The sequence below is a fragment of the Diadema antillarum genome, unplaced genomic scaffold (genome assembly GCF_040938485.1).
Source record: "Diadema antillarum isolate AM-2024a unplaced genomic scaffold, OU_Dant_1.0 seq00001751_RagTag, whole genome shotgun sequence".
Classification (NCBI taxonomy): domain Eukaryota; kingdom Metazoa; phylum Echinodermata; class Echinoidea; order Diadematoida; family Diadematidae; genus Diadema; species Diadema antillarum.
In genome coordinates this window covers 368,537-512,715 of record NW_027272433.1, presented here as the reverse complement: position 1 = coordinate 512,715, position 144,179 = coordinate 368,537, and the positions used below count along the sequence as shown (strand labels likewise).

Below are 144,179 nucleotides of genomic sequence, written 5' to 3'. Positions count from 1 at the left end.
CGTTAAAAGTTCTAAAATTGGATTATATCAATGCTTATTAAACAGCAACATTCGTATTTCAGTATACCAAATTTAAATGTTACCTAAAGCTTTTTATTATTATTTTTCATGCAAAAAAGAATCATTCATATCCAATCAGTATGTATGTAATAACATTCATTTAAGTAAGGCATGAATCCTGGTGGCTCATAAATCAAGACATCATGGATCTGGTATATGGCATGCTCTCCCTAATCATCCGCAGCAATTCATTTCTTGATTTTTGTAGCAAATTAAAGTTAATGATGATAGATGAATATGAATAATAATGTTTAAGGAAATATACTGAAATCTAGTGTAGTATTGACAATTACAACAAATTCATAAAGTCATTTTGATCTATGGTTCCTTTAAGAAAATTATATATCTATATGTGTGTGTGTGTGTGTGTGTGTGTGTGTGTGGTATATTGCTTAGGTTAAAGTGAAATTAAGCCTGACCATTTGTGACTCCCCTCCCCCTGCACTTGCACCATTTACTTACCCCCCCCCCCCCCTTTACTTTTTTTTTTTGTAAATCCTTCAGAATAGTTTTTAAATCGTTCTTGAAGGAAAGGGCTGTCAGAATGATTTTTTGATTTTGTTTGAACACTTCATCTTCCTTCGAAAATGTGACTTAACCAAAATCGGTGTTATTGTGTTTTTCATTTGTACCTTGAATTCTTGAAAAAAAAAACTTGTAGATTGAACTTAAATCTGAAATTGAAATTGAAATTAAATTGAAAGAAAGAATTCAATCGTAGACATTGGGTGCGTTCGAGCGCTCCTCTGGCGCAGGTACGGTGCGGTACAGTTCGGCCCCAGTCACAGCTGCGTCCGGAGTTACGTCCAAAAATGTCATTTTTCCTGCGGACTCTCGCGGATCCCTTGCCGTCACAAGAATTTTTTACAAAAAAATACGGAAAAAAATGCAGGCGATACGGACTGATACGATCAGATGCGGACACCTGCGTCCACTTGCGGATAATCTTACGAATTGACACCTTATTTGTTTTTTCGACTTGCTTAAACTTCCGAATAATCTGAATACTTGCGGAGAGTTACGGATAGTTACAGATTGTTATGAATAATATAGACAATGTGGTTTTCTCTGACGATCCCTGCTCAATTAGTGTATTATGACAACAAGGTTATCACATAGCGGACTGTCTTATATTGTACACTAGGGAAAAGCTGAAATAATGTCACGTACAACTTGTGAAGACTTTTCGCATTCCTTTTATTTGTTTTACAGCAATAGAAGAAAAAATGAAATTTTCAACTCTAAGTTTGAATTGATTTTGTGCAACTCAAACATGAATATACATCATCAATGTCCAGTATACATAGCGTAATTATACCCCAAATAAACTATAATCTAGATCGATAAGTTAAACAATAGAGTAAGAAATAATAAATTACAGTAATGGAATAGACAAACTTTGATTTAGCTGTATTTGTGTATCGATAGTCATGACTTACTGGGTTATGTTAAGGAGACTGATATAATAAAGTTACCGTAATGCCCGATAAGTTTCCAGATATAAAAGGATAAACATCTAGACTTTAGAACACCCCTCCATTTCCAATATACAAAAAAAAAAATGTAATACACATTCCCTGGAGTGTAAAGTGGTTAAGACTTTATAGAAATACAGTCGTTCTCATTTTATATAGTTTATCGCTGCCCCACATCCTCCCCGGCCAGAAAAGTAAATGTAATGCTGTAACCCCTTTCCCTACCCAAAATATTGACCTTTTTCGAATAACTTGAATAATATACATTCAGAGAGGGAAAGAAAAATAAGTTCAGCACCAAGGGTCAACAATGTCATCTGTATATTGGAGCCACGTAAAATTACCATTTGTGGGAGAAATTTCATAACTGACCATGCAGCGGTTCTGCCACTCCACCGCTCGGAGTGTGTTGCAGTATTCCTTCAGATACAATGCACTGCAGCTTAGCAACACGGGTGGTGTAGTTTAATACCATGAGTCTCTATTCCCATGGGAGAGGGAAATGGAAAACGCCAAAGAACGCCATTGTCCGCAGCATCCGTAACTGTCCGTAAATGTCCGTAAGCGGTCGTAAGTGTTGTGATACTTTAACTTGCGGTTAATTTCGGATACTTACGGTGGACGGGAATAAACGCAAATGGACGGGAGGTAAACTTGGTTGCGGATGGCCTGCGTCCAAGCTACGGATCGTTACGTTCAGTTACGGATAACTACGTTTAGTTACGGTTACTTGCGTAAGTCTGCATCCGTGGAGTGCCTCTGCGAAATTTTGAACATTTCCAAATTTCGCAGGCTTGGCCCCATCATTTTGCGTTTCTTTACGGATTAGTTACGGACAGTTACGTCTACATGCGACCCAGCGGATGCCTGCTTCCACGCTGCGTCCCCCTGCGTCCACTCATCCGTATCCATCCGTGGCGGACGTAACCCATCGTAATGCCCCAGTCAGGCCCCAGTCACGTAATGCTCTGCGTCCGGAGTTACGTCCAAAAAGTCATTTTTCCTGCGGACTCTCACGGATCCCTTGCCGTCACAAGAATTTTTTACAACAAAAAAAATACGGAAAAAATGCAGGCGATACGGACAGATATGATCAGATGCGGACACCTGCGTCCACTTGCGGCATAATCTTACGAATTGACACCTTATTTGTTTTTTCGACTTGCGTACACTTCCGAATACTTCTGAATACTTGCGGAGAGTTACGGATAGTTACAGATTGTTATGAATAATTATGGACAATGTGGTTTTCTCTGACGATCCCTGCTCAGTTCGTATATTAGGTTATCACGTATCGGACTGTCTTATATTGTACATTAGGGAAAAGCTGAAGTTATGTCACGTACAACTTGTGAAGACTTTTCGCCTTCCTTTTACAGCAATAGAGGAAAAATGAAATTTTGAACTGTAAGTTTGAATTGATTTTGTGCAACTCAAATATGAATATACACATCATCAATGTCCAGTATATAGCATAATTATACCATAAATAAAATGTAATTTAGATCGATAAGTTAAATACTAGTAATAGAGTAGGAACAAATAAATCACACTTATGGAATAGACAAGCTTTGCTTTAGCTGTAATTGTGCATCGATAGTCATGATCATGCGTTATATTAAGGAGACTGATATGATAAAGTTACCGTAATGCTTGATAAGTTTCCAGATATAAAGAAATAAACATCTGGACTGTAGAACACCCCTCCATTTTCAATATATAAAATAAATAATGTAATACGCATTCCATGGAGTTTAAAGTGGTTAAAGGGGATGGCTATAGTACCTGATCAGTGGGAATCAGTGGGAATGCTGGGGGATTATTGTTCCAATCCTTGTGGGATTCATTTAAGAGTACATTATATATCTCTCGTTGTGTGAAAATTATTTGCTTCAGAATGGCCTCATATTCAAGTAATGTGCAGTTCAATGTTTCCAGGTTAGCATGCCTGTATACAGTGACGGGGCGATCGTTAAAGGCCCGTTAACTATCGCCCAAACAATGTGCAGTCATGCACATTACTTGAATATGAGACCATTCTGAAGCAAATAATTTTCACACAACAGTAGATATATAATGTACTCTTAAATGAATCCCACAAGGATTTGAACAATCATCCCCTGCATTCCCACTGATTCCCACTGATCAGGTACTAGCCATTCCCTTTGAGACTTTATAGAAATACAGTCGTTCTCATTTAATATAGTTTATCGTTGCCCCACATCCAATCCCGGCCAGAAAAGTAATGATGTAACCCCATTCCCTACCCAAAATATTGACCTTTTTCGAATAACATACATTTAGAGAATGCAAGAAAAACAAGTTCAGCACCGAGGGTCAACAATGTCATAATATATGGGTGCCACCTAAAATTACCATTTGCGAGAGAAATTTCATAACTGACCATGCAGGCGTTCTGCCACTCCACCGCTCCGACTGAGTTGCATTATCCCTTCAGATACAATGCGCTGCAGCTTAACAACACGGGTGGTGTACTAGTAATTTGCCATGAGTCTCTATTCCCATGGGAGAGGAAAATGGAAAATGCCAAAGGACGCAATTGTCCGCAGCATCTGTAACTGTCCGTAAATGTCCGTAAGCGGTCGTAAATGTTGTGATACGTTAACTTGCGGTTAATTTCGGATACTTACGGTGGACGGGAATAAACGCAAATGGACGGGAGGTAAACTTGGTTGCGGATGGCCTGCGTCCAAGCTACGGATCGTTACGTTCAGTTACGGATAACTACGTTTAGTTACGGTTACTTGCGTAAGTCTGCATCCGTGGAGTGCCTCTGCGAAATTTTGAACATTTCCAAATTTCGCAGGCTTGGCCCCATCATTTTGCGTTTCTTTACGGATTAGTTACGGACAGTTACGTCTACATACGACCCAGCGGATGCCTGCGTCCACGCTGCGTCCCCCTGCGTCCACTCATCCGTATCCATCCGTGGCGGACGTAACCCATCGTAATGCCCCAGTCAGGCCCCAGTCACGTAATGCTCTTCGTCCGGAGTTACGTCCAAAAAGTCATTTTTCCTGCGGACTCTCGCGGATCCCTTGCCGTCACAAGAATTTTTTACAAAAAAAAAAATACGGAAAAAATGCAGGTGATACGGACAGATACGATCAGATGCGGACACCTGCGTCCACTTGCGGCATAATCTTACGAATTGACACCTTATTTGTTTTTTCGACTTGCGTAAACTTCCGAATACTTCTGAATACTTGCGGAGAGTTACGGATAGTTACAGATTGTTATGAATAATTATGGACAATGTGGTTTTCTCTGACGATCCCTGCTCAGTTCGTATATTATGACAACAAGGTTATCACGTATCGGACTGTCTTATATTGTACATTAGGGAAAAGCTGAAGTTATGTCACGTACAACTTGTGAAGACTTTTCGCCTTCCTTTTACAGCAATAGAGGAAAAATGAAATTTTGAACTGTAAGTTTGAATTGATTTTGTGCAACTCAAATATGAATATACACATCATCAATGTCCAGTATATAGCATAATTATACCATAAATAAAATGTAATTTAGATCGATAAGTTAAATACTAGTAATAGAGTAGGAACAAATAAATTACACTTATGGAATAGACAAGCTTTGCTTTAGCTGTAATTGTGCATCGATAGTCATGATCATGCGTTATATTAAGGAAACTGATATGATAAAGTTACCGTAATGCTTGATAAGTTTCCAGATATAAAAAAATAAACATCTGGACTGTAGAACACCCCTCCATTTTCAAAATATAAAATAAAGAATGTAATACGCATTCCATGGAGTTTAAAGTGGTTAAAGGGGATGGCTATAGTACCTGATCAGTGGGAATCAGTGGGAATGCTGGGGGATTATTGTTCCAATCCTTGTGGGATTCATTTAAGAGTACATTATATATCTCTCGTTGTGTGAAAATTATTTGCTTCAGAATGGCCTCATATTCAAGTAATGCGCAGTTCAATGTTTCCAGGTTAGCATGCCTGTATACAGTGACGGGGCGATCGTTAAAGGCCCGTTAACTATCGCCCAAACAATGTGCAGTCATGCACATTACTTGAATATGAGACCATTCTGAAGCAAATAATTTTCACACAACAATAGATATTTAATGTACTCTTAAATGAATCCCACAAGGATTTGAACAATCATCCCCTGCATTCCCAATGATTCCCACTGATCAGTTACTAGCCATTCCCTTTGAGACTTTATAGAAATACAGTCGTTCTCATTTAATATAGTTTATCGCTGCCCCACATCCAATCCCGGCCAGAAAAGTAATGATGTAACCCCATTCCCTACCCAAAATATTGACCTTTTTCGAATAACATACATTTAGAGAATGCAAGAAAAACAAGTTCAGTACCGAGGGTCAACAATGTCATATGTATATGGGTGCCACCTAAAATTACCATTTGCGAGAGAAATTTCATAACTTGACCATGCAGGCGTTCTGCCACTATACCGCTCCTATATACTGAGTTGCATTATCCCTTCAGATACAATGCGCTGCAGCTTAACAACACGGGTGGTGTACTAGTAATTTGCCATGAGTCTCTATTCCCATGGGAGAGGAAAATGGAAAATGCCAAAGGACGCAATTGTCCGCAGCATCTGTAACTGTCCGTAAATGTCCGTAAGCGGTCGTAAATGTTGTGATACGTTAACTTGCGTTTAATTTCGGATACTTACGGTGGACGGGAATAACCGCAAATGGACGGGGGGTAAACTTAGTTGCGGATGGTCTGCGTCTAAGCTACGGATCGTTACGTTCAGTTACGGAAAGTTACGGATAACTACGGTTACTTGCGTAAGTCTGAATCCGTGAAGTAACTCTGCGAAATTTTGAACATTTCAAAATTTCGCAGGCTTGGCCCCGTCAGTTTGCGTTTCTTTACGGATTAGTTACGGACAGTTACGTCTACATACGACCCTGCGGATGCCTGCATCCACGCTGCGTCCCCCTGCGTCCATTCATCCGTATCTATCCGCGGCGGACGTAACCCAGCGTATAAGGCACTGTGTGACTGGGGCATCACACAGTGCCTTACGATGGGTTACGTCCGCTGCAGTAGTATGAGAGAGGTTTACCTTGCACATTCTCCGTCATTAAAGAATTACCTGCAATGTTGTTGTTGTTTTCTTGTTGTTAGGGATTATTTTGCCAAATTGTGAGAAATGTCAAGAACACATGTGCTGTATACCTCTTGGACAGTAGGATCCTGACTTCTACCAGTGGCGTCATCATCATTCACAGAATCCCAGGAATAGTCAGGCTGAAAAAAAAAAAACCAACAAAACATTGCTATATATGTATGGTAAAACGCTTAGCACGTCTTATACCTTTTATCGATTTCAATTAGGGGTAGCAATGATAATTCATCTTACCATCTCTTCATCTTTCATATTTTCATAAATCAGCGGAGGACAACACAAAAGTAGTTTCTGTCTTGAAGTGTTTTAAAGTGATTAAAGAATCCAAATAGGTATAGGTGTATGTTACCATGGACATTTGATAAGTAATCTTACCATCTTTTCATCTTTCATCTTTTCATAAATCAGCGGAGGACAACACGGTGGTAACATGCTATGTTACCATGGACACATGGTGGACATTTGGCAAGTTTACTACTCCCTCTCGTACCCTGCATGACTCACAGTCTCTCTATCTTATTCTCCGCTGCTGACATACACAGACCAGAGGGGTGATTGCCCTCGGTCGGTCCTCCGCGATACAAACACATGGCATGCTTTTATAACACACATACACATACAACCACACATAATTATCATCGATTTGGTGGAAGAGTCTTACTGTAAAGGTGATTACCACATGAAAAATGTATCATAATTAACAATAATGTAGTAATAGATGACAATTTGAGGACCGAAACTATGAATTAAATGTAGGCCCTAAGTGAACATAGTATCATTAAATTCATGATAACATGTTGCAAAACAATTGATTTGTATCAATTCATCGAATATACCTTGATGATCATTTAGGGAATGATGGACGTGTAAATCTCTCATATATAGTTATTTGTATTTTGAACATCGTTCTAAAAAAAGTTAGCAGTAGTATACATTCCATCTGAATATCAGCTCAAAAGTAATGTTCCAATTCCCTGTGTATTTCTGCGCTAAAAAAAAAAACCGCTCGAATTCACAGTTGAATTCCAGCGCAAAACTAACGCTCGAATTCACTTTGTATTTCTGCGCTAAACTAATGCTCGAAGTCACAGCGATTTTCTGCACTTAACGACCGCTCGAAATCCCTGTGTATTTCTGTGCTCAACTAACGCTCGAATTCACAGTTGAATTTCAGCGCAAAACTAACGCTCGAATTCACTTTGTATTTCTGCGCTCAACTAACGCTCGAATTCACAGGGATTTACTGCACTGAACTAACGCTCGAAATCCCTGTGTATTTCTGTGCTCAACTAACGCTCGAATTCACAGTTGAATTTCAGCGCAAAACTAACGCTCGAATTCACTGTGTATTTCTGCGCTCAACTAACGCTCGAATTCACAGGGATTTACTGCACTGAACTAACGCTCGAATTCCCTGTGAATTACTGATATCACACATTCGAATTTGTGATATCAATAATTCAATTCGTGATATCACAAATTCAAATTAGTGATATCACAAATTTATTTCGTGATATCACAAATTCGAATTTGTGATATCAAAAAATCATTTTGTGATATCACGAATTACCATTGGTTTTTCACGTGAAACCTATTTTTGATATCAAGAATTCGAATTTCTGATATCACAAATTCACTTAGTGATATCTCAAATTGAATTTGTGATATCAAGAATGGATTTTGTGATATCACAAATTCGATTTCTTGATATCACAAATTAAGTTCATGTGCTACACTTACGGGAATTTGTGATATCACAAATTTAATTGTTGATATCACAAATTGAATTCTTGATATAAAACATTTGATTTTTTTTGATATCACAAAATTTGTGGTATCAGAAATTAACTTTAAATGTAAAAAAGGCTTGCCATACGTAAGGGTACGACGCTGGATATAGACCTAATTGAAGACCAGAACTCCGTGGGATCAGAGCTACTTTCTCCAATCTCTGGAAATACGTGCCGTGCGATGTTCGAGGGAACGTAGTACTGGATGCTAAAGCTCCGTGGACAGCACGTTGGGTCAGCCGACTCCTCCGGGCAGAAAACAGAGCGCGGTCTCTTGTTCACGGTGAAGACGGCAGGGGCGAGTCTGGGGATAACATTCGCTACAGGCACACGCGCAAATACACACACACATACACACACAAGAATAAGATAATGACATGCATATATAAGCAGTGTGGAAAATATAAATGCATACATGTGTGCATGAAAAATTTATAATTATTATAATATGATATGAATTTATAATACATGTTTACACGTTATGCATATCCATGTATTAACATGTATCGTTCTCTCATGTTTCACTGTACAAGTTGAAATCTCTGCCCATGTCACACGACATGAAAATAACGCGAAAATGAAAAAGAGAACGTTTTTGCTTGTAATATCATAATATATATTACTATTTCATTCCGCGGAATTAAAAATGTAATAATACATAATGTCTCATGCCGTATGGGGCCTTTACAGACAGGCACAATGTGCTTCTATTGGTTCCCCATGTTTAAGATTATGAAAGAGTCACTTCTTTATGTGGAAATGAATGAAATGAATTTTTTTTTTTTAAACTTAAGGAACCTGTCCTAGCAGGCAGAGCGAGAGAAAGTATTCCCGCTAGAACAAATTCCACTATTGCAGTTTTATGCTTGAAGGGGAAATCCAGTCCAAATATAACTTAGTCTGGTAAGAAAGAGTAAATATTGCGAGTTCAACGGTAAAAGTTTGATCGAAATCGGATGAAAATGAGGAAGTTATGCTTATTTTTGTGGAAACAGTTCTTGAAGAGTCGATATGAATATGCAAATGGCGAAGTTAGCATGCCATCTCCTCACAACTTGCCCTATAGTTTGTACATACAATACAAGTTTTTCATTCAAACGCAATTTTGCCCGAGGCTCAAATTTTGATATATCTAACTGATAAATTCTTAAGTTATTCAACCATAAGATAACATCACGTTTAGGACTTCAATCACAGAAAATTCTATTTTTCATCATTTTCTTTTTGTACACGTTCAATGGAAAATTGAGAGGTCATGGCACGGTCAGCTCACTCATTTTGCATATTCATATCCACTGTACAAGAACTGTTTTGGCGAAACTAGCCAAACTTAAAAATGCAATAACATCCTATTACTCTTCATTTGATCTAGAACAAATTTTTACTGATGAACTCGTAAAATTTACTCTCTTTTTTTTCAGACTAACTTTTTTGGGACATAGATTTCTCCTGCATACACTGTAAAAGTGCAATTAATTCTGCATATAAATATATGTACTGTATATAATGATAGCAGAAAAAAATTAAAGTAAAGTAATTACGGACAGTTTATACCAAAATCTCATTGTAAATGATTTTCATTATCATTATCTAATAATAAGGTCTTATTTATCCAGGGTAGCCTCTTCAGTGTTGCCAAAGCTCTACCAGAGGGTCCTGCCTGTATTATTACCCCAGCTTTGTCAGGTTACCATTTATATACCTAGGTCGAGAAGGACATAGTGTGTAAAAACATTTTGTCCTCCGATTGGGAGTCAGGAGTTTTATCCACTATGCCACAGCTCCCCCTCCCCCTCCGCCGTGATATGATATTACTTATCTATATGTATTTGCAGGTATTATTCACCCTTTTGTATTCCCCATGTATTATGTATTACGTAGGCCTATAAGTGCTGCAAGCAAATCAAGCTACACTTATCAAAACTGTAAGCCCTTCTAAGGCTTCTGTATCATTTATTGTACCGTGTACACACTTTGTTATAACACCTTGTAAGCAACGTATGTACATGATGCATACAAGCATGTGTATATCTATACTGACAACAATGATTGTGCATGTACAATTATAGTGCAGAAAATAATAAATCAAATCAAATCAAATAATTTGCGCATGTATCATTTCCGGACGAAATTTCGTTTTAATTCATTTTGGTCTTTGGTAAAATTAGATTACAGTACATTTGAAAAGCAAACAAGAAAATATATATAGTATGAAAAAAAAAGAATTAACATCTATAATATTGCTGGCGGTGCAAGGCAAACAGGAAGTCAACGGAGATTGTGTGCATTTATGGGGCAGCACAAACAAGAGCAAAACAAAAATTACCCAGATTATCTAAGAAGAAGTTGTCCATGACCGTAATAAGATTTCCATAGGCGGAATCCATGTCGCAGGTGTGTGAAATCTTGTAGAGCCACATGCCTGGTTTGATGCGACGCTTGAAGAAGCCATTACCGTAATCCTCCAGTAGAGTATACTCGGGACATAGAGCCGCTCGGGTCGAAAAGGTCAAATTAGCATCTCAGAAGTTATTATTGACAGGATGACTGACCAACTGATTGGTCAATTGATGTATAAACAAGCACGGTAAATTTATTGTTTCATTCATTGAGTGTATCTTTTGACCTCATACAGATACTTTTTTTTTTAAAAAGATCTACGAGAGAGATGAATAGGTCTGAGATGATAATCATAATAACTCCTCATAATTGCCATCTACCAAAAAAAAAATGTGATAGAAAATCCAGTCTGTAGGCATCTGCAGTTGCTTTTAAGTAAAGGACCTTTGGTATCGAGCTCATCTGTAAGAATTGTGTAGAAAATTCATATTAATCTCCATGAAGGGATAGTAACATCAGCTTGTATCGTATAGTTTCCATACTATGCACATTTCATTCATGATGATCTCAAAACATCGTTGTTGTTTTTTTAGTTTCTGTAATGTGTACTACATGCAAGCTTTCCTTAGTAAAACTTACCTTACGGTGGAAATCGGAGTATGCTGGGCCTATTTCATTTTTTTACATTAGCTAATGCAGAGGTAATTACGACCAAATTTGGCGGAATGATGACATAGACCGCAAATTACCTGACGAAATTCAACCCTTGCTGTAAGAAATAATGACATCATAGAACAAAATAGAAATGTGTGATACAAGAAAAACCTAAAAAAATTGTCTCCAATAGACAGAGCATCTGCTTTTAGAGACATCAGCAAGAAGATCGGGGAAGGCATGAAGAAGCAGGTCAAAGAAGACTGGATACAAGAACAGTGCTCACAAGTAGAAGACAGTGTCAGCAAGAACAAAAGCAAGGGGGCTTACCAAGTTCTGAAAGATCTCACCCATGCAAGGGCAGACAATGATTGGTTACCATTCAGGACAAACAAGGAAAAAGCCTGTCGGAAAATAAATACATCATCGACGGATGGACAGAGTACTGCTCTGACCTCTACACACACCAGATCCAGGGAGACCCAAAATGCCTTGGGTCCCATTTCATAAAAAGTTGATGTGATAGCAACTCTCGCTGGAATGGCAATTGTCAAAGTAACGACAAGAATCCAGCTTCCTAATTGGCTGTTGCTATTGGAAGTTGCCATTCCAGCAAGAGTAGCAGTCCTAACATCTTTTATGAAATGGGGCCCATTGCCAGGAATCGTCAATTGACGATGACTAACAATTTCGGGTGCATGTCACGAGACCGACATCCATGAGTCATACAGCCCACGAATCATACAGCTCACAAGTCATACAGCCCACTAGTTATCCAGCCCACGAGTTCGACATCAACTAATAAGCCCACGAGTTATACAGCCCATGAGTTCAACACTACGCACTAAATTCTCACGAGACCGACAGTAAGCAAACAAAGCCCACGAGACCGACACTACGCTGAAAAGGCACTCGAGAAAGACACTACGCAAACAATGCTCACGAGACCGACACTAGGCAAAAGAGGATCAAGAGACCGACACTAGGCAAAGAAGGCTCACGAGACGGACAGGACGAACAGCGCCACCTATATAAGATGCTTCCATAAAAAACAGCTGTTCTATTTCAATTGAAAAATCTACCGTATAGAGGAGAGTAATTTTACAAACACAAGCCACAAATCGAGGTGAATCGCTGCGATATGAAAAAGTTGTCATCCGTTGAATGTTATACATTATAGTTAAAGATTGAATTACAAATTGAACTCTGAGCAGGTGGGTATAAGCAGGCGGATAGGATATCTAATAAGGACTACTTTACTTACCTAGTGAAGCCAGAAAAAAAAAGCACCACCGTCCACCGTCTAGCTGGAAAGTGGGAAAGCCTATTAAAAATGGCACGATGGCTCGGTGCGTTTATAAGATTTTTCTTCCGGCCAGAAACAGTGTTTTGAAACACTGTTTCTGGCCAAACAGTGATTCTAGCTCGAAAAAAATTCTTATAAACGCTCGCCGTGATTTGAAACAGTGTTTTGAAACACTGATTCAAATCGCACAAAATAGTGCGTTTCAAAACAGTGTTTCTGTAGAATCAGTGTTTCAAAAATCGGGGTGCGTTTATAAGATTTTTTTTTCTGGCCAGAAACAGTGTTTTGAAACACTGTTTCTGGCCAAACAGTGATTCTAGCTCGAAAAAAATTCTTATAAACGCTCGCCGTGATTTGAAACAGTGTTTTGAAACACTGTTTGTAAACGCACAAAATAGTGCGTTTACAAACAGTGTTTCTGTAGAATCAGTGTTTCAAAAATCTTATAAACGCAACCGCGATCGCAAACACTGTTTATGTGACGTCACAATGCCTTGCGCGCACCCTGTTTGACCTCTTGCCCAGGAAAAACTGCGCAGAGTGAGTTGCGCAATGGCACAGTCTGAGCGAGAGCCCCAACACGCTCGGAGAAAAAAATCTTATAAACGCTCTCCTGACGAAAGTGTGATTTGAAACAGTGTTTCAAAACAGTGTTTCAAAACAGTGATTCTAGGCCCGCAAAATCTTATAAACGCACCTTTTCGCAACCGCGATCTCAAACACTGTTTATGTGACGTCACAATGCCTTGCGCGCACCCTGTTTGACCTTTTGCCGAGGAAAACCTGCGCAGAGTGAGTTGCGCAATGGCACAATCTGAGCGAGAGCCCCAACACGCTCGGAGAAAAAAATCTTATAAACGCTCTCCTGACGAAAGTGTGATTTGAAACAGTGTTTCAAAACAGTGTTTCAAAACAGTGATTCTAGGCCCGCAAAATCTTATAAACGCATCGATTTTTTTTTTTTTTTTTTTTTTTGTGGGAGGGTCCCATGCTGAACAGGACAATCTTATCAAAAATGAAAAATTGGTAGCAATGTCGCTCCCCGATGCGTGACAAAATTGCCCCCGCTAGTATGTAATAACTATTTTCCCCTTCATGAAACACCCTGTACGGGTACATGCATGACATGTAAATGACGCTGTTTATCCTGTAGGTCTCGTGAGCCTTCTATGCTTTAATAGTGTCGGTCTCGTGAGCCTTCTATGCTTAATATCGGTGTCGTGGGCCTTTGCCTAGTGTCGGTCTCGTGAGCCACTTTTGCGTACTGTCTGTCTCGTGAGCCTTTATTGTGTAGTGCCGGTCTCGTGGGTTTTCTTTGCTTAGTGTCGGTCTCGAGAGCCTTTTGTGTCTAGTGTCGAACTCATGAGCTGTATGAGTCATGAGCCGTATAACTCATGGGCTGTATAACTAATGGACCTATTTTTTGTGTTTGTCTCGTGGACCGTATGACTCGCGGGTGTTGGTCTCGTGGGTAACCCCATCACTTCTGTGTGAAAAACATGAGACGGGGTCATCCCACTAGACCGACACCCACGAGTCATACAGCCCACGAGTCATACAGCCCATGTGTTCGACACTCATAGACAATTAAAGCCCATGAGTTCGACACTAGGTAAAAACAGCCCACGAGTTCGACAGATACAATACGGAGCTTGATGTGTCGGTCTCCTGGGCATTGTTAGCTTAGTGTCGAACTAATGGGCTGCATGACTTGTGAGCTGTTTAAGTCATGGACTGTATGACTTGCGAGCTGGAAGACTCGGTGTGTCGATCTCGTGACGTGCACCCGTTGAGACAGCAATATGATCGCTGTAAACTGGAAAGGCTGCCAGTAGACAATGCCTCAGCGGGGTCATCCCACGAGACCAACACCCATGAGTCATACGGTCATCGAGACCGACGTCAAAAATATAGCTCTGTGAGTCATACGGTCCATGAGTTATAAGGCTCATGAGTCATACACCCATGTGTTCGACACTGTGACGCACAAAAGGCTCACGAGACCGACGCGGTGACTACGCAGTGAAGGCTCACGAGACCGACAGTACGCAAAAGAGGCTCATGAGACCGACACTAGGCAAAGAAAGCCCACGAGACCGACAAAAGGCAAAGAATACCCACGACACCAACACAAGGCAAAGAAAGCTCACGAGACATACACTATGCAAAGAAGGCTAACGAGACCGACACAGTGCCGTGTATTAAGAGAGTCTGGCCAACTGCTAATTTGGACGCCATGTCGTATTACGCGTCACAGGATTAGCGTGTACGCTCAGACGTAACAAAATAACCAAGCCAAATAAGGGGCAGTTAACAATGGGCATTGCGTATGAGCGCACTTCAGTAACGACATGGCGCCTGTAGATCACGGGACCAGCTTTTGACCAATCACAGGCTTCAAAACACGTAAGCCAAAAACCGAGTTGGCCAGACTCTCTTAAAGGGGCATAGTCCCGGTAGTGTAGATGGCGCTGTTGATGCTACTGCCGATCACCGTTAGCATTGATACGAAGATTGCCGAAATTGAGCTGTCATCAAGAGTAAAGCGCGTAGGTGTTGCTAAGTAACGTTGCCTTCGTTGTCTTCTCTGCGCATCACGCAGTCTGTAGTAATGCCAGGGTGCGTGCATATGTGCTTCTTATTATGACATCACAAAAGAAATTTGCTGAAGCTGTCATCCCCCTGAGCCGAATCATGAGCCGAACTGTGATCGGACCACTGACACAGTGGATCGGACTTCTTCGGACTCGGGAAAGTGGGCCAAAGCGTAAGCGCCCAAGAGAAGTCGATAGCATAGGTCTCTATAGGAAACTTGCGCCATGCCCCCGCGTACGCATTTGACTAGAAAAACACCGGGACGCGTGTTTTTTTTTAGACGGCACAGATTGGGGAAACTAAAAATCTATCGGGGACCCTATCCCTAAACCTAACCCTAATCCTAATCCTAACCCTAACCATCAAACCCTAACCCTAACCCTAACCCTAACCCTAACCCTAACCCTAACCCCAACCCTAACCCTAACCCTAACCATGACCAAAAACCCCAACCCAGCGTTTTTCCCATAGGTTTAACACGCGCCATGCCCCAATCTGTGCCGTCTTAAAAAAAAACGCCACCGGGACCATGCACCTTTAATATACGGCACTGGACCGACAGGATGAACAGCGCCATCTACATGTCAATTACAAATATCTACCTGTACAGGTATTCCATGAAGGGGAAAATTACATACTGGCGGGTGAATTTTGTCACACTATCGGCAGAGAGAATGTAACTAATTGAACAGCACCATTTACATATTAACAACATTGTGTATGTATTTCTACACGTGTGGCTTTAAGGGGGCAGTTCTGTCACGCAACGGAGAGCGACAATTTTCCCATTTTTAAGTGGAAAAAGAGCAAAGAAAATGGGATTCCATCTGAATTCGAGCCCGAGACCTCCGGATCGCTAGCCCGGTGCTCTACCGACTGAGCTAAAGAAAGCCCTGGTCTAGTGTTTGTCTCAGAAACCCTTAATTCTCAATGCTAGAATGGTCAGAAGCTATAGCAGTGTGTTTGTGTGTGACACACACGCACACACTTGAACTTGGCATAAACCCGAAGGATGATTCATCTTGGGGATAAATGCGAGGGATCACCGAAGAGATGCAGCTTTTTGAGTATGTAACAAACACAAACAGAAGAAAACTGACCAGAAATGAATACGATTTATTAGTGTAAAATGAGCACAGAAAATGAGATTCCATCGGGATTCGAACCCGAGATGTCCTCTTTATGGGACCCCCCCCCCCCCCAAAAAAAAAAAAAAAAAAAAATGTGTGAAAAAAAATAACACAGGGCAAGAATAATCTCCTTGGTATGGTTTAATTTTAGATGCCATCGTGCTATTTATAGGATTTCCCAATTTCTAGCTGGACGGTTTTTTTTTTTACCCTATTCATTCTCGCCTCACTAGTTAATTAGGCCTTATTCGATAATCTATCCGCCTGCTTATACCCGCCTGCTTAGAGTTCAATTTGTGATTATTTCTGTAACCATAATGTATGACATTAAACGGATGAAAACGTTTTATGTCGCAGCTATCCACCTCGATTTGTGGCTTGTATTTTTACTTTGTAAAATCATTCTCCTCAAAGCAGTACATTTTTTAATGAAATTTTGTTTTCATGGATACATCGTCTTTTTTTTCTAAATCCTTAACGCTACCCTGATCATATCATAGACGATTACATTGTTTCTGTGAATTTATATTAAATCAACACCTTTGAAGACGACTACTCCCCCTCCATATCATGAAAAGCAGATGTGCACTGCCGCATTGACCATTTTGTGATTTTTTTTTTTTGTAAACTTCATTTCATACCTGGGTATTTGTAGTTGGTTGATCTGAATGTCGAAATCATTTTTTTTTTTCTCTAAGTAGGTGTTTACCGGTATGCGTTTTGCTGAAATGGAAACGAGGGCGTTTTGGTATTTCCAAAATTAATGTGGACAGATCTGATGAACACTTTCATTGAATTTTGTTTATATTTTCACAAACACGCACACATGCAAGCACAATTAAAGATCTTCAACAGTTCAGGGGATGAGGGAGGGCAACTAACGGGTTAATACCCTTGCAACTCCTTTTCCATCTCGTGTCTTCCTTATGCCATTATCTGGACATCCTATACAATTTATTGGTCTATAGGTGGCCCTTTTCATCCTGTCGGTCTGATGGGCCTTTTTTGCCTAGTGTCGGTTTCGTGAGCCCTTTTTGTCAAGTGTCGGTCTCGTGAGCCTTCTCTGCCTAGTGTCGGTCTCGTGAGCCCTTTTTGCCAAGTGTCGGTTTTGTGAGCTTTGTTTCCGTTTTGTCGGTCTCGTCAGACTTTTGTAGGTACTGTCGAACTCATGGGCTGTCGGCTCCCTATAACTCGTGGGCTTATTTTACTTTCATGTCGAACTCGTGGTCTTTATTTACTAAGTGCCAAACTCGTGGGATGTATAACTAGTGGGCTGTATGACTTGTGAGCTGTATGACTCGTGGGCTGTATGACTCCAGAGTGTCAGTCTCGTGACGCGCACCCGCAACAGCAGAGCTGATCGAGCATGGGAGAGAAATAGTGACTGATGTCCCCTACGTAACAATTTAAGTCTGGGAGAAGAGAGAATGGCCCACGGCATGGACGCGGTCACCTATCATTCGAACCTCTTCCTGCTCGAGTACGTACGCCCATTACTTTTTTTAAATATTTTTATCATGGCCACTACTAAAGCACTGATTAATTTAGTGCTTATTTACGTCGATTCAGGGCAATTTGTCAATTAGTTACAATAAAAACACTTCAACGGAAAAATTTCATGAATTTGAAAGACATGGCAAATCGATTAAACATTTCTTGTACTTAGTCATTATACGCTTCCAAGGTTAAGATTTAGATGGGAAAATAGGAGGAGAAGTCAGAAAATAAACCCCAAACCCCAAATCAAACTTTGTGTTTCTTTTCAAGAGTTCAGCTATCAAAAGCAGGAAAACCCAATAATTTTCAGTTATCCACGTGGAAAACGAAAAAAGGACAATATTTGCGGGTGTTGGGGAGGGGATTAAAATGTGACAGACATTCAGTTGCCTGCCTTAAACGAAAACGTTGGTAAAGGACATTTTAAGGAGCTGTTCCACACTCACAGGCACATCCGCGGATACCGTTCGGCACAGGCGTGGGTGTGGTCGCAGGTAAAGTGGCCGCGAGTAAGATGAAAGTCCTTACAATCACCGGCATTAGCATGGTCGCAGGAGCAGGACACTGGGCTTCTCGTTTAAAATCTGTCAACAGTTGAAGTCACAACCATTACGTGGCAACTCATAACGTCATCAATCTATCAGATTTGGCATCATACTTATGAAGATCATACCGTAACAATTACATGTCTTACTGAAGTTTACACTCATATTAAAAAGCCATAATACAGGGCTCGACACTAACGGTGGCCCGGTGGCCCGAGGCCACCAAAAACGCACGTCGGGCCACCAAAATATCAGAAATGAAGATTTTGGTGGCCCGATTGGGCCACCAAAAAAAGTCGGATGTTTGCCTTTAATTTTGGAAATGAACGGCGGTAACAATTGGCTCCGTAAGATGCTAAGATAAATGTCAATGTTTGCTTTTTATTTTAGAAATGAATAATGGTAATATTCGACTCCGTATGATACTAAAATAAATGTCGGATGTTTGTTTATACTTTTGGAAATGAATAACGGTAACATTCAGCTCTGTACGGTGCTAAATTTAATGTCAGATATATGATTTTGCTTTCGGAAATTAATAGGGATAACATTCAGCTCCGCGGCTGGAATGAATGTCGAATGTTTGCTTTGACATTCGGAAGTGAATAATAGTAATATTCAACTCCGTAAGATGATAAAATAAATGCCGGATGTTTGCTTTTACGTTCGAAAGTAAATAGCAATAACATTCAGCTTCGGAAGATGCTAAAATAAACGTCGAATGATCCCTTTGACGTTCGGAAATGAATAACAATAATATTCAACTCCGTACGATGATTAAATAAAATAATGTTGGATGTTTGCTCTCACTTTTGAAAGTAAATAGCAATAACACTCGGCTCCAGAAGATGGCAAAATAAATGTCAGATTGTTGCTTTTACGTTTGGAAGTGAATACCAGTAACACTCTGCTCCATACGATGCTAAAATAAATGTCGGATATTTGCTTTTACATTTCGAAATGAATAGTAGTAACATTCAGCTGCGTTTGATGGTAAAATAAATGTCTGATGTCTGCCTTGACGTTTAAAAATGAAAAACAGTAACATTCAGCTCCGTATGATGCTAGAATAATTGTCAGATGATTCATTTCACTTTCGGAAGTGGACAGCAGTAACATTCGGCTCCGTACAATGATAAAATAAATGCCGGATGTTTGCTTTTAAATTTGGAAATGAATAACAGATTGTTGCTTTTACATTTGGAAATGATTAAAGGTTTCAATCGGTTCAGTTAGATGCTGAAATGAAAAGGGCATGTTTGCTTTCACTTTCGAAAATGAATAGGGATAACATTCAGCTCCGTAAGATGCTAAAATCATTGTCGGTTGTTTTCTTTTACATTTAGAAATGATTAATGGCAACAATCGGCTCCGTAAGGTGCTAAAATACTAGTAAGTGTTGGATGATTGCTTTTACAATCAGAAATGAATAACGGTAACTTTCGGCTCTTTACAATGCTAAAACATTTTTAATGTCGGATGTTTACAAATGTCTGCAAATGCTCCCACTTTCTCATTTCAAACGGAAGTTTTGACCACGAAAATAGCATAAAATTTCAATATAATCTATAAGCCCATTTGCTAAATCTTAGAACTCAGAATAACGGTAAGATGAATGAATTTTCTATTCACTAATGTTAGACATGGGTACCTGTATTACTTCAGTAATGCTTAATATTTATGTTTCTATGTTTAGTAGGACCGATTTAGTTTTTCATGTTCTTCTTGAGTTATTACTTTCGGGCCACCAAAAAATACAAATTCATGATTTTGGTGGCCCGATCGGGCCACCAAAAATAAAAGTTAGTGTCGAGCCCTGCGTAATAGGATATTTTTGTTTGCTTACTTTTTTCATTGATTCATAACTCATTATCATACTGTTGTTGTTCTTTAAAGAGAGAAGAAAGAGAGAAAATGGGTCCCTATAAAAAAATAATTTGCCCCAGATAAAACTGACATAAATCAAACATAACAAATCTGAAAAGTATCAAACAAGAATACAGAGATACCATAATGATGTCTCCACGAAAGTGCTCATATTGAAAGTCTCAGCAGTGGAGCTCATTCAAATTAACTCCACAATGACAAAGGAGCTTATGCAAATGTTAATGATTAGAGTGATATTATTGACAGTACCAAAATTAATAATGATAATGTCTCTAAAAAAGAGTTCATAATAAAATAATACTATACGGTGACAACATCTAGGTTGAAGAATTACCTCACTAAATCTTATCATATTACTGCATAAAGAGTTTTAACTGAATAAGCGCCATTTTTTTTAACTTCTGTAAGTAAAGCCCGCCGCACACTACACGATTTTGCCCCGATTCACCGGTCTTAAGACCTTAAAGGTGCATGGTCCCCGTGTTTTAGTCAAATGAGTACGCGGGCGCACGGCGCAAGTTTCCTATAGAGACCTACGCTATCGACTTCTTTTGGCGCTTACGCTTTGGCCCACTTTCCCGAGTCCGAAGAAGTCCGATTCACTGTAGTCAGTGGTCCGATCACAGTTCGGCTCATGATTCGGCTGAGGGGGATGACAGCTTTAGCAAACTTCTTTTGTGATGTCATAATAACAAGCACATATGCACGTACCCTGGCATTACTACAGACTGCGCGATGCGCAGAGAAGACAACAAAGGCAACGTTACTTAGCAACACCTACGCACTTTACTCTTGATGACAGCTCTACTTCGGTAATCTTCGGCAGTATCATCAACAGCGCCATCTACACTACCGGGACTATGCCCCTTTAAAAGAAACCTGTACTGACATTTTCTACTTGTCTGATAATTCTAATCTACATTTTTTGATGCCTACAACTGGAAAGAGAGGATTCTAAAACCCAGGATAAGCCTGTAATGATTTTTTGAAAAAAATGAAAACGAGCAAGCCAAGGAACGATCCACACAATTTGGCATACGTCACAGGTGCCAACCTCCGACTTTAGCAAAACGAACTAGAAAGGTTCTACACATGTCAATTTACTGATGAAATCTCACACGAAGTACTGCAAAAACTGTTACTTAGTACAATTGCAATATGGAGCTGACATAAACATGTTAAACAATATTTATTAATTTTTAAAAGGAATCTCTTCAAAAGCTTTTTATTTAGATCAAATTTGTGGGGAATATTCCAGATATGCAAAATGAAATTGGCATCATTGTCCGAACGTGCTGCCCATAGAAAACTGTGTGTAAAACAAGTAACGTTGCACTAACTATGCATTGATGATGAGCGATAATGGTTCGACATCACAGTTCAAACTAGTATCTAACGAAGATGAGGACTGAGTGATTCTTAAAATCTAAATCCAAAAAATAGTCAACGGCAATCACGGTCTACGCCTAGTTAGAAGAAAACGGCACTCAGTACATAACATAGATTCTATAGACTCTAGACTAGAACTAGGACTAGGACTAGTGAGCAGTCAAGGACCGAGAAGATTCTACTCGCCGCTCCGTCGACAGCTGTACGTGCACAGCGCTAGCTGTACGTGCACAGCGCTAATAATAGGCACAGCGTATAAAACGTTTCGTATGCAATACATACCCCGAATGGCCCTGCTGCCAGAACTTGAAGAAAGTCCAGACGAAAGTCCAGACTCCAAGGTCTAGCTTTGCCGCTAGAGGCCCTTGTGCTGCAGGCCCTGTTGTTTCTGTGCTGAATTTTGCAGGTAAGGTATCTGCTTTATGGATTTTCAATGTTTTTGTGGTCGAGATAAATCTCATGGTGGTCGTATTAACACCAAGGACTAACTTAGATCTAGTTTTAGTAGGACCCATACCTCGGAAGAGTGGCCCGACCACGTAGATATAAACAGTGCACCGCTTCGCGATCCAAGCGCTGGTGCAGGCATAGTGCTAGAGTACTTCCGTATCCATGTAGATATCTCAAAATTCACCCAACCAAATTGCACCAAAATCACAAGAAGTATTTTATGACTCATGTCCACTTGCTCACGCTAATTGGAACCAAATCGCAAGTTGAGAAGCGTAAGTGAAGTTGTCGACTTTCCTGTCGTCGCTAAAACAATCTGCTCTGTACGACTAAACAAGAGTGATCGCGGCGTAGTAGCCCTACTTGCCTGCGCACGCACAGACTGAAGTTAGCCATCTAATATCATGAGACAAATCTTTCAAGTAATCGGGAGCAAGAAATCAATTTATAAATTATTTGATCTAAGTTGAATGAAAAATAAAGTTCGTAAATCACACAAATCGCTAAAATCATGACATTTTTAAATTTAGTTTCCGCGTAAATTCCCCGTTCGCACAGCACTAGTCGGCTAACTTCAGTTCTAGATTGTGCATATCGCGTTTACCAAGATCTCTCGCGAAGTGTGAGGTTTTTTTTTAGTGACAACTTGAAATTCGGCGTCAATATTGATACTTCTCGATTACCGATTTCGTTCAAATATAATACGGTATTTTGAAATTTGCTTAGAAGTATATCCTGTAATTTTGGTGCGATTTGGTTCAGCGAAATTTGAGACAGCTGCATGGATAGGACAGTACACAAGTGCCGCCTGCTGGCTAAATTGGGCCTATGCGTCGTCTGCTACTCGGCACGATTTAACGCACGCGTATGCGAGGGCTTGTAATCAGTGAAACATTTGGCACCTGTGACATCACGACATCCGGGCTCGTCAGCTCATTAGCATAATTCTCGCCCCAAAATTTCCATTTTCAACATGAAATTACGGACTAAATCGTTATGAAATTTTGATTCTGTTTGCACCGCTGGGTCTTTTAGAATTAAAAGAACAACATATAAAAAGATAAAAAACCGGTACAATGCCCTTTTAAGACTAGAAGTGTGATATCACAGTCTTGCCATTTTCTAGTCGTACGACTGGGTCTTAGCGCCAGTCGTAGAGATTTGACATGTTGAATTTCTACGACTGGTCGTAGGCTTTCAGCCATTCACAATGCAGTAAAATGCAAGCGCACGCAGTGCGCACTGCGCGCGCTTTTACAGTCGGGTCGTATAGTGTGCAGTGTCCGGTCGTACGACTGGTCTTAAAGGTGGGGGATACCTTTTACAGACCTCCCAAAATGCAGTAAAACATTAAATATGAACCTCAGGGAACTTGCTTAGGCCACTGCTTAGAAATTTGGAAGTCAACAGTTATCTAAAATTTGAATAATGCACAAAACTCAACTACTCAGTAGTTCTGTGTATCAGCCACACTTAAGCCTTTTTGTTGCATTCTTCTGTATTTGTGATCTATAAACACAAATCTAAAACTACAAGAGCTGATGTAATAACATATAGAGTGTGTGGCAAGAATGTATATAGAAATGTTTGTAAGTGTTGATGAACTTTCTTCACAAAATGTACATGATGGACACACATGCAGTACATGGGTCTGCAAAGGTAGCCTAGTAATGTACTGGAATTTACGGTGAGCCCCGAAAACAATTCAATTCAAAATCTAACGGTCAAAAAAATGTACTAAATGTTACCTTCCACTTTCAATACTTTATGGGAGTTTCTAAAATGATGCTCTCTTCAACATACCACTGTATTTATACAGCTCTTCATTTAAGGCGTGCAAATGGGATTCCCTACCTTTAAGACCCAGCTTGGCTTAAGACTTTAAGACCAGTCTGATCGTGTAGTGTGCGGTGGCCTTAAAGGTAGGGAATCCCATCTGCATGCCTTAAATGAAGAGTTGTATAAATACAGTGGTATGTTGAAGAGAGTATCATTTTAGAAACTCCCATAAAGTATTGAAAGTGGGAGGTAACATTTAGTACATTTTTATTGACCGTTAGATTTTGAATTGAATTTTTTTCGGGGCTCACCATAAATTCCAGTACATTACTAGGCTACCTTTGCAGACCCATGCACTGCATGTGTGTCCATCATGTATATTTTGTGAAGAAAGTTCATCAAAACTTACAAACATTTCTATATACATTCTTGCCACACACTCTATATGTTATTACATCAGCTCTTTATACTTTTAGATTTGTGTTTATAGATAAAAGATACAGAAGACTGCAACAAAAAGGCTTAAGTGTGGCTGACACACAAAACTACTGAGTAGTTGAGTTTTAGTGCATTATTCAAATTGTAGATAACTGTTGACTTCCAAATGTCTCCGCAGTGGCCTAAACAAGTCCCCTGAGGTTCTTATTTAATGTTTTGCTGCATTTTGGGAGGTCTGTAAAAGGTATCCCCTACCTTTAAGTCTATCATCGGACCGAGCAAACTAAAACCTTTCCAGTGATACTTCACTTGCATAATAAGAGAATATTCTCAAAGTTGTGATGAAAAATATATCATATCGTCTTATCGTACTTTTAGCAGGTTTTCTCTCAAATATCGCAAATTGACAAAAACGGAGTTAACTCATATAGCGATCAAACTGTTCATAATCTCCTGCAGGCAGAAACTTACTTCTCTCCCATGAATTCAAGAACCTACCACTTGCATCTGTATCATACTGACTGATATCCCGTTCGTGATTAATTCCAAGTGATTCTTTTACAAGTCATGCCAATTACATTCCTTCCTTCAGTTTTCATTTTTGTTACAATGTCGTTTCAAAGAAATCGATGATCGATGTAAACATTTCAAATCATTATATTATCACTGGTAAAAATGTAAGAAAATTTTGATAGATTTCCACGACCAAGCAAAACGGTTGATATGAATACAAGGCAACATATCAGTACCAAACATACTAATAGCAGTGGCGGATCCAGGAGGGGGCGCAATATGTCGCAAACACATAAAAAAAACAAGGGTTAGCTGGCTGAAGTCTATTTGGTTAAGAACAATCTGTTTGTTTTGATTTTTTGCGTTGTTCTCTTTAATTTCAAGTCAAACAGGGGGTATCAACACTTTGCAAAGAGGTTCGAAAAAGATGACGTAGTATAACTGCTTAACAACAAAGATGAACATCATTTTTAGGCCTGCATCCTTACACCGTACCCATCACAGCTTTTGCCATGATCGTAATTAGTTTTCACACAACTCCCACAATACAGACACCAAACGCAGGACAAGTTCATTACTGGCAGTGGCGGATCCAGGCGGGGGCGTACCGGGCGCGCATACCCCTTTATCTATTTTTTGTTAAAACAAAAGAAATAGAAAGAAAATTGGGGGGGGGGGGGAGGGAGTGCGCCCCCTTTAAGTTTGCAAAGAGGCCAGGAATTACGGAATTCCTGGATCCCTGACTGGAACATTGCTATGACATAGAACTCTGTTTCTCTGGGCATGATGGAAAGCTGAGCTTATCGTCACCACTTCGTTGGTTTGAGTGACATAGTTGAATGATATAGAACTTACCTGTTGGTAAAACTCGCAGCATAGGTAGCTAACAGTCTTGTTCGTCCAAGCACATCGATGCGTTTCTGTATTTCATCGCCTGTGAAAACATCGATTTCTACGCAATGAAAAAAAGAAAGAAAGAATAACATGGAAACGTTACCGGAACCATCGCAACAACCTCGTGATTGGAGGATGTCGTCGCATGCGTTGGACACAGGATGAAACTTGTTTGTTGTTTGTTTGTTTGTTTGTTTGTTTGTTTGTTTGTTTGTTTGTTTTCCAAGACAAGTGCCAGTAGCAGATTTTCAAAAGATTTAATTTAAGTAGGCCTTGGTACCTCGTTGGTAAACGACACCAGGAGACTTAACAAATCATTATTTTTTTTTCTATTTATCAAAACTCAAATTGCACATCGTAATTCCCTTCATCTGTGCTGGAGACCAATAACCTTCCAGGACAGCATCTTTTGGCACATCCGTAAATAACACCCGAGATTCGTGTGAAGAGGTCAGTCAGTCTGCAGGGTGAGACCATCTGTCGCTCACATCAGGGCGCATGCCTTTGTCAAAACTCCGGTCCCGGATGTTTTTCTGCAAGGTTTTTATCTACAAGTGAATTGAAGGAGCCTGGCTACTAATGTTTTGCTTTGACTTCAATAGCTCGTGACCTATAAGAGGGGTTATTCTCTGATGCCACATCATGCCCGTAACTATACGATCTTTAATACGATATTTAATTAGAAATAGTGGCCCTTTCTGAGGGAGTGCTAAGAGGGTATAGTTTTAAAAGTAAAATTCAATTGATAATAAGTATTTACCTTTAATAGTTGAAGAAATGCCTCTGATGTCCTTCATGGCTATAATGAAGTGTTTTACACTTTCATCTATCTTTCAGATTGCTTATGTGTATACTTTCTTGAAATGAATGTAGAGAATTGTAATGTTTTCATGGTGTGGGTGCAAGAATGAATATGTCCAATATTTTTGGAGAACATGCAAGCGAGGGAGTGGGACGGGGACGGGATCCACAAGGGGGAGTTATGCCCATTTTAGAATTGATATTCAATGCTCTAGTGCACACTGTTGGTGAAATTTTCATGGAAATTTTCAATCCAAGATATAACCGATGATTTTTGTTTTAATTTACTGATCAAATTACTTAAAATCCATTTAAGGGCAGTGTATGTGTGTGCGTGTGTGTGTGTGTGTGTGTGTGTGTGTGTGTGTGTGTGTATGTGTGTGTGTGTGTGTGTGTGTGTGTGTGTGTGTATATGTGTGTATGTGTGTGGGTGGGGGAGGGGGCGGCACGGATTGTGGGAGGGATACCCCTCTCCCACAAGAGGGAGCTCTTGCATTTTTACTATTGAAATTCATCGAGCCAGGGCACACCTTTCGGATTTTTTTTTTTTTTTTTTTTTTTTTGGTCTATTAAAGGAAGACGATGCTTTAGTCATTTACTTCAGTTGCATCAAAAGAGAGAGAAAAAAAAACAAACAAACAAAGCCCGAATCAAAGCTACCTATGCGCAGAGATTATCTAGCCGGCGGATGGTGGTGGTGGTGGTGGTGGTAATGGGGCAAACCCCTCCAACACGGAAGAGCTTTTGCATATTATGTAAAATTGAGATTCAGCGGTAGGGTGCACACATTAGATGGAATATTCTGGAAATCTTCAAATAGAAAAGTAAAAGAAAATATATAGATTTCCAGGGTAAATGAGAATGGCGAAATAGTTCTTCAGTGTGTGAAAGAGGGGGGTCAAGGGTCATTGATCTCACATTTGTTTGGACTTTTCTTTCCTTTGAAATCTAGAAAATCACTTTTCTGTTGCATTTATATCTCTGAGAGGTAGATATCAAGTTGTTGTTGCTGTTTTTTCGAGTGGACCCTGCTCCCGGGGGGGGGGGGGGGGGGTGTAACCTTCGAATCCCCCCCCCCCCCTTCATGGCCTGCACATTACAGATATGGGTAGTCAAAGGTATTTATGGTCTCAGTCGATGCTTTGCGATGAAATGATATCACCACAAAATATTATAAAGGTTGATTTATCTCAAACATTATATGCACTCGGTGAATGCAAAATTAACATAACACATCACTGAACGTTGACGAAACACGGACAATCTTTTCATTGGAAAAAAAAAATGTAATTTTTATGCTTACACAGTAGTGGAATGATACAAAGGAATTGCTAACAGTATTAAAAAAATGTCATGAAATATTTACATTTCCTCGAGTTTTCATGAGTATACTATGTACCATTCAAGGCTAATAATAATAATGATTTCTCCCGCTTTCCGATGGAATGAAGTCAAGGTGGGGTTTTTGGGGGGGTCATTATTCTAAAAACTAAAACTGAAAATTAAAAAGAAATGAATTACGTAGAAAGGCGCAGACCATAACGTGCTGACGTGTTGACGGGGGGGGGGGGGGGAGGGGTTATTCCCAAATCTCTTAATTGATCTACGGACGGGTGACAGTAGGGCGGATTATCAAATGAATTTATGGACACGATGCATTTTGCATGTAATAAATACCCAATATATATGCCCAGAAGAAAATTGAAATACTCCTCACACCATCAACCCCCAGCTGACATATACCCGTATTTCCTCATTGCCTCTACGCAAATGAAAAGACATATTCCTGAATACTCTTCTTTTCCTTTTTTCTTTTTTCTTTTTTTTTACTTTTGCCGCCATGGCGTCAAAATGTGATTCCTAATACTACGATGTGTGATAGATTTCTCGTCGTAACTCCAAGTCAGCAAAATCTTATTTTACCGGGAATATGAGGAAGAAAATTGATGCTTTCTCCTGTAGAAGTCCACTGGAAAGGACTGCATGCTGATATAAAAGTGTCTGCCAATAGGCGCTAACAGGGGATAAGAACCGGGGACAAACACCCTTCTCTTTGTGAGTCATATTGCTTGTCTGATCTTACGCAAAGAAGATTTCTTGCTAGATCCAGTGATACAAGAGAAAAGGGCGGGATCTTTTTCCCCTTTTCTCTCAGCACTTCCTCATTTAGCATTGTCAACCCTCACTCGCTCATATTTCCATTGCCGATACTCGAACTTTCAAAGACTAACTTCCATGAGAACCAGCTACAGGGCTTCGCACCAAGGCCTTGCACGGTTTCAGTCACTGTGGAAACGAAAGAGCAGCTAGCTCCCATTTAATCTGCCTGCCGTTACCAAGTGCTTAGATGACGGCTGCGATTGAACTCCTTTCTCTTTTCATTGATCGTGCATTGAGCAGGGATTTCCCCATCACTGGCCGAATAGTCAAATATCGGAAGGAACTGCACCCGCTGAAACACCGACGAGGTCAACATGTTGTTTCTCAGCAAACTTTGACCTGCGACTCTTTTTATATTCTTATGGTTTATAGGCAGTTCGTATACCAGAGATATCAATATTCAGAGTACAATAATGTGACAGTTTGATACCTCACCCGCTAGAGCCAATTTAGGAAATCATGTTCCGGACATTATCTCGGTTGACACCAGCAGAAGAAATGATGTGATGAAGCTACGGCATCGCCTAACACAGCGATGTTTGGTGTCAAAAAGATGTTCATTTCATTCTGTATGTTCTAAAGCAATCAATTGCGCTGTGACATAATAATATCATAGATAAAGATAATTTTCCTTCACTTGATTCAATTACCTGATCACATCATACAGTTACTGTACACATGACCTGTGTGGTATTAAATTCCTACAATCTAACAGTATTCCCATGTCTAAACATGCTAAACGCGATAGGAGTTATTCAACAATGTTTTTTTTTTTTTTTTTTTTTTTTTTTTGTTTTTTACCAGACTTCTCAATTATTCATCCCGTCTGAATATTAAAGAAATAAGTCAGCCCACATCAAGACATTGGTGAAATGTTTCATGGGGGGGGGGGGGATGGTTAAATAGTGTTATTTGAATACGGAAATAAAAACAACAACAACAACAACAACAATGTTTTGTTGTATTCGTTAATGACAATTCAATCATGTAGCCCATAGTGGTTTGCTGTCGGATGACGACGACCATTTAGATGTAAAGAAGTAAACATAGAATGAACATTTTAGACATGGTCACGTGGCTGTGATCTTGAACAAAGAAAATTCCTTACATGATAAATGTTTAGAACAATGTACATCATGTTTGACATCAATAAAATGACATGAAATTATTCATATATATAGGGGACTAGTATAACGGAAGCACTGCTTGTAAAATGTAAACCCCATACGGAACACAGACAAATATAATATCAAAGAAAAAGCAAAGTGTTATAACAAAAACACTATTTATGTAAAAGGGCTCAATTATGAACTTTGGTGTGGATATATAGCTCCATGTAATGTTACATATAGTACAGGTTTATGTCAAAAAATGATTACCGAGTGCATTTATGTGACATTAGAATAAGAATGAAATAGAAAATAACCATCCGAGTACACGAAATGAAAATACTTCTAAAAAACATCAGTTGAAATATACAGACATTTAATTACCATGAAATCAATTATTGATACTAATCAATAAACATTTTTTAAAGCTTACAATATTAAAGCTATTAAAGCAGATTGGTATACATGTATATATATATATATATATATATATATATAGAGAGAGAGAGAGAGAGAGAGAGAGCGCGCGAGAGAGAGAAGGAGAGAGAGAGAGAACGATTTAATCATGCAATTCCGCGTTGTTCTAGAAAATTATGTAGAAAACAATTATTTGTGTTGATTTTTTGCTTCTTGAATACAAAATGAACTGGCAGTCCTCTGTACCGTTGTCCACTCTGTATACGTGTTTATGTAATGGGCACATGGCAGTGATGGGATTCTTATGAAGGCGTGGCCGTTCTGGGAGGGCAGTGCAAAGGGTGTCTGTGAATTATTCCTATCTATTTTTAACTGTTGTTACATCACCATATTATAACAACGACAACAACAACAAATGGCAACACGCAGCCATTCGATAGGGAATTGATACGACCCGATATTTTCTTCGGATGGTTAACCTGTTATTGATTGATATTCATACGAAATGTAGGCCTTTCATACTAGTCCATTTTTAGGTTAAGCAAAAGTTCATTGTTGATCGAAATTCGCATATATCTTAAGGGTCATTCGTCTTTACAGTAGGGCACAGATATTTTGAGAATTACTTATCAGGAACACGTAGGTAACTGTAGCTCAAGAGTTATCACATGTTGATTACTTCTCGAGCGATATTTTGTGGAGACAGAATTAATCGACTTAAGGCTGATCGATGCGCCCTCATACGCACACTCATGTTGCAAGCGCATGCACATGCCGCACACGCACACACAGAAACTCGAACCACACCCAAAATAGTTTCCTTTCACAGACCAAAAGGACTATTCTTTTGAGAGCTGTTCGACCTTCGCCGCAAACAATCACTGTTTGCCACGACTGACTACACACCGCCAGGGTACGCATTCACATCCCGAATAATAGGATGCCTTCCTTATATCGAGTTAGATACAATGAGAAGAATAGAAAGTGGATATATCCCTCCGGGGAAGAAAACTAAGTACTCGTATACATCTCACACCTCTGTTGACGAAGAACAGAGGAGGATGGTAACTTCGGTTTCGATATCAATTAACCCACAATGCTATTCATTCCGGCGAGATAAAAACAGCTGAGATGATGTGTTTGTCTTTACACCGGTATATATCTGGAAATGTTTTTTTTTTTTTCATCTATCTATCAAAACGATGTTGCATTCATCTTAACATTTGGTTAAAAAAAGAGAGTAGAAAAAAAATCATCAAGCAAATCACAGCAGGTTAAGTTTGGGGGCAATAATTAAATAATGAAAGTTTATCAATTAAAATATCAAAGTTTATCAAATTCCCATCTTGAATAGAGATGTAACAGGCTTTATCGGTTTTAGTGGATAATGTGATAATTATTGCGTAGTACAGTTTTTCATGTTCAGGAATTTCACTTCTATCTCCTTTTTCCCCCTTTGGATAAATCATGAGGAAATAATATACGAGTACTTAAAGGCAATGGCAACAGTAAACCGCTCAAGTTCCATTCTTATTTTATAGAAGAATCAAAGAAAGTGGTCAAGCTACAATTTGAATTTCTAAGTGAACATTTAAAAAAGAGAATATACAGTTTACAATAAAACAAATATGATACAATTATTCCTTGAAATTTGTAAACAGGTAAGATAGTTAATACATTATGATATTAGCCGCATGCCCATATGCAAACATCGCTTAGCATATCTCATTCCTTTGTAACTGAGATATTACAAAATCATTTTATTGTGCTCATTATAATAACCATACGCAAAATCATCACACTGGATTTTATAAAGCGGGTGATATTCATTATCACGAAGGTACGTTATCCCAAAGTTTCGTTATTCTCAAGGTTCATTAGTCTAAATACAAAAGAAGGTTCGTTGATTTGAAGGATAGTTTATCCGAAAATTAAATCAGTTTCGTTTTTTTTTTTCGAATATTTGTTAATCCGAAAAGGAATGAAGGTCCACAGGTTAGTTAATTCAGAAATGAAAAGAGGTTCGTTTATGTTTCGAAGGTTCGTTAATCTGAAAGCGAAATAAGGTTTGCAGTTCCGATATTCTTTAGTACGCACCTTGTTTCCATTTTCGGATCCTCAAACCTTATTTCATTGATGACGAACTTTCGGAAATCTGCCAGAAATGTTTGGATTCCTGAATCCTATATTTCATTTTCCGAACAACGAACCTTCGAAGTAACGAACATCACCCAAAAGGAGATATACTAAAGTTTAGCTATCAATAAAGCTTATTTGGGCTTATTCTTGTCAATCGTTCTTCATATCAGAAATTAAGATGTAACGAATGTGATTAAATTGTGGATGTGCTATTGTAACGAAAATGCCTGAAATTGTACAACATAACCATAGGTCCTTCTGTTAAATGCCACATTTTCATATACATTGTTTTGATTTTATTGCTGAAAATTGGTATAATTGTAAAGCAATACCATACAGAGACTAAATCAAATCCAGTCCAATCAAATCAAATCAAAACAAATCAAATCAAATCAAATCAAATCAAATCAAATCAAATCAAATCAAATCAAATCAAATCAAATCAAATCGAATTTGTGATGGCACGAAACCACCATCCTCCTCATCTAATTTGCTTTTGGACTGAGACCATTTTCACTATTTAGGGAAACTAGGTATACTATAAACAACGATTTTATATGGTGGTACATATAGGAAAGATGTGAACACATCTTCTTTAAAAAGTAATATTGATAATAAGTATGGTGAATCAGATAATTTTGGTTCCTGAGATAAATTCCTTGCATAAAACCATCATATTTGCATGATCAATTATCCTGACGAGATAAATGATACGCTTTGTACCTTTGATAATAATTTGAAATATGAGATTCATCGTAAGGTAATTCACGTATTACTATCAGTAAGCTATATATAGTCTGAATAAAACGTAATAAACGCATAACACAGAAATACTAGTCCGATCTACTTTGATGTAAGAGAGTCACATGTCTCTTTTCCCACCACCCCCTGCCTAAAATGCGGAATGTACACAAAAGAACTATTGTGTGCCATCAGCTACGACTAGCTCATTCACAATATATACATTCTTATATAATGCAGAAGAACAGATACCAAGAATAAAAGAACTTAATCTACCGACAGTTTAGACTATTAACTCAATCACATACACTTAACATGCTTAATGTGATATTCTAAATGCGGAAGCACAGATACCAAGGATTAATCTGGCGATGCGTCCAATCACTTGTCTACAACTTTTATTCTCTTCTAAGATCCCTGCTTATAGCTTAATCCTAACTTGTTGCTGAAGATTTCTTTATTCAGTGAAATCGCCAGTCAATGAATACAACCATTCAGTTTTTGTACACAGCTGATGGCTTACTGGATTAACCATCGAACTTTTGAATGACGATTTGCTTCGTCACTCTGAATCCCAAAAGACATCTATACAGAAAATATGGAGATTAGCAGTTGCGATCTCACAAAATACATTGTACAGACAACTTATCAAAAACTGTCATTGAATAAGATGTCGTTCCTTCACACTGAATGCAGTGGAATTTGAATCCCCCTCCCCTTCCCCACACAGTAAAGGGTGACTTTAGGGATTGAATAGCAATAGAATCTCAACGTCTCTTTTCTCAAATGTAGAATTCATACAATCATGTATGAACAAGCATGTACGTAAAGCAGCACATATTTGCACTGGTAGTGATATTTTGCTCATTCAAGCCCTTTATCTAAAAAGTTGAATATTTTGAATTTTCATGATTTCTTTTTTTTTTATATCATACAGCAATAATTTGTTTCTCTTTGTTTCCAGAATCTGTTACCTCTCAACATTTCTCAATTGTCATTTTCGTAAATAACAGCATCCAAAAATAATTGTATTCGTAACAGTATTATTTATTTCATATATTCACAGTTAACGCAACTTTTGCTTTAAAAAAAGCCCTGTTGTATGGAATTCCTTATCTTATGATATAGTTCTACAGTCTTATAAATGTTTGAAAATGTTCAAAGTCACTTAAAAGTATTTTCTTGTTGAAAACTGAACATTATTGCTTTTGTCTGCACATTTTTATACGATTGTTACAATTCAATGATTTGTTGTCATTGTCGTTGATGTTTGAAATTGTAAAACACTCGATGTGCCTCTATAAGCACTTGTACATATCTTAGAGAAGCTACTTCATACAAGGCCCGAAGGCTTTTTCTTTATAGTTTTCTTTTTTTTTCGTATACTGCTTGATAGGGGAAGTATGTTAACTCTGATTTGTTTGCTTGAATTATGTGATTGATTTCATTTTGACTGATTTTTTTTTTGTGACCACTGTTCTTTTATTGGAATGAGTAAACGAAACGAAACGACCACCCCCCCCCCCCCCCGCCCAAACATTTATTTCGTTGGATTGTAAATATCCGATTTGATGAGTTGCGCGTCATTTACAAGCAGAGAGCACCTAGAAGAAAGATCCGAAAATAGCTAATATGTAGCTTCTTCCAAATGCATCATTTTCAGAATGTCAATTGAATATCAAATGACATTTATTTTTACTTTGCTCTTTGTCATTCATATAGGACAAATCATCAAGCTATTGGAGGATACTGTTGAAAACTTCTCCGGAGATTTCTTTTCGTGTGCTTTTCTGTTTGATGAGCCGAGAGTGTGCGGCTGTAGCACCCCCCCCCCCCCCCCTCGTTGCTTGTGTGTATGTATGTGTATAATGTGTGCTTTTGTTGACTGTGTAGAGTTTGAGTTAACACGTTTGGACGAGAAAAACTTGGACAAAAAAAAAGCTAATATCAACCAATCACATACTAAATTGCTTTTGAACACACACACACACACTCACACGTACACACACTCACACACACACACACACACAAGAAGGGAACATTCACCTTTAAGATTTAATGTAGTAGTAATTCACGGAATTAGCGACAACTTTTTAAAACTGAATCTTTAGAACTAATGTGCCATTATATCAGCATTTATGTCTTGTTTGTTTGATTTTATTTTCTTCAACATACAAAATTGTAATTCCATACATAAATAAACTTTCTTTTCATTAATATCACAGAAAATATTGATATTACAATGTACATGATTCGAAGGAAGAAAATGAATATATACATTAACTCCGTGAACAAAATTTATATCAAAGTACCAAATTTGCAAATAATTAAGAAATCGTGCAGAAGAAGGACTGCCACTGTAAACGATTGTTGAACACGTAGAAGCCAAGAAAAGCTCGTACATGTCGTAAGGGGGGGGGGGGGGGAGGGGCTGGGTAGAAGCAGTAAATATTTTGTTAAGCAGAATGGAGAAAGAGACCTGGGGGTGTTTCATAAAGCTGTTCGTAAAGTTACGAACAACTTACGAGCGACTGGTGATCAGTTCTTGTGCTGAATTATGGACATTATGATAAGTATAGCACATCAGAACTGATCACCAGTCGCTCGTAAGTTGTTCGTAACTTTACGAACAGCTTTATGAAACAGGGCCCTGAACATGTATACGGTGTATTAGACTTGATATTCTGGGCCCTGTTTCATAAAGCTGTTCGTAAAGTTACGAACGACTTACGAGCGACTGGTGATCAGTTCTGTTGTGCTATACTTATCAGAATTTCCATAATTCAGCACAAGAACTGATATCCAGTCGCTCGTAAGTTGTTCGTAACTTTACGAGCAGCTTTATGAAACACCCCCTGGTAACATAGTTTTCACACTATAGCCTTAAAAAGATAAGTTTTATGATGCAGATATAAATTTAAATGCTAACATACATTGCATTTGATTCCAATCGTGACTCTACCTTTTTCATTTTCCCAAGTCGCATTTATGTCATGTTTACTCCAGAAATTTAATGACACCCTTATACCCCCACCCCCCCCCCCCCCCAAAAAAAAGAGAACATTGACACATATGATTTTAGGAGATTTGAATTGCCTCCGCTTTTTAGAAAATTAATCTACTTTGGGAATATTTTTTCTGGTTCAGGTTCAGGTTCAATGACATTCATTTCCAGCATTATAAGTAAAAGTAGCACGCGATAAATATGAAAAAGTTGGGGGCACATCACTAGAAGTACCTCTACAACATAGTCTCACTGTCCAGTTTTTTGGCATTGCCAAAGATAATATATTATATTTGACGCACTTGCCTTGATATAAAATTTACAGCACGTTCCGTTGCAAGGAATTCTCATTAGGATTACGTCATCGTGGCGATGAAGTCTCAGGTGCAATTTGAACATAGTTATTTCCACAGATAATCTCAGTCAACTGTTTTTCTGTTGTCAAGACTTCTCAAAGAAAGCACATCAAACCATAGTCGGATGCACTCAAAAACTTGAGTAAAATAGGGAGGTACAGCCCTCAGAATTGCGTACTTACTAGAAATAGTGATAATAGTGATGATACTGCAGAAAGATGAAGTGAATCCAACAGCTGGAAGACAAAGTTGCAACCAAAAAAAAAAAAAAAAAAAGACACACACACACACACAAAAAGAACAAAATTGAATACAATGATAGATACACTGCCATCTCAATTATGTACATTTTCGGCCGAAATGGTTCCTCAAAATTATACATGTTGGCTTTGATGTACAGGCAATTCAAAATAAGCGAGCAAAATGATATAGGCTGAAGTTCTTTCAAAATCAAAATCGGACCTGAAAAAAGGAGAGATATAGAGTTGTAAAGTTTTTTTTTTTTTACGTTTTCATTCAAATATTCGTACTATGTATACATCGTTGAGACAACATTCCGAAAATTCGCCAAAGTGATATTGTAAAATCAACTAATAATTCTCATTTATCACGTAAATATCGTAGAATACGTTGATGATTTAAGATGTGCAACCATCCTCCGATGCTTCAAAAGGTCATTATTACCAATCTGAGTTGAAGAATGGAAGTTTTCTCATTTATTTTGCGTCAAAAAGACAGAATTAATCAGGGACAGTTTGTGAGTTGTCCCCGAGCACTTGTTATGACATGACATCATATTAACTCAATTTACTTCTATGGTCCAGCTATGTCTTTCATTTTAAAAGCGTATGAAATCTAAAATTCAACGTTTAATGTGACTTCTACCGTCGATTTCGTCCTTCTGACTTTCTTTCCATTTAGGCACGACGTAGAATTGAACATTTCGCATGTCAAATGGCAGCTGCTACGTCGTGGTACAAAATTTAGCTTTCCTGCAATGGGTCTTTTCCCTTGAACACTTTTTCGTTAAAAGTGATTGGTGTCAAGTTTGGTAAGCCTTTTCGCTGGATCCTGTGTTCTCAGGGTCCCGTTCCGTGAAGTAAAATCAACGAGTTACAGCCAGGTGAATCACCAGCACCTTGTTTGTCCACATGCATGGCCCAATGAAGAAAGAAAAAAAAGCACAATACTGCTGGGACGACACACCCTTTTACCTCATCCAACTTTCGTTCAAAAGAGCAACGATTATCATATCATTAGCATGCGAAAATAGCGAAACACTATACCCTCATCCCATTCGGAAACGACTTAAAAATCTTCCCTTTATGGGGGACAAAATCTCTGAGCCATCTGTCATGCTAACTAGAAAGAAGCTGACAAATCTTTAGGGCGTTGGCAACTATTTGTGTAAAAGCGAAATGCATGAAATAAAATTCCAACAACAACAACAACAAAAGAAAGATAATAAATGCTGTAGAATCAACAACAACAAAAATCCAGACAATGAAAATCCTTAAAACAATGTAAAACAATGAATATGTGTTTATTGACTGATTTGACATGCTCTTCCCCGTCTAAAATAGTGTGTTTTGCACCTCGAGAAGGTTAGCATCAGATTACAGCATGAATCCACCCTTAACGAAGATTTCGCCAGGACCTAGAAGTTATTCCGAAAATGCCGCATGGGTATTAGGATAGTAGTGCTACCGTTCATTATCTGTCCGTTTCCCCCTCCCCCTTTCAGTCCTTCTCTCAAGCACCCCCTCCCCTCATATTCTCTCTTTCCTGTCTTCCCCCATACTCCTTAAAAAGAAGAGTTCAACTGATCTAAGCTATCCATCCCTTAAATCCTCTCTTCTAGCAAACGAGCCCGAGTCCAGCGCAAACACGCATGAGGTTCTTTAGTTTTTGTCTTCTACGATCGTCTGAAGGGGTTCTGTTTTTGTGTCCCCAATAATCTGTATGCCAAATACTGAACGGTGACAAGGGTTGGGCGCAAACAGTTGAAATATGCAGAATATTCCTAATTGAAGGAAACGTTCCGAAGCGGCCCTTTAGGCTTCAAGATCAGTTTCTTAGACGCTTTGCGGTTTCCAACAAATATGATTGATTCTATTATTGGTACATGGCTGTCACAATTTATATATAACTTAACACAAGACAAACAGAACTCCATTCATATACACACCTACAGTTATGTACATACATAACACATACCACAGTAATCTGTTTCTACACTGCACTGGTAATGTGACAAGGAAGCTGGCAAACAATAATGAATATAGAATTGGCTATGACATCGATAAAATGATCAAACGTACGGATAATACAGTTTGCACGAAACATATGCATATAATTATAGATGTATGTTGCATATTTGTTAGCAAAAAGTTTCAGAAGTAAACGAAGTGACAGTTTTAACATGTTCCTCCTGGTTGATCAAACTTCACAAAAGTTTTAAATAATAGTCACGATATACAAGGACCATAATATCTATCTTTTTTTCTGTATGTTTTTAGAGACAGTCATCTTTCTGTTGACATTTGAAAGTGTTCACATTACTTTTCCTTTTAATCGTATTTCACTTTATATATCAGGATAGATATATTATAATCCTTTGTTTCGCATTTCGTTATTTGTTATACACGGTTCAAATGACTGTACAGTATAATAGGCCTTTATTACAGAAACATATCGAATGGTTTTCATAAACGTATCTCTTTCTCTCTGTCTCTTCTTTTATGTATTGTTATATATACACATAATTATATACATGTATATGCAAATGTATTTACTATGTTAGCTGTCGGGAGAGTTATTCCATACCCCGAGACAGTATTGAGAGTGTATAAAAACTCTTTATCAAACAGGCCGCTTTTTTTAGACACTGCGCATGACAGAATCTGCTAATCCCTTAATGTTCACACTTCACATGAGCTTTTAAATGACAATCACTTCGAGGTCAATTCACTGCTGGAGCGGTGGACATCCTTTCAGCAATGATCATATCTAAAAGACAGTTCGCTCCAACAATGCATGCGGTAGCTGCTATTCTTCGCTAGGTGAGCCACACCCATATGCGCGTACAAGAGAAATTCATGTTTACAGTTCTATTATCTACCCACTGCACCCCTCCCGCATCTAAACGGTATTGTCCGTTACGTTGCGTCCTAACGGACAAACGTCTGTTCAACTTCATCGCACAATGAAAGCAAACATACCTGTGGCAGAAATAATCGCTTCTTTTGTCACCCGCCCTTTCCGTTATCTCGCGAATACGTGAATGACTACGGAAAGGTGAACCCTTGGGTAGAACAGGGAGAAAGTTATTCATGATCATTATGCGGCAACTGATAATGATCATGATTATGAAAGAACCTTAGCACGAGCTTAGCTTCAGTTTTCGAAAAGTATCAAACATATTCTAACAAGAGGTTTACACAAAAGGCATCGTGTATGAAAGGGGAGTGAGTTGATCAATAGAAAATGTTTGCATAGACATGAAAGGAAGGGTGCCCATAGTCTGTTACTTGGTGCAACGTAAGAGATTTCGAACACCTAAATTTTCCTCCAAAACTGACGCAAGTTGCTTTTTTAAAGTAAAGTAATATACAAAAATTTATGAGTGTAAAAGTAAGGTATGCTCATGTAATCCTAAGTGTTACGTGAATAAAGATTGATGCTGGAAACCGTGTGGTAAGCTCAGGAGGTATACATTCGGAGACTACACCCGACCTGCGAGTCCGTTCCCCTTCAACGATCTGAAAGACCTATCAGACAGACCCCCCCCCCCCCTCCTCCCCTCCTCCAGCAAGGGGGATATTCTTGCTCCGTCTAGTCAGTCACAGACTATGCGAGTGGAGGAACCACAGTCCAAGACACCTCCCTGGTCCGAGGTTTCTCTTTTGGAGAGGATACACCACACTGGTCGAGGATAACGAAAAGTGCTGAAAACTTTAGTTCGAGAAGACAAAACATGTCAAGCCCCACCTCTTTATCCCCTTTTCTCGAGTTTTGTAAGTTAAAGAGCTTCACCTGCCGGCGTTTGGAGATTGCCATCTAACGTGTATTTGTATCCTCCAGTGTTTCCGTGTTACTTTGGATTTAGTCTTCCTTCCATCACACAACAGATCGTCTGGAAGAATTGATATTCTTTACCTGCCTATGGATATACTTTTGTCTTTGACGTCAATTTTTCTGTTGACTTGAGTTGAGTTCATCATTTTTCTTTTATCATGCCGCCCGGACACTACGGATTGGAATAGATCTACACTCGTCCGTTACTCAAGAGGCGCGAGCAAGATTTGCTCTGTTTGGACAGATTTCTGTCACATCAAAAAAGGAAGTTTGTCGGACGGAAATGTGCCCGCTTGTTTCAAATACCTTCCTTAAAAGCACGGAGGATATATGTCATCTTTAGGCGAGATTCCAGAACGGTATGTCGTCGGTCAGAAGCAATGATCGCTCATGTCGTAATCTTCCTCACCCTGGCGACTTGCCTCGGTCAAGGTGTCGGAACGGTACCGGGTGAGTATCGATTTGCGAAGACGGTGCCACACCCTCATAATGGTCTGCGAACATTTCGATATTGCCGCACATTTTATTCTTTGTAAAGGCAAATGAGTCATTGAGCCATATCCCCCATGGCTTTGTCAGAGTAAATGTTTTCATTATCATAAACAAATCATCAATTCAGTAATGATCACGATGACAACATGGAGGATACATTACCTTCATAATTATGATGCGGCAAAGCAGATAACACTATTCATTTTATTCCGCTAACTTCAACAACTGTACGAGATAGAATGGGTTCGTCTTATATTTGACACTCTTTGAAGACAATATTCACTGCAATATCTTTTTTTTTTAAATATCACAGAACCCTGTATTCTATTTTTTTTAAGAACAAAAAATCGGAAAAGGTAGAAAACAGAATTGACACAGCTGTGTAGCTTATGTGCTAACGAGCAAGCTCCAAATGTATAGCCAAAGTCGTTTAGCGGTCTTATCAAAGAGATGTCTTCTTAATATAATATTGGCATTATTGATTATGCAATATACTTAATTTGGTAGGATGACGGATTCATATAGATGAGAAATCTGCAAAATATTTTTACTCACTGTGGAAACATAAAATCCATTATTTATATAATATATCCAGCTTATAATTTCTAAATTCGTCAAAGAAATTCTATTCTATTGCTTTTACACTATAAAAACTACTATTTAATAGATTAAAAGTATAATTCAGTGTTTTATGATATATGAATAGAACTGCTGTTGTTTCATAACTGAATTGAGATTGGTATTCTGTATGAAGATGATGAAACAAAATAGTGTAGGCCTATATGATAGTAATAATGCTAGACAGTGTTATCAAACCCAGTGCCGTGAGGGTGGTATCAAAACGTAAGGACACTGTGTTTAGCACATATCTGATGTTGAATACCATATACAACCTTGTATATATATATATATATATATATATACATACATACCTTATCCAGATAAAGAGAACTTTAGTTCTGATGAAATCAAAGCATTTGAACATTGTACTCCTAAGTTATTCAGATGAATAAGAAAAATAGATTATATGATTTTTTTGTTTGGAATATATTTTTACAGATCTGCATAACTGACTATAAACCAGATGTCAGCGTAATATGAAAGATAAAACCATGGACCCTAGGGTCCATGATAATATAGAACAACATAGTTTATAACTAATGCTAACACCCCTCCCCCAACAAAAAAGAAGGAAATTTTAACTCCCCCCCCCCAAAAAAAAAAAAAGATATATATATATATATATATATATATATATATATATATATATATATTCCCTTTATGAAGAAACAGTCCTAATATGTATGAAAAACACTTTGTACTTTCATTTCAGATATATTCACCGGATGCGGAACTTCGTCATCATTCACCACAAATTTCGGTAAGACTTCAAAATCCACGGCAGCTTTTCAAACAGCATTGTAATAGGTACAACTTGCGGTAATCTAATGTTCAATAGCATAACGTAATTGCCCACTCTTGATCGATTTGATTTGAATTTATTTCCAACTTTGTGTTAAAAAGGTATGAAACAAACATAGCTCAGTTGCAATGATTATTACAATTATTACTATACAGTAATATTTTGACCACTTTTATATACAAAAAATAATCGGAACAATACAATTAACATACAAGTATACTAATAATATCAGTTGCAACACTTGGAGTCATGAAAACCAAGGTGGGGAGACTAAATCAAAAGCATAACGCTTTGTATTACTTAGCCCCCCCCCCAAAAAAAAAAAAACAAAACAAAACAAAACAAAACAAAACAAAAAACAAACAAACAAACAAAACAAAACAAAACAACAACACACAAACAAACAAACAACAAAAACAAACAAACAAACACAGAAATACAAAACAAATGTTCTCATTATGAGATACATAAAACAATAAACACAATTATACCAGAATGGCATAAAGAACCACAACAATAACAAAAACTGAAGCTTCGCATTAAGACAGAGAGAGAGAGATAAGAGGAGATATGAAATAGAGGGAATAGATGAGATAAGTTGAGAGGAGAGGATATCAAGCAGGAGGATTGATAATTTTAAACGGAATATCTTTGTAATAGTTTATTTCTGAATTGTCTCTTAAAATTACTCAACGTAGATATTTCTTTTCACTTTGTGCCCAATGAATCCCAGTTGTTGTGACATGCCGTTTCATCGGCAACAGCAAGTTGCCAAGGCTAGCTTCGATGCATAACCATGTGGTCGCTATTCTGATTATAGTTATAAATTTTGAAAAGAAAATGATTTCAAATCCAATAAATCACGTCAATGCTATACTGTAAAATTGTGTTGAATTGTATTTTAAAATAGAAATAATTACATAGGGAGACTAGGTCTGATATATTAAATTTTAGGGTCTAAAAAACAGGGTCTAGAAAACAAACAGAGAAATTAATTTCCCTTTTCTTTTCTGTGAGAATATCTTAAACCTTCTATTAATCATGGAAATAGTAAAAAAAAAAAAAAAAGCCAGTCAAGCAAGCATGAACAGCATACTACGGAATTGATTAACATCCTAGGCTGTTGGAGTAAGTCGTGACAGCACACGGGGTACTTCGTTACAATTTAGAAATTATGCGTAAATCAGGTGAAAGCAATCTGGTAATTAATATTGTTATTGTGCACCTGCCTGTGTATATGCATGTTCGTCTATACATTCGTATGTAATTACGTGTGTATGTCTGTCCGTCTGTGAGTGCGCGTTCACTCATACGTGTGTGCTAAATACACACCCAAACATCAGACGGTACTTCCAAACCCAAATGACATCTTAAACGCCTTTTTCACGCACGTACAATCATTTTTAGTGGATATGAATGGTTTTGATGAAAGAAAACAATATCGAATATTTCATAATTTTACTCACAGAGCTGAAAAGGTGCCTTTTACTTTATATCCAACTTCTTCGTAGGGTGTTCATGGATGGTAATATCTTACACACAGAGATCGTTGGATATTACAGTGTATAATGTTTGGATGTGATATAGCTTATAACGCCGTCTCCTCTACAGACTGAGAAATTTAATAACCATGTAACAACTTTCCCGTGTAAAAACTAAATCGGGTCTCTCTACTTCGGAAGGGGAGTGAAATATTGGCCATTATGCTGCCCCATGATAGTACATTGAGAGGCTTTGCACTAAAAGTCCAAGTGATATGGTAAAACTTCATTTTGATCATGTTGATCAAGAAGTTTTCGGGGTATAAGGAAGGAGAGAGAGAGAGAGAGAGAGAGAGAAAGAGAGAGCAAGGGGGGGGGGGACTTGGGAAAGTTGAGAACATTTTTATGCGAGGTGTTGTGTAGTCTTGTGGTTAAAGCATGGGCATCCATGGATTTATAGTCCAAGTCCAGTTAAGTGTTGGAAAGACTCATGTATCAACCGAGATGCACTACGACAGAGTAAGAAAAGAGGAGAAAGAAAGACAGGGGGAATGGGACAATTAATTGAGAAGAGCGTTCATTCAAAGCGCCGTGTCTAATGGCTCTCTCATGGAACTCTAGAATTATAATAATGGACTAGATCCATTTGTTGTGTCATGATATAAGATAGGGTGTATTTGCATCTACAGTGAGAAGATTCGTCTGCCTCACTTTTCTTCTTCTTTCTCTTCTGTTCCCTTCTTGAACTTCTTGAAATTTATTTCTCCTTTTCTTCGTTTTTGTCTTTGTGGTCAATGCCGATGCATAAGTATGCTCTTCTTTAAATTATCCTTGATAACCTTTTTTTCCTCCATCTTCTTTACGTTACATAAATGCTTTACAGTAAGTGTGTGTGTGTGTGGTTTTTTTTTGTGTGTGTGTGGCCATTTCTTGGCATGAAGACTAATTGACAAGGATCCTTATTAAAAAAAAAATACCTAAAGACACGGTCCATGAAAGGTGGTGACAGTCTGTTCAGAATCTCCAAAATTGTGGCAATAATGCAGCGTAGATATTTTTTTTTGTGATGTCAGAGAAAGGAGTCAAACAGCGAGCTACGATGTCCGACTTTATCATTAATGCTTTTAGCATCTTTATATCTTATATCCTTTTGTTGATATTTACTATCATTTCAGTAGTGTGCCCGCTTACAAAAATTATCGGTATCACTATTATTGTCATTATTATCATTATCGTAATCATTGTCGTGCTTATGATGTCTTTGGGGTCGGGAGGAAGACAATCAGTTTATTAATTTCTTTCTTTCACTTGTTTCTCCCATCTGCATTTTGAACCTTAGCTCGTCTGACCAGCCTCAAGAGTATATAGAGCCTTAATCATAACATGGCCATGGATTGAACATGTTTGTGCAAAAGAATTTAAGTTTCGAATGGGACCAACTGGTTGCCACTCAGCGGTACTGCATTTTGAAGTAAGGTGTGGTCGAGTCTTGGTCTTGACCTGCTCCTGCATTAACAGTTGCAGGCAGGAAAATCAGGTTAAATAATCAAAGAAATTTGAGGTTGGTTTTGTTGTTTTAATCTTTATGCATTTGTTCTTTTACACTCTTCTCTTTTCTCGATTTCTGTTCATTTGTTTTGTGGGTTTTTTTAAACTGGGATATTATGTCTATTACACCATACGGTCTTACATAATGAGCACATTAATTTATGGCAGGTTTACATGATATTATGCAATCGATAATGGAGGGGTAACTTGGGGTAGGACAGACAGCCTAGTGATGATAAGCGCAAATCAAAGGTATAACAGATAAAAGTTGACCAATAAAAAAAAATGATAATAATTCAGTCTTGCTCAAAGCAGCCTGACAGAAAACAGAAGAAGTATAAATAGTTGTGCTGGAATTTGTATAGAACTTCGTACAAGCATCTACAACTTCTGTAAAAATGTCAAGAAAACCAGTGCGGAACAGAATCATTGATGAAATAGCACGGCAACTGAGCAATGGAAGATGCGCTCACCACACTCGTACATTTGTATCTACACGTTGAGGACATACTTGGTCGCCCAAGCGAGCCGATTGGTATCCTTACACTAACAGCGTAGGCCTATCGAGCCAACGAATGCCAGACGAATTCGAAAATTTAAAGATACCAACTCATCAATGGTTATAAATAGATCAAAATACTGCGATAGTTCGTACTGTTTGACGTTCTTTATTTACTACCTATTCAAAGGGATTCGCAGAGATACGCTGGGAGCCGTTTTGTTTTGTTTTGTTTTGTTTTGTTTTTTATGTCCACTTGCGACTTCGGCTATTTCCTCATGAAAAATTAGTTGCTCTTCAATTGAAGATTTGGTTTCTTTTGTATCATTGTCATTGAATTGTCATTGTATCTATACATGTTTTGCGATATCCTGTCATTCATCGGCAATATCCTCAGTTTCTGCACAATGGGAACAGCGATTCGAGATTGTGCCAGAAGGAATATTGTTACTGCATAATGGATTCACTTTCTCTCTGTTTTTTCTTCTTCTTCAGCCTGGAAATTCAATTCGGAAATGCGTAACTAGGAGCAAATCTATGCAAATGGGACTGACTTAAGAGTTATAATTAAGCGTATACTACAGGGCCAATGCAAGTTCATCGGCTCAAATGAAACAGCCACAATACTTGGATTTCACGTTACTTTTCAAAATGAAGCTATGAGCTTCCGGAGTACTTTACTAAAATAAATCGATCTGTATAAGGCCTATCCACGTCGGTAGAACATTGATTAACAAACTAAAGATTCTCACTTGAAACATACGTAAATATACTGATACCACTCACTTTTAAAGAGCAACATCCATGAATCTTTCACATTTGCTGTGACAATTCAATTAATCAATTTAATCGATTAGACAGCTATCAAAGTTTTTTTAGCGAACAGTGTGCACTATTTAATAGTACAGAAGGTTAGATTAAACACAAAAAATAAGCTTTGAAAACATGTGAATGAAACACCATTAAACTGTAACGGTTTTGATAAAAGTTTCAACGGATAATTTATTTAGACTTCACTGAAGGAAGATGGAATGATGCGTGTTAATACTTTTAACAATTTAATCATGTGTATCTGTCTACTCAATGAAGAAATTCTTCAGTTATTTTGTTGGTAATGTGTGTTTTAGTGAGAGTACCGTTTGGCCCCCACTTCGGTAATGCGGATGATGTTCGTTATTCCGAAACTTCGTTATTCCAAGACACACAGATTCCGTGTACGTTGATGTTTGTTCGAGCTCGAAAATGAACTTGGGTAATTCGTTAATCCGATCATTATTCTGGGGTTTTTTTTGCGTAATTAAGAAGGATTATTATTCCTTTAAAGGTTCGTTAATCCGAAAGTGAAATAAAGTTTGCTATTTAGAAGTTTTGTTTATTCCTAAATGAAATAAGGTTCGTTATTCCGAAGGTTCGTTTACTTCGAAAATGAAATAAGGTCGGTTAATCTGAAAATGAAAAAGGCTGGGTACAAAAGAACCTTCGGAATTATGAACCTTATATCGTTTTCGGATTAACGAACCTTTTTGGGAATAATGATAAAAACAGGGAAAAAACGGACCAGTCCTTCGCAATGACTATGTAACCTTCGGAATAAGTAACCCTATTTCATGTTCTTATCAAATATAAAAAATACGAACTTTTATGTACGGAAAACGAACTGTAACCGTTATTTATGTCTCGTGTTGGTCAAAATGATGACGGTGTATACATGGAAACTCCGCAACACCCTGTTAACAGGAGAATATTAAAAATACATAGAAATAAAAAGTAGATACTGCTTATATCATGCGAAAATAAACATTCATTTTGTGAAACTTTCCGGGGTTAAAACTGTTATACTTAATTAAAGTACTCTCTAAAAAAAATCGAGTGAAAATATTCACTCTTAAAGGAGTGAATTCAAAAAAAGAGTGAATTTAGAGTGAAAGTGGAGTGAATTTTGAGTGAAAATGTTCATTTTCACTCGTTTTAGAGTGACCTCAGGGATCACTCCAAAATCTTCGAGTGATCCTTGAGGTCACTCCAAAATGAGTGAAAATGAACATTTTCACTCAAAATTCACTCCAATTTCACTCTAAATTCACTCTTTTTTGAATTCACTCCTTTAAGAGTGAATATTTTCACTCGATTTTTTTTAGAGAGTAAGAAATGATTTATACTTCTCAGGTGTGCAGTGTACTGCCCCTAGATTCTTAATCCTGAAATATTCCATGCATGTTAATGAATATCAAACACATATTAGAGAATATCTGGAATGTTCAAATGAAACATAACATTACCGTTTAAAAACAGATTGAACTGAAGGGAGCTCGGTGAGCACCAACCTCCTAGCTCCAATCAGCTCATTTCCAGTCATCTTCTGATTCCCATGCTATCATCTGCATTAATTTGGTATAGATTCCTCGACCAACAAAAAATGCCGTTAGCATCTGGAATCACATTGATGTCCTTGTTTCATTAATAGCCCATTCTTAAATCGCGATATCACATTTTGACGCATGTGTAGGTCAGTTGTATCACAAAACTTCCATGATGTAAAAATTTTGCAATAAAGCCTATATAAGAGATATCACTATTTTTCTCAATAAACCATATAACTGTATACACTATAGTCTGAAAATGTTTTTATTATACCTATTGTTCAAATAGGCCTAGATACGGTCTTAACATCAATTATACAATTCAAATGTTTACATAATTGGTTGTTTCTATCCCTAACTCATATTTTAGAACTATTTTGAAGTACTTATTAGAGCTGGGTTTCTGTTTCATCTGCAAATGGAATTCCTGGATCCAGACGATGAATGGAGCACTATTAAATTTTATAATCTAATTCTTGTGTCATTATCAATTTTCTTTCATGGAATTTGCACCCAAATCCGTTCAGAACTCTTTGAGTTATTCAAAGAGACAGACAATCAAAACGGAAAGACAAAAACAGACAAACAAACAAACAAATCAACGCTGGCATTCAATATTGGGCATGATAATAGTTATCATCTTCATAAATATCTTGAGGTAGAGGATTCCTACATGGCTGTTTTATTCTTACAGCGATTCTCCTTTCTAAATGAAAATTGGTGCACTTCTTAGTACTCTTCTTGTGCACCAGATACAAAGGAATAAGGTGTCACCACTTTGCCCCTTCCCCGCCCCCTACCCCCCCCCCCACACACACACAGACACTTTTTTTTTTTTTTTTTTTTTACAGCGGAAGTGCGGAAGTGGCACTAGAAAGAAATAGATAGAAACCTTGAAGTGTAAGGCTCTGTTTTTGCGCAGATTTGTTTGTTTGTTTGTTTGTTTTGCTTATCAGCTGAAGAAACCCGGAAGTGGCACCAGAACCTCATGAAACCCGGAAGTGCCCCCCCCCCCCCACACACACACACACACTTTTGAAAACGTTCCGCCGGCGGTGATAAGATTATGCTGGTAAAATTGTATCATAACTTTGCGCAAAATATCACAATTTCTAATTCCAAAGTCAAGACGCTCATGGGGGGTCCGGAAAGCACCCATTTCCTCCCCCCCCCCCCCCCCCGCTCCTCATAGGGATTGCTCATTCCCTAAATCGCGGTTTCTCACTCCCATACATTTGACACAGCCAGTTGACAAACTTGGTACAATTGTACTGTATCTCTGGATACGAAAATAACGCATTTTAAGAGCCGATGTATGGGATTGACCCACCACTAATAGGCCCTACCCCATCTTTTTTTTCTCTCTTTTTTTTTTCAATAGTTAAAGATTCAATACCGCCCCTCCTCATCCTGATCCCCCTCCTATTTGCGGCATGGCACAGCCTGTGGTGGCAGCTCCACCTGCACCAGCTGGTTGCGTCTTTACCGTACTTCCACACGGCCTAGGACCCACGTTAGGCTGCTGCAAACATCAAAGCTGTAGAGCTACAGCGCACGCAAGCAAAGCTAAAAAGTCGCCGCGAGATAGTAGCACATTAATTTAGAAAAAGAAGTGTGGTACGTTGTCCGCTGCCGGGCCCGACGGTACGCTAAAAGAAATTAGAAGAATAGACTGTGTAGATTTGTTCAACACTCGACGGTAAGTAAACTCGTGTTCAAGCGAGTGTTTATCCGAGCGACGATCCAGCCGAGGGAATCCGTAGACATACAAAAGAAGGGTGGAGCTGGCATTCAATTCCCAGGTTCCCCACATTTCTCAATGGGCAGCAGCCATATGAGATGTTAAGCCCTACTACTCATAATAGTAATGATACTTACACGTAGCAAATGACTACAGACTCAGTATATGACTCGGTGTATCTCTACGGCAGCAGCTCACTTCTCTTGCTGCAAAACGGAGGAACTCTCAGAACTCTCCCTCGACCTTGCGTAGACCCTCGACCAGACGCATCTACATGAAATATTGAGAAGCTCTGTTAGTATTTCGTACGATGGGCTGACAATGCAATCTATTAAATTTCAAGTGAGAACTGGTTGGGATCGATCTGAATATGTCTCCTGTCAGTGGCGGTGTTATTTTCATGGTTTACTCCTCTCTTAACAATTATTGCTGCAGTATACTAGTATTAAAAAGCGGTCCGATCGTCACTATCTATCTTATAATACAGTGTAACTTAAATTCAAAGACAGTATTGTCACATATAGGGCCTACCCTATAGCCCTTTGCTTGCAAGTTGGTACATGCTCGTGCAGGATTGCAACTAATGCAAGCAGGCTAGTTATATTAATTACCAAGTTAGGCTCACACCCTCCAAAGAACGAAGAGGAATTTCTAGTCCAGATATTTTAATATAAGTTTGTCTGATATTTGAAATTAAAAGAGTAAAGTCTAACAATTAAAGGGTGTGTACAGTTCTGGTCAAGGTGCGGATTTAGCTTTTCAGAAACCACTCTATAAGATATATGTCAACGAGCGTGTAATTCTAAGGGGTATCAAAAGTTTATTTGATGAAAATCGGTTTTGAAATGGCCGAGATATCCAAAAACAAGATGAAACAAGGAGATCCTAATAAAAGGCGTGGCCTGTAGTCTTTTATTATTATCACTTTTTTGGATATCTCAGCCATTTGAAAACCAATTTTCATCAAATAAACATTGAATCCTGAAAATTACATGCTCTTTCATATTTCATAAAAGGTTTCTCATTATCTCACTTAGGAATGTAAAAAACATGAATCCCCACCTCAACCAGTACTGGACAGTCCCTTTAAGTTATGGAATTGTTTTCACAAATTTCTTCAGAACAGTTCTTGTGCGATATGAATATGCAAATGAGTGAACTGATGTCATCTCACGTTTCCATTGATCATGTGCAAAAAAAAAAATAGCTAAAGAAATTCAATGTTTCTCTTCATTCTATTCAAGTGTAAAAGTCAGAAAACATAAAATAACTTCCGAATAGGCCTAATGATCAGTTAGGCCCTATATGACATCTCCCGGATTTTGAGACTGGGGCTTCAGACCACCTTATTGCATTTGGGTGAAAAACTGGAGATTTCAAAATTTTATGTACAAACTATAGTCTATGGCAAGTTGTAAGGGGATCTAACATTGTCACTTCTGTAATTTGCATGGTGACTGGTATGTTAAAAAACAGTTTCCTGAAAAATCGGTGAAACTTTAGAATGTCATAATTCTTTTTAATTTTCATCCAATATTTTATTCAAATTTTCATTACAAGTGCTAAGAAAATTTCACTCCATCTTCAGACTAAACTTTCAACAGCACTTGAATTCACCTTTAATGTTCAACCACATGATATGCAAATCGATTCTATTGTTCTTACTGCACAAGTTTCCAGGGACCATTAATTGATCACATACCAACATACCGTACAGTAACTCTTCATAAATGGATCTAGTAACACAAACATCTGGTATAACTGTCACCAGGGTACATGCAACTGTTGAAGTGTTTAAAATTGTAAATTATACCATCCTACATTGTAGCTCTCCAATTCATCTGGCCATCAAAGCTCTTAAAGGAGGGATAATACAGTATTGGTATAGAGATGAGAATTGGACTTTTAACTTTTTGCGAGATACCAAGAAAACATTTATGAAATAGTACAGAACATACCATTTTAGGAGGAATTCAAAGTTTATTTGATGAAAATCGGGTTTGGAATGGCTGAGACATTCAAAAATAAAGTAAAACGAAGCGATCGTGATAAAGTGTGGGTCTCACACTTTATTAGAACCGCTCTGTTTTGGGTATCTCGGCCATTTCAAAACCAATTTTCATCAAATAAACGTTGTGAATTCGTCATAGAATTACATGTTCTTGCATATTTCACAAGAAGTGGTCTCGTGTGTCGATTTTCAAGTTGAGGCATGCATTTATTGGGAATTAAAGTAACTATTGTAGAAGCTAGTTAAAGATCTTGCAGGATTTGATTTGCCAAAAAAAAGAAAAAAGAGACAAAAAAATTCTGAAGGTAGAAATATTGAGCATCAAGTAAATATATCTTATAAAAATGCATAGTACACTTTGTCAGGACAGGCTCTTGATGTACATGTATGGTAATTAGCACATTTGATGATGAAAGCATCAACCCCAAAGTGCTGTTTTGATGAAATGTGATTGACAGTATTGCATTTTTATATCCTTTTTTTTTTTGTCAATTGTACAGGTGGTCTCGTCTTGTCCATATACTCATCAAGCTCTTCTACTCTAGAGATACAGTTAGGATGGAACTCTCAGCAGCCAACGATAGTGGATTTCACAATCACTACAGTAAACGATGGGACAGTTATAACAACCCAGACTTCAGGATCTGCCGCTTTCAGCGGTTTAACTGCTTCGACGTTGCCAGAAGCAGATGTGTTTTACGATGTTACGGTCACATATGTAGATAGCAGCAATGAGCAAATCACAGGAAATATCATAGTCTTCACTGGTAAGTTGCTAATAACTGTTGTCTTCAACTTACATGAACATGTCTTTAACAATATTGTATAGTACCGGTATGACCTTAAATACATGATATAAGAGTTTATAGTCTATGAAAAATAAAGAGATAATTATATCCATTTTTATCAATTTTCAATATTTGAAAACAAAGAAACTGAATGAAAATTAGTGATAATTCAGATAGTATCTTCAAAGTTTTCCTTGTCATGTACACAGCCTTGCATATGTACCCCCCAAATCAAGGACTCTTTTAAAAACCTTCTTCTCTAAAACCAGAAGTGATAGAGCCAAGTTATTACGATGAGCTAGTACAGTTCGACCTCGATTATCCGGCCTCCTTTTATCCGGAAATCTCTATTATCCCGACGCGTTCACCCACTTAAAGACTTTTTTTTTCATCCAAAAATTGAGAAAAAACAGTAACTTTCATGGATCTACATGTATTTCACTAATTTCATATGATGTGCATGATAGGTTTCTCAATATCTAATGAGGTAAAACATGTATGATTTTCACATATACTTTATTTTTGTGAAGAAGGGACTACAATTTTGCGCAGGCTAGCATAGATTACACCACCTTTGCGGGGTACGCTACCTGCCTAGCTGCCAGTGCACTGGGACGGCAGCTTGGACGGCAGCTATATTGTGTCTCCCATATCCGGCCAATTCGCTTTAATTCAGATGAGCGCCGGTCTCGACATGGCCGGATAATCAAGGTCAAACTGTACATTGATGACTGCAGTTTCAAGATTGTTCATGGCAGATCCAGGGTACCCCCTTTGGGGCCCTGGGGAGGGGGATGGCGAAGCCCAAATGGGGACCTAAATTTTCATCTTCTTCTTGAAAACCCCTTGATGGATTTTCACCAAACTTGGCAGGTAGCATCCCGAGGAGATTAGAATCTCATTTTTTTAGGTCACCTGAGCCAAAGGCTCAAGTGAGCTATTGCGATCGCCCTTCGTCCGGCGTCCGTCATGCGTCGTGCGTCGTCCGTCGTGCGTAAACTTTTTACATTTTCATCTTCTTCTTAAAAACCCCAAGACCGATTTTCATCAAACTTGGCAGGTAGCATCCCTAGGGGGTTAGGAACTCAATTTGTTAAAATGGGCACCATACCCCACCCAGGGGGCCCCCAGGGGGGCCCAAACCCCCCAAAATTAAGGAATCTGTAAAAGTCTTCTTCTCTAGAACCAGAAGTGATAGAGCTAAGATAATACTATGAGTTAGTACATTGATGACTGTAGTTTCAAGTTTGTTCATGGCAGAATCAGGGGTGCCCCCCTTGGGACCCAGGGGAGGGGGTGGGGAGGGGTCCTAATGGGGCCTAAATTGTACATTTCATCTTCTTCTTGAGAACCCCATGACCAATTTTCACCAAACTTGGCAGGTAGCATCCCTAGAGGGTTAGGATCTCAATTTGTTAAAATGGGCACCATGCCCCACCCAGGGGCCCCAGGGGGGCCCAAACCCCCCAAAATGAAGGAATCTTTAAAAATCTTCTCTAGAATCAGAAGTTATAGAGCTAAGATAATACTATGAGTGAGTACATTAATGACTGTAGTTTCAAGTTTGTTCATAGCAGATCCAGGGGTGCCCCTCTTGGGGGCAGGGGGGGGGGGGGTTGGGAAGGTCCAAATGGGGGCCTGAATTGTACATTTTCATCTTCTTCCTGAAAACCTCATGATGGATTTTTGTCAAACTTGGCAGGTAGCATCCCTAGGGGGTCAGGATCTCAATTTATCAAAATGGGCACCATGCCCCACCCAGAGGGTCCCAGGGGGCCCCAATCCCCCCAAATTAAGGAATCTTAAAAAATTTGGGCCCTTAATGTACATTTTCATCTTCTACTTGAGAATGCCTGGTCAAATTTTAGTAGAGCTGTGAATAATTTAGATTAGTGACTGCGTGAAAGGTGAACTTGCGATACTCAGGTGAGCGCTAGACCCGCGGGTCTCTTGTTTCAAATGGGCATCATGCCCCTCCTTGGGGCCCCCAGGGGGTCAACCCCCCCCCCCCCCCCCCAATTATGGACTCTTTAAAAAAATCATCTTCTCTAAAACCAGAAGTGATAGAGCTAAGTTATTATGATATATGATATAAGCTAGTACAGTGATGACTGTAGTTTGTTCATGGCAGATCCAGGGTGCCCCTTTTGGGGCCTTGAGGAGGGATTGGGGAGGCCCAAATGGGGACCTTAATTGTACATTTTTATCTTCTTCTTGAAAATCCCTTGATGGATTTTCACCAAACTTGGCAGGTAGCATGCATAGGGAGATAGGAGCTCAACATGATCAAAATTAAAGAATAGTTTAAAACCTTCTTCTCTAGAACCAGAAGTTGTAGAGCAAAGTTAATAAGTTCGTACATGGATGACTGCAGTTTGTGTATTTATGACAGAGAAAGGAATGCCTCTTTTGGTGCCTGAGAAGGGGGGGGGGGGGGTTGGGGAGTCCAAACAGGGCATTGATTGTATGTGACCCTGCATCACAAAACCAACAAAAAGTTGCCAGATATGGATTTTTAGTTAAGGGCAGATTATGAAAAAAGCAGACTCTAAGTTTTAAAATGATATATGATTCAATTCAAATGGACTCCCAGAACCTACCTAAATACCCAGAAAGAAAGCACACACTCTCGAAAAGTGTGAACTGAGAAAAGAGGCTCTGGAGTACGTGGTCTATTCAAACGCTTAATCTTTCACCAAGCTGTGCTAGCTGTGCGATGAAAAGGACAAGACACATGATGTCAACCACTTGAGCAACAATAATGAAGAAATTATCAGATTAAGCTGAAATTAAGCATGTTCTATTTGACTCACTCTGTCCATGATTAATGCCAACTTACAAAGCAGTAGCATTATCCTTTCAAAAGTTATCAGACTTGAAAGTAAAGAGTGTACAAAGGATTTCAAGAAATGAAAAGGGGCCTCTAATACATGCCTGATAATTCTACACTCTCCCCAAAAAAGGGGTTGTAGAAAAACTGCTTAAAACATGTTATGACCCCAAACTAAAGAATATGTAGAAGAAAGATAGCTCTTTCAGAAAATATGAAAAACTCAAGATTGACATAGTTGACCCATTTCACCTGTTTTGAGTCCTCACATAAATTCAGGAGGTGCAACTTTTTGTTTGTTTTGTGGTGCACGGTCACATATTTTCTTCTTCTTCTTGAAAAAACCTAGGGGTATAGGATCTCAATTTGTTCAAACGGGCACCATGCTCCCTTGGGGGGCCCAGGGAGCCCAAACACCACCCTCCCATTAGAAATCTTTAAAAATCTTCTTCTCGAGAACCAGAAGTGATAGAGTTAATACCATGAGTAAGTATATTGATGACAGTAGATTCAATGTCAGTTCATGTAAGATCCATCTTCTTCTTGAGAATGCATGATCAATTTTTCATCATCATTTGATGTTTTCCGATTTTATTTTTCCAAAAGTGTAATTTACCAAATAGAATCATTTTTATTGTACCTGCACTTCATACCCTAAAAAGAAATAATGGCAAAATATATGGTATAGGATATGAGGTTTTGACAGCCTGGAAGCTTTGCTCACAGGTGACCTCCACAGAGTCAAAAGTCTACATATATTAAAACATGTTTTATATTTGTGCACAGCATTCCTTTGCATATGAGACTGTCATAATGCAAAAGTGATATACTGAATGCTGTCAAGTGATTTTTCTTTTACACTCCTTTGCATTTTCTAAATATTTAGGCTGTTCATCAGGAACATCAACTCCAGACCAGACAACTGCAACAGATTGGAGTCAGCAGGAAACCAGTAAAGAAACTACAGTGAGTGTTGCGACATCAGACAGCATCACACTTTCTGATGTGACACATTCTAGCTCAGCAACAGTAAGCTTGGATGTTACATCAACAACATCAGTATCAACCACCATGCCGGCAATGGATGCTGCTACAACAACAGATGTGAGCACAGAGACTCTAATGACCACTGAACTGTCAACAGGTGGTGAAAGAACTATAAGTGAAACTGAACTTTCTACAGAGATTGGAACAACTGATATGGGGACAAGTCAAGATTATACATCAGATAAGACGACTGAAGAGACTGTTACGGATGGAACCAAAGCAACAGAATCAACTATTGACAGTTCAACTTCACTGCTTTCAACAGAAGTCACAGAAGATATTGATAGTACTATTTCAGTCACAACCCAAGGTCCAACAGCTTTCTTATCTACCGAGGGAATGACTTCAGACTCAATATCCAGTAACATTGTCACAACTGTACAAACCACTGAAGAAAAAGTGTTCGAGACAACACAGTTTTCTACCTCAGATTATCTTTCTACAGAAGCCAGAAGTACTTTGGGTCAAAGTACCTTGGAATTGTCAACAGAACAAACAAGTGTCATGTTCTTCACAACTGATTCTACATCAGATGGAAGCACAGAGTCTGTAATGACCACTGAACTTTCAACAGGTGGTGAAAGAACAATTAGTGAAACTGAACTTTCTACAGAGATTGGAACAACTGATATGATGACAAGTCAAGATTATACATCAGATGAGACAACTGAAGTGACTGTTACAGATGGAATCAAAACAACAGAATCATCAACTATTGACAGTTCAACTTCACTGCTTTCAACAGAAGTCACAGAAGATATTGAGAGTACACTTTCAGTCACAACCCAAGGTCCAACAGCTTTCTTATCTACCGAGGGAATGACTTCAGACTCAACATCCGGTAACATTGTCACAATTGTACAAACCACTGAAGAGAAAGCTTTGGAGACAACACAGTTTTCTACCCCAGATTCCCTTTCTACAGAAGCCAGAAGTACTTTGGGTCAAATTACCGTGGAATTGTCAACAGAAGAAACAAGTGTCATGTCCTTCACAACTGATTCTACATCAGATGGAAGCACAAAGTCTGTAATGACCACTGAACTTTCAACAGGTGGTGAAAGAACTATAAGTGAAACTGAACTTTCTACACAGATTAGAACAACTGATATGATGACAAGTGAAGATTTTACATCAGATGAGACAACTGAAGTGACTGTTACAGATGAAATCAAAACAACAGAATCATCAACTATTGACAGTTCAGCTTCACTGCTTTCAACAGAAGTCACAGAAGATATTGAGAGTACAATTTCAGTCACAACCCAAGGAGCAACAACAGTCTTATCTACAGAGGGACTGACTTCAGACACTACATCCAGTAACATAGCCACAACTGTGCAAACCACTGAAGAGAAAGTGTCTTATACAACACAGTTTTCTACCACAGATTCCCTTTCTACGGCCTCCTTAAGTTCTATAGGTCAAAGTTCCATGGGATTTTCAACAGAAGAAACAACTGTCAGTCCTTTCACAACTGAGTTTACATCAGATGCAAGCACAGAGTCTGTAATAACCACTGAATTTTCAACAGGTAGTGAAAGAACTGTAAGTGAAACTGAGGTTTCTACAGAGATTGGAATGAGTGATATGACAAGTCAAGATTTTACATCAGATGGGGCAACTGAGGAGACTGTTACCGATGGAATCAAAACAACAGAATCATCAACTATTTACAGTTCAACTTCACTGCTTTCAACAGAAGTAACAGAAGATATTGATAGTACAATTTTAGCCACAACCCAAGGAGCAACATCTGCATTGTCTACAGAGAGAGTAATGACCGACTTTACATCCAGTAAAGTCAAGACTACTGTACAAACTACTGACGAGAAAGTCACTGATACAACACAGCCTTCTACCTCAGATTCCCTTTCTACAGATGTCGGTAGTACTTTAGATCAAAGTACATTTGGATTGTCAACAGAGGAAACAAGTATTAGGCCCTTCACAAGTGAGTTTACATCAGATTCCAGCACAAATTTTATAAGGACAACTGTTATGTCAACAGAGGAGGAAAGAACTGTAAGTGAAACTGAACTGACTACCGAGGTTGGATCGACTTCATTGCTTTCAACATCAGTCACAGAAGTTACTGAGAGTAAGATTTCAGCAACAACACAAGGAGCAACCCAAGTACCAACTACTGCCTTATCTACAGATGGATTCACTAGTGACTTAACATCCACTGATAGCAAGACTACTGTACAAACCACTGAAGAGAGAGCGTTGGAGACAACACAGTTTTCTACCTCAGATTCCCTATCTACAGCCTCCGTAACTACTTTGGGTCAAAGTTCCATAGGACATTCAACAGAAGAAACAACTGACAGTCCTTTCACAACTGAGTTTACATCAGATGCAAGCACAGAGTCTGTAATGACCACTGAACTTTCAACAGGTAGTGAAAGAACTGTAAGTGAAACTGAGGTTTCAACAGAGATTAGAACAAGTGATATCATGACAAGTCAAGATTTTACATCAGATACGACAAATGAAGATACTGTTACAGATGGAATCAAAACAACACAATCATCGACTATTTACAGTTCAACTTCACTGCTCTCAACAGAAGTTACAGAAGATATTGAGAGTACACTTTCAGTAACAACCCAAGGAGCAACATCTGCCTTGTCTACAGAGGGAATGACTACTGACTTCACATCCAGTTATTTTAAGACAACTGTACAAACGACTGAAGAGAAAGCATTGGAGACAACACAGTTTTCTACCTCAGAATCCCTTTCTACAGATGCCAGAAGTACTTTAGTTCAAAGTACCTTGGGAATATCAACAGAGGAAACAAGTGTCAGTCCTTTCACAACTGAGTTTACTTCAGATTCTAGTACAGACTCTGTTAGTACAACAGTTTTCTCAACAAATGGGGAAAGAACTGTAAGTGAAACTGATCTCACTACTATGTTTGGAACAACTTCACTCCTTTCAACCAGTGTCACAGAAGATATTGAGAGTACAATTTCAGTAACAACCCAAGGAGCAACAACTGTCTTGTCTACAGATGAAATGACTTCAGACTTTACATCCAATAATATCAAAACATCTGTACAATCCACTGAAGAAAAAGTGTTGGAGACAACACAGTCTTCCACTTCAGATTCCCTTTCTACAGATGCTGGAAGTACTTTGGTTCAAAGTACTCTGGGATTGTCAACAGAGGAGACAACTGTGAGAACCTTCACAACTGAATTTACATCAGATTCCAGCACGAATTCTGTAAGGACAACTGTTATGTCAACAGAGGGGAAAAAAACTGTAAGTGAAACTGAACTGACTACTGAGGTTGGAACAACTTTACTGCCTTCAACAGGAGTCACAGAAGATATTGAAAGTACAATGTCAGCAACAACACAAAGAGCAACCAAGGAACCAACAACTGTCTTATCTACAGATGGATTCACCAGTGACTTTACATCAACTGATAGCAAGACTACAGTACAAACCACTGAAGAGAAAGCTTTGGAGACGACACTGTTTTCTACCTCAGATTCCCTTTCTACAGTTGCTGGAAGTACTTTTGTTCAAAGTACCTTGGGATTATCAACAGAGGAAACAAGTGTCGGTCCTTTCACAACTGAGTTTACCTCAGATTTCAGTACAGACTTTGGTAGTACAACAATTTTCTCAACAGATGTTGAAAGAACTGTAAGTGAAACTGAACTCACTACCAAGTTTGAAACAACTTCACTCCTTTCAACTAGTGTCACAGAAGATACTGAGAGTACAATTTCAGTAACAACCCAAGGAGCAACAACTGTCTTGTCTACAGATGGAATGACTTCAGACTTTACATCCAGTAATATCAAAACAACTGTACAATCCACTGAAGAAAAAGTGTTGGAGACAACACAGTCTTCCACCTCAGATTCCCTTTCTACAGATGCTGGAAGTACTTTGGTTCAAAGTACTCTGGGATTGTCAACAGAGGAGACAACTGTGAGAACCTTCACAACTGAATTTACATCAGATTCCAGCATGAATTCTGTAAGGACAACTGTTATGTCAACAGATGGGGAAAGAACTGTAAGTGAAACTGAACTGACTACTGAGGTTGGAACAACTTTACCGCTTTCAACAGGAGTCACAGAAGGTATTGAAAGTACAATTTCAGCAACAACGCGAGAAGCAACACAAGGACCAACAACTGCCTTATCTACAGATGGATTCACCAGTGACTTTACACCCACTGATAGCAAGACTATTGTACAAACCACTGAAGAGAAAGCTTTGGAGACAACACAGTTTTCTACCTCAGATTCTCTTTCTACAGATGTCGAAAGTACTTTGGTTCAAAGTACCGTGGGATTGTCAACAGAGGAAACAAGTGTCAGTCCTTTCACAACTGAATTTACCTCAGATTTCAGTACAGACTCTGTTAGTACAACAGTTTTCTCAACAGATGGTGAAAGAACTGTAAGTGAAACCGAACTCATACCCAAGTTGGGAACAACTTCACTCCTTTCACCCAGTGTCACAGAAGATACTGAGAGTACAATTTCAGTAACAACCCAAGGAGCAACAACTGTCTTGTCTACAGATGAAATGACTTCAGACTTTACATCCAATAATATCAAAACAACTGTACAATCCACTGCAGAGTCCACATTGGAGACAGCACAGATATCTACCTCGGATTCCCTGACGACAGATTCTAGAAGTACTTTGGTTCATGGTACTGTGGGATTTTCTACAGAGGAGACAAGTATTAGGCCCTTGACAACTGAGTTTACATCAGATTCCAGCACGGATTCTATCAGGACAACTGTTATGTCAACAGATGGGGACAGAACTGTAAGTGAAACTGAACTGACTACTGAGATTGGAACGACTTTACCGCTTTCAACAGGAGTCACAGAAGGTATTGAAAGTACAATGTCAGTAACAACGCGAGAAGCAACCCAAGGACCAACAACTGCCTTATCTAGAGATGGATTCACCAGTGACTTTACACCCACTGATAGCAAGACTACTGTACAAACCACTGAAGAGAAAGCTTTGGAGACAACACAGTTTTCTACCTCAGATTCTCTTTCTACAGATGTCGGAAGTACTTCTGTTCAAAGTACCGTGGGATTGTCAACAGAGGAAACAAGTGTCAGTCCTTTCACAACTGAGTTTACCTCAGATTTCGGTACAGACTCTGTTAGTACAACAGTTTTCTCAACAGATGGTGAAAGAACTGTAAGTGAAACCGAACTCACACCCAAGTTGGGAACAACTTCACTCCTTTCAACCAGTGTCACAGAAGATACTGAGAGTACAATTTCAGTAACAACCCAAGGAGCAACAACTGTCTTGTCTACAGATGAAATGACTTCAGACTTTACATCCAATAATATCAAAACAACTGTACAATCCACTGCAGAGTCCACATTGGAGACAACACAGATATCTACCTCAGATTCCCAGACGACAGATTCTAGAAGTACTTTGGTTCAAAGTACTCTGGAATTGTCAACAGAGGAGACAACTGTGAGAACCTTCACAACTGAATTTACATCAGATTCCAGCATGAATTCTGTAAGGACAACTGTTATGTCAACAGATGGGGAAAGAACTGTAAGTGAAACTGAACTGACTACTGAGGTTGGAACAACTTTACCGCTTTCAACAGGAGTCACAGAAGGTATTGAAAGTACAATTTCAGCAACAACGCGAGAAGCAACACAAGGACCAACAACTGCCTTATCTACAGATGGATTCACCAGTGACTTTACACCCACTGATAGCAAGACTACTGTACAAACCACTGAAGAGAAAGCTTTGGAGACAACACAGTTTTCTACCTCAGATTCTCTTTCTACAGATGTCGAAAGTACTTCTGTTCAAAGTACCTTGGGATTGTCAACAGAGGAAACAAGTATTAGGCCCTTCACAACTGAGTTTACATCAGATTCCAGTACAGACTCTGTGAGGACAACAGTTATATCAACAGATGGGGAAAAAACTGTAAGTGAGACTGAACTCTCTACTGAGGTTGGAACAACTTTACTGCTTTCAACAGGAGTCACACAAGATATTGAGAGTACGATTTCAGGAACAACCCAAGGACCGACACCTGCCTTATCTACAGAGGGACTCACTACCAACTTTACATCCAGTGAAATCAAGACAACTGTACAAACAACTGAAGAGAAAGCTTTGGAGACGACACTGTTTTCTACCTCAGATTCCCTTTCTACAGATGCCGGAAGTACTTTGGTTCAAAGTACCTTTGGATTGTCAACAGAGGAAACAAGTGTCGGTCCTTTCACAACTGAGTTTACCTCAGATTTCAGTACAGACTTTGGTAGTACAACAGTTTTCTCAACAGATGGTGAAAGAACTGTAAGTGAAACTGAACTCACTACCAAGTTTGGATCAACTTCACTCCTTTCAACCAGTGGCACAGAAGATATTGAGAGTACAATTTCAGTAACAACCCAAGGAGCAACAACTGTCTTGTCTACAGATGGAATGACTTCAGACTTTACATCCAATAATATCAAAACAACTGTACAATCCACTGCAGAGTCCACATTGGAGACAACACAGATATCTACCTCAGATTCCCTGACGACAGATTCTGGAAGTACTTTGGTTCATAGTACTGTGGGATTTTCAACAGAGAAGACAAGTATTGGGCCCTTGACAACTGAGTTTACATCAGATTCCAGCACCGATTCTATAGGGACAACTGTTATGTCAACAGAAGGGGAAAGAACTGTAAGTGAAACTGAACTGACTACTGAGGTTGGAACAACTTTACCGCTTTCAACAGGAGTCACAGAAGGTATTGAAAGTACAATATCAGCAACAACGCGAGGAGCAACCCAAGGACCAACAACTGCCTTATCTACAGATGGATTCACCAGTGACTTTACACCCACTGATAGCAAGACTACTGTACAAACCACTGAAGAGAAAGCTTTGGAGACAACACAGTTTTCTACCTCAGATTCTATTTCTACACTTGTCGGAAGTACTTCTGTTGAAAGTACTGTGGGATTGTCAACAGAGGAAATAAGTATTAAGCCCTTCACAACAGAGTTTACATCAGATTCCAGTACAGACTCTGTGAGGACAACAGTTATATCAACAGATGGGGAAAAAACTGTAAGTGAGACTGAACTCTCTACTGAGGTTGGAACAACTTTCCTGCTTTCAACAGGAGTGACACAAGATGTTGAGAGTACGATTTCAGGAACAACCCAAGGACCGACACCTCCCTTATCTACAGAGGGACTCACTACCAACTTTACATCCAGTGAAATCAAGACAACTGTACAAACAACTGAAGAGAAAGCTTTGGAGACGACACTGTTTTCTACCTCAGATTCCCTTTCTACAGATGCCGGAAGTACTTTGGTTCAAAGTACTTTGGGATTGTCAACAGAGGAAAAAAGTGTCGGTCCTTTCACAACCGAGTTTACCTCAGATTTCAGTACAGACTTTGGTAGTACAACAGTTTTCTCAACAGATGGTGAAAGAACCATTAGTGAAACTGAACTCACTACCAAGTTTGGAACAACTTCACTCCTTTCAACCAGTGTCACAGAAGATATTGAGAGTACAATTTCAGTAACAACCCAAGGAGCAACAACTGTCTTGTCTACAGATGGAATGACTTCAGACTTTACATCCAATAATATCAAAACAACTGTACAATCCACTGCAGAGTCCACATTGGAGACAGCACAGATATCTACCTCAGATTCCCTGACGACAGATTCTAGAAGTACTTTGGTTCATAGTACTGTGGGATTTTCAACAGAGGAGACAAGTATTAGGCCCTTGACAACTGAATTTACATCAGATTCCAGCACAGATTCTATCAGGACAACTGTTATTTCAACAGAGGGGGAAAGAACTGTAAGTGAAACTGAACTGACTACTGAGGTTGGAACAACTTTACCGCTTTCAACAGGAGTCACAGAAGGTATTGAAAGTACAATGTCAGCAACAACGCGAGGAGCAACCCAAGGACCAACAACTGCCTTATCTACAGATGGATTCACCAGTGACTTTACACCCACTGATAGCAAGACTACTGTACAAACCACTGAAGAGAAAGCTTTGGAGTCAACACTGTTTTCTACCTCAGATTCCCTTTCTACAGATGCCGGAAGTACTTTGGTTCAAAGTACCTTGGGATTGTCAACAGAGGAAACAAGTGTCAGTCCTTTCACAACTGACTTTACCTCAGATTCCAGTACAGACTCTGTTAGTACAACAGTTTTCTCAACAGTTGGTGAAAGAACTGTAAGTAAAACCGAACTCACTACCAAGTTTGGAACAACTTCACTCCTTTCAACCAGTGTCACAGAAGATATTGAGAGTACAATTTCAGTAACAACCCAAGGAGCAACAACTGTCTTGTCTACAGATGGAATGACTTCAGACTTTACATCCAATAATATCAAAACAACTGTACAATCCACTGCAGAGTCCACATTGGAGACAGCACAGATATCTACCTTGGATTCCCTGACGACAGATTCTGGAAGTACTTTGGTTCATAGTACTGTGGGATTTTCAACAGAGGAGACAAGTATTAGGCCCTTGACAACTGAGTTTACATCAGATTCCAGCACGGATTCTATCAGGACAACTGTTATTTCAACAGAGGGGGAAAGAACTGTAAGTGAAACTGAACTGACTACTGAGGTTGGAACAACTTTACCGCTTTCAACAGGAGTCACAGAAGGTATTGAAAGTACAATGTCAGCAACAATGCGAGGAGCAACCCAAGGACCAACAACTGCCTTATCTAGAGATGGATTCACCAGTGACTTTACACCCACTGATAGCAAGACTACTGTACAAACCACTGAAGAGAAAGCTTTGGAGTCGACACTGTTTTCTACCTCAGATTCCCTTTCTACAGATGCCGGAAGTACTTTGGTTCAAAGTACCTTGGGATTGTCAACAGAGGAAATAAGTGTCAGTCCTTTCACAACTGAGTTTACCTCAGATTCCAGTACAGACTCTGTTAGTACAACAGTTTTCTCAACAGTTGGTGAAAGAACTGTAAGTAAAACCGAACTCACTACCAAGTTTGAAACAACTTCACTCCTTTCAACCAGTGTCACAGAGGATATTGAGAGTACAATTTCAGTAACAACACAAGGAGCAACAACTGTCTTGTCTACAGATGGAATGACTTCAGACTTTACATCCAATAATATCAAAACAACTGTACAATCCACTGCAGAGTCCACATTGGAGACAACACAGATATCTACCTCAGATTCCCTGACGACAGATTCTGGAAGTACTTTGGTTCATAGTACTGTGGGATTTTCAACAAAGGAGACAAGTATTAGGCCCTTGACAACTGAGTTTACATCAGATTCCAGCACGGATTCTATAAGGACAACTGTTATGTCAACAGAGGGGGAAAGTGAAACTGAACTGACTACTGAGGTTGGAACAACTTTACCGCTTTCAACAGGAGTCACAGAAGGTATTGAAAGTACAATGTCAGCAACAACGCGAGGAGCAACCCAAGGACCAACAACTGCCTTATCTACAGATGGATTCACCAGTGACTTTACACCCACTGATAGCAAGACTACTGTACAAACCACTGAAGAGAAAGCTTTGGAGACGACACTGTTTTCTACCTCAGATTCCCTTTCTACAGATGCCGGAAGTACTTTGGTTCAAAGTACCTTGGGATTGTCAACAGAGGAAGCAAGTGTCAGTCCTTTCACAACTGAGTTTACCTCAGATTCCAGTACAGACTCTGTTAGTACAACAGTTTTCTCAACATATGGTGAAAGAACTGTAAGTGAAACCGAACTCACTACCAAGTTTGGAACAACTTCACTCCTTTCAACCAGTGTCACAGAAGATATTGAGAGTACAATTTCAGTAACAACACAAGGAGCAACAACTGTCTTGTCTACAGATGGAATGACTTCAGACTTTACATCCAATAATATCAAAACAACTGTACAATCCACTGCAGAGTCCACATTGGAGACAGCACAGATATCTACCTTGGATTCCCTGACGACAGATTCTGGAAGTACTTTGGTTCATAGTACTGTGGGATTCTCAACAGAGGAGAATAGTATTGGGCCCTTGACAACTGAGTTTACATCAGATTCCAGCACGGATTCTATAAGGACAACTGTTATGTCAACAGATGGGGAAAGAACTGTAAGTGAAACTGAACTGACTACTGAGGTTGGAACAACTATACCGCTTTCAACAGGAGTCACAGAAGGTATTGAAAGTACGCTTTCAGCAACAACGCGAGAAGCAACACAAGGACCAACAACTGCCTTATCTACAGATGGATTCACCAGTGACTTTACACCCACTGATAGCAAGACTACTGTACAAACCACCGAAGAGAAAGCTTTGGAGACGACACTGTTTTCTACCTCAGATTCCCTTTCTACAGATGCCGGAAGTACTTTTGTTCAAAGTACCTTGGGATTGTCAACAGAGGAAACAAGTGCCAGTCCTTTCACAACTGAGTTTACCTCAGATTTCAGTACAGACTCTGTTAGTACAACAGCTTTCTCAACAGATGGTAAAAGAACTGTAAGTGAAACCGAACTCACACCCAAGTTGGGAACAACTTCACTCCTTTCAACCAGTGTCACAGAAGATATTGAGAGTACAATTTCAGTAACAACCCAAGGAGCAACAACTGTCTTGTCTACAGATGGAATGACTTCAGACTTTACATCCAGTAATATCAAAACAACTGTACAAACCACTGCAGAGTCCGTGTTGGAAACAACACAGATATCTACCTCGATAAACGATGGAAGTACTTTGGCTCAAAGTACTGTGGGATTTTCAACAGAGGAAACAAGTATTGGGCTCTTGACAACTGAGTTTACATCAGATTCCAGCACGAATTCTATTAGGACAACTGTTATGTCAACAGAGGGGGAAAGAACTGTAAGTGAAACAGAACTCACTACCAAGGTTGGAACAACTTCTCCGCTTTCAACAGGAGTCACAGAAGTTATTGAGAGTACAATTTCAACAACACAAAGAGCAACCCAAGGCTCGACAGCTGCCTTATCTACAGAAGAACTCACCTCTGACTTTACATCCAGTGATATCAAAACAACCGTACAAACGACTGAAGAGAAAGAGTTGCAGACAACACAGTTTTCAACCTCAGATTCCCTTTCTACAGATGCCGGAAGTACGTTCGTTCAAAGTACATTAGATTTGTCAACAGAGGAAACAAGTATTACGCCCTTTACAACTGAGTTTACATCAGATTCCAGTACAGACTCCATGAGGACAACGTTTCCGTCAACTGAAGGGGAAAGAATGTCAAGTGAAACTGAAGTCACTACCGAGGTTGGAACAACTTCAGTGATTTCAACAGATTCTAGCACAGACTTTGTAAGGACGACCTTTCTGTCAACAGAGGGAGAAAGCACGGTAGGTGAAACCAAACTTAGTACCGAGATTGGAACAACTAATTTGATGACAAGTCAAAATGTGACATTAGATGAGACAACTGAAGGGACTGTTACAGATGGAATCAAAACGACTATGTCGACTATTGGCAGTTCAACTTCACTGCTTTCAACAGGAGTCACACAAGATATTGAAAGTACAATTACAGCTACAACCCAAGGTGCAACAACTGCCTTATCCACAGAGGGACTGACTACCGACTATACATCTAGGAATATCAAAACAACTGTACAAACTACTGAAGAGAAAATGTTGGAGACAACACAATTTTCTACCTCAGATTTTCTTTCTACAGATGTCGCAAGTACTTTTGTTCAAAGTACCGTGGGATTGTCAACAGAGGAAACAACTGTCAGGCCCTTCTCAACTGAGTTCACCTCGGAGGCAAGCACAAACTCTGTGACATTTCCTGATGTCACTACTGTTGCCACCTCAGCCAGTTTCACAATGGACATGGACAACACTACAGATGTCACTCCCCTGACAAAGGAAGGATCAACTACTGAAATGCCTTCAACCCAAGTTGCTATAACATCCCCTGCAGAAACTACTGATGTTGTCACATTTGGCACAACAGTTGGCACGAAGGATGGAACAACAACTGAAATAGATACCACCCAAGGTGGTTCACCATCAACTGTTGTAACCACTGATTTCACTACAGATCAAGAATCAACTGCTGAAATGACTACTGCACAAGCTACTGTAACATCCCCTGCTGAAACAACTGATATTGGCACAACAGTTGGCACAACAGAAGAAACAACCACTAAATTAGACGCCACCCAAGATGGTTTTTCATCTACTGTTGAAACCACTGATGTTGGTACAACAATTGGCACCACTACACTGACTACATCTCAAAGTGATTTAACGTCTGCTGCAGAAACCACTGATGTTGGCGCAACAACTGGCAGAACGGAAGAAACAACCACTGGAATAGACACCACTAAAGATGGTTTACCATCACCTGCTGAAACCACTGTTCTCACAACAAGTCAAACAGCGGAAAGTTCAACTACTGAAATGATTACTACTAAAGTCGGTTTAACATCCCCTGCTGAAACCACTGATATTGGCACAACAGATCGCACAACGGAAGAATCAACCACCGAAATAGACACCACCAAAGATGGTTTTTCATCTACTGCTGAAACCACTGATGTTAGTACAGCAATCGGCACCACTAAACTGACTACAACCCAAAGTGATTTAACGTCTGCTGCTGAGACTACTGATGTTGGTACAACAGTAGCCACAACAGAAGAAACAACCACTGAAATAGAAACCACCCAATTTGGTTTAACGTCCCCTGCTGAAACCACTGATATTGGCACAACAGTTCGCACAACAGAAGAAGCAACCACTGAAATAGGCACAACCCAAGATGGTTTTTCATCTACTGCTGAAAGCACTGTTGTCACAACAGGTCAAAAAAAAGAAGGTTCAACAACTGAAATGATTTCCACTGAAGGTGGTTTAACATCCCCTACTGAAACTACCGATATTAGAACAACAGTCGGCACAACAGAAGAAACAACCACTGCAATAGATACCACCGAAGATGTTTTACTATCAACTGCTGAAACCACTGATGTCACAACAGGTCAAACAAAGGAAGGTTCAACGACTGAAATGATTACCACTGAAGGCGATTTAACATCCCCTGCTGAAACCACTAATATTGGCACTACAGTTGGCACAACGGAAGAATCAACCACCGAAATAGACACCACCAAAGATGGCTTTTCATCTACTGCCGAAACCACTGATGTTAGAACAGCAATCGGCACCACTAAACTGACTACAACCCAAAGTGATTTAACGTCTGCTGCTGAGACTACTGATGTTGGCACAACAGTAGCCATAACAGAAGAAACAACCACTGAAATAGAAACCACCCAATTTGGTTTAACGTCCCCTGCTGAAACCACTGATATTGGCACAACAGTTCGCACAACAGAAGAAGCAACCACTGAAATAGGCACAACCCAAGATGGTTTTTCATCTACTGCTGAAAGCACTGTTGTCACAACAGGTCAAACAAAAGAAGGTTCAACAACTGAAATGATTTCCACTGAAGGTGGATTAACATCCCCTACTGAAACTACTGATATTAGAACAACAGTCGGCACAACAGAAGAAACAACCACTGCAATAGACACCACCGAAGATATTTTACTATCAACTGCTGAAACCACTGATGTCACAACAGGTCAAACAAAGGAAGGTTCAACGACTGAAATGATTACCACTGAAGGCAGTTTAACATCCCCTGCTGAAACCACTAATATTGGCACTACAGTTGGCACAACGGAAGAAACAACCACTGGAATAGACACCACTAAAGATGGTTTACCATCACCTGCTGAAACCACTGTTCTCACAACAGGTCAAACAGTGGAAGGTTCAACTACTGAAATGATTACTACTAAAGTCGGTTTAACATCCCCTGCTGAAACCACTAATATTGGCACAACAGTTCGCACAACAGGAGAAACAACCACTGAAATAGACACCACCAAAGATGGTTTTTCATCTACTGCTGAAAGTACTGTTGTCACAACAGGTCAAACAGTGGAAGGTTCAACTACTGAAATGATTACCACTAAAGTCGGTCTAACATCCCCTGCTGAAACCACTAATATCGGCACAACAGATCGCACAACAGAAGAAACAACCACCAAAATAGACACCACTGAAGATGGTTTTTCATCTACTGTTGAAAGCACTGATGTTGTTACAACAATTGGCACCACTAAACTGACTACATCCCAAAGTGATTTAACGTCTGCTGCTGAAACAACTGATAATGGCACAACAGGTCAAACAAAGGAAGGTTCAACTACTGAAATGATTACCACTAAAGCTGGTTTAACGTCCCGTGCTAAAACTACTGATATTGGCACAACAGTTGGCACATCAGAAGAAACAACCACCGAAATAGGCACCACCCAAGATGGTTTTTCATCTACTGCTGAAACCACTGATGTTGGGACAACAATTGGTACCACTAAGCTGACTACAACCCAAAGTGCTTTAACGTCTGCTGCTCAAACCACCAATGGTGGCACAACAGTTGGCACAACAGAAGAAACAACCACTGCAATAGACACCACCGAAGATGATTTACCATCAACTGCTGAAACCACTGATGTCACAGCAGGTCAAACAAAGGAAGGTCCAACTACTGAAATAATTACCACTAAAGGTGGCTTAACATCCCCTGCTGAGACCACTAATATTGGCACAACAGTTGGCACAACAGAAGAAATGACCACTGGAATAGACACCACCCAAGCTGGTTTTTCATCTCCTGCTAAAACCACTGATGTCCGTACAACAATTAACACCACTAAACTGACTACAACCCAAAGTGATTTGACCTCTGGTGCTGAAACCACTGATGTTAGCACAACAGTTGGCACAACAAAAGAAACAACCACTAAAATTGATACCAGCCCAACTGGTTTACCATCTTCTGCTGGAACCACTGATGTTGATACAACAGTTGGAATCACTAAAGTGACTACAACCCAGAGTGGTTCAACGTCTGCTGTTGAAACCACTGATGTTGGCACAACGGAAGAAACAACCACTGAAATACATACCACCCAAGCTGAAACCACTGATGTCACAACAGGTCAAACAAAGGAAGGTTCAACCACTGATATAATTACCACCCAAGGGGGTTTAACATCTGCAGCTGGGACCACTGATGTTAGTACAACAGTTGGCACAACAATTGGCACAAAGGAAGAAACCACAATTAAAATAGACACCACCCAGGCTGGTTTACCATCTACTGCTAAAACCGCTGATGTAGGCACAACAGGTGGCACAACAGAAGGAACCACGACCAGAATAGATACTACCCAAGCTGGTGTACCATCTACTGCTGAAACCACAGCAGGTCAAACAATGGAAGGATCCACTACTGAATTGATTACCACTAAAGATGGTTTAACATCCCCAGCTGAAACTACCGATGTTGGTACAACATTTGGTACCACGAAGCTGACTTCAACCCAGAGTGATTCAACGACTGCTGCTGAAACCACTGATGTAGGTACAACAGGTGGCACAACAGAAGGAACCTCAACCAAAATAGATACTACCCAAGCTGATGTACCATCTACTGCTGAAACCACTGATGTTACAACAGATCAAACAATGAAGGGATCCACTACTGAAATGATTACCACAAAAGGTGGTTTAACATCCCCAGCTGAAACTACTGATGTTGGTACAACATTTGGCACCACTAAGCTGACTTCAACCCAAAGTGGTTCAACGTCTGCTGCTGAAACCACCGATGTAGGCACAACAGAAGGATCCACAACCGAAATAGATACTACCCAAGCTGGTGTACCATCTACTGCACAAACTACTGATGTCACAACAGGTCAAACAAAGGAAGGGTCAACTACTAAAGTGATTACTACCCAAGGGGGTTTAACATCTGCTGCTGGAACCACTAATGTTGGTACAACAGTTGGCACCACTAAACTGACTACAACCCAAAGTGGTTCAACGTCTGCAGTTGAAACTACTGATTTTGGCACAACAGTTGGCACAGCGGAAGAAACAACCACATCCAAAATAGATACAACCCAAACTGATGTACCATCTACTGCTGAAACCACCGATGTCACAACGGGTCAAAGGAAGCAAGGATCAACTACTGAAATGATTACCACTATAGATGGTTTAACATCCCCAGCTGAAACTACTGATGTTGGTACAACAGTTGGCACCACTAAGGTGACTACAACCCAAAGTGGTTCAACCATTGCTGCTGAAACCACTGATGTAGGCACAACAGAAGGAACCACAACCAAAATAAATACTACCCAAGCTGGTATACCATCTACTGCTGAGACTTCTGATGTCACAACAGGTCAAACAAAGGAAGGATCAACTACTAAAGTGAGTACTACCCAAGGGAGCTTAACATCTGCTGCTGGAACCACTAATGTTGGTACAGGAGTTGGCACCACTAAATTGACTACAACCCGAAGTGGTTCAACATCTGCTGTTGAAACAACTGATGTTGGTACAACAGTTGGCACAACAGAAGAAACAACCACTGAAATAGATACCACCCAATCTGGTTTACCATCTACTGCTGAAACCAGTGAGGAAACAACAGGTGGCACAACAGAAGGAACCACAACCAAAGTAGACACTACCCAAGGTGGTGTACCATCTACTGCTGAAACCACTGATGTCACAACAGGTCAGACGAAGGAAGGATCAACTACTGAAATGCCTACCACTACTGGCGGTTTAACATCCCCAGTTGAAACTACTGATATTGGCACAACAGTTGGTACCACTAAGCTGACTACAACACGAAGTGGTTCAACATCTGCTGCTGAAACCACTGATGTTGGCACAACAGGTGGCACAAAGGAAGGAACAACCTCCAAAATGACCACAACCCGAGTTAGTTCAACATCTGCTGTTGAAACCACTGATGTAGGCACAACCGTTGGCTCAACGAAAGGAGCAACTACAGAAATAGATACCACCCAAGTCGGTTTGATATCAACTACTGAAACAACTGCTGTAGGCACAACAGTTGGCACAACAGAAAGAACAACAACCAAAATAGATACTACCCAAGCTGGTGTACCATCTACCGCTGAAACCACTGATGTAACAACAGGTCAAACAAAGCAAAGATCAACTTCTAAAATGACTACCACACAGAGTGGCTCAATGTCTCCTGCTGAAACCACTGATGTTGCGACAACAGTTGAGAATACAGAGGAAACAACACCTGTGATGACCACAAATCAGGTTGATGTAACAACTTCACCTGCATTAACCACTGATGTTGTCACAACAAATGTGAAGAAAGGATCAACCTCCAAACTGACAACCACTGAAGCTCATTCTACTTCTACTACTGAAACTACTAATGTTGCCACAACAGCAGCTGTGCCAAAAGAGTCAACTACCCAAATAACTACCACCCAACCTGGTTCAACTTCTGCAGCAGAAACAACAATTGTTTTCACAAGTGTTGATACAACAGAGGAATTAACTGCTAAGATGACGACCACTGTCGTTGCTTTAACTTCTGCTGCTGAAACCACTGATGTAACTACAGCTATTGTAAAAGAGAGATCTACCACCAAAACGACTCCCATCCAAGCTGGTTCAACTTCTGCTGCTGAAACTACAGGTGCTGCCACAACAGATATGATAAAGGAACAGTCAACTACCAAAATGACAACCACTGAAACCATCTCGACTTCTGTTCCTTTATCCACTGATGTTGTCACAACAGGAAGTACGGATGAGGAATCAACCACCAAAATGACAACGACTCAGGCTGTCTCAACTTCTGCACCTGAAACCACAAATGCTCTTTCAACAGTTGAGATAAAAGACCAATCAACTACAGAAATGACTCCTACCCAAGCTGGTTCAACATCTGCTGCTGAAACCACTGTTGTTGGCACGACACCTACTATGCCAAAAGGATCTACCATGCAGATGATGACCACCAAAGGTGCTTCTACTTCTGCTGTTGAGACTACTAATGTTGTCACAACAGCTAATATGAAGGAAGCATCAACAACCAAAATGACTACAACCGTAGCGGGTTTAACTTCTGCTGCTGGAACCACTGATATTGTCACAACAGATGAACTAAGGGTAGAAACAACTACAAAATTAACTACAACCCAAGCTGCTTCTACTTCTGCTGTTGAGACTACTAATGCTGTAACAACAGTTGATATGAAGGAAGAATCAACCACAAAAATGACTACAACCATAGCTGGTTTAACTTCTGCTGCTGAAACCACTGATATTGTCACAACAGATGAAGTAAGGGCAGAAACAACTACGAAATTGACTACAACTCAAGCTGCTTCTACTTCTGCTGTTGAGACTACTAATGCTGTAACAACAGTTGATATGAAGGAAGAATCAACCACAAAAATGACTACAACCATAGCTGGTTTAACTTCTGCTGCTGAAACCACTGATATTGTCACAACAGATGAAGTAAGGGCAGAAACAACTACGAAAATGACTACAACCCAAGCTGCTTCTACTTCTGCCGTTGAGACTACTAATGCTGTAACAACAGTTGATATGAAGGAAGAATCAACCACCAAAATGACTACAACCATAGCTGGTTTAACTTCTACTGCTGAAACCACTGATATTGTCACAACAGATGAACTAAGGGCAGAAACAACTACAAAATTGACCACAACCCAAGCTGCTTCTACTTCTGCTGTTGAGACTACTAATGCTGTAACAACAGCTGATGTGAAGGAAGAATCAACAACCAAAATGACAACCACTGGAGCCGCCTTATCTTCTGCCGCTGGAACCACTGACATTGTGGCAACAGCTAGTACAAAAGAAGAGTCAACCACCAGAATGACTACCACCCAAGCTGGTTTAACTTCAGCTACTGAAACCACTAGTAGTGTTGTGACTACAGATGGGCTTAAGGATGAAACAACTACCAAAATGACTACCACCGCAGCTGGTTCAACTTCTGTGGCTGAAACCACCGAAACTGTCACAACAGCTGGTATGAAGGAAGACACAACCACCAAAATGACTACCACACAAGCCATTCTAACGTCTACTGCTGATACAGTGACAACAGACAGGGTTGCTTCAAGTATGGAGCCAGTTACTACAGAGAGTACAACATCACAAACTACGTCAACTCCTGCATTCCTAGGTAAGCTTTACTAACAAATTTTTTGTCATGATTTTTTTTGATTGAGGATTTGCTTTCAGTATATTATGGATCCTGAATAGATAATTTGTAGTCACGATAGTGACTAGCTGTTTGATGACCCTTCCATATTCTATGTATGGAATATGCAGTTGATGGAATGAATGATTCTTTGTCGTGTCCATAAAATTTGCTCATGTATTATTCCCGGGACATTGTATTAGTATTTATCCATCACTTGTAATTACATGAATGGTATTCAAGTTTTGATTGTTTCCTTTATAATATCGTCATCTTACTCTACTTGCCACCCAGGGGAAACTGCCCATGTCTATGGAGATCCGCACTTCTTGACCTTTGACAAAAGATCATATGACTTTCAAGGGAAGTGCCAGTACCTCTTCACCTCAGATTGCCTTGCAAGTACGCCGCAATTCCAAGTGGTCATTGACAATAGCGAATCACCAAATGCCCCACAGTATGCCCAGGTTGCAGGACTGCAGATGACCGTTGATGGTGTGGTGAGGAAAAAAACAACAACTTATCAATCACTTTTTGTGAAGCCATGCTTTCCATTCTCAAGACCTTTTACTGTTGAGGAAAGAAAATGTATGTAAATAGTGCAAGTGTCAATCACAATGATTTATTTGGGTATCAGCTTTCAAATGAGCACTGAAAACTGGTCAAGCCAGTAGGCCCTACTGCAGGTTGCAAAGCTACCCCATGGCTATAACTTTGCTGAGAAGAGGGGAAAAAAATCAGCAAAGCTTCATACAACCCATCTTGAAATGAAAAAAAAAAAATAAAGATCATGAGATAAATATTAAAACATTCCAGGAAATTTTTACCACCTTTCTCTCATTCAGAGAGCAGCATTGTAACAACTTGTTTATATAAAAAGATATGAGATGACTTTAATCATGCCTTTTAATATTCAAAGAATATTCCTTGTTATGCAGCAAGTGCAGTCATAGGACATCCATTTGTTTTTATTTTTCTCTATCTGATGGTGGATTTACTTTTATAAAGTCTGTTTCAAAATGGCACTGGCTCTGTTTTTGCAGTCAAACTCTTCAAATCTAATCATTCCTGTATTCCATTTATTGCGTAAGGTCATATCTCTCCAAGGAGCTTCTGTGCTGATAGATGACATCAGCGTGGTTCTTCCAGCTCAACCGGTTGCTGGTGTCACCGTTAGAAGTGTTGGCGGCCTCATAGTAAGTCCACTTTTGGACACATGTTCTCTGACTTTCAAGAGCAGCCTTTTTGGCGCTAGCTCATTTTTTTTTTTTTTTTTTATTGTTGTTGTTATCGTTGTTGTTGACGATTTGTACTTAACTGCCAAGCATTATAGGGAATTCAGTCTTTACGCATTAATTGCTCCTGTGTGAAATGATAATGTTGGATCTTGCCAGGATTGAGAACAGGCCACTGAATATCATATGAAAATTGGCATTACTCAAGAATTAATATTTGGCAGGCTGGACAGGAATAGCTAGTTATTTTGCTGTTTGCTTTCATTGTAGTCACAACTTCTCAAGAAGATGACCGGATATTATGTAATAAGAATGCAACCAGACCAAATGATTTTATATAAAACTTTGCAATCTTATCTGTTGCCATGTCTAATTTGCAATTCTTTAAAATCTTTTGGTCCCTCTTTAAAATCTTTTGTTCCCTAGATACTAGAGAGATTGAAAAAGAGAAAAAACCCTCTTATAAGTGTGGTGTTATTATTGTACTTAATTATCTTTACAGGCAATAGTAACAAACTTTGGCGTACAGCTGCAGTGGGGAGTTACATCGTCTCTGACTATGGTGTTGAATTCCACCTTCTCGGAGCTCATGTGCGGCTTGGCGGGAGACTATGATGGCGATCCGAATGATGATACGCGTTCGTCGACGGGGGTTGTGGTGAGAATTGATGGATTAATGAGCATTTTATACCAGTCTTGTGACTTTTAGAATGCTTGTACTGTGTAATGAGTCGGTTTGTAAGACATCTGGTAGATAACAATAAAAACTAAGATCACTTGGGGGGGGGGGGGGGATTGGCAGCCAGGGTCACCCACTCACTCACTCCATAAATTTTTGCATAATGTACGAGATGTTGTGCACTGGACACTGAAGCAGCTTAAGGCCCGGTCCCACTGCACTTATGGATGCAAAGAGGATGTAAAACGTAAAAAAAAAAATCTTGCCATCCGTTGGAAAACGCTAGGCATCCACTGTATACTCATCGCATACGTGTTTCATACGCTATATCCATCGAGCATCCGTCCACTGAACGGATGAACTTTCCGCCGTGTACGATGTATGAAAATCCGCGACATACGAGCAACAAACGTTGTATGTCCGTTATCATCCCTTAAATGTCCGCTGTATCCTCTCTGCTTCCTCTGGGCATCCTCGCAACTCACATCTGCTGCAGCTCAAAACGGAAAGAGGGAGGAAAGATATGGTACATGGAACGTCTATACATCGTTAATTGCACGGAAATAGATAGGATGTAAGCGTATGCATCTCGTATATAAAGTATTCAGAACGGACAAAGCGTTTGTTTCCGTTAGGCGTACGTGATGCATCCGCTCTGCATCCGCTCTTTCCGCTAAGCATCCATTTGGCAATTATCTCCAGTAACCCCTTCGGAGCTGTCATCCACTTCCATCCGCTTTCATCCGCTAGGCCTCCGATGAACATCCATTTAACATCACTGCTACATACTACCCACGTCCGTTCTGTTTTAGCCAATTTTCGCCAATTTTGTCAATTTCTGGAGCGGATGAAAGTGGATGGAGCCATCCCCGAAATTTTGCTCGTCCGCTGTGTCCTTTCTGCATACGTTTTGTGTCCATCAGCCAGTGGGACCGGGATTTTAGGGATCCGTAAGTAGAGGCATGCAGTAACATGGCAATGCTGGTATAGCAGTGAAATGCATCCAGAGAGTTGTGAGCCCACCCAGGGCCAGAATTCCTAAAATTTTAGGAATATGTGCCTCCCCGGGCCCTTACCACTAGAGTTTTCAGTAGAAGTTGCCCCCCCCCCCATATCAGATTTAGTTGGCCAGGAATGAGTGCCTTCTTTCATGCTGAGTGCCTCCCCCAAAATGTGAAGAGCTACAATGTATCTATATTTGATATGAGATCAGTGGTTGCTATGTTGATATATCCTCCATCTATCTTTACCGAACATCATCAGTTTGTACTGCTTGCCTCGCAATCATGGTTTAAATACATGTATATTACAAATATTTTTGTCCCCACCGAACGAGTTCGAGCCAGGGGACTATGAAACGGGCTCCGTACGTGTGTGTGTCTGTGTGTCCGTCCGTCCGTCCGTCTGTGCGTCCGTGTGTGATCAAAATGTTCAATTTGCTACTTCTCTGTCATTTATGAGCCAATTTTGATTCTGTTTGCTTTATATGATAGCACTACATGGGAGCTTTGAAACTTCTACACAGAATTTCAGTTGTGACCTTTGACCTTGACCTTTGACCTACATTGTACATTTTGCTTCAAAATGCTACTCCTTCGCCATTTCTAACCCGATTTTGATTCCGTTTGCTTTATGTGATGGCACTAGGTGAGGGCTTCAAAACTTCTAAACACAGAATTTTGACCTTTGACCTTTTTGACCTTTGACCTTGATTTTTGACCTATATTGTACATTGGCTACAAAATGCTACTCCTTCGCCATTTCTAACCTGATTTCGATTCCGTTTGCTTTATGTGATGGCACTAGGTGAGGGCTTCAAAACTTGTACACAGAATTTTGACATTTGACTTCTTTGACCTTTGACCTTGATTTTTTTACCTGTATTGTACATTTTGCTACAAAATGCTACTCCTTCGCCATTTGTAACCCGATTTCAATTCCGTTTGCTTTAAGTGATGGCACTACATGTAGGTGAGGGCTTCAAAACTTTTACACAGAATTTTGACCTTTGACTTCTTTGACCTCTGACCTTGATTTTTGATGTGTATTATACATTTTGCTACCAAATGCTACTCCTTCGCCATTTCTAACCCGATTTCAATTCTGTTTGCTTTATGTGATGGCACTAGGTGAGGGCTTCAAAACTTCTACACAGAATTTTGACCTTTGACTTCTTTGACCTTTGACCTTGATCTTTTTACCTATATTGTACATTTTGCTACTAAATGCTACTTCCGGCGGGGACATATATTACGCACCGCGTAATTTCTACTTTTCCTTGTTATACATGTAAATGCATCTACATTGTATCTACTGTATAGTATATACATCTATACTTATTAATATTTTGTTATGCCCTCTATGTGCAATGCAGGCATCTGTCATGCAATTTACTACCAGCTATGTTGAGAATCCAGCCTCTTGTCCACCCTACATCATGCCGTCAGACACACCATGTGCTGCGCTTAACGCATCAGACGCTTCTGCAGCCACTGCAATGTGCAACATCCTCGTAAACAGTTCTGGTGAGTTGCCATTATGGGCTCATTCCTCCATTGCATGATATGGTGCCCCTGCTGGAATTGAGGGCAAATTTAGAAGCACCTTTTCATAACTTTTGTCATTTTTGAATGACTTCCTCTCAGTGTACAGCTGTGTTTCTCAACTTTATATCATATTTGTCACCTTCCTGCTGTGAAACAGATAAAAGAGGTTGATTGTGCATTTTAGATGGTACATATGAGGTTGAAATATCATGTATCTTTTACAATCATTTACAAGCATTTATGAAAGCAACAAAACACGGCAAAATGACCTGATCTCATCGGGAAGAGCCATTCATCTTTTGCTACAATTATGGCAGGACCCTTTTCGGAGTGCGCACAGCATGTTTCGTGGCTGTCCACCTTCTACGAAAGTTGTCTTTACGATGCATGCGCCACCTACCCCCAGACTGGGACTGTGTGTGATGTCATCACCACGGCAGCCAGAGAGTGCGGTATACGTGGATATGCCGTTGTGGGATGGCGAACTGCAGAATTTTGCCGTAAGTAATTGCCATGTCTACTGTACTAGCCATGGTGCAAAGGCCTAAAAGATTTGTGATATTTGTCAACTATAGGATGTATTTGTGACTTCGCAAATACAATATATATTTCTCAAACATACAAATCTGCAAGCACCTTTATTTGTGATTGAGTACCACTACAGGAGGAAGAGGTGTAATTATCATTTCTTTATTATCCCAAAATAGAACGACATTGTATTTGTTTTACAGGCAACATATATTATTTGTATTTTGAGTGGTTGATTTTGCAAATATCATGTAGACGACATTATTACAGCATTACTGTGAAAATACAATCACTACAATATTCAATGGCTTTTGCAGTATGTGGTCCTGATTCGCTGATAGATGTATGCTGTGTGCATTTGTTGACGTTTAGATGAATAAGAACTATTTTTGCAAAGCAGAAACAGCTCTGCTTTTAACATCGACTCATCTGCCGTGTATGTTTGGATACACTATAATATTTCAGTCGTTGAATGCGGAGCCAATGCCACGTACAGCTACACGGGGCCATCGTGCCCAGAGTCTTGCTACAGCGTGCGGGAGCCCTCTGCGTCGCTGGAATGCCCCGATGTCTCCAGCGCCGAAGGTTGCTTCTGCGATCCCGGATACGTTCTCGAGGGAACTCAATGTGTTCAGGAAGAATCATGTGGATGTGTCTATGATGGCTTCTATCACATGGTAAGAGTGATTTGCTGTCTCACCCTCCACTTGTTGTAGGCAGTGATTGAATAAAACTGATGGAATAAAACATCTCAATCACATACATGAGCCCATTTTTGAAGACAAGCTTCAGAACATATGTCATTGCCCAGCTCAAAACCCACAAAATAATAGGCCAAAATAACTTTGTACTTTCTACATAGTTTCATAGAGTAATCTCAAAGCTTTAAAATGACATATAACTTGTTAAAATTTTGACCATCCCAAACCATTCAAAATGTGACTGAAATATGAGAGAGTTTCAGCATGCAAGTTCAAGAAAAGGGAGAAAAGAAGATTTAAAGATTAGGGTCACTCAGGCGTGCTGTGTAGAAAGTATCAATGAAACCCCAATGGAAACAGCACTTGTCCGAAAAAAAAAAGAAGAAGTTGAATTAGTCCACACAAACTTACATTACATCAAATTGGTTTTGTTAAGTTTGACAATAGGTAAGAGGAAAGACTCCCAGTTAAGACAAACTCAAAATTCTGGGTCGCTCAACCAAAATGACATATTTCGGTCTATCCATTTGGTGCATCACTTTCATGCAACTTGCCATCAGGGGCAGCAGTTGTACAGCACACTCACAACTCAGTGGTATAACTTCTGAAAATAATCACATCTAGCAGGCATATACATGTACATGTACATTATCTGGACATGTCAATGTGTCTGCTACAAAGCCAGCTGCAACATTAAGTGGGTAATGCTGCAAGAGGAAGTAGGCAACCTCAGATAGTACTGTACTGATATTGTACATCAGTGTATGTCAAATGCAACCTGACTTCAGTTTATTTGCACTGATATTAGATAAGTGGTCAAGATTATGTTAAATACCTCTCCTGTTTGTAGACAATTCATTTCGAGGAGATTTGTGCTGATATTGGAAAAAGAGCTAGCAATGTTTGCTTCAGATTGAATATGATATTGTTAGTTCAGTCTGATTACAAGAGAACCAAATGATTATGTAATAAGAGAAATCCCATCATTTGTACAGAGTGGCGAGACCTGGCTGACTTCTGACTGTGGTCAGCAGTGCACCTGCAGCTCTGGCGGGGCAGTCAGTTGTGTTGCCCTCTCCTGCAGCGAGTTCTCGGTCTGTGAGATCAGGGACAACGCTTACGGCTGCTTCTGTCGCGAAGGCTATGAAGGGGATGGCATCACATGTCTGAGTGAGTTGATAGATACTGTACCTTTTTGGCAATTCAATGACTGTTATGTTCTTTAGATGTGTGGTCACCTTTTTTGCAAGCTGTGTCTCCCTGAGAAAAAGAATATGAAGCGTCTTTAATGTTCTGTGTCATCATGCGTATATCTACAACACGCTTGATTGAATTGGATCATCTGGACTCATACTGAACTATGAAATGTGACATGGACCGGCTAGATTTCATACGTACCCATCTATATGTACTTCGCTGTGATTAATGATATTGAGCCCAGATGCAGTCATCTTTCTTGTTAGTCTGATGAACTTGAATACACTAGGACCATGCCTCTTACACTTGCTAGCTAGGCGTCTTCCAGATGAAAGAGCTAGGCCATAACTTTGATTCTGAGGTGTACACTGTATGCTGCACAAATTGCTCCATGTTGTATCTCATAAAGTTGCTGTGGCTGTTAATAATAATATGTATAATTCATATTTTTTTATTTATAATTTTTATGAGTTGGGACCAAACCATGAATCACTTTACATGTAATGAGAAGCAGCTTAAACTCAATTCTCTAACAAGCAGGAAGCCGGTGCAGATCGTAAAGTAATGGACTTACATGTACATGTGAAAATTTGGAGGAATTGCAAATGAGTCTGGCACATGTATTTTGTACAAGTTGTAATTTGATTCAATGCTGCTTCAAAAATGCCTTTTTCTCAGCAAGCAGTGCCTCCGCTGTCATTTCTATGGTTTTTGGAATAAACATTTATTTTAATGGAATGTCCTCACCTTTAGTGCCTTAATTCATTAGGTTCCATCTATAAACCTTTCACTGATGTAAGATATGCAGTAAAATTTGGAGATAACAATCTATAATGATGACAAGGCAATGATTTCTGTCGCATGATTCTCCCAGGGACTTAACGAGTTATCATAGTACTGTCACCATTTTTCCTGTGCAGAGCAATGCCAGGAGAACTTTTTCCGCTGCCCCGAAGGAACCTGTATCCCAGACTTCTACGTCTGTGACGCGTATCCGGGCGACTGCCTCAATGACTACGACGACTCCGAGGAGCTCTGCTGTGGTATGACTGTCTTTTGTGACGAAACAAAATTAAACATAGTGAAATGAAATGAAACAAAACAAAATGAAATTCATATCCCACATTGAGGACATTGTAAACAATACATTGTACGACATATCACAACATTTTTTCATAATTACGAGATAATGTGTGTAATTACAAATGTTGAGGAGACTGCTAAGAAGCAGTGCTTGTAAAATGAAGAATCCAATGGACTTATAAACAAATATGTTTAAGAATTTCGAAAGAAAAAGCAAAGTGCTAACGAAAACAGTATATGCATTAAGTAAGGGCTTGATTATCGGCCCTTTTTCTGAGTATTGTACACGTATATGCCGAATATTTTGCAAGGTTTTTATTTTCGTGAATTTCGTGAGTCGGGTGCTATTCGCGAAATTAAAGATACGCGAAAATATTGACTCTGATCCCGATGTGGATGTAAATACCAGTGTACATTTCTCTGTTCAGTACAAGACTCCAGATCACAAATTTAAGCACTTGCGAAATCGTCAGGAATTCCCAGTTCATAAAAGTTTAGACATGCGAAATATATGGCGTATACAGTATAAGGTTAGTACGTTGTAGTATGGGATTATGTACAGGGTAATATACAGTACAATTGTATGTCCCAAAAAAAAATTACAATTAAATTTTTGCATTGATAACACCCAATATGATCAAACTGTCTAAATGCTACTTCAGGGCCTTAAGATATAAAATCTTACTATAGCTCTATTTTGCAGAAAACCCCATTCAGTTTGGTTAAACGGTCACAGACAAATATGGAATATTGTAAAGTATGTCATGAGTCTGATTCTTCCAAGTTTAGCACTTCGATGCTTTTGTGTGTGAATACAATAGACAGAACTTGGAGGGAAGAGATTCTTGACATCCTCTACAAAATTCCTAATTTCTCTTTAACCACTGAAGCAAATGGAATGGGTTTTCTGTAAGACGTGGGCAAGTTATAGTTTCATACCCTGAATTTGTATTTGGATTGATTCACTATTTTTAAAGATATCTTTGCGGAGGGTCCCTTTGTAATTCTTTTTGGGACATGCGGTATATTTTAAAAATTTTAGTTAAACAAGAATATGATAGGAATATATGTTTTTGAAAATATTACAAGAAAACATCAGTTGAAATACACAGAAGTTTAACTACAGCATTAACCAATTATTTATACCTCTCAAGAAACATTTGTTTAAAGCTTATATTTCATGCTACTAAAGCTTCTTGCTTGTTTTAGTGAATACAGTATATGGGAGTTGAAGAGCATTTAGATTTTTCCAGGCACTCGAAAGGCATGGCTGATGCCTAAAAGTATTTTGCAAGCATTTCTCAATCGACATAATAATTCGGTGTTAATCCTTGCTGACTACTCCACATTCCCATCCACAGTAATGTTTCGCAAATAGATATTGAAGTTTTATGTATGCCATTGAGTCTGACATCCTTTAAAGTTGAGATTCCATTCCCACCTCTCATTCGGCTGCAGATATTCGTAATGTGTCGGCCTTCTGCCCCAAGCTTGATTTCTTCCGCTGCCCTGATGGTTTCTACATCCCCAACTCGTACCTCTGCGATGGCTACCCGTACGATTGCCTGGATAACTTTGACGAATCTTCCGAACTCTGTGCAGGTGCAGTTTGAATCACTCTTCTGTTGTTGTTGTTGTTGTTGTTGTTGTTGTTGTTGTTGTTGTTGTTGTTGTTGTTGTTGTTGTTGTTGTTGTTGTTGTTGTTGTTGTTGTTGTTGTTGTTGTTGTTGTTGTTGTTGTTGTTGTTGTTGTTGTTGTTGTTGTTGTTGTGGTTGTTCCATGACATTTCCTTGTAAATAGTTACACAAATCCAGTGTTTCTGTCGTATAGGCCTCGCTAACATTAAGTTGGCCTGTCAAATATTTGTGTCTACACTTGCTCTACTGTTTAGGCTTTGTCTCTATTCTGCTGCATTTTTCCCCCAACAGCCTTCTTCCATAAGCCCTTATCAAAATGTCATGTAATATCATTCAGACTGTATGGGCCAGGGAATACATTTTGGGTTATAATGTCAGCTCTCTAGCATGCAAAGTACAATATTACCAATAATTCATTTGGAAAAGGAGAAATATAGTATCCTGTTCACGACAACCTGACTGTGATATGGTATGAACTCCCATTTTTGCTTGTCTTCTCTTTGACCAGATGCCTGCATCAGCCCAGACATTTCCCCTCCGCTGATCATTACCCCTTACCAGACTTTCTATCGCAGTGGGTCATCGGTCACCTTCCTCTGCGACCAAGGATATCAGTTGATAGGTTCAGAGAATAGTACCTGTGTGAACAGCTCCTTCTCTCCACCTCCCCCAGCGTGCTTTGGTAAGTGTCTTGTAATATACACATTATTTTGCCCCCTGCTTCTCCAACTTTTTGTCTTTTTGAGTTTACAAAGTCATGTTATGTGCGTCATTTCAAAGGTATTCAGCCAAAGACATTTTGCAACATAAATAGATAGAAGTTATCATGATCAAATGGTATACGTACATCTTTTCACACAAGTTGTACATATTTTATTTGTATTGTTCCAATGTTTCATGTATAATTCTTGTAATTCTTTGTAAATGCTTTTTATTGGAATGTGGAAATAAATGAAATGAAATGAAATGAAATGAAAATGAAATATGTGTGAGTGAAGAAGAGCATGGAAACAATTAACCAGTTCAGGATGAGTCCCAGGTAAACTTGGGCAAGTGCGTATGGGAAATGTGTTTTGTAGCAAAACCAGCCCATCCTCAATGGGTTAAAAAGTGAAAAAAAAAAAAAACGGTACTAAAAACTGGTATTGGAGTCTTTTAATGCACTCATGCAAACTTTCTTTGCAAAATGAAGTTTGTATAGCCTCAGAAAAGAATTCAGTTATCCGTTTTTAAAAATTTTTAATTTTACTTTCTGTCTATTGAAGTGGGCGGGGTCATTCCCATGTTCCCATTGAAGTTTTCTTTTATATGTGTCTTTTTTTTTTGCCATACGTATGCTAAGTAGGTTTCATCCTAATACTTTTCTCAGAGATTAGAAGACTGCATGTCCAAGGTGGAATATTATACAGTTGAAATATAAGAAATGGATGATATGTAAACATGCTTGTCTTGCACAAAATGAATCACGACCAGACCTTTCATCGTTCAAATGGGAAGAATCAATTTCATGTCATTGTAATGTATTGTGGGCCTCAGTCTCATTTACTTTTAATATATAATAGGCTCTGAAGACCTTTTTTCCCTTTCCCTCTTTTTAGCCTGTATGCAATAATAAGCTGTATTGAAACTGTATCAGCGTGTATTTTCCAGTTCAATCTTTGGTGTTAAATGAAGTACCAAACTAGGTCAGTATACAAAAAAAAAATGTATCTATATTTGCCTACTTTGTACAGTGTTAGTCTCACTTAATTGGGCCAAAACAAAAAGAATAGGCCCTATTAACTCTTAACCCGTTGAGGACGAGTCCCGAGTATACTCGGGCAGGTGTCTATGAGAAATGCGTGTTGTAGCAAAATCAAACCGTCCTCAACGGGTTAACGTGCCATGGTCGCCGAATGGCGACCTTAGTCCTGACGTGCCATGGTCGCCGATGTGCGACTAAGAACAGCGAGAAAAGCATTGATCATTTAAGTTCTTGTGATACCGTAATGTGTTACACCAAGCAACTGCCAATGATATGTACTGGTAGCTGAGTAGCATAGCCATCGTTTCCACTAAAAATATCAGCATGCTTACATTGGAAAATTTTGAGTAAATACACGATTTTTCAGCTAGATGTATTTTTTTCACATCGGGAAAATCCTCAGCGGGCGCACCCTCTGCGAGATGTGTATGGATCAAAAGTCTCATAGGTAAACCACGCGTGTGTATGCTATTGACTCAGCATGTATTGTCTATGCGGTTCCACTCGCATTGTTCCGCTTGGACGCTGTCCTGCGGGAAGCTGCTTTGATTTTGTCCCTCAAAGAGGGTCAGCTTTCGTTCGTCGGTCAAGTCTTTTATCCTTTTGTTTTGATGAACGTCACTAATCGTCCCCATCCTAGCATAGGGATTGCGCGCGGACAAAGGCCTGCCGATTTCAATAGAGTACGCCCGCCTGCGGTCCGCGTAGACAAAAGGAGGATTAGCAGGTTCTTCCTTCTCAGGTGGATAAAAGACACTATTCCAGGGCCCGGGACAATTACTTTAGTTTCAAATACAGGACCTGGGACTAAAGGACTCAGATTTGGGAATGAATTACTGAGGCAGAAAGAGAAATTGATAAGACAAAATAAACTGCTAGTATCTTTAGAATCATACAATTCTAGAAGGCAATTTTGTTATCATTTGAAAGAGGAGATGTTGCTCTAAAACTTTCTCACAGAGTCAAGGGAGCGTTCCATGGAAGAAAAAACACGACTGACTCTATTTTTCCATACTACACAAAAATTTCTAATAATTTTTTTGATGTATCAAATATTTCTGCAATATTTCAGATTCAGATAGATATTGTGGCAAACTGACTGCATGACAGGAAAGAGCAAACATTTCTTTATATATGTTGTGTAGAACTCAATTCAAAACAGTCAATAGTTTCAGAGATATGGCGGTTTTAAATTTCATTGTCAGTCCAGTTTCGAAACGTTCTGGCGTTAGGTAAAAACCTCTGGCACGTTAGGGGTTTTGGGCCTGGCACATTAAGAGTTAAGTCTTTATGTGCCACGTTCGCACGTCCAACTCAGTCGACGGCGTGCCAACTTTGCATATTCTACTCAAACGCACAAACCCGCCCAAACCGATCGATAAATCGCCTTATGCCGCGGCCGTACAATGAAAGCCTTTTTAATAGTGCTTTTGTTCCTTTCACATACCGCTTGCATTCTATGTGGTTGATTGACTATCAAGCGGCGTTCGCAACTAGATTCGCTTGTAAATTCTTAGTTTCTGTCACTGTCTTATGTGCAAAAGTAATGCCTTTACAGTAATGTAGCTACTGGTCATTCGAAAGAAAAAAATAAACATACATTTGTCACACAATTTATATCATAGCAAAGCTTGGCATTTTCTCTACAACCTTGCTCACTTTATGTCAGGCTTATCAGAAATCTTTAAGATTGGAAAAACATAATTCTTTCTCAAAGCATGACTCCCTTGGTGTCTCAGAATAACATGGCACACCAGGGGTTTACACCATGGCACATGAAGAGTTAATGTGCAATGTCATGATACCTCTTACACAATGCATATTTGTAAATTTTGACATCATTTCTCTCCTCACAGCAACATGCGCTCTCCCTGCGGCACCAAACAATGGCGGCCTGAACAGAACTGTCAGCAGCCCAGTGTTTAGCCACAACGAAATCATTGGCTTCTTCTGCAATGCGGGCTACCAGATGAACCCTGAGGGCGCCGTTCTCAGATGCGACGACGGTACTACCATTGGCACAGTACCAACTTGTACAGGTAATCATGACCAGCTAATGCTAAAAGAATATACAGTACATCGTGTATATATATATGAATTCACGAATGTGTGCACAATTTCAAATATTCCACGAACGTGGCTTAATCGCTGTCTGCCATGTTTATTTCCCCCGTTTCAGACATCGACGAGTGCCTGAGTTCACCGTGTCAGAACAATGGAACGTGCTTCAACGAGGTCAATCAGTTCCGGTGCCAGTGTGTGTCGGGCTGGACGGGCATGATGTGTGAGCAAGGTAAATCTAGACACAGTTCTGTCAGAATTTCTCCACCATTATGCCTGCCAACAGATATATAATGGTAAAAATGGCTGTGGTGTTGCATGGGTAGAATTTGTCACATGATTTCTTGGCGCCTCTCATTAATTTTAAGAACAGTAAGTGCTCGATCCATAATGAAAATGTGATTTTTCTCTTTTTTATGTCAGACTTTATGCCTGACTTTGTAGTCAACCTTTTTTTTTGTGCATTTGTCGTGATCATAATTATGATAAATACATTCAAACAAAGTCACTTTTTTTTTTTTTGAAGATGTTTTTAGTTGATATAGGTCAAAGTTCAGGTACTCTTTCCTCCACCTACATTTGTTTTGTTTTGGGGTTTTTTTTTCACCAGGTATGCCAAGTGAGAATGTAATATGAAATTGTTATGTTTATGTGATACAAACCACATATGAAAGATTGAATTACCAGTGAAAGGCATTCACACCTTGTACCTATGCACAGTTTTCATAAGGAGAAGTCGGCCTGTGGGTGTGTGGGAGTAGAGTTGCACATGTCTTGAAATACAACAGCTGTTGCCCTATACAAGTGACTGATAATAATAATGATGATAATAATTAGCATTTTTACCACGCTTAACACATAGTTTCTAAGCGCCTTACATATATCATAATTGTATCATCATAACTAATGAAAACAAATTACATCTCCTCTTCTTTTTAGATATCAATGAGTGCCTGAACGACACCCTGAACAACTGCAGCCCCAATGCCCTTTGCACCAACCTCAACGGCAGCTTTGCGTGCGGATGTAACGATGGCTTCACCGGCAATGGCATTACCTGCATAGGTAAATTTACTCATCAACGATTGTACTTTAGCACTCGAAGACCGTGTGCTTGTGATCTGCAAGTCACTGTGTGACTATGTGGCACTCGCATCATTTCTACATTTCCTGTCCCACCATTTTACGACCTATCTTGAGGGCAAGTTTAGTGATTTAAATGGCAAGAACTAGCCCAAGTCCCATCAAGGTTTTGTTTTGTTTTATTTGTTATTTCAAGTAATGTGGGAACTAGGAGGGGTGGGGGCTTGACCTATCTGTTAAAGAGATGCCCAGCATGTCACCATGTAATTGTGGCCATCATGTACATTAGTAAATATGTGGTTCTAGATAAATGTTTGGAAAAAAATGAGGCAAAATAGAAAGGAAAGAAAAAAAAAGTTTGACAGTGGTTAGATGTGTCTTGGGTCCAATTATGCTTTAAACTGCAGGCAGCTTTAAACTCCAGGTTGCAAGAGCATGAGCAAAAATATTCAAATGATAGAGTGAAGGATGTCATTGAAAATGTGGAGGATGGTGGCATATTACCTGTACACATTATGCTGTTCCCAAATCTTCAGGAAATATGACCTGTGGACTTTGATGAGCTTTTCACTCCTATTTTGATTTTTTTTTTGTTTTGTTCATCCCTGTTTTTTTGCAATTCTTGCTTTTGTCAATTCAAAACTGAAATAGGTTAATAATTGCAATGAAGCCGAGAGGGGCAAAATGACTCTTTTAAAAAGTAGTGAAGTTGTAGCGTGTATTCTTCCCTTGCAAACAGAAAGAATTGATCTAGGTATGTCATGTCCAGTTTTTCCTGTAGCTATCGACTTTTCCAGTACTTCACTGTATACTTAACTCTCGCCTTGATTTAGACTGTGAATAATGTGTACAAGGCTGTGGGCTTTTCTTTGCCAATCAACACTGAAGGCACACAAAGGGTTAAACTTATGTCATCAGGGAGGAGGTCTAGAACCAAAGCCTGACTTCAATCTTTGCCTCTGTCTCTGTGCCAGAAATCATCCTGTTCCCGTACTCAGAGTCCAATGGGGACAGCGAGTTGTCTGCCACATCGGAGACGGCAGCGCCCGATGGTTCCAGGAACCCTTCGCAGGAGGAGATCTCCCCGACGATCCGTCCCCCGACGGGATTCCCCTTCGGTGACACCTTTTACTACAGTCTTTACGTGAGTACCATGCAGGCAGTCTAGATCGGATTCCGCGTCCCATGTTCCCTAGGCAAGGGGTGTTAAACAGAATGATTGAAACTACAGAAGCACTCAGAAAGCACTTGCGACCTCCACGAAGCAGCTTATTGAACCCATATACCAACAATGGCCCTATTCCCCAATGAAAACAGAGAACCCTTTTTAGTAACCCTACCTTTAATAGCTTCTTGCTGCGCCTTGAGCTTGCACTAAGTGCGTGTATGCACACCTCAAATATATTGGACATGCAGCCTGAATTCCCTCGTTCGTTTGCCCTATTTCCCAATAGTAGAGAATCCTGCAAGAATCCTTTGAAAATTCCAACAAAACTTCTCAATCCGTAGTCTTCAAATCCTCTTCTCCCTTTCCTATGAAACTGCACCTCCTAACTCTCTCCTATTTCAATCACTTTAATTTTTGAATTGGTTATATAGGATGATCCAATTTTTATTAGCTTACTTTGATATCATTTGAAAGCTTAGAGCTTACTTAATTTAAACTATGTAGAATAGTAGAAACTCATTTTGTCCTCCTTTTTGTGGGTTTTGAACTGGGCGGTTACGTTTGGTTTGAATAGGATAGAGCTGTCCTGATGAAGAGCTTGCGGCTGAGTGGATAAGTCCATGGATTTTCCAGATACATTTGATTATGCAAAATTTCATTCTCTTCCCCCCAGTTCATGGACAATGGCCTCATAGTCTTCATCAATGAGAATGACGAGAAGTACGGGTTCCCCAACCCGTATCCCAACGGGTTTTCCAACAGCACCACTGTCCCTCTCATTGCCCCGTTCTGGGCCGACGTTGACATCAGCCAGAACAGGGGAGAGGTTTACTATCAGGTAACTAGAAAAGCTCTCGGAGATTGAGAGCAAACCTCTGCCAAGCAGCAGCTCATTTCCACCCATATACACATTTATGCTGAATGTCGCCCCATTTCCCGATGACGACAGAACCCTTTTAATGTCTCTACCTTCTGTGGCCCAAGTACACACTCGTTGCGCATGATATACAATGCACTCCCATTATGACAAAAACGCTCATAATGAATGGATAATGAATGTGGTTGCAACGAAATTAAAATGCAGGTCACAAAATTATTGTCTCTTTGTTTTGTATTGTTTATTTGTTCGGTTATAACGAAATTTCAATATAACCAAAGAAAACTGCCGGTCCCGTGGACTTAGATCGTTATAACAGGAGTCCACTGTACACCTCCCTACTTGCCATTGATGAAGAATCCTTCAAAAATAAAAAAATAAAATTCCTTGATCCAGACGGTGGTCCAGATCACTACCAAAATTTAATTGTCTGTTCCATGTGTTATTTTTAACTCTTTCTGTAAGTTTCATCCAAATTCAAAACCTTTTGGATTAGGCAGAGATGTAACATCCTTAGTGGACAAAAATAATCACATGAAGATAAAGAGTGCCTTGTTCCTGTACAGTTTATGTAATTTCTTTCTTGAAATGAAATTTGTTTTTATGAGCTTTTTTGATATAATTATGCATCCATTATACAAATTTACAGGAACAGTAAGATGAATTGTCATAATGAATTCACAATACATTATTTCACAAATATGCATGACATTGTGGTGATCTTGTACTTTTGGCAGTGCTTCAGTGCTGATTGATGACAACATTTCCATTCAAATTGTGACTTGTGTGTAAAGAAATTAATTGCAGTACATATCCTAGGGATGCATGGTCATTTTCCTCTACTTACTTAGGCCTGGGTTGACATTATAGATATCCAATTGAAAAAAATTTAAAAGGTGTGTTTGATGCCACTATCAAACTTGCTCAGAACACTTGGGGTCTGCTCCAACTGGCTGTCATGCTGTTAGTAATCCTACGCATGATTATGAGAGTTTTGTTGTTTGTTTGTTTGTTTTTAAACAAACAATAACAGGTGTATGAGTTTTTGGAAAGCAACACAGCCAATGAAACAGCCGTTCTCGTAGATGCTAACGAGAGGATCCAAGCCTTTGACTCCGACTTCTCCAGCTTCAACGCCACCTGGATGCTGGTGATCACGTGGAGCAACCTGCCGTCGTTCATCTCTAGCAACGTGAGTCGGAAAAAGGTTTTAACACGTTATTGCGGCAATCTCAAGGAGGCAGATGGATTCAGCTTGCGTTTAATAGAGACATGTGTATAATGCAACAAACTACATTGCTAAGTTCCTGGATGATCTGAGATGCTATGAAAAAAAAAGAAGGAGACATATAAAAGTTGCTTGAACATTATGAATATTATTTCTTTCTTACCATCCACTCAGTATGTTGTGAGAGTTATTCATTTTATTCTTGTTCTGAATCCACCCTGTACATGCTTCCTGTATTTGCAATGGAATTTCAGAGCAGGGCATACATGTTATCCTCCATTATCCAGATAATTCATATTTAAAGAGACACTATACTATTAAAGGCTGAACTTTTTTTTTTCTTAATCATATCATCCCAAAGCTGATGTGGTTGGTGGGTTGGTTTTTATGACACATCAATGCTTTAATAACACCTGACGAAAATAGCAGCAAAATATTCCGCTTTTCTAATTTACATATGCCCAGACAAACACCTTCCAAGCCGCTCTGGTGACCGACTCGCGGTACGGCTTTGTGCTCTTCAACTACCAAGAGGGCGACATGAACTGGGATCCGCAGACTCTCGCCAGCACAAACGTCATCATCGGCTACAACCTCGGCAATGGGCAGTACGTCAACACCCACCTGGACAGTCCGTTTGTTGGGGTCAATGAGAGATTCAGGCCAGATCAGTGAGTGCTGTGTTCCTGCTTTCTATTTTTCCTTCCACACCTTCACTTTTTGGTGACTTTTATGAATTTTCTTTTCAAGAGTCTTGAGGTGAAATGTGTATTCAAATACAATTCACCATCACTTTCTGATATTATTTAGTGAAATGTCAGCATTTCCTTACGTATGTATTGTGGACTCTAAAGTTTACATTTTGTTTTTAATTTGTCCCAATTTTGGTTGTGCTGTTTACAAAGTAACAAAGAGAAACAATATAGTTTTTTTGTTTCTGAACTGTGTAGTTTTCTTAAATTGATAATTTCCTATTTCCCTTTAAGATTGTAAAAACATAAAGACAGATTACTTTGGAAGTCAGAAAGAGAATAGCAAATGTCTTGTCTGTGTGAAGAAAACTGATGTACTCTAATTCTCAGTTGCTTTTTGCATATATTGATGGATCCCCTTGTTTCTACTGTAGGGTGGTAGTTGTCAGAGATTTTCACTGTTCTCTGTATTTATTTATCTGCATGAAGATTTATTTCATTGCTCATGGACTTCCACTCTTCCATGATATCAATATGATATGATATTAGCACTGCCCCCCCCCCCCCCAAGAAAAAAAAGAAAGAAAGAAAAGAAAATAGATACATTATTTGATGCAGGAATACAGTAGAGGAACGTACCAGCAATACAAAAGATTTCCATGTTTAGGACCCTTTGTCAATTTGATTTCAGGTCTCTGAATATATTGTTGAGTGCATTATTCCTTTGCACTGAATTCAATTCTTCCTTTGCACTGAATTCAGTTCAATTCAATTTTATATCCTCAAATTGAATTGAATTGAATTGGAGTGGATTGAAATTTTCAAGAAGAAGACAATGTTTTTCTTGTGAATGTGATTAATCCAACACATTAGTCAAAGCTTTGGGCTGCTGTGAAGGAAATATGTATGGAGCAATTCTTTGACTACACGTAGTTCTATGAAAAAAGGAATATAGAAGAAAGTTGCAGGTCTCATACAAGAGGCAGCACATCTGATCTGAGTGCTTATTTTTGGTTCGTAGATATGTGGGCAACACAGGGCTGAAAGGGCGCTGGATCTACCGCTTGGAGAGCAACACTGATACCACCATCAACCCCAAGCAGTATTGCCTGGACTGGTACAGGGGGGAGCCAGACCCCTCCACCTGGGACCGCTACCTGGGCACCTGCCCCTGCTCCTTTGGCCAGGGAGGGGAGGATGGCTCCTTTGGCTCCGGGCGGCGCGGCAGCCGCAGGGTCACAGCTTCTTCGTCCGCGAGGCCCTTGGATGCTGAGCTTCTGGATCAGATTAATAGTCTGGACGGTATGTGTCGCATCTAGATCTCCTCAGCTTGCAGCAACAGAACAAAACAAATGACCCCCTCCCCCCCCCCCCAAAAAAAAAAGAAAAAGAAAAAGAAAGAAACAGAAACAGAAAATGGAGCATGCCTTGGAGAACTTTCAGTTTTCTGTTCCCTTTACAGATTTGATGCAAGGACTTGAATTGATCAAGAACATGATGCACTGTTTTATTGTACATTTTTTTTTTTACATGGCATACTGATACATGTAAAACTTGTAGACACATGTACAGAAATGATCTGTCATGACATTTATGCCTTAGAACTTTGCAGTGTATGCAGTAAAGAGACAAGATTAATACCCTTTGTGCTGTACATTGTATCTGTTGGTCATGCGCAATCCTGCTGTGTCTGAAGTTCAGTTGAAAGAGATATTAACCTGTTGAAGACAAGTCCCAAGAATATTCGAGCAGGTTTGTATGGGGAATGTGTGTTTTAGCAAAATCAGTCCATCCTTTATAATGGAGTAACCTGTAAAGACTCATTGATCATGATAGTTTTTCCTTTAAATTTTGGAGAATTTTGGCCCCAAATTGACTACACTTACATATATGCTAAAAAGGTAGTATCTGAAAAAGCTGCCGGTACCCTGCTCGCTTTCAAGTGATAATGACTATTTCTGGCACACTTACCTTTCTTATTGTCCCCGCCGAACGAATTCGAGCAGGGGACTATGAAACGGGCTCCGTACGTGTGTGTGTCCGTCCGTCCGTCCGTCCATCCGTCTGTCTGTGCGTCCGTGTGTGATCAAAATGTTCAATTTGCTACTTCTCTGTCATTTATGAGCCAATTTTGATTCTGTTTGCTTTATATGATAGCACTACATGGGAGCTTTGAAACTGCTACACAGAATTTCAGTTGTGACCATTGACCTTGACCATTGACCTGTATTGTACATTTTGCTTCAAACTGCTACTCCTTCGCCATTTCTAAACAGATTTCGATTCTGTTTGCTTTATGTGATGGCACTAGGTGAGGGCTTCAAAACTTCTACACAAAAGTTTGACCTTTGACTTCTTTGACCTTTGACCTCGATTTTTGACTTATATTGTACATTGGCTACAAAATGCTACTCCTTCGCCATTTCTAACCCGATTTCGATTCTGTTTGCTTTATGTGATGGCACTAGGTGAGGGCTTCAAAACTTGTACACAGAATTTTGACCTTTGACTTCTTTGACCTTTGACATTGATTTTTGACCTATAGTGTACATTGGCTCCAAAATTCTACTCCTTCGCCATTTCTAACCCGATTTCGATTCCGTTTGCTTTATGTGATGGCACTAGGTGAGGGCTTCAAAACTTGTACACAGAATTTTGACCTTTGACTTCTTTGACCTTTGACCTTGATTTTTTACCTATATTGTACATTTTGCTACTAAATGCTACTTCCGGCGGGGACATATATTACGCACCGCGTAATTTCTACTTTTCCTTGTTTCATTATGAAATAGTTCAGTTGCAAAGGTGTATACAGTCATCAAAATATTACCCATGCATCCCCACATCATGTTATGCAGCAGGAAAGGTAAATTGAAGCAACTGAAATGAACCACCACAATCTGATTATTAAAACCATGGATGATATCATTTCACTGTACCCTTGTAGGCCAGCCGTTCTGTCTGCAGACCGCCGTGTCCCCCTTGGGCAACGGGGCGGGAATGAGGTGTTGCTACAACGGAGACCAGTCCCTCATACCTGGCTATGGAGCTGGAGTCTTCACCAGCAGCTTTGAGGAGCGCTACCAGTTCATCTGGGGCGTGTCCTTTGACTTTGAGTTGTTCACAAACTGGTTTGGTATGCCACCTGTTACTGTCACACAGAATGTCCTGCTATTAAATCGATTCATTTCCTTTTAGCTCTGTTTTATGCATATCACGGAGTAAAAATTTTGATCATGTCATTGAATTTCTTAAATTTTACTTGTTTCAGGCTTCTTTGTAGCTGGGGGTTTGTTTGTTTGTTTGTTTTTGAAGGGGGGAGGCATATTTTCCTCCCTTTGACAAAATTTTTTAGCAAAGCCCACACATATTGATCCTCTCACATCAACACAGAGGCTAATATGTACAAAGTGTAGTTTGACAGCTCCTAAAGTTGGCTGGCATTGGGTTTTAAAAGCTTTGTTGGACAGCATGCCATCAAAGCCAGTACAGTTTTAGTGAAAAATCGTAGACATTCTGTATCCAAATTTGACAGCAATCCAAGTTAGTGCAATAATTAACACACACACACACACACACACACACACACACACACACACACACAATGAATCTACATGTACAGGGCAATAAAATAGTAACATTTTACCCTATATACATGACTTAAAGGTTATGAGTCTCTTATTTATTGTTTTTAAAAAATCCAGATGTTAACTTTGAGTTCGTGAGAAGTAAAGATGCTCTGACTCGGACTTACTTTTTACAGGTTTAAAAAAAATGCTTGTGAGAAAAATTTGGAAAAACACCAGACTTGATATTTCTGTTGTTTTCTTGAAATCATGATATTCAAAGAGCATTTTTCAATCGTTTGGATTTGCTATTTGCTCCCTGTGTCATGAAGTCAAGACATAATTTTTTTTTTCATTCCTTTCTTGATCCTCACACAGTGTTTGACTTGTCCCCTCGCTACTTCTGTTGCCAAGCGGCCAATGATGAGGCTTTCTGCAACCTCTATGTTGAGAAGCGACCAGCAGGAAGCTGCGATGGCTACCTTCCACCAAACTCAGGTACAGCCCCAGAAGCTGTCTTTGGGAAAATAAATTAGTAGATCAAAGAAAGCTTTGGTTGTCACTGTAGATTCACGATTTTAAAGCTTTATTCTCATTTCACCTCATCGTGAAGACAGACAAACATTTGAGACACCCGGTAAAAACAGTAAGGGTTAGTTTCACAAGTGAAGGCATCGGTAGTTGAGTACAGACACAAACGTAAGTGCAGTAATGTGGACTCTGCACACTAATTTTGCAATTTGATTGATAAAGCATAATGGCTTTTATGTTATGTGTGTACAAATAAAACCAAAGACTGAGAATTTTTACTTCAGGCCCATGCATTGCATGGCAATTTGTACTCTCCCAGTGCATCGTGAATTCTGCTCAGAAATTTGTACAGTGGAATATAAGCCAAGTAGAATAAATGAGATGTGTGTGTGTAAAAAAGATGTAGGGAGTGTAGATACATTGCAGATAGTTAGATAGATTGATATAAAGAAAGATAGTTAGATACATATAGATAGATAGATAGATAGATAGATAGATAGATAGATAGATAGATAGATAGATAGATAGATAGATAGATAGATAGATAGATAGATACACGTGTAGATAGAGAGATAGACAGACAGGTGTAGATAGATTGGTAGATAGATATACAAAGTAGATAGATAGATAGATAGATAGATAGATAGATAGATAGATAGATAGACAGATAGATAGATAGATAGATAGATAGATAGATAGATAGACAGATAGATAGCTAGATAGAGAGAGAGAGAGAGAAAGAGATAGAAAGATGGATGAATATGAAAGTGGACCTGCCGTATCACAAATTCTTGCAGGTTGGATGTTGGGTGACCCCCACATCACCACTTTGGATGGCTACGACTACACCTTCAACGGCCTCGGAGAGTACACCCTGGTCACTGTTCCGGAGATAAACGGCACTGCCGAACTGTTCACACTCCAGGGTCGTACCATGCGGGCCCTGGATGTCGAGACGCAGCAACTGTCCAAGGCGACGTTCTTCTCGGGTTTTGCCGCCCAGACTGTCAATTCAAGTCTCGTAAGTGGAATTCGTCTGCCTCGGAGATCTATAAAATGATGATTCTTCACGTCTTTCATTTTACAAAAAGGATGGAACATGTTTGCTATGCCCGTGATTACTTTGGGGAAAATGATGCTGTACTTTTGAAGATGTCAGTATGTTTTTTTCCAAATGATTATCCGGCCAAACTCCCTCCATTCGTAACCCGTTGAGGACGATTTGATTTTGCTACTACACGCATTTCCCATTGACACTTGCCCAAGTATACTCGGGACTCGCCCTTAACCCTTTGAGAACGAGTCCCGCATATACTTGGGCAGGCATCTATGGGAAATTCGTGTTGTAGCAAAATCAAACTGTCCTTAATGGATGGAGGAGGGAACATTGAGGGAAATTAGTATTCTTGAAAGAAATACATACAGGTAGGAGGGGGATGTGTATTGTAGGTGTTGCACTGAACAAGCATTATGCTATGTTGAGTATGATTATTGAGAAATTTCTTCATTGTCCTAAATAGTAATCTAAGACAACTTTCCCCACACTTAACAATTTATCCTTTACATACTGTACATCCTTTCAATCAAATACTGGCAATGACAGCTTTGAGTAAAGCTTTGATGTATATTATTCTTTTGTCCATGTGTGCAAGTTACTTGCAAGAGCACAACTTCATCGATATTTGTACATGTATGACCTTTGGCACTCATTAATGCTTGTTTTGTCCTCGTGTGAATGAATTGGTCTACAGGTGGAGATGATACTCCTCGAGACGGGGACGGACTTTGATGTCTATGTAAATGGCGTGCTGTTCAACAAATCCTCTCTTGCTTCTGGTAACAAAAGGAAATATTTGTGTTTATGATATATTTATTTATTTATTCATTGATGAATGAAAAGTATTGCCTTCTGTGTAAAGTAGAAAAGTTTTGATTTATGTTGTCATGTTTAGACATGTGTTCAGTGTTTTGTAAATGAAAATAAAAAAGTACCATGTGAGGAGGTCAGGGTTGTAGTCACAATCATGTATGTTTGTTTGTTTGTTTGTATGTGTGTGTGCATGTGTGTGTTTGTGTGTCTCTAAGAGAGAGAGATAGACAGATAGATAGACTGGTAGAAAGACATCATCAGTGAATAGAAATACAAGAGAGAAGATATACTCTTTAAAGGGACTGTACAGTACTGGTTGAGGTGGGGATTCATGTTTTGAATATTCTTAAGTGAGATAATGAGAAACCTTTTACGAAATATGAAAGAGCATGTAATTTTAAGAAGTATTCAACGTTTATTTGATGAAAATTGGTTTTCAAATGGCTGAGATATCCAATAATAAAAGGCAACATGCCACAACTTTATTAGGATCTCTTTGTTTCACCTTGTTTTTGGATATCAAAACCGATTTTCATCAAATGATATTTTGATACCCCGTAGAATTGCATGCTCTTTGACATCTCATAGAGTGGTTTTTGAATATCTCGCAAAACATTAAAAGCTAAATCCTCACCTTGACCAGAACTGTACACACCCTTTAATGCCATTTAGTTTTGCAGGGGTTTTCTTTTTGCAAAATTTTTCAAGTCGGGTACTAATTGGGATGATAACAACACTCAAACAAATATCAACTCTGATCCGAACATAAGTGCTCTGTGCATGCGAACATTTATCCATTCATTACCGTACTCTACGATTTCAAATTAACCACTGGCAAAATTGTCAGGAAGTCCCAATTCACACACAAAAAATGGAACACTACCTAGTGATCTATATAGGAAGATACTAGGAGATGAAGAAACAATCAACTGTTGTCTAGTAAAATTTTTGCCATTTCTTTATCAGGTCCATATGTCAGCGGGATGTTCTCACTGCAGCAGCGATTGGATAACGGCACGATTCGAATCGTAGCATACTGGCAAGAGAGTGGGATGTCCATCAACGTGGGTGTCATCGAGGGCTTTCTGGACATCGTGTTTTCAGCTCCCGAAAGCTTCAAAACGGGAGTCACCAGAGGGCTCTTTGGTATGAGATCATCTCTTTTACAGTAACCCATTGAGAACGGTTTGATTTCGCTACAAAACGCATTTCCCGTAAACACTTGCCCGGGTATACTCGGGACTCGCTGTCAACGGGTTAATCTTTTTTCGATTTCAGGGCTTGGGGAAATGCGTGTATTTATTTTGCTATTTATTGGGGGGAGGGGAAGGGTGGAGGAGAAGCAGAGGCAATGTGTGGTTTCATTTCATTGTAACTTGTTCCAGTGAATCTTCGCACCATCTATATGATAAATTTATATTTCAACTATACAAGTATATGGCATAATTAACAGAATAGTTACACACCAAATACAGCCACAATTATTCATAATGTAAACATTATGAATAATTGTGGCTGTATTTGGTGTGTAGCCATGTAATTTTTTATTTACATGCTGATGGCTGTAATGGCTAAATGCTTTTGACTTGTGAAGAATTATTAGCTGACTTATAGTAAATTTGTGATATGTGTGTTGGACACCACTGTATAACTACATTGTACACATATGTTGTCATAGATAATTAATGATTCAGGTTTCTTGATATCTCAACTGATATATACTAGTGACAAAATAATTCAAGACGAAGGAGGCACATATAAAAAAAAAAATGAATCACACAAATAGATGTGAGCATATGTAGGCGTACATGTTTGCTGTTCCAGTGCAATATGACATCAATTCCTTTTTGATAACCCCTTCTTTGCAGGTGTTTGGGATGGAGACATTTCAAATGACTTTGTGAGAGCGGATGGATTGGTTCAGCCACCCACTGGGGCAGACGGCAATTACACCGATGCCGACCTATTTGAGTTTGGTGAAACATGTGAGTGTTACCATTTTTTTAAAGATACTTTGGACGCTTAGCCAATAATCCCGGTTTACTAAACTGTCCCTTGTGTGACCTACAGGTAGAAATTGATTGAGATTGAAAAATGCCCATGTCCAAACATTCAGACACAACTTTTAATGGCCTATATAGTTTGATCGTCAAAGATAGATGATGATATTGGAGGGAGTTTCACTCCTTCACCGAGCTTGGTGATTTTGCAGCATCAAGAGACTACTCGTCCGCATGTTTAGATGTTGCAGTTAAAATATGACTGTATACATACATAAACATTCACGCACAAGAACTTAATATGCATTTGTATACATACAAGCAAACAAGTACATTATGTTTCAGTGACTTTTCATATGCACTACTTGTTTCCTTCTTTGCACGCAGTACTATGCTGTATATGGTATCCCATTTGGTCTCTTCGGCATATGTCAATATTTGTTACACACCAACATGATGTTTGGTTTGTCTTTCATGATATCATACATATTCATAAACAGTCATATTCCTTTTATGGGTAGCCAACCTATGTACATGTAGATGCAGTGCATCAATGTGATACCGCTCTCACTGTTCCCATTTCCCAGGGCGCATCTCCGCCTCTGAGTCTCTCTTCGACTACGGCCGCGGCAACCTGACGTGGGCGGCCTTCAACAACGCCTCCTTCACGCCTGTCTTCCTCGACGAGCTCATCGCCGAGACGGAGATGACAAACTCCACCCTCCTGGCACTGGCCCGCGCCAGCTGTGGGGACAGCGAGGAATGCCTCTTTGACACACTGGCCACCAAGGACCAGAACGTGGGCCTCTCCACCAAACAGACGGAAGAGAACTTCATCATCAACAACGACATGCTGCGTGAGACATCATTTAATCCTTCTCCCCTCCCTCTAACCCTCTGTACTCTTGCGCACAAATCAGTGTGTGTCTGGCACCCCACTCATAAATCACAAAAATGACAATTTGCACTTTATGTTCTGGTTCCATGACATTTGCTCTTGTGACGATTGTCCCCATTAGATATCTACACACAGAGCCAAACATGAATTCTACCCACAAGCATAACCCAAACCGTAATCCCAATCCTCATATCAAACTAAACCTAAAATGCTATCCCAGCCCTACCCTTAATCCTAAGTCCTCGGAGTAAATAAGACTGGAGCAATAACATTGCCGTAGAAGCAAATGTTGTGTCACTGATCTCTCCATTTTGCTTAGTTCTGCTGGTTTTCTCTTCCCAGAAGAGACAAGTATTGAGCTTGCTTACTAATCACTTGAAAATCTGAACATTTTAGCCATCTGTCTCTCATGACCATGTACCTCTCCATTAAGGCCACCATATTTGTTTCTCTTCGGAGCCTTTAACCCATTGAGGACGAGTCTGAGTGTGTTTTAACCTGTTCTGTGCGGGAACCTGGTGGCCTGTGTATCAAATCTATGGACATTTCAGAATTCAATATGGAACCGGTTAAGAAGGAAAGAGTTCTACCTCTCCTATCCACACAAAGGTGAATGAGTGTACGTTTGTTCTCTGTCATCCCGCAGTAAACTTTCCACCAAACGTGACTGGCGTCCAGCCCACTCTGAACCTAGTCGTTGGGGACCAAGTCAACTTTACAGTGTCAGCAAGTGACCCAGAAGGCGGTGTTGTGACCTTTGACCTTCTGAATAACATAGATGGTGCCGTGATCAATGATTCTTGTAAGTTTTTTTTTTTTTTCAATTTTTTGTCAACAAATCTGTTCTCTAAGAATAGGACATGTTATCACTTTAAAAAAAAAAGAATGTTTGGAGTAATGAATATGCGCATAGGACTGCATGTGAGTCTTCCAAAAATATCTGTTTAATGTGAAATACCTATTGCACATTGCTAATATATTACATACGCATGGTAAAAGTCACAGATGTTAGCATTAACTATCAGGAAGGTGCTGCAGTTGTTTGAAGCATTCATGATGCTTACAAGTATCATAAAATCAGGAGAAATGCAGTGTTTCTGGTGTGGTGAAAGGCATACGTATTTAACATCCACATCATGTAGAATATATTCATATCTTATGAAGATGTCGCATTGCTCAAACCATACATGGAAAAAACAAAATAGATGAAAATTTCCTAGCTGTAGCATTGACACTGTAAAAACAGAAATATTTGCGGCATGAAATTTTAGTAAATTGCCCCTAGCATTCAATTCATGTACTGTAGACAAGAACTTACCGGACAGTGCCTTTTGTGTGCATTTTAATTTCACAAATCTTAGCTCTTTTGAAATTTGTGTATGTGAAAATTTCTGGTTTTACAGTATGCAGATCTGAAGAAAATGAATGATGTGTAATGACATTCTTGATTCATGCAATGAAAGATGTGCATACTATTGCATACTGAGTTTATACCTAATTGAATAGAAATACAGTGGACTAAGATTTCATTTTTTTCAATACTTTTTTTTTGGTCATTTGTGTGAATTGACTACTATCATGACAAGACTGTAGTTTTTGAGGAATCAAAAATCATACTCTTTTTACCATTGTCATAGAAACCAACAAATGCTGAGGGTCAACTATTCTGTGTATTATCTGTCTTTTTTTTTAACAGCTGGAGTCTTCGTGTGGACTCCCCAATCTACTGACCTGGTCAGCCTGGTCATCCGGGCATCTGACGGTCAGCTCTTCTCCCAGGTCCAGCCGGTGGTCAAGGTGTGTGACTGCCAGAACAACGGCACCTGTTCCTATGACCAGTACACACAGAACTCGGACATTGTCAACAACAGGTTTGCGGTGAGTGATCGATGACTGTTACTGATGGTCATGGGGAGGGCATTATGATTGCAGATATGTGAGCACGTAGAGAAATGTTGTCAACACCTTAACCCGTTGCTTCCAAGATTACTCAAATTCCCATTACTTCAAAACAGAGAGCACCCGGTTCCTGTAGACAAAGGGTTAATACAATCTATTCCCGTTATAACGAAGTCCTATCGATCGGATAACAACAAAATTTTGTTGTAACCAAATGAATTGTGTAAAGATAGTAGAGATATATAGACCTCTTGGGATAGATATATTGGGACCCGAATTTTTCACTTTGTTGTGAGGAGAGTTTCGTTATAACCATTTTCTTATTAAGAATGGGAGTGTGTAATTGATTGTCCCACATGCAGTAGTGGCTTAGAAAATATTTTTGAAAAGTGACATGTTTGGTCATGGTTATCCACATGAAAAATTTGATTACTAAAGGTTGATTTATGGTATGTTTGTGATTACTACATGGATATTTTTTTCAGTCACTGTCAAAGATGAACAAACATGTGTATGAAGAGCCACAGGATGCTTGAAAACCTGCCCAAAGCATCATTTTAATTTGCCTGCATGGCGTGGATGGGATTACTCCATATTGAATACATGGAATGCGTGCACAAGTATGTGCATATTCATGCCTGCACAAACAATACTTAAGACACACACGCACACATACATACATATATACACACATACATAAACAACACTAGTTGAGATTGCCACAAGCATGGTATTTACATGTACTTCATGCAGTTTTTATGGCTGACTCAAAACCATCACAGGTCAGTGTGATGGAATTGTGCATACATTGGACAAAAAGAAAAAAATAAATGAAGAATTTCAAATTGGTGTGGGCCCCCTAAAACAAACAAATAGTTTTGTTTTCTTACCGTGATATGCTATTTTATGATCTCAGAGCAAATTTTGAGCAGAGATATGAGCTTGTCATCTTTATCTTTTTACTCTGACAGGTCGTTGTGTGTGAGTGTTCTCCGGCATGGGGAGGAGACTTTTGCGAGCAGGACTTCGATGCCTGCGCCGATAACCCCTGCTTCCCTGGTATCACCTGCATTGACAACATAGCACCGGGCACCGGTAACCAGTGTGGGACCGGGGAGTGCCCAGAGGGACTGGTCGGCAATGGATTCAAATGTGCAGGTAGGAGGATATAGGTGATGGATAGCAGTCTCTACACGTATTGTGCCTTTCCATCACAAGTACTGTCGTGAGCTGGTTAACTAGGCAGTAAGTAAAAACAAAAACAAAACAAACAAACAGCAGCAACTAAAAAACCCTCCTACAAACTGTATTGGCCTCAAGATGGATGTAATGCTACCACATCATTGAAAAGTGAATTGATTATAATTTTTTTCATTTCCCTCAGCCATAAAAAATGGCATCTTTATCACAAATTTTAATAACAAAATCATATGCAAAAGAAAAAGAAAACAAAAGACACTATTAGTTTTATGAATTGAAAAAAAAAAATATATATGTAATATATCATACCCGGTACTTAAACACCTCAGCTCATTAGGTTGTGTTCCATATCTGACCCGTTTTGTATCAGCTTCTGATTGTATTATGTTGACTATTATGTTTACATCTTTAAATAATGTATGAAGTCTTTCACAAACATGTAGGAACTCTTGTCTGCATGACTTTCGTATTGACATCCATTTCTTCATTCAGGAGATCATTAAGTTCATCAGAAAATGTCACTGACATTGGCACAATTTAGCACCAGCTACAAGCTGTATGCTTTTTCAGCTGGAAGTACTGTACAACATACGGTGTATTAATTCTCTTCCTCTTCCCCTGCCACCATTTCTACTTTGTTTCCCCTGACGAAAAGACTTTGACGAGTGTGTCGAATGGGCCAACCGTTCAGAAGCGGACGGCGGACCAGCCTGCCAGCAGATTTGCACCAACTTACTCTATTCGTACGAGTGCGGCTGCTTTGACGGGTTTTCCCTCCTCCCAGACATGAGATCCTGTTTAGGTGAGGAAAAACATAAGCAATTGCTTTTCTTTTTCTTTTTCTCATCTTTTTGTACACACGATATTTGTCTGTGACTATCAATCAAGAATATGCCATTATCATAACGTACCAGCATGTTTAGTATCCAGTCACCAAGAGCACATTATTTTATTATGTCGCTTGCATCTAGCATACGCGTACTTCACCTCACTTTCCTGAACTCATTTCTCTTTCGTGTGAGGTTGACATAAGCCATTTTATACGTTGTACCTTGAAAGATATGTATGTGGTAAATATGTCGTCAGTTATGTCTGAGAAATCCTGACATTATTTGAAATGATAAACTCTGACAAGTACTCTGTTGAAGGGACAATTACAGACCAATTTAGAATTAGTCTGAAAAGAAATGTAGATTTTAAAAAACAAAAACACGACAGTGAAATTTTGATCAAATTCAGACAAAAATCAAAGGAAGTTATAACATTGTGAAGTTTAGATACTCTTCACGAAACAGTTCTTGAACAGTCAATATCAATGTGCAAGTGAGTGAGTTTATGATGTCATCGCTTTACAACTTGCCGTGTATTATATGTTGTCTCCAGAATGAAAATTGCTAAAACTTGTAGTTTTGAAAGTGATAACACTTCTCTATTTTACAAAATTGTCTTTAACAAGTCCCTATTTGCTAATAATCATCCTCGCAAAATACAGAGTGTACAAAGTAATCTTGATACGCTGAAACTGATGTCGGCTCAAATATTGCATGACCATGCAATAATAGCACACAGCATGATTTCACCTTTTGCATGCAGATATTGATGAGTGTGACATTGAAACGGACCAGTGCGACAATAACGCGGACTGCGCCAATACTCTGGGATCGTACACCTGCACTTGCAGGACTGGCTATGTGGGAGATGGTTTTGTGTGTGATGGTAAGTACAGTATGTCCCCAAAAAATTGCATTGATAACTTCCAATATGATTAAACTGTCTGAATGCTATTTCAGGGTCTAAAAATATAACTTCTTACCTGTATTTTGCAGAAAATCCCATTCAAATTTGATTGAGTGGTCACAGAGAAATGTGAATTGTTGTGAAGCATGTCTTGGAAGTGATTTTCCAAGTTTGGCACTTGGATACTCTTGGAACTGCATATTAATGTGGTGAACGTAATGGACAGAACGTGGAGGGAAGGGATTACTGACATGCTCTACAAAAATCCTCATTTCTCTTTGACCACTGAAGCACATCGGATGGGATGTTCTGTAAGAAGTGCGTAATAAGTTATAATTTCATACCCTGAAATTGTATTTTTATTGATTCACCGTTTTTAACTCTTTATGTGCCATGGTAGAAACCCCCTGTGTGCCACGTTATTCTGAGACACGAAGATAGTCATGCTTAGAGAAAGAATTCTGTTTTTCCAATCTGTATAACTTCTACAAATTTCTGTTAAGCGGGACATAATAGTGAGCAAAGTTCAAGAGGAATGCCAAACTTTGCTTCCATATACAATGCATAACAATTCTATTTTCAATGTTTCTTTTGAATTACCAGTTGCTACATTACTGTAAAGGCATGACTTTTGCACATAAAATTGTGACAGAAACTTAAAGTGTACATGCAAAATCTAGTTGGGAACACCGCTTGATAGTCATTCACCACATAGAATGCAAGCCGTATATGAGAGGAACAAAAGCGCGAGAAACGCTTTGATTGTACCGCGGGATTAGCAATTTATCGATCGCTTTTTGCGGCTTTGTTTGTTGAGCAGAATATGCGAAGTTGGCACGCCGTCGACTGAGTCGGACGTGCGAACGTGGCACGTAAAGAGTTAAAGTTATCATTGCAGAGGGTCCCATTGTATATATATTTTTTTTTTGGGGGGGGACATACGGTAGAGTCAGGGAACATAATGCTTGAATCTGATGATGTGGATATGACAGAGACCAAAGAAGAAAGTACATTCACACAATAACTTGAGACTTTTGGCCAGAAAATATTTCTCTCCCACCCCCACCCCCCCCCCCCATGTGTTTGTCTTCCAAGAGTTCAGAGGGAGTTGAATAGCCACATTGGTGTTGATTATGTGAAAGGTGATTTTGATATCATAATGTCTCAAAAAGTCGAGAGAAGATGAACATTATAGGCATTTTTTTTTTCATTTTAGGGGCAATTCCGCAGTTAGTAACGTTACATTTGAACAAATTTAGATATTTGTCTTTACTACTAAATTACCATTTATTCATTTCAAGCCAAAATTATGTCAAAAACATGTTCATCATTCCCAGGTTTATGATACAGAAAAGAATGAATACAATCCAAGAAATAATAACATTGCTATGGCAACTTAAAGGGCTGGTTAGTAACGTTACGAAAAAAGGACATGACAAAAAAATCAATGTCTTGTAACAAAAAGTGTACACAAATTCAAGTTACTTCAAACAAAGTGTTGCATTAATTTCAATTATTGCATCATGACAAATGTTCACACAATGTTTTTTAGCAGTTCGACCAATAATTTCTTAGCTAGACCCCCAAAAGCATGGTTAGTAACGTTACGGTTAGTAACGTTACATTTGTCCGGAGTAATTCCGCAGGTCATTTCACCCTTTTGTAAATGACAAAATGTCACATGACTTCTGGAGTATTTAAATGTATTTATCTTTTACCCTTTAGCAAAACTTTGAGGAAAAAATTTCAAAGGAACCCACTGTAATTTGCATTTAAGTGAATTTCAGCATCCCCAGTCCCACATGTACATTTTAAATGATGGTTTTAGATCTCGCAAAATCAATCAATACGAAAGATAAAATCTACTGAATTTGAAAGACCTTAATGATTGGTGAACATCCATGGCATTAGTTGATACCTAGATTAAAGAGTAAGATAAAGAGGCACATTTCTTTTATCCATGTCATGTCCACCTAACTGCGGAATTGCCCTTAGATAATATATCCATGGAGGTGGAAAAATGTGGGGTCAAGTTTATCAAAACAAAGAAATATATCATTCTGCTAGTGAATGTGTGCAAGTTTCAAATTTTGTCTTTAAAGCCTATTTGTGTATGAAGACTTAGTCATCCCTGAATATGAATGTGTAACTTTTTGCAAATACAATTTTCAGCTTTGCTATTGGGCCGTGTGTTTTAACAATTTTGTTTTCTTGACATCTAGAAAATAGGAACATTCTCTGTCGACGTTCCACAAAAGAGCCAATCTGATTGTTCTTTTAACTTTTGGCTGACACTTAAATATCTGAATGCAAAATCATTGTTGTTTTGTTTTTACTCATTATATGTGATTAATATATTCACACCCATGTCCTTGTCCACTACACTAGAAATTGATGAATGTCTTGAGCAAGTTTGTGACCCGAATGCTGACTGCACAAACATTCCGGGATCTTTCATATGCAATTGTATTGCTGGCTATGAGGGTGATGGCCTTGTGTGCTCTGGTAAGTGATACAGGATGGTAAGAATTTCTTTCTGTTGTGCCTCTTGTAAGCTCTAAGAGGAGCAATCTTGCTGAAACTCCTCTGATACTTAAGTTTGCTGTCCTATGTTTTCAGTTTTATGCACATGTCTGATATGGGGTTAGATTTACTTTTCTTTTCTGTTTTCTTTCTGCACTGAAGGAAAGCCATTTTATGACATTTATGCTCTACATGTATATATATAATTGAATATTAGGAACATTCTCATGAAACTTCAAAACAAATGGACAATAGAGATCAGTTCAACAACTGTTTCGGCTAATGATGTGATGTGTCATGTCAAAATCAAGTAGTGACAACAAGTTGAACTTCTGAGAAAACATGTACATGTATGTTTAACTTCTATCTTCATAAGTGATGACTAACAGGACTGTGTATTGATTAGATAGAAAAGGAAACACAGAAGAGTGTTATGTATCATGTAATAACAGAGGAACAATCTTGTGTCATAGAAAGAAACATACTTTCAGAACAACCTGGAAAACAGACTTCTCAATCTTGATGTAGCAGTGGTTGTGCATTGGCTGTATCTCCATTCAGCCACACATTGCCGGTATTAACTTCAAGAATATCGTTGATTCAAATGTCCTCTAAGATATTGACGAGTGCGCCCGCAATGTAGACAACTGTGACGCCAATGCCATCTGCACCAACACCCTGGGTTCGTTCGTCTGCGTCTGTGCAGCGGGTTACGCTGGGGACGGCGTGACGTGCGAGAATGTCAACGAGTGTTTGCTGGGCACGGACCAGTGCCACACGAGAGCTACATGTGAGGATACGGATGGGAGCTACGTGTGCGCCTGCGCTAGTGGCCTCGCGGGAGATGGAATTACCTGTGAAGGTGAGTTGCATATGTACATACGTTGGGTATCATGGAGGGACTTTGCTCGCCAAAGGTACTGTAGTGATATACCTGTGAAATTTTCATTGTCTACTCTTCAGTTTTGTATGATGCAGCGATCTCCAAACATCATATGCTATGCTTTTTGAAATATTTCTGTCCCATGTTCGCCCACTTGACACTCTCAAAGGCTTGCAAACTTCGCATGATTTACTCAGTTGCACAACCACGCACAAACCAATTCGTTTTGAATACTGACCATTCGAAAGGCAGCTTTGTCATAAAATTTACATCACAGCATCGCTTGCAATTCTCTCTACAATTTTGCTGGACTATGTTTAAGACATAAGTGCTTCTATAAAATGTTACATAGCAATGGAAGTCAGAATGTTTTCCAAAAGAGCTCATGCCTTGCAGTCTCAGAATAGTTAGGCACACAGGGGTTTACTCCTTGGCACTCAAAGAGTTCAATCAAGAATCTATCTCCCAATTCATTGCTTGACAGATGTCGATGAATGTGCCACCGGCGATAACTTGTGTCCGGCCGATTCCAGCACCTGCTTCAACCTCCAGGGCTCCTATGAGTGCCGCTGCGTGGCTGGATACACGGGCAGTGGATTCACCTGTGAAGGTATGAGGAATATGTTGTGTATTTACTTTCCCCAGAAGATGTGATACCTTGTCATGCATTATTTATGATCTTGTTAACAAAACAAAAAAAACAATTTCATCACAAAATTGTCATTTTGTGATGAAAGAGACCATGCTACACTTGCCCCCCCCCCCCCATCTATAATCTTATCCTGAACTTACGGCTTACTGTCTGAACGTTACTATTGTGATGCTCGTACTTGATGAATATGGTATGAAAGGCATGCAGATATGATCACAGCTTGTTATTCACTGCATTTAAAACAAATGTAAGTGCCGCAAGAAGGAAAAATCCTGCACAATTGATTTTTTTTCATGCATGTGTGCCAGGCTGAATTCAGTGAACACTAAATTTTTTTATTATTTCACAGATGAGGGTTTTTTTGTTGTTGTTGAAGACCTAAATCAATTTTCCTTTTACAAAAGTGATCAAATTTCTGCGCTATGATGTACTTAAGATTTACAGTAGTACATGAAGATTTAAAGCCACTAAAATAAGAGCAAATATTCTTGCATAAACAATTTTGTATTTGTTCAAAGGAACCATGTAATTCAACTTTTGAACTCTTTCCCCTCTTTTCCTCACTTTTCTTGTGAATGTTACCAACTTGATATTATACAACATTTTCCCTCTCTTTGAACTATTGCAGATGTGAATGAGTGTCGGTCCAATGTGTCTGTGTGTTCTGTGAATGCCCTGTGTCAGAACACAGCAGGTTCCTTCAGCTGCCAGTGCAAGGCTGGCTACGCCGGGGACGGCGTCACTTGCATCGGTGAGCAACGTTTGTGGAGATGGTCTGAAAATGTCAACTTCTGTCTTATGAGACTATTGGAGCTGCAATGTATAGTCTGGGTGGTGACTACACATCAGGATTTATGATACTGGCAATATTCTCAAGCAAAAATCTGGTATTTTTCACTGCATCCTATAATTTTGTGGATCATTTTAGGTGCATTCAGCATGCATTCAACATTTGATAAGATGACTATGTCTTGTTTCATGAAAACAGGTTTTCCTTAGAAATTCATACAGCTCTGTATGTAAAGACTTCTAATTTGCCCTTATGTTTTATGTTTGAAAAGTGGCACACTCTAAGTTCATTTAAGAGGAATATGCAAATATTTGTCAGTGTGATTCAGACTTTTCGTACAAATTCTTGCACATCTCCAGACATCGATGAGTGTGCTACTGGACAGAGTGACTGCAACACAACCTACGGGATCTGCAGCAACACGCAGGGCTCTTACACCTGCAGCTGCCTGTCTGGCTTCTCTGGGGATGGGAGAGACTGCGCAGGTATTCACTTCAAGTCAACTTCGTTTTATTTTCATATTTCTCGTGATGGTTTACATTTATACAACCGAAAATGATATAGGCACAAATTATCACAAACAGACGAATAAACTACATACATACAAACATATGATATTTATGATAATGGTAATGGTCAATGTAAAAATTTTGATTCATGTGGTGCAGATGAATTAGAGAAATGCAAGTATGACACTACCTTCATGAAAGCAAGCTTGCTTAACTTTAAGCCATAAATAATCAGGTGTTTTGAAGCAAAGAGAGGGGATTGAATATTTTAGATCAACTGAATGATATACCAAATAAAAAAAAAAGTTACAACATATATTAACATGCTCAATGGACACACCTAAAAGTGCTGCTTGCTTGATGTCCTCCTTGTAGCTTTAGCTTAGGAAAATGCTTTGAAAAAATCGTTACCACTAGTCACAAACTTTTGGATTTCTGATTTTACCTCTTGATCACAGTTTGCTGTGTCAGAGTTATCCTTTCTGAATGACTTTGATTTGTGTCTCATCAGTTCTTTGATTCTTGTCAGAATAGCTTGAATGGCTGTATTCAGCAGTTTTGTACTTGAAGTTATCGAAACTATGAAAATATGTTTTTTCTTTATGATGTGGACTTTTACATACTTCTTCTTTCCTCCTTGCTTAGATATTGATGAGTGCTCTACAGACATGGACGACTGTCAACAGAATTGTCGAAACATTCTTGGTAGCTTTGAGTGCTTCTGCAATGATGGCTACAGAATTGATACCGCCAACCCAAACATGTGTCTTGGTAAGTGCAATAATTATTACATTTTGCAGTTCTTCTTGAGGTCATTTGAAAGAACAAGGGGAATGATGCCTGGTGCTCAGATATCTGTTGTATCTTATTTATTGAGGTCTTTCTCTCTATAGCCCTTCTTTCCCCATGAGTTTCTAAGAAAACAAAATGTAATTTAAAGCATCTTACACCCACCCACTTACCCATACACACACAATAAAAACAAACATCTAGTTTAAGAAATTCAAATTTGATTGAAGTGTTATGACCAGGATTGAAAAGAAAATTTATCAGTACCAAAAGTACTGTACAGGTCTAAGTTACGAAATGTTTTCTATTAGACTAAGTACTTCAGGGCAAACAGATTTTGTGCCAACGCACATTCCCTATGTACTCCCCCCACCCCCCCCCCCAAAAAAAAAGAATCACTATGAAGAAGTTTTGAAGAGTTAAAAAGATTTTTTTTGCCATGTGGCAGAGGAATTTTCTGCAGATGACAAACAGGAGGTAGAGTTTGCCAAACTGCTCCCATGACCATCTTTTGGGCGAATTGTTGAAACAACCCCCATCTCCCCCGAACCCTGGTTCTAGCCAGCTTTGTGACGAGTTCTGTATGTCCTACCTTTGTGTAGATGAGGATGAGTGTGCCCTGGGTATCAGCGGATGCCCACAGCAGTGCAACAACACAACTCCCGAGCAGAACCCAGACGGATTTGTCTGCTTCTGCTATGACGGTTTCATCGAGAACACCAATGGAGTGTGTGTCCGTAAGTTACATGTCGTTTTGTTATTAAAATCTTTCAGTTTTCCTGAACACCCAACCTAAGCAGAAACAATGCATCTTGAGTAATTGTGATGGGCAAATCCTAGATATCTGAAAAGGTGATTAGGGAACACCACATTCTGGAATTCACATTTAAATTCAGATATCCTCAAAACAAATCATTGCTAGAACTATTAATTTCAGCTGAATTTTTCTAACGCACTGCAAACTTAAAGAGATCGATCATAAATATGCAATATGAAAATGTCTAAGACTCTGCTTTGAATTTAAATGTGGAAGAAGCATGTATGATTTTAAAAGCTCTGATTGGATTTGATATCATTATGAATTATGCTTTGATTGTCCCTGGTTCCCTGGTACAAATATATCTCAATGAGCTGACTCCAATTTTGTAATCTCTCACAGCGGAAACCACCTGCATCACTACAGTCTGTAACAACGCAGACTGCATCAATCTGAACGGGATGGAGATGTGTGTCTGTAGCTCTGGCTACCGCCTCAATGCCTCCGACATCACTACGTGCATTGGTGAGATGGAATACATGCTGCTCAGTCCTGAAAATCATTTACCAAATTTTTCAATTTTCTTAATTTTGATGTTCATACAGTGATCTCTTATTTAGGTTGAGTTTTAATTATGTTTATGATGATACTATTTTTTTTTTTTAAGTCCAAAAGACATGAAGAGGCACTTTGGTATAGTGCATAAGACTCATGACTTTCAAACTGAAGTCCCCAGTTCACGTCCTACTTTGGTGCTCTCATTCTTGGACAAGATATTTTTATCCCATAAGTATCCTCTCAACCCAGGTGTAAAAGTGGCCATAGTTTTTGTCTCGCCCACCGGAGGTGAAGGCGAGACTAAGGGATCCAAATGGCGTCCGTCTGTCGTCCGTCCGTCGTCCGTCACAAATGAAATGTTAAAGTTTACCTGCAAGACTCTCTTATGATGCATAACTTGGCAACTGTTACAGCAATGGCAGCCACACTTGGGTGATAGAAGCACTAGGGGTATCTTCATGTTATGGTGTTGTTGGAGGTCATGTGATGATGTCCAAGGTCATTTGAGGTCATATATTAAAGAGTATGTGCAAGACTCTCTTTTCTATGTTGAAGTTTACCTGCAAGACTCTCTTTTGACAAATAACTTCACATAAGACCTAACTTGGGTCATAGATGCACTGGGGGTACCTTCATGTTATGGTGCCGTTGGAGGTCACAGGATAAGGTCAAAGGTCATTTGAGGTCATACGTTAAAGTTTACTTGCAAGACTCTCTTATCACACGTAACTCAGCACATGTTGCTACAATGGCAATCAAACTTTGGTGATGGTAAATGTCTCTTGGGAAGTTGAAGGTAACCACAAGGTCAAAGGTCATAAGCAGGTCAATTAACTTCTGGGAGTTATAAAAAATATTAATTCCTTGTACGCGAATGGGTGAGACACAATTTGGCGATTGCCTTGTTTGAAGAATGTGACAGTTTTCTTCTTCAAAAATTGAAAAAAGGTGCCATATTATTTCCTTTCTTGTTTCAAATAAACTGTCAATGTCTGCTGTTGTCATGCGAGTCAAAATATTGCTGTTAAAAACTAACAGACATTTCGAGATGACAACAAATATCTGATCATCGTCCCTGTCTTAATATGAACTCTCAGATATTGACGAGTGTACGGATGTGGAGTTCCCTGATATGTGTGACCAGAACTGCACCAACACCATCGGTGGTTACAACTGCTCCTGTAACTTGGGCTACTCCCTCAACAGTGATGGCAGGACATGCAGTGGTTAGTCATCTGTTTTATTCCTGAAAATCATCTTCTTTTTCTTTTCTCTTTTTTTTTTTGTCTTCACATACACATGTATGTGCATGTCGACAGGGGTATAATGTTTTCTATGAGCAGTGCTCATTATCTACATGTGTGTTCTAATCGCACTGTCGTTGTTTTCATAGTTAATTGTTAGCTTGCTAATTCTATACAGTTGTTCATTCTATCTGCATGGTGATGATGATGATGATGCCAGGGGGAGTATCATCTTTGTCAAAATAGTTATAATAAGCATTATTATTATCATCACCAATATCATTATTATGATTGATATTTCTCTTCATCATACTTGTGTCTTAACATAATTTTTGTCACTCTTTGTCTTGTGATTTCAACTATTTCAACTATTTCAACTATTTCATGTGCAATTACTATAGAGGTAGAATTAGAGTGGTACAATGTTTCAATTATTTTTGCCGTATTATATTGCTGTTCATGGAAAAGCACAGAATTTAATGATTCCAGGTCGAAGGTGAATTTTTTGAAATAGTCGAAATAACTTTTTGGAGTAATGCATTAGCCGGTTTAGAGCTAGTCCCACATTGAGTCATCTAGGCTAGACTTGATGTAAGATAGGGGGCTACATTTGTAATTGACAAAATCAGATGCCTCCACAAAAATGAATGTTAAAGAGAAAGGGCAACTGATGAATGCTTCACTAACCTTGTCACACATGCAGACATCAATGAGTGTCTTGATGGGAGCAATACTTGTGACGCCGTGTCCGAGGTCTGCATGAACACTGACGGTTCTTTCTCCTGCATGTGTCGGACGGGCTTTGTGCAGAACGGATCGGTCTGTCAAGGTACGATGGTACACAAAACTCAGTAAAGCTGTATAATGTATTTAATATGCATCACAGGTGCAGCTGTAATATGTGGTTTCAATGACACAAGGCGTATTGTGTTTGTTTCCATTGGTGATCACATGCTGTATGCAGATCTTACAACCATACTTGATTTAGAGGAAAGAATCTTGAATTTTGACCATTCCCAGCTCTTAGTGTTTCAACACGAATATCCTATTTTTCTGGATAATTTTACTGCACACTCCTAAGGGAACTGCTCTTTCTTTCCTGCTTTTGAGCCAAATCATCCTATTTTTCAGTCAGTGTATGGTGTCCCTAAATCATACCACACCCATTCTTTCCTTAACCCGTTGAGGACGGTTTGATTTTGCTACAACACGCATTTCTCATAGACACATGCCCGAGTATACTCGGGACTCGTCCTCAATGGGTTAAGTGGTGCATTTGAGTGAATGCTTAATGTATGCATAGAGTACCCCTCACTTTTACAACAATTTCCGCATGCAAACATGGGCCACAAATTCATCCCAAAATTCATACCATTCTTTTGTATTGGCATTTACTCAAATTTCTGCCTCTTCCTCTCTCCCATTTTTTGTTTTTGTTTTGTTTTCATCTTATACAGATGTGAACGAATGTGAAACTCAAGGCGTCTGTGGCACAAATGCTGTTTGCACAAATACAGCAGGGAGCTACATGTGCGCCTGTCAGGCCGGTTTTGATGGGGATGGTCTCACCTGTTTTGGTAAGAAAGCACTCCAAGTTGCTATTCTTTTCGTTACCCCCTCTTTATTCATTTATTCATTCATTTATTATTATTGTAATGAGTGTATTAAACTATAAAAGCTTGCGTCGATACTTTACCTACAAGTGCAGTGTTTTTCCCACTGCAAGCCAGTCTCACAGGAAACGCATGTGCTCTACCTCAAATTATAGGCATAGAGATGACACAGTTATTCTAAATGTGGCCTCTGAAAAGCCCATTTTTCCCAACTTTAGCCAAGGATCAACTTGGAACATAAGTAGGCCCCCTACTGTGTGTGGACAATTAAATGGAAATATGTCACAAATGAAAAAGGTGATCTATCTCAGCATTCTTGTAGACTTTTTTTTAAACAGTTGATGTTGCAATTATGCAAAGTAGATATGTGTGATGACATCATTATGTAATACTTTTTTGTATGTTCAGTGAAAATTATATTCTCTGTAAATTATAACCACTGACATTCATCTCAAAATAGCTCTTTTCAAAAATTGAAAAAAAGAAAAAGAAGCTTATAAATGTAGGTGCATACATGCATGAATCTAACAAATAGGAAAAATAGATGTGTTTTGGTTCTCGGTTTTAGCAGTTTTCATGATTCCATTCCATTAAAAAAGTGAAAGTTTATATAACTTGCAAGCCTTTTTCATGTATAATAATAGTATTACCATGACTGGTCCATTGCTTACATATTTCTTTGTGTCCATGGCCTTTACCATAGGTATTTTAATGAAAAGTTTTGTCATATCTTGTAGATTTGCATTAGAATTGACTATGGGTATGTCTATACTTTGCTTCATGTTTTTCACAGCTTCATTGTTTAAAAGTTGTTTTTTTTGGTTTGTTGGTTTCTTTTTGATATGTCCAGATGTGGACGAGTGTTCCAATGGGAACGACTGCCATGAAAACGCCCTCTGCACCAACAGAGTGGGCTCATACAATTGCTCGTGCTTGAGTGGTTACCAAGGCAACGGGACTTTCTGTGAGAGTGAGTATAAACAGAGGAGGATGTTTATGAGGATATTTACACCGAGCAGGAATATAATGCTGAACTTTGATATGCTGGCTGTTGTTTGGGATAAATTTTTAAAAAAAGAAGAAAAAAACACTTTCCCCTTTTGCTTGTAGAACAAAATCACATTGCTCTTTAGCAGTACACAATCTGCTCAGAAAATGCAGCATTGTACCTTCTAATCTTCATGACTTTAATTGTTTGTAGATCATCTCATTTGGTGTTGAAATGATGAACAGGAGACACTTTTAGCATCACTTTGAATAAAACAAAGTGACACAAATTATAAGGAAAAGAATCATTTGCACAAAGCAATTTTGAATATCTCATATTAATGTACATTAGTTTTTTCTTTTATGTAAATATCTGTTGAACAGCATTATTTTCTCAGCGTTTGTCATTGGTGTAACACCTGTGTTTGGCTTGTGCTCTGTCTCTCCAGACATTGATGAGTGTGTCAACGACACGGTGTGTACACCTCCGGCCTTCTGTGTCGACACCCAGGGGAGCTTCAGGTGTGACTGCCCCAGCGGCTACAATTCAATAGGGACGTCGTGTACAGGTGAGTGAGGGGAAAGAGTAGCGTAAGCTTTCTACTTGCCTGAGAGGCTTGAGGAACGTTTGGATGTGTCTTCGTCCAGAATGAAATGTTTCCAGAATAAAGAAACTGGTCATATTTCTCCTGCAGGTGCTGCTGGCTAAGGTTTTTCTTTTTCTTTTTCGTTTCTTTTTTGTATTGGAAATGAACTTACCAGCTCATAAATTTTGAGCTCTCTTCCATATTTTTCATCAAGGTGTCTATCTATTGGTAGAAAAAAAAAAGTATAAGCAGTGTTAATTCAAATAAATGATCCGTGATTATGATTAATCATAGGACCTACTCCTTTTCTTTCTGAAGAAGTTTAGTTCCACAGCACGTGCCACAACTTTAAAAAGTGCTGATTGTTTCAAATTGGAAAGAAAAAACAAACAAACTAGAATCTGCTCATTTTTCATATGGCTGGTTTAATTTGTGAAAGAACTCGAAGTATGGAGTGACTGGATTTAGTTGTCTCGCTGGTCCTGTATATGAAGTCCAAGTATGCTACTTTTATCTTTATTAATTTTTGTATAAATTTAGTAAATTGATATTCAAACAAGTAGTTCCAGGCAGCCAAGTTTGTTGCAAGCAGTCCGTTCTGTGTAGGTCAAAGGTTACTCCCAATGTTATCCTTGTCTTCCCCCCCCCCCCCCAGATATCAATGAGTGTACTCTGTCTCTGAATGACACTTTGAGGCATGACTGTGATGTCAATGCTCTATGTACCAACCAGCCCGGCAACTACAGTTGTGCCTGTTTGACGGGCTATGCAGGCGATGGATTCCAGTGCCAAGGTACGAGAAAAATTTTTCCCTTTTTTCCCCCTGTGAATGGTCAGTGTTGCTCCATGTTGTGGGAAGAAAATATGCAGTAGACTTTCATGTCTTTCTTCGCTGATAAATACTCTTACAGCTCACAGCAACGTTTATGATTGAAATAATGAGTAGATTTTGTTCCAAATGTCATTTTGCCCACTCCTCTGTTTTTTTATTTCTTATTTTTTTGTTTGCTTGTTTGTTTTTGTTCATTTTTTTTTTTTTGGGGGGGGGGGCGAGGTTAGTTTTGTTTTGTTTTGTTTGGATTTGTTTTAAAGGGGATGGCTAGTAACTGATCAGTGGGAATCAGTGGGAATGCTGAGGGATGATTGTTCCAATCCTTGTGGGATTCATTTAAGAGTACATTATACATCTATTCTTGTGTGAAAATTATTTGCTTCAGAATGGTCTCATATTCAAGTAATGTGCAGTTTAATGTTTCCAGGTAAGCATCCCTGGTCAGTGACGGGGCATTAATCTGCACATTACTTGAATATGAGACCGTTCTGAAGCAAATAATTTTCACACAACAGTAGATATATAATATACTCTTAAATGAATCCCACAAAGATTGGAACAATCATCCCTCAGCATTCCCACTGATTCCCACTGATCGGTTACTAGCCATCCCCTTTAAACATTCTGCTACATAGCACAAACCACAGCAAAAGTTATTTACTTTGTACACTTCCATCAATGTCTGACCAAAAAATACTTGTAGACACATGTACCTGATGAGACTGAGTAGTAAAATCCATGAAAAAAAAAGAATTTTTGAGTGCATCAAATATAGTTTCATTATGATTCTGTGTGTTCAGTACCTGTCTATTTTAGAATCTTCGTTCTTACATGACACAGATATCGACGAATGCAACTCCACCAACGTGTGTGTAGCCAACTCGCAGTGCACCAACCTCCAGGGGTCTTACGTGTGCTCCTGCAGCGACGGTTACCGTGGCGACGGCCGCGTGGAGTGCACGGACATCAACGAGTGCGAGGAGCAGCCGAACATTTGCGGCAGCAACGAGATCTGCAACAACACTGCAGGGAGTTACAGCTGCATGTGTGAGGCCGGCTACACATCCAACGGAACAGACTGCATAGGTCAGATTTGATTTTGGCTGATAGATAGGTGTGAAGCTTTAGTCTATGACCCCTGCCCCCAACTTATTTTTTTTTTTTAAATACTAAAGAAGAATCCGTGCTAACGGGAAATTCTTCCCCTCCCCCTGTAAATGATATCAGTGAAGCTACACATCATAGTTTGTAGTACTCTAATTTGTATGAAACATATTCATCATATGAAGAAGTATATTCATGTACAATTGTATGTGTAATAAGAGGACATACGGACATTGAATGTTTAGATTGTTGTTAGTTCAGTATTAACAGCTTAACCAGGCTGATTTTGCTACAAGACACATTTCCCTAGACACCTGCCTTAGAATACATCTACATGGGACTCATCTTCAATTGGTGGAAGACGGTATTGTGTAACTCAGAACAGCAGAAGAAAAGAAAAAGGAGAAAAGATCTGTCAAGAGTTGATTTTTGGCATGATGGGAAAAAACGTGTTTTGATTCTATGCAGATATTGACGAGTGTTCCGACGGAGCCCTGAATGACTGTGATCCGCTGGCAGTGTGTACAAACACCCTGGGCAGCTACTATTGCACCTGCCAGGCTGGGTTTATCAGCCTGGAGGAGCCCTATGGAAGGCAGTGCAACGGTGAGTAGGTTTTTAATACTTGAGCCATTCTCCACCCTTCCCCCTTCCCATCCCCTCCCTTCCCTTCCCCCATTCCTACCACCCCCCATTCCTCTTGAAGTAGTTGCGGTTAGATACACTTGTATATTTGCAGCGGCCATTGAAGGGGCACTTGAACTCGATCAACCCTTTGACCGACTGCTGTATGGTCCGAGCTGTCTTTGATAAGGACTGTGCTGTAAGGTCCTTTTTAGTGTGATTGCACTACTGCTACTTTTGAAGTCAAGTACTTCACCCAGCATCCTTACAATTGAATGTCTGTCTGGTTTGTCCTGCTAAGTGACAACAATTGCTCCTCCTTTAACAGGGATGTGAGAGTGCAGAGCTAAATCTGATGTCAGACTTATTTTACTTTACTCAAAACTCAGAATTTCTTTTTTTTTTTTTCAGTTCAAATGCATTGAAATGTTTACAGTTTAATGCGCTTCAGAACAGACTTGTTTTCAGAAGTTTCAGATTTGTTCTTTTTTATTTTCTGCAATTTTTCTCACACCCCTGCATTACAATCCTTTCAGTTTTCAGACAGACCACCAAAGATTCTATTACTCTGCCTACTTTTTGGTCGAAATAATAGTTAAACCCAGTGACGACAGGCCAATATTGCTACAACACACATTTTCCATAGACACCTGCCCGAGTATACTTGGAACTCGTCTTCAACGGGTTAGTCGTGATTCACATCTCGCTCTCTCTCTCTTCCTACATCCCTGCAGACATCGATGAATGCACTCTTGGTATCAGCACCTGTGACCCGGTGACTGAGGAGTGCTTCAACACCTTTGGGGCCTTCACCTGCTTCTGTGCCACTGGCTACCAGATCACCAATGGGCAATGTCAAGGTAAAAAAAAAAAGAAATCATGACCCACCTATCCACCCTCTCCACCACCCCCCCCCCCCCCAAAAAAAAAAAAATAAATAAATAGACAAATAAAAATACTTGTAAATGAATATCTGAAAAGATAGATACATATATATAGCCATTGCACCATAACTCTATCTCTCCCTCAAGGGATTGAAGAAATTGTGATCTACAAGTACCTACCCATCCACCCCCAAAAGTGTAAATGAATACATGAAAAGATGAATAGATATGTACTGTATATGACCAATGACGCCTGTTGCTGTTGTACCCTAAGCAATTTTGGAGGGGGGGGGGGGGGACTGAAAAAAAAAAAATAAAATGATGCAAACTTAGTGTGTCCTTTCATCCATTCTTGATAGCTGAGCAGTTTTCAAGACTTGAGAGTCCAGAAGTGGTCAAAATTATTCTGTGTGGGAATATAAAGCCAACTAAGCCGCTTGATATTTTATGTGATTGTGCTGTTTTTATGGATTGTTGTCATATAGCAATATATAGGACCAGTTTAGGCCTGTCTTATACCAGCATGAATTTACCAATCTTTTTGTATCTCTCTCTTCTTGTGCTACCACCACCGCCTGTCTCCAGACATTGACGAGTGCCTTGACGACCCATGCGCTGACCAAGCAAACACGAGATGCGTGAATCTTCCAGCCTCCTACGAGTGTGTGTGCAGGACAGGTTTTTACCGGGTTGGCTCAGATTGCCTGGGTAAGAACTCTTTTGGCTGGCAGACAATTTGGGCAATTTCAAACCAGAATTTGTGTTTTAAAAAGTGATATTTAGTGAAAATTTGAGCCAAAGTCAAGTGGTGATTTACTAGGCCATGTTATCATAGCTTTCTCCAATATGAATAAAAAGTGACTGAGGCTAGTTTTCCCATTTATTTTTTTCAGAATGTGTAAACAGAAATTTCTCAAAACTTTTGTAGCTTTTGCCATATTTGAATGAACCTTGCACCGTTCTGTTTGTATGTACTTTTTAATATCTATCTAAATTCAATGTGAACATGGAGTAGAGATTCACTTTCAGCTTCCAGGAGAAAAAGGACTTCCGATGAGTGTGTTCTGTAATACAAATAAGACAACATATCCCTTTCCTTTGCCAGAAGAAACATCATAATAAATTGGCACAAATCTTATCCCCTCACCGTACAGTGGCCAAGTCTATGGTGCTGACTGCAGTCTTTGAGGGTATTGCTGGTTTGACGGTGTTGGACCAGTTCTTCGACTACCAAGATTTCAGCTCCTACATTCCACAGCTTGAAACAGATGTGAGTATGCTAGTGACACTCCTCCTCCTCTGCCTCTTTCCTCTCCTCTCCCTCATACTCTCCTTTCTCCTCCTCCTCCTCCTCCTCCTCCTCCTCCTCTCCCTGTTATTCCTCCTCCTCCTCCTCCTTCTACTTCTTCACCTCCTCTTTGCCCTCCTTCTCCTTCTCCTCCTTCTCCTGCTCCTCCTGCTCCTCCTCCTCCTCCTCCTCCTGGATCCTCCTCCTCCTCCTCCTCTTCCTCCTCCTCCTCTCCCTGTTATTCCTCCTCCTCCTCCTTCTACTTCTTCACATCCTCTTTGCCCTCCTTCTACTGCTCCTCCTCTTTCTTCTCTTCCTACAACTTCTCTGCCTCTTTCCCCTCCTGCTACTGCTCCTCTTTCTCATCCTCCTCCTTTTCCTCCTCGTCCTTCTCTGCCTCCTCCTCTTGGTACTTCTTGTCTTTCTCCTTCTTCTCGTTTTTTTTTTTCTTGTTATCCTCTTCCTAGTTTTCCTTCTCCTCCTTTTACCCCTTCTTGTCAACCTCCTCTCCACCTTCTTCTACTTAGCCTCCATTTCCACCTCCTCCTCCTCCACCTCCATCTACTCCTCAGCCTCTTTATCCTCAACCTCTTCTTCATTTTCCTCCTTTCTTCCTACTGTGTTATTATCAAAATCATTGTGATCATCATCATTATTACCATTAGCATTGTATTTCCTCATTCCTATAAGATATGTTGCCCTCTCAGGAAAACACAACCTCTCTTTAATACACACATAAACCCGTTTAGGACGGGCTTTGCTGCAACACACATTTCCCATTGACACTTGCCTGAATATATGTGACCGGCGACAACGGTTTCAGGCAAAAGTCAGGAATATTGAAAATTCATTTTTTCACTGAATCATATTGCCCGTTTCTTAAGCTTTGCATTGATATAAAACACTTGTATTCTTCGGCACCATAAGTGGGCATAGAAAGAGAAATAAAATGCACTTTTTAAGTTGTCAGCCTGACAAAATTGCGAGAAAACAGGCTTTGAAGATTCACCTCTTTCTCAAAGACAATGTCCGAGCAGCGATGCGAGGGGAGAATCACCCATCCGTATGATGGTGCCAATCGATGTTAAGCTCCGCCTCTAGCAACCACATTGCCTTCTGATTGGCTCACTGAGAGAGTCAAATTTCCCGGGCACCTTCCTCGGAGCTCAGCGTATGGAGCCGAAAAACAATGCGTTTCGCTCAGGTTTGTTTACCAGTACGTCTTTCAAGATGGCGAATACGATAATTGCACGTATGGTGTACATGTACATATGTACAACTGTATGGCGCACGCATTACGCAATGGCATCCACACGCCATGACCCTGTGCATGTAACAGGAGCGGTGGCGAATCCACACATTTACAAATCGCGTTTTCATTGTGGTTAATTTGTCTTTATCATTGGCGACCCATCAGAAGGCAGACAATTGCTAGTGCTGGCAAGGGTCACGCTTCCTGTTTGTTTTGCTTTTACAAGACATGCATATGTTGCTGTGTTCGGTGGTGCTAATTAAATTAAAACAAACAAACAAACAAACACGACTCGTTAGTTTGGTGTGAACTTGACGTGTAGTATTTGAATAGAATTGGTCACATGTGACCGCTCCTTTCCTCTCATCTACCTTCCATTGAGTCAGTCTGCTGTCATATTTTTTACTACATGTACAAGTAGACAAATTTGAGAATATTTAGATTTATTTTCACACGATTATGTCATGCTAAATGATTTTTGTTTCACTTCCGTTGTCTAACATTGCGGTAGAATAGTTTGGATAGAAAGCCAAATGAAGAGCACGCACTACAGAGCGAGCGTGTATATAAACCACTATAGCAAGAACAATAGAGCATGTAATCGTGCACGCGTGGACAAAGCATTCCCCAAACGCTGCAACTGGTGTCTCCGAAAGCCGAATTATGTAAATGTATGCGACGCACCAGCCAATCGCATGCAAGAACCTGCGCCGTAGCAACACTGGGGATATTGGCGCGGCGTTCGAAAGAAGCTCGAAACTGACGAGTGCGATCCAACATAGGGTGCTTAAAATTCCATTTTCGATAGGAAAAACTTTAGTCTTATGCTATGAAATTTAGTGTAGATGTAGAAAACATATCAAAGATTCGATTTTTGCAAAAAACCTAAATCGACAAAAATAATGGTCAAAATCTTTGTACCCCGCCTAGGAGGGAATTTACTCTTGCGACTTTTGCCTGAAACCGTTGTCGCGGGTCACATATACACTCAGGGCTAGTCTTTAACGGGTTAAACGTTAATTTGCTTGGCTTTACTTCACTACCAGGTGGACGCACTCTTCCAGACAAGCGTCCTCGTCAACTACACCTCAGTCTCCGTCCTCTCCTCCAGCCTCCTCCCCACGGGGGTCGAGGTGGTCTTCACCGTCGACTTCCTCCCCACGGCGAACCCCGTCGGCGACGAGATCGCGGCTGCCTTCCTGGCGGGCCTCCAAGGGAGGGACGGAGATATCCTGCTGCCAAACAACGTCGTCCTGAGGACGTCGGTCTTTGCTGGCGAACCAGGTGGGTAATCATGCTGGAAAGTTACAATATATATATACATTGGAACCTCATTATCACAAGCACAGATATAGCGAGATTCCTGATTTTACAAGGTAATTTAACACATCCCTATTCCTTTTTGTTTTTGTTTTTATGCCCAATACAATGAGATATCGGGTGTTAATGAGGAAAATTCCTGTGGTCCCAAACAGCTTGTTATAATGAAGTTGGTATGTAGTGGGTCTGATGAGAAGTTCTTTTTTTTTTTGAGGTAGATCTTGAATATGAATTCTCTTTAAGATCTGCTATAAAGAGAATGCCTGTTATATCCTAATGAATAGAATTCAACAGAGTTTAACTCGATTGTATCAACTGGACTGGATATTGATGTAGATCGAAAAGAAGAGGTAGGACACATATTTTTGTGATATAATTTTGCAGGACATCAACCACAGACTCTGACATGACGATTAAACCCATTTAGGCTAAGCTGATTTTGCTCTAGCATGCATTTCCCATAGATACCTGCCTGAGTATACACGTGAGTAGTCTTCAATGGGTTAATATATTATTGTGTATAAAGCATCATTGGACTGTCGTGGCATGATTACATAATGTCAGTGATACCGATTGAATTGACCCTCCGTGAAGGAATGATTTACAACACAGTTTTCTCCCCCTTTGCCCACAGTTATGGATCCGTGCTTTGAGCAGACAGATAACTGCACTTCGAATGCTGACTGCATCTTCCTCGGGAGCTCCGGGAACTACACATGCGAGTGCATGGATGGCTACATGGGAGACGGATTCACAAATTGCACTGGTCAGTTGTTTGTTGCGGGGGAAGAACTTTACAACAATTTGCCAACTTGTTGTGAGAGAGCAAAACTTGCACTATAAGCTTCTTAAATTTGTTGCAAATTTAATAATCTAGTACATGTATTCAGTTATTGTACAGTAGTCCAGAGACTGTATAGAGTGAAAATATGATTACTTTGAAAATTATGGTTATGATTATGATGCCACAATATTTTAAATGGTGAAACTACTGAAAGTGACACATTGATATGAAGTAATATTCACCGATTGGTGTTCTAGATGGTCACATTGAAAGAAAACAAAACTATTGAGCTAATTTTTTACTGATGTTAACAGATATCAACGAGTGCCTTCAGGATCCATGTACTGGTGAAGGAGAAACCTGTGTGAACACCCCTGGATCGTATTCTTGCCAGTGCCAGATAGAAATGGGGTATATTCTCTGGGATGGAGTCTGCACATGTAAGTATGATGGAATATCTTATGTCTCTGACTTCCAATAGCAACTAACACCAATATTTATAATAATAATCAACCTACATGTAATCACTCATGGTGATGTTGAGATATTAAAGAAAGTAGCATATTTTCTTAAAATGACTGAACAAATTATATTTTCAGCGAAATTGTGTAGCAAACTGTTATTTGTAAGATAATTTGAAAGGATTGAGATAAAGAATTTGAAGAAGTTTATTGTAGAATGTGAAGCAATGTCATTTTATTTTCAAATTAGGTGCATAGATGATAATAACAGTGATAATGTTCCTTTTACTTGCCATTTTTAGTGGCTGAGGTTTACCTGTGTCAGTACACGATCACCACCATCAACAACCAGCCAGTTATCTTCACAAGCAACCTTACAGATCCTACGAGCGCAGTGTACAACCAGCTGGCTATGCTTGTTTGCGATTCGGTGAGTCCCAGGCAGCCCTGCCTCAATATGTCCATCAGGAATCATGAATGACCCATCATGACCTTGCCCCATGGTCAACATGTCACCCCAAAAAAGTAACAGACATTATTAAAGCAAGAAAACTGCCCAATATGGTGACTTTTGGTTAAGAAACTGTATAAATTGATAGCTACCCGGAAATGAAAAAGTTGTTTTTTCATTAAATCCTGCAGTCAGATTTTTCAGAGTCTAAGAATACAGGAGAAACCTTCAATAATGAAGATCTAAAAACCATGACAATAACGATGTATCAGGGTACACAAAGAAAAATGAAGAGTCCAGACCTAAAAAAATCACATTGAATGTGATTTGTAGAGGGAGACAAAGTGAAGAAACTCGCATCTGAAAAATCACATCGTTATAAGATTGCTACATGTATATCCGACCTCTTCATGGGGAAGTTCCACTGTATTTTGAAATTTGAACTGTTCCATTGTTGCAAAGCATGTAGTCATGGTCATTTTAATTACTTTAATAGTAAAGCGTGTAAATTAAATCTCTTCGACTGGACTTACTTGTGAAAATCACGGAGAGAACAGTTTCGTGACTCGTCCGAGTCACTTCTTCAGCAAAATTCCTCAACGTACAGACAATAAAGGCAGTAACATCACCCATTCACCCTCCACGGGTGAATGCTCGCCAGCCAGACAGAGCTGAAGAAGTGACTCGGACGAGTCAGTAAACTGTTCTCTCCGTGATTTTCAAGTAAGTCCAGTCGAACAGATTTAATTTACACGCTTTAACATACTACCTGGATGAATCAAAATCTACATCGATATACTTTTATAGTGCATTTCCGTGCCAGTCCTCCCACATACTTGACTGTTGATTGTATCTAAGAAAGCAGTACTGCACAGTACTGAGCCAAAAGTGGGCCACTTTCCAATGTGCACCAAAAGCATAGGAAACCCTACTCTGCTATGCCAGAGAGTGCTCAAACGCAAAGTGGTCCAAAAGTGCATCATATCAGCTTGTTGGTATGAGAAGAATGTGCATAACACACACTAAAGTCACGATGCAAAGAGTTAATTCTCTCTGTGTATTCTCTCTATAATCACAGATCGTTTAATGCTCAGCAATGATGCACAAGAAGAAAAGGTGTTTGCTGATACCCATGTACAAAATTTGAAAAATCACATCACGTAATTCTACATACATATATAAAAGAGTGTAACATCTCTTGTATTTCAGGCTCGTTATGCCGTACTGCTGGAGCCGTCCCTCCAGAATTTCTACCTCCTGTGTGTCATCGATGGGTTTTCCAATGGTTCGGTAGCGGCTTCTTTCTATCTGGCCTTTAACGAGTCGGTCAGCACGTCGGAGACGGCCATCGCCAACGTCATTGGCCAGGCAGAACTAAGCACCGGCATCGCGTCACAGGGAAATATCACCATCGACACAAATTCTGTGTCTGCCAGATGTGAGTGTTGGGGCTTGACTCTGTTACACGTACCTCTTCTTGCATGTTGCTACATACAGTAGCATTTAGATATTGATTATGATTATGTCTTATATTGGGTTTGTTTTCTGTCCGTCTTTTTGTGTGTTTGTTTGTTTGTTTGTTTTTAATTTGTTTGTTTGTTGTTTGGGGGCATTTAGAATTACAGGATTTTACATGTAACCTCTGTACAGTTTGACCTTGATTAACCGGACACATTGGCACTGACGGGCATCCAGATAGGCTATTTGGCCGGATATGAGAAATACAGCTGTCCCCGCGTTCACATTGGTCCCTGCAACGCGGGGACAGCCACAAGAGATCTTATTTTTTTTACGACTGACCGTCCACACTGTTTTCTCATCTGTGGGGGCAATTGGAGCTTAGGGTGAACTCTGCCCTTGAAACCAGGCATAGCGCATGCGCACATTTGATGACCACAACTCGACGCTATCAATTTCGCCCCAAGGTCACTCTCCCCTCCAAATCTTGTCCCCGTGCGCGACTTGCGTGGCAGGGACGAGGGGGACAAGTCCTAGTGAGCGTTCACATTATGGTTTGGGAGGAGAAAGTCCCGCAGCGTGGGACTTTCTCCACGTCGCGGGGACTAATGTGAACGCAGGGTGTATGTTCAAAGACAGCACTTTCCAGTATATTATGCTAGGGGTATACACATGTTATTACCAATTTATTGCTCCCTTGATACTTAGCAGCTGTCCATATTTAGATGACACTGCTGATAAAGGCGTCTCAAATACTGGCAATAACTATAAATCTCTGTAATCTCTGCTTGGAAAGCGAAGTGTTGATTGTTTTATGTCTATTTTCGTGGGTCTATTTCATTCCATGGTAGGTCCATATTCAAACAAACAATTATCATGCTAATCTTTCAGTTACAGTGTTGTTGCAGGATTAAGTTAGTGTCTGCTGCAATGATCAAATATGTCCCGCCGTGTATTTGCACCATCAATTATGTACAAAATACCAGCGATTGTATAAAGTGGGAGTGAGGTGAAATGCTGACATCAAATGTGTACGCTGGAGTATTTTCCTTTTCTACAGAGCAGATCATGTCACCACAAACCATATCGTAATATTTTGATGATGTGCCATATGATTATTAGAGGATTTGTCAGAGATATATTCATCACCAAGGAGCACATGAAAAGAGTTTGTATTTCATTCTATGATATCTTGCAAGTCATGAATATTATGGCACTGTTGGTCTGACATTGAGTCTGTTTTGTGTTTTTCTACCATTTCTTTTTCCACCCTGTCATCTAGTGATCAACCAGCAATGTACAGACGATTTCTGTCAGAACGGAGGGACGTGTTCCTTGTCTAATGGCCTAAGAATGTGCCAGTAAGTGGGACTATACAATGTACATAAAAAATATTTTTATCTGATTTTTTAGAACAAGCTACATAAGGATGGCTGCATCAAGGAAGTCAACTTCAAAGCTATGCAATGCCATGATTATAAAACATTGACCTGCCTAGCTTAAAGATGTTGCAAAATTGTAAGATGAATTGGAAAAAATATAATGTTACATACACAACTTATTGTGATATCGAATTAGACTGTAGCCTCATGGGTCATGCATGGCACAGTACAATATATGATTGTGTGTGTGTGTGTGTGTGTGTGTGTGTGTGTGTGTGTATATCTGCACTTATTTTTACACTGTGTTAAAGTGAAACCGTTATGGAAATTCATAATTAATTATTTTGATATAAATGAGTTAAGGAATATGGATTGGAGAGATATATTTGGGGGAATCTCGGGTTATTCAAATAGATCAAAATGTGTAAATACTTTGATTATCTTAATAAAATACATCATTTTTAAATCTAGAATGGGAAATAAGTTACCCACTGGAGAAAAGATGCAAAAGATTATTGTTGAATTAATAAATGAGGAAAAAATTCTTGCGACCAAGGCTGGGAAGCTACATGTACATTTACAAAAATGGGAATATTTTGAGACTTCGTTGAATAAACCAGTCTGAAGCTACGTGCAACGTCTGTGACTTTTATGAAAATAGTAATGTTTCCATAGTATTCCACTCTTTCTTTTCTTCATTTTTTTCCTTTCCTTCATTCCTCCTCCTCTTCTTCTTCTTCTTCTTTTTTTTTTCTCTTGTGTTGTGTTGTATTTTCTCCCCCTCCTTTCCCATGCGTTCCTGTCAGCCTGTTGGCGGGCTGATTATATAACTATATTTACTATATTGTGATGTGTAGGCAAGAGCAGTTAACCAAATTAGGTGCATGTGTATGTGTGTGTGTGTATGGGTGTGTTGTGTGTATTTGTGTGTTGCATGGGTACAGATAGGGGTGGGGGAGGAAACAGGAAGGGAAGGAACTGGTGGGGGTGGTCATAGGGACTCAGGAAGGGATATGAGTTAGTAGGTGGGCGGGTATTGGTTGATAAATAATATGGTTCCATTATTTATTACTGTATAATTTTGCTGCATAATTCATTTGGATGATTATTAAGATTAATGCTAGAAGAATTGAATTATCACTGTTAAATTTAAGCAATTTTTTTGAGAGCATAGGGGAAGTGACTGTATGTAAATTGATAATTGTTCATGAAAATGTAATTTTTGTTATGTCATTATGTACAGCAATAGCAAATTTGCTATTATGATCACAAATGTATATTTTCGTCATTTCAATTGTAGCAAATGAAAATTGTTATTTTTTTCTATTACTTTGAATGGAACAGAATAAACATCGTTGAAAAAAAAAGAAAAAAAGTGTGTGTGTGTGTGTGTGTGTGTGTGTGAGTGTGTGGTGTGTGGGTGTCTTTGCAATACTTTGTGGTATACTTGTAACCAAAATACTTACACGAGTGCTGACTACAACTACCTTTTTTTTTGTTCAAGTTTTTGCTGCTCTTTCATTTTGTAGAGAAAGAAAATTATGATATTGCAAATCTTACGTGTAAGAAATGAAACGACAATCAAGAAAGTCTTCTCTGATTTGGAGTAACTAATGCTCTTATTTACCAAACTTTTTCTTCAGAGGCCTAATGTCCAGGGCGATTTTTACATGAAATAATGCTTTCAGGTCATATCCAAGAATATCACATTTTATTTATCCTCTTCAAATTTTAAACTCATAGAATTTTTTGTTTTTTCAAATCCTGAAATCCTGTCTGAAAGTAGGAATAATATTTAACTTGGAGATGTGACTACCACTAAGCTCAACTTACTTTTTTCTTCTCTTTTCTCCCCTTCACTCTCTCTCTGTCTTGAAGATGTCCTCCCGGTTATGAGGGAGACAACTGCGAGATCGCCTTAACAACGCAACCCCCGACAGCCACCTCACCGGATGTTACCACAACGCAGGCAGAAACCACGGCAGCGGGAGTGACAGCCACGACAGGAGTCACTGTAACGCTTCCAACCCTATCACCAGAAAGTGAGTGGGATATTACTTCCTGTCCAGAGAGCTGCAGGGCTGACATTCCAAAGCCTGCTCCCAACTTTGAATATGTGTTAACCTGTTGAGGACGAGTCCCGAATATACTCGGGCCAGCGTCTATTGGAAGTTTGTGTTGTAGCAAAATCAAATGTCCTCAGCAGGTTAATACATTGTAGATGAAAATGTATCTTAGTAGATGGGAAAGCTCTACAAAGCTGTTATTGGTAAAATGAAAATTGATAAACAGAGACCCACTCTATGTTGGAAACACAATACAGGGGAACCTCTTTGTAATGTGGACCTAAAAACCATGACAATTGCTTTTTTATGTATTGGGTGTTTGTTTTTTTTTTGCATTTCAGGGTACACAAACAAAGAAATATAGAGATAGGGTCTGCAAATAACCTTGTTTGTGATGGTTCTGTTATATTTGACCCCTGTAACAAGTTTCCACTGTACTGTATACTTGTGTCTAATACACTCAAACCAACCTCAAGATTTGTAAGGTCCCAAGGTCCTTGTTCAAGTGGGACTTTGTAGTTCAGTGGACTCCCGTTGTAACAAAGTCCTTGGGACCGGCGGTTTTCTTTTGTTATATCAAAATTTCGTTATAACCGAACAGATAAACAACAAGAACACATAGAGTGGATAATGTGACGGCCTGAGTTTTCACTTTGTTGTAACCGGAATTTCATTGTTACCATGCTTGTTATAATTGGAGTGCACTGTAGCATAAGCTTATGCTTCGATGCACAGATTTGCTGACGGGCACTTTTTTGATTTTCGAATGTATCCTGAGGACAGTGCATGAAGTTCGATTCAGTCAGACTACCCATGTTACCCCACACTACCAGGTCTGTCCAACTCTGTCTTAATTAATGCTGCCATTATGATTTGTTTCCCACAGCTGGTTTAAGCGAGGCCCAGATTGTCGGCATTGTCTTCGGTGTTGTCGGGCTCATTGTGGTGCTCTTCCTCCTTGGCCTTGCACTGTGTGCCGCCCTCGTGCGGTACCGCAAGCGCAACCTCCTGTACGGCGGCAAACCGCTGTACTCAAGGAGGCGGAATGAACCTTCCAACGTCTTCTACAACATGCCATACTCGCAACGGGCTGCGCGCTTCAATCAGCCGTACCGCGGAGCCGCCAACAAGCTGCCATCGTACCTCGTCGATTCCGAATTTGACATGTACAGCGACCAGACCAGCGACATCTTCGACAGCCAGGACAGCTTCAGCGACGAGAGTTTCTCCAACAATCTCAGTCACAACACAGAAGAGGACCGGCGTATGCGTCACCTGGCTGAAGTCATCACACAGTCTCCATACCTCAATGTAAGTACAAGCATGCATGTTGTTTGTATCAGCTTTTGACACACTGCTTGCATTCTACATGGTTTGTTGACTTCTTTAATACTCATGAGGACAACCTGCATTCTAAGCACTGAAATGCTTTAACTTGTGTTAAGAATGGCTCAAAAATTGCTTGCAAAGAGAAGGATGGTCAATGTTTTGATAATAAGGGGTATATGATACTGTTCCAACCGTACAGTATGACACGGGATGCTCAGGAGAGAAAGTGCATAATTATGTATGTACCTTTAAGAGAAAAGTCTCGGCTACAAGAAGAACCCTTAATCCTGTGATTCTATCTTCCAATCTATAACACGGAGGAAAAGAGAAATACTGCAAAATACAACACAAATTTCTCACAAGATGTCTCTCTTACTTCCTCTATACTCTCCCAACAGGAACGCATGCGGTCTCACATCTCGAATATCGCTCGCCGTCCCGATCCGAGACCCGGTCAGTCAGAGTTCATGCGTCCTTACATCGCTTCTGGCAGAGAGGCAGAGTATCTTTCACAGGTATGTTGCAAGGTGCTACCCATACTCTCTCTTTCAACATTTATAAACAGGGCATCCTTGTCATTTCGTATAAGAGATAGCCGAGACCACAAGAACTCATCTGTTGGAATGAAATCTCTTTAGAATGGACAGAGTAAATAAGGGAAATAATGAGTTTTAACCCATTGAGGACGGACTGATTTTGCTACTACACGCATTTTCCATAGACACCTGCCCGAGTATACTCGGGACTCGTCCTCAACGGGTTAACAGTAAAATTATCTGTCATGGAAATCTTGTATTAACCCGTTGAAGACGGTTTGATTTTGCTACAGCACGCATTTCCCATAGACACCTGCCCGAGTATACTCAGGACTCGTCCTCAACGGGTTAATGTTCATTATAGCTGGAATCGCTTTTATTTTGTTTGTTACAACTTAAACAGTGGGATTATGAAACCAAAACATGAACAGTCATGGGGATGGATTCTTATAATTGCTGTATATGCATTATTCATTATGGCACATTATGGTAGAAAAAGGTTGTGGACACATTAATCTCGCATGGAGGGGTTCTGCATTTTGTGGTCTTCTCATTGTAATCAAATTGAAAAAAAAAAAGATATACAGTTAACAACAAAATTATTCATACCCTGAGAAATTATTAGTTTTGAGCAGATTTCTTATAAGTGAAGGATGGAGTGATGGTGATGGGGTGTTAACTTTTTACTCTTATTTGTCCTCTATAAATTGACATTAATTCCAGTTTCACCTCATTCGCATAACAATAGAAATGTTGAGATATAACACCCAATCACTGTCACTCCATCCTTTACTCGTAAGAAATCTGCTCAAAACAAAATTTCCCAAGGGTATGAATAATTTTGTTAACTGTATATATATATATATATATATATATATATATATATATTCCCAAGAAAGTGACTTCTCAACCAAACTTTTTTTTTTTAAATCCATTGCTTGAAATGAGCTAGCTATTACTCCCAGATACTTCTAATTGTATCTATGGCATTAGGACTCTACTAGTAGTCAAACTTGATATCACAATGCAAGTGCCCTGGCCTGCAAAGGTATGTCTGGGCCAGATTTTGTATGTTCTTTTTTTGTGAATATTCTCGTGCATTGAAAATTTCAGCGTTCATGGATACAATAATTGACCATCAAGTGTGGAAATTGACAAATGCAATTTTTTTCCCTTTACCCTACAGAGCAGCGAGTCATATGACAGCGTCAGGCAGGGTCGGAGGTTCCAGATCCCGCGAGCCCAAATACCATGGGGGATTCACGAGAGCTACAGCTAGGCTGGCAGCCCTGTGAGCCAGGCTAGTGTGGCACCATCAGAAGGCACTATGAGAACAAAATATTGGATTGTAACATCAGTGGCGGATCCAGAGGGGGGCGCACTAGCCACCCCCTCTTCATTTTTCACATGCGCGCCCCCTTTAATTTTGTAAAGGCGCCTCCCCTTTACGGAATTCCTGTATCCACCCCTGAACATGCATGTGCCATGCAACCGTGTGGTTGCCTCATCACTGATCTGCTAAAAACGAGGAGCAGTGGCTAGGGAAGTGGCCATTTGGAGGAACATGAAATTATACATGCCGTGATGCAGCGATCATTTTTTACAGACATAGCATGGCTGAGCATCATCTTCGCTCGAGCACCTTACAACTATAAAATGGACCATACAGAGGAATGGATAAAGATGGTTTCAATACAGCAAATAATGAATATATCTCAATAAATACTGGGTGTTCTGAGCAACCAACAAGTTTGATTATTACACACTCCTTTGAACAGGTAACATACAAGAGAAACAGAAGTACAGAGTTTGTGTTTGCTCAGAACTCACTTGTATCTGAAAGGGTATGTAATATTCTTGGATTTCCACGTTTGCATAGAATACAATCTTATCCTTTAAAGAGGATTTCATGTTATATTGCATTATTTACTTTCAAATAGTCAGTATAAAGTACTAAAAGTCGAGTGGCTTGCCTTCATAAGAAATTGTCCCTACACTGTATATTGTCACCAGTTGATGGTATTTGATAGTTGATGGTTATTTCTAATGACAGTCAAGAATACTGAATGAGGCTGGTTTTATAAGCCTGCACCACTTGAATGCTATTACATTGGTATGTATGTAGTAGGTTGGTAGGCTTGTTCTCTCAATCTCTCCCCTATTACTGCTGTACTAACAAAAATTATTGTCATTAAACTACCATTGCTATATTATTGTGTCGTTAAACTACTGTTGGTAGCTCTACAACTGGAATTTACAGCATTACAACTTGTCAGGAAAAGGTCACTTCTTAGATGGACTATTAAAAGTTGCTTGATGTGACTCACTATCATATAAGATATGTTTCAGTAACAGAGAACTTAAAAAAAAAAAAAAATCATTGAAAATTATGCTTTATGTTGTAGTAACATTATAATTACTGTGTGAAGGAGAAGCGTGCATTCTGACACTATCGCTAAATTATTTTCATTTTAATTTATAATTTACATGTTTACATGGATATTACAAATGTAAAAAATGGATGGATGAATTTATTTCTTCATGTATTTTAACAGGTTTTGTTTTTTATACAGTATATGAAACAATATCCTTGGCAAAACAGAATTTCTGCGTTTCAGCCAATTTTAAGATACTCCCAGATTTTCTGAAATTTAAACTTGTTTTTTTTTTTGTCAAGAGAAAATCACTTTCTGTGCAATGCTGATGAATATTTTTACATCTATTCACTCTTTCTGTCACATAGGAAATGGGCAAAATGGACCTTTATGAATTGTTATGTAATACATGTATAGTGGATGATTTCTCATTATCTGTGAAAATGTTTTCACTACAGACTTGCTTTATGCAACAGTAATGTGTGCTCTACATTGCCCTAAATGATGCATACTGTGCATTAATTACCTACAAATTGCAGTGAAGTCGCATTCTGATTGTTAACTTTTGTTGTAAATATATTGCAATGTATTCAGCTTTTTTTAATTTTACACAGTACACAGAGTTTGTCTTGTGATGACGCTAGATATATTGTCAGATCCGTTGTAAAAGCAAAACTGAACTAAGCTTGTTACAGTTGGATAAATTAGATGTACTGATCATGTTCATTAACGTTGTTATATATACATGTATATATATATTATACCTGTCTTTCAGTGGAGTTACAATCTACAGAATCCTGTTTTGAATAGTGTTGTTGCTCTTTTTTTTTTTTGGTTATTTTTTAACATTTGAAATGAATTGTTGCTATAAAGAGACAATCATATTGGAGTACAGGTGTACTCACAGTAAATGATGTTAAATGAATTTAATATGTTGCAAATTATGGTTAGCAACATCTATGTCACATGCTATGCAATTGAATATGTCTTTTAAAATGACCTGATACAATATATAATAATGACTATTTTTGTACGCAGAAACTACAATAAAGATTTTTCAGTATTAAACAGAAGAGATCTGCCATTGTTTACTTCAGTTCATTTGTGATATTGAGTACTTGAGGGGAAATTCCCGACCTGTGAAAAGTTAGAAAAGAAAGGGTATTGTTTTGTAAGCACAACAGTAAAAATTTGATCAAAATAGGATAAAAATTAGGGAAGAAATTACATTGTAAAGTTTCACTTATTTTCACAAAACAGTTCTTGAAAAGTCAATATGAATATGCAGATCAGGAGTTGATTATGGCATTGCCTCACAACTTGTTACAATGATAGTTTGTAACCAAAATCTTGAAATTTCTATTTCTATTTTTTTTTTCTTCGAATAAATTATGCCCAAATCTTAAATGCTCTTAATACACATGGTATGTCTGCCTTATCATTATTTCTGAAGTTATTCTGCCAGGAATATATTATTTTGTTTTGCATTTTCATGGCAGAAAAATTGACTTTTTGTCAGCTTTCTGTAGATGAACAATTAAAAGTTGTGAGGTAATGACATTCTCCAGCTCACTCATTTGCATATCTATATAGACTGTAAGAAAACTGTTCGTCAAAATATAGCAAAATGTACATCAATTTCACAACTTTCCCAATTTTTATCACATTTCGATCAAACTTTCACTGTTGCACTTAGAAAATCTAAATCATTCTTTTCAGACTAACCTTTAACTATTTGCCCTCTAACAATTTGGGCATGGGGCAATAAGAAATTAATATGCATAATGAAGACGTTGATGCTATTCACTTGACATTGTGAGACATAACGTGGCTGTGCTGTTTTGAATGGGCCTGACACAACCAGTCAGTCACAAACGGTACAGGATTTCCAATTTTTTTTTTCTTTTAAACAAACATGTAAAAATTTGCATCATTCAAAGAGTCACTTTATATCTATTAAAGATCTGACTTCTGTGTTTAAATGTCAGTTACATCTAAATACTTGAAACTACACTTTTGACATTTGCTGGAAGTATTCTTGGATGACCTAATCCACTGTTATTCTGAGACTGTATTCTACGTTTACATATTTGAATTTTAAAAGAAAATAAAAATTCTTCACATGACTCACGGTCCTGCAACTGGAAGCACAGCTCTCCTAACATTACCCCCTGTGGCTGCTTATATTAAAACAGAACACATTTTAGCTGCTAAAAGCACACACAAATGCACACGTTAAGAAGAAAAGTGGCACTTGAATGGGAAGTATTCACTACATTTATTCTGCACAAATGTGGAAAGGAACGATGGTTACGTATCCTCGTCGGAAGGTGCGAACATGGCGGCAAATCCTTCCAATTCCAGCGATGCGCACGAGTCTCTTTCCGTCCCACCGGCATGCCCTTCAGGGCTATCTGTCCTTGACATACATCTACTGTCATTACCTGGAGCAGTCTCTGTTATATCCAATCTGGACTCTGCTCCACTTACACCATTAACGCAGACCCTTGGTGAGGAGGTGTGTCTGGCTGGTGTATGCTCGACAGTCTGAACCGCTTTGTCCTGTTGATGACTGCTGGCCAGTCTATCACTCAAAATTCTAGATTTTGTGGTTTTTGAGCTGCTAATTTTGACAAGTTTGGTGTCTTCTGAGACCTCCACCCTCTTCAGGTTGTCAAAGAATCTGGGAGGTATAGACATTGCAAGAAAAGAGTGAAATATTCAACTCATTCATGGCATGGTGCAGTTAAAAAACAAAGGGATTCACTGGACAGAGAACAAATGCAGAACACTTTTTAGAATTTGTTTCACTTTAGGTTTTTTTTTTTCACCAAGCATCAAAAATACACAGAGCATACAATAAAACAAGAAGGCACAAGATGAATTACAAATACAGGAAAATTCATTATACAACATACAGTTTGAAATAGTAAGATGGTATAAACATTCATTAGCAAAAACAATGCAATTGGTCAGGAAATGGCAAGGCAGAAAAAAAAAAAACTCGTTAATAGCTGACCTATGTGTCATAAATCAACTTACATACCTCTAACAGAACATGAAGTACCTTTAGCAGAATATAAATACCATTTAAGTATACTACACCTGAAATCTTATCAGAAATCCAGAAAACTAGCAGTTTAAATATGAGGAATATATTTCTGTCATGACGATATTTGAACAAAATGATTTCAGGCACCTGAAGAATGTTTATTTCAAAGGAACATGAAATATGTGTTTACCTCTGAATCCTGGTAAAATTCTCCTTCATTTTCTTGTTGGCGAGGTCGACCACAAACTTGATGTATTCCTCAGATACCAGCAGTGTTCCTCCATCAGTCAGGGGAACCTCAAGGCCATGGGTGCTTCGTATGGCCTTCAGAACAAGGAGGGGCACAAAACAAGGATCATTCAGCTGTTTTGAGAGTTTAGCTTAACTTTTAAAGGGCAATTCCAAACCCGTTAAAAAGTTAATCTCAAAAGAAAGAGCAAATTAACTTAGATTAGCACAACAGTAAAAAACAAACAAACAAACAAACAAACACACAAAACCCAAAACCTGCACACAAAAAATGCTTAAAATCAGATAAAATTGAAGTTATGGAATTGGGAAGTTTTGCTAATTTTTTTTTTTTCAAAACAAATCTTGAACAGACAAATGTGGAAAGGCAAATGAATGAGTAAATTATGTCATTGCCTCACAAAGTGTCATATATATAAGTGCAGTTCATAAACATATTCTGAAATTTCCAGTTTCTGTTAAAATTTGATTATTCCCAAGTCTCATATCCTACATGTAATTAATCTAACCAATTATTATTTTAAAGCTATTCAGCAAGAAATGGCATTGTTTTACATTTCTAGAGCAGAAAAATTTAATTCACATCACTTTTTTTTTCTCATGCAGTCAGTGGAAAATTGTGAGGTGATGACATCAACTCACTCACTTGCATATTCATATCAACTGTTTCAACTATTCAAGATCAATTGTTTTGCAAAAATCAACATATTTTCACAATTTCATAACTTCCCTAATTTTTATATGATTTTGATCAATATTTCACTGTTGTGCTCATTAAATTGTACTCTTTTTTTTCACACAAATTTAATTGGGCCAGATGGTGGGACCATCTGCTCATTGACAGTGCTTGAATGTGTGTTTGTAATTCTTCTTGTTTCAATTCCGTCAAAGTGACTTTCACATACCACGTTGGCATTGCCAGAGCAAATTATCTAACTTTGCACTGAGATCATTTCCTTTCTTTCATTTCTATTGGGGGGGGGGGGGGGGGGGGGGGTGAATAAACCACTGATCTGGCCAGTGACAAGGCCATGATTAATACCAAATAGCCAAAACAAGCTTTCATGTTGGTGTCTGATTGACAGCAAAGCACTGGAAGATTTTTACTTGTCCAGAAGTGAGTTTTGGCTAGCCTGGACAAGTCACAAAAAAAATGTGGGTGAGTAACACACTGAAAATAGTGGATCATCTTTTGGAAGTACCCAAGAGTCCATCCAGAATCATCAGAGGATTATGTTTGATATTAGAATGGCAATAATGGCTCAAATAATGACATACAAGAGCAGACAGAAGCAAAATTATGACAAAAATTCATTTTTCTCTCTCTCACTCCTCTCTCTCCCTCTCTGACCGCTTCATTGGATTTCCTCCCCCCTCTTGAGAAAAACTTTCGTACAGGAATAACATGACAATAACATGACATTGGCATTTGCATTAAATGCTGTCTAATGTGCACTACAGGAACAGCCAACGACATGCTTCTCTGCTCAACAAGCCCTTACGCATTGTGTTAGTGAGGATCATCAAATCTATCAGATTGGAATTCTATTTTTCAAACAGTGGTAATCCTCCACCAGTGGTGGATCCAGAGGGGGGCACAACCGGCGCACGCCCCCCCCCTTTATTTTTCGTAAAAAACAAAAGAAATAAAAAGAAAAAAATGAAATGAAACCCGGAAATGGCAACAGAAATATCAGTTGCGCCCCCCCCCCCCCCTTTAAAGAATTCCTGGATCCGCCCCTGCTCCACTCCCTCATACTGTAACACATATGAAAAGGGAGAAATATCTCTATACCGTCATGACTTTCCCTCCATTCCCGATGGTGATGCCCGAATTCCTGAATCCAGACGCTACAGCACTCTGATGCTGTCAGAGGGAAGAAGGAGAGAAAAGAAATCAATACAGGAGGATGTCATAGTGATTGTGCATCACAAAGCCAACAAAAAGTTGCACAACCTGATTTTACACAAGGACTCAAAATAGTTGAAATGGGTCAACCTGGTCAATCTTAGGTTTTTTCACATTCTCTAAAAGAGCAATTCTTCTTCTGCATTATTTTACATTTTGGGATCATAAAACAAATGTGAAAGTTTGTTTTTAGCAGTTTTTCTAGAACACTTTTTTGTAGAATGGTGTGATTAGGTATGATGTATCTTAGAGGCCCCTTTCAATTTCTTAACCAGTTGAGGATGAGTCCCGAGTGTACTTCGGCAGGGGTCTATGGGAAATGCATGTTGTAGCAAAATTAGCCCGTCCTCAACAGGTTAAAAACCCTTTACACACTCTTCACTTTCAATTCTAATAACGTTTGAAAGGTTGATGCTACTCCTTTGGAAGTTTCTAGTATTAGTCATGGATACAATGTGTTAATAGAGCATGCTCACTGTCGGCTTAATCTCATAATCCCTTCATTGTTCTTGCTACTGAGTCTCACATCCTGTTTTTTGTCCCATTCACTGCACAGAGCAGGGCTAGGTAGAGATTAAGGGCTTTAATAGGCCCTATACTTCAGAGCCTCTTTTCTCAGTACACACTTTTTCAGAGTGTGTGCCTTC

At 39.3% G+C, this 144,179-nt stretch overlaps 2 protein-coding genes across 2 annotated transcripts in view; one reads left to right on the top strand and one right to left on the bottom strand.

Annotated features, from left to right (window-relative positions):
* Window positions 1-58,042: 58,042 nt before the first annotated feature.
* On the top strand, window positions 58,043-137,226 carry LOC139712022 (uncharacterized). The gene is made up of 68 exons (XM_071623861.1): window positions 58,043-58,883; window positions 59,949-61,037; window positions 62,562-64,446; window positions 66,013-66,245; window positions 66,900-67,160; window positions 68,682-70,424; window positions 71,091-73,928; window positions 74,685-74,909; window positions 75,585-76,106; window positions 76,419-76,624; window positions 77,216-77,320; window positions 77,862-78,017; window positions 80,413-80,563; window positions 80,902-81,084; window positions 81,578-81,789; window positions 82,809-82,983; window positions 83,931-84,053; window positions 85,552-85,695; window positions 86,239-86,412; window positions 89,331-89,513; window positions 89,654-89,767; window positions 90,475-90,600; window positions 91,593-91,762; window positions 92,460-92,624; window positions 93,697-93,855; window positions 94,357-94,562; window positions 95,605-95,885; window positions 97,531-97,719; window positions 98,528-98,647; window positions 99,478-99,701; window positions 100,432-100,516; window positions 101,517-101,696; window positions 102,419-102,535; window positions 103,138-103,407; window positions 104,095-104,250; window positions 105,145-105,326; window positions 106,319-106,505; window positions 107,203-107,349; window positions 108,141-108,263; window positions 110,673-110,789; window positions 111,424-111,669; window positions 112,175-112,300; window positions 112,971-113,093; window positions 113,492-113,617; window positions 114,287-114,412; window positions 115,033-115,167; window positions 115,590-115,712; window positions 116,843-116,971; window positions 117,693-117,818; window positions 118,447-118,566; window positions 119,453-119,572; window positions 120,039-120,158; window positions 120,832-120,969; window positions 121,849-122,094; window positions 122,581-122,718; window positions 123,471-123,596; window positions 124,206-124,328; window positions 124,775-124,890; window positions 127,207-127,444; window positions 128,115-128,246; window positions 128,579-128,704; window positions 129,028-129,155; window positions 130,386-130,614; window positions 131,917-131,995; window positions 133,895-134,058; window positions 134,969-135,393; window positions 135,810-135,926; window positions 137,134-137,226. The coding sequence occupies exons 1-68, from the start codon at window positions 58,043-58,045 to the stop codon at window positions 137,224-137,226; spliced, it is 19,005 nt and encodes a 6,334-aa protein (XP_071479962.1).
* Window positions 137,227-140,632: 3,406 nt separating this feature from the next.
* The window catches only part of LOC139712021 (tRNA wybutosine-synthesizing protein 3 homolog), a 9,417-nt gene continuing 5,870 nt past the window's right edge, over window positions 140,633-144,179 (bottom strand). Inside the window, exons 4-6 of the mRNA XM_071623860.1 lie at window positions 143,419-143,490; window positions 141,565-141,698; window positions 140,633-141,005 (exon numbers count right to left, since the gene is read on the bottom strand). Of these exons, the coding sequence (XP_071479961.1) occupies window positions 140,633-141,005; window positions 141,565-141,698; window positions 143,419-143,490 (579 nt within the window). The remainder of the gene's footprint in view (window positions 141,006-141,564; window positions 141,699-143,418; window positions 143,491-144,179) is intronic.

Bases quoted from the DNA above. Each gene is read 5' to 3' on its own strand.
- LOC139712022 (XM_071623861.1), top strand. From the start codon at position 58,043: ATGACAAGTGAAGATTTTACATCAGATGAGACAACTGAAGTGACTGTT. The intron at 98,648-99,477 runs GTACAGCCCCAG...AAATTCTTGCAG, and splicing joins CTACCTTCCACCAAACTCAG to GTTGGATGTTGGGTGACCCC. The intron at 123,597-124,205 runs GTAAAAAAAAAA...GCCTGTCTCCAG, and splicing joins CACCAATGGGCAATGTCAAG to ACATTGACGAGTGCCTTGAC.